This window comes from Ictalurus furcatus, chromosome 12 (genome assembly GCF_023375685.1).
Source record: "Ictalurus furcatus strain D&B chromosome 12, Billie_1.0, whole genome shotgun sequence".
In the NCBI taxonomy this organism is placed as follows: Eukaryota; Metazoa; Chordata; class Actinopteri; order Siluriformes; family Ictaluridae; genus Ictalurus; species Ictalurus furcatus.
This window is the reverse complement of record NC_071266.1, coordinates 13,516,130-13,660,168: the sequence shown is the minus strand read 5'-3', so window position 1 is coordinate 13,660,168 and position 144,039 is coordinate 13,516,130. Positions and strand designations below refer to the sequence as shown.

At 39.6% G+C, this 144,039-nt stretch overlaps 3 protein-coding genes across 6 annotated transcripts in view; 1 reads left to right on the top strand and 2 right to left on the bottom strand.

Moving 5' to 3' along the window:
* Positions 1–5,438: 5,438 nt before the first annotated feature.
* erf (Ets2 repressor factor) lies at positions 5,439–47,716 on the top strand. Of its 2 annotated transcripts, none has more exons than XM_053637579.1 (5): positions 5,439–6,058; positions 34,469–34,688; positions 40,213–40,328; positions 40,435–41,333; positions 42,395–47,716. In XM_053637579.1, the coding sequence occupies exons 1-5, from the start codon at positions 6,037–6,039 to the stop codon at positions 42,959–42,961; spliced, it is 1,824 nt and encodes a 607-aa protein (XP_053493554.1). In that variant the 5' UTR covers positions 5,439–6,036; the 3' UTR covers positions 42,962–47,716. The 2 variants fall into 2 exon arrangements, with proteins under 2 accessions (XP_053493554.1, XP_053493553.1); XM_053637578.1 differs by having other exon boundaries at positions 5,440–6,058; positions 34,454–34,688.
* A 15,543-nt stretch (positions 47,717–63,259) lies between these two features.
* On the bottom strand, positions 63,260–108,891 carry LOC128615899 (POU domain, class 2, transcription factor 2-like). The gene is made up of 12 exons (XM_053638286.1): positions 108,798–108,891; positions 75,047–75,112; positions 74,322–74,356; positions 70,956–71,012; positions 69,743–69,850; positions 68,260–68,371; positions 68,037–68,128; positions 67,542–67,697; positions 67,193–67,334; positions 66,926–67,074; positions 65,281–65,472; positions 63,260–64,096 (listed from the first exon to the last, which is right to left on the bottom strand). Exons 1-12 carry the CDS (start codon positions 108,889–108,891, stop codon positions 63,953–63,955), a joined length of 1,347 nt encoding a protein of 448 aa, XP_053494261.1. The 3' UTR covers positions 63,260–63,952.
* A 27,325-nt stretch (positions 108,892–136,216) lies between these two features.
* The window catches only part of atp1a3a (ATPase Na+/K+ transporting subunit alpha 3a), a 33,833-nt gene continuing 26,010 nt past the window's right edge, over positions 136,217–144,039 (bottom strand). For all 3 annotated transcript variants that reach the window (XM_053637356.1, XM_053637357.1, XM_053637358.1), the window contains 8 exons: positions 142,026–142,194; positions 141,747–141,901; positions 141,495–141,618; positions 140,977–141,122; positions 138,632–138,762; positions 137,896–137,997; positions 137,463–137,554; positions 136,217–137,332 (listed from right to left, as the gene is read on the bottom strand). In XM_053637356.1, coding sequence (XP_053493331.1) covers positions 137,304–137,332; positions 137,463–137,554; positions 137,896–137,997; positions 138,632–138,762; positions 140,977–141,122; positions 141,495–141,618; positions 141,747–141,901; positions 142,026–142,194 — 948 coding nt within the window. In that variant the 3' untranslated portion in view covers positions 136,217–137,303. The remainder of the gene's footprint in view (positions 137,333–137,462; positions 137,555–137,895; positions 137,998–138,631; positions 138,763–140,976; positions 141,123–141,494; positions 141,619–141,746; positions 141,902–142,025; positions 142,195–144,039) is intronic.

Genomic DNA, 144,039 nt, shown 5'->3' with positions numbered 1-144,039 from the left:
CTTCTGGATGGCAGGCTAGCCCGTTGCTCTGCTGTCATTGGGGTGTGTGTATGTGTGTGTGTGGGTGGGTGAGTGAGTGAGTGAGAGTGAGATACACAGTGCACTTTTAACCACTAAGGTTAAAAGGTGATATATAAGTGCAGACCATTTACCATCTATTAATCCATTTGCTTATAATATATTTTGGGAAAAGGTCAAAGGTCAAGGTCATACACACAAGTACTGCAGAGATCTTCAGGTAATATCCCCATACATTTGTACATGGTTTTCATGTAACTTAAAATGTTTCAGTAACTCAAAAAATTTAGGCACTCAAGCCACACACCAGACATGAAAAGATGCCTGGAAATGTAAGAGGAAGTAATCATTACTCCACTCTGTCCAGGATGTCATATAGATCCACACTGTCAGTATAACTAAATCTTATACAACTGCTATTGCTTGGCATCCCTTAGGAGCTTGTCACTATATAATGTCTCCTCTGATTGGCTTTTAAGCATGACAAGTGCTAATAACACAACAAAACAGCAATCTCTTTCAACTTCTGTTGATCTAGCCCTTGCCAAATGTTGAAACGATCCCAAAATATACCACAAAACCATGTCAAAACAATGACTTTTTTCACCCTTTTGAATGTGGAAGCCTAAGTAGTAGCCTTTAAAAACGTACGTGAGAGTGAACAATGGCAGCAAATACAGCTCCCGATTAGTGCAACATCGGCAAATGCATAAATAAATCAAGCAAATATCAGTACTTGAGCTTTCACTCATTTCCCACCGATGTGCTTGTAAGAAACAATAGGCTATGAAGGCTTTGTGCTATTCGCCAGGATGAGGATGAGCATTTTAAGAGATTTCCATGTGTACATTTCAAAGAATCTGACGACTTGAAAACCACTGGCCATAAATGCTTAACACATGGACAAATCAAACATTTGCTGTCTGGTGAAATGTTTTTGACAAACTCAGAAAAGCAAGCAGTGTGTGCAGGACCTGCTCCGTTTGCAGACCCCAACTACTCAGCTGTTCCTCCTCTAGATAATTGAGCTAACTTGCATCCTGCAACTGTGCCAGGAAATCGACTTAAACTAACTACCTATCTAGTTAGGTGTAAAAAAAATAAATAAAATAAAAATGCAGCTAGCTATTTACTGCTGTTCAGATTTGCTGTCACTCACACATTTCAGTACTTAAAAAATGTTCAGACTGGAACACTACTATTCATCACTGGAGAAAGGTCTATTCCCAAGCCTAATATGAAAACTCAATACAGAAGAGAATCTGTATTATTTATGCTAGTAATCTAGTTACCATACACACAGTATGTTCCACTACTGTTCCAAAATGAAGACCCTTTTTTAAAATTTCCTTGAAACTTTTCCTTTTTTCCCTTGATTTTGTGGTCACTAAACCATTTTTGTGTTTCTTATGATGTATGTTTTGGATCATTGTCCTGCTGGAAGATCCAACCACGACCCATTTTAGTTTTCTGGCAGAGGCAGTCAGGTTTTCATTTAATATCTGTTGATATTTGATAGAATCCATGATGCCATGTATCCTAACAAAATGTCCAGGTCCTCAGGCATAAAAACAGCCCCAAAACATTAAAGAGCCACCACCATATTTAACTGTGGGCATGAGGTACTTTTCCATATGGCTACCTCTCTGTGTGCTCCAAAACCACCTCTGGTGTTTATTGCCAAAAAGCTCTATTTTGATTTCATCTGACCATAGAACCCGATCCCATTTGAAGTTCCAGTAGTGTCTGGCAAACTGAAGATGCTTGAGTTTGTTTTTGGACGAGAGTAGAGGCTTTTTTTTTGAAACCCTTCCAAACAACTTGTGGTGATGTAGGTGAGTTCAGATTGTAGTTTTGGAGACTTTCTGACCCCAACACGCAACCAACTTCTGCAATTCTCCAGCTGTGATCCATGGAGAATTTTTGTCCACTCGTACCATCCTCTACACATTGCGTTGAGACAATATAGACACACGTCCTCTTCCAGGTTGATTCAAAACATTTCCTGTTGACTGGAACTTCTTAATTATTGCCCTGATGGTTGAAATTGGCATTTTCAATGCTTGTGCTATTTTCTTATAGTCATTTCCCATTTTGTGAAACTCAACAACCTTTTGCAGCACATCACAGCTATATTCCTTGGTCTTACCCATTGTTATGAATGACTAAGGGAATTCGGCCTATGTGTTACCTCATATTTATACTCCTGTGAAACATGAAGTCATGGTTAAACAATTTCCTTTTCTTAGTCACCCAGTGGGAATATCAATGTGAATATACTTCAAATATATTTTTCTCATATGAATTCATAGGGGTGCCAATAATTGTTGGACACCTATATTTAACAAAAAAATTTTTTATACATGTGTTGTGTTTGCAATTGTTTGATATCCATGAGAGCAGAGCAGTTTTGTAAATGTTTTGAACAAAAGATCAAAAGGTAAACAATAAAGACAAACAATTTGCTCTTATTTACCAAAGGTGCCAATATTAGTGGAGGGCACTGTACATATTATACTGGTTAACACTAAGACGAACAGTTTGTAGTATGTCACAAATATGTATGTACTTTGCTGTCCGCCTTTTTGAATCCCTACATTCGTGATTCCCTACACATCTCTGGGCAAAGCGTACCATGCTGTGTAGTGTTTAAATGGTAAATATGCCAAGTAGTATACGTATTAAGGCACTGAGACTCATAGATTATCTCAAGAAAGGCACAGTTCATGGAAGTCTGTCATTAATCATAAGGAAAACACAAACGAGGAAAAGTTGAATCATATAATAGTCTATTCAAAACATTTTGGTCTTTCAATATCTTTTTTATTCTCATGACAAATCAAAATGTTGTCAGTATGAATTTATGTGGTTAATTCCAAACTACAAGTACTTAATTACATTAATGTACATCACCCAGCTTAAGGTTTATTATGGTAAAAAGAATGTTATGCATTCGCCCTAACAACTCCATAGATATGGTGGATTAATTAAAATTAATGATATGAGATGTAAAACCTAATTAGACTATTTTCATTCGAAAAAAAATGTCAACAATATTGACAAACTTCAAAGACAGATCAACCATCTTGCTGCTAAAGGCCTCTATACGGCCAAAAGTATGTGCAACCCTAACCATCACACACATATGTGGTTCTTCTCCAAACTATTTCCAAAAAATTTGGAAGCACACAATTGTATAGAATGTCTTTGCATGCTATAGCATTACAGTTTCCCTTCACTGGAACTAAGACGCCCAAACCTGTTCCAGCATGACATAAAGTGCACAAAACGAGCTCCATGAAGACATGGTGTGTTAAGGTTGGAAGAAGGTGGAAGAACTTGAGTGTCCTCCACAGAGTCCTGACCTCAACCCCACTGAACACCTTTGGGATGAACTGGAATTGGAGCCTCCTCGACATCCCAACATCAGTGCCTGACCTCAACCTCACTAATGCTCTTGTAGCTGAATGAGCACAAATCCCCACAGCCACGCCCCAAAATCTAGTCAAAAGCCTTCCTAGAAGACTGAGTTTATTATAACAACAAAGGGAGAATAAATGGAATGGGATGTTCAGCATGTAGTTACAGTTGCAATCAAAATTATTCAGCCCCCATTGCAAATCAGGTTTATTGTCAAAATTTACAGACTTTCAGCTGTTTGCAATGAACAAATCAAACAAAAGCAATTGAAATAGTTCAACACAATGAATGCTTCAAGTGGTTTCCCCAAATTCAACTGAAAACGCAACTTATAATGACTTCTCCAGTTTCAAAATTATTCAACCTCTTCATGGCAAGCATCTTTAGTACTTAGTAGAGAATCCTTTTGCTGTTATGACCTGCTGCAAACGAGATGCATATCCACACACCAGCTTCCAGAGGAATCTTAGCCCATCTTCATGAGCAATGGCCTCCAGTTCAGTAATATTCTTTGGTTTGTGTGCTGCAATCACCTTCTTCAAATCCCACCAGAGATTTTCGATGGGGTTCAAGTCAGGTGACTGTGATGGCCCTGTAGAATCTTCCAGGATGACTTCTGCAACCAAGCGTTGGTGGAAGTTGAGGTATGCTTGGGATCATTGTCCTGTTGGAAGATCTAATGATGCCCAAGCTTCAGCTTCCTCACAGATGGCATGACATTTTCTCCTAGGATTTCCTGATACTTCAATGAATCCATCTGGCCTTCCACATGCTGCAGGTTTCCAGTGCCAGAGGACCCAAAGCAGCCCTAGAGCATCACCGAGCCACCACCATGCTTGACTGTGGACACAGTATTCTTTATTCATTCTTCTTCCTCCAGGCATATCGCTTATCCATCGTGCCGAAAAGTTTCATTGCTCCACAGAACAGAATCCCGAAACATCTGTGGCTTATTTATATGATTTTGAGTGGACTTTTCTTGTGCTTTTGGTTCAGAAGTGGTGTACATCTTGGAATTCTGTCATAGAAACCTTCTACGTTTAGTATGTGCCTTATTGTGCTCACTGAAACCTCAGTGTCTGTTGGCACCAAGTCTTGCTGCAGGTCTTTTGCAGTCACTCGAGGATTTTTCACAACCTGCCTTCTCAGAAATCTGCTTGCAGCCGTTGGTAGCTTCCTTTTTCTGCCCCATCCAGGTATTTCCCTTATTTTCTGCCCCTAACCAGCTCAGGTATTTCATATATTTTCTGCCCCTAGCCTGTTCAGGTATTTCATGTGTTCCAGCTCAAGCACAGCTGGTGCAACTAAAGAAACCCTTTAGTAGTTGCATCAGGTGTGCTTGAGACAACACCTGTTTTGCATATTTTGGATTGAATAATTTTGAAACTGTAGAAATCATTATAAGTTGCATTTTCAGTCGAATTTGTGGAAACCAATTGAAGCATTCGTTGTGTTGAACTATTTCACTTGCTTTTGTTTGCTTTGTTTATTGCAAACAGCTGAAAATCTGTACATTTTGACAATAAACCTGATTTGCAATGGGGGTTGAATAATTTTGATTCCAACTGTATAGTACACATGCAGGTAAATTGTCACTTGGGGTGAATGAGTTGAATGTAGGCCATTTTATGTTGTATTTTAAAAAAATTCTTCAGAAACAAATCAAATGAAGCATTTTAAACTTCAGGTAAGAAGGCCTCCCTGAATGACAGGACCAGTGGGTTGGTTAGAGAATCAAAATGGCGGCATAGTTGCAAACGCGTTGCATTGTAGGCCACTGCGTACGTCGCAGTGACGTGTGTGAAAACAACCTATACACTACACTGGTACAGAATTCAGTACATACACGCTGCAACAGCAGCAAAATCTCTCTTCTTTTCACGGGGCAGTGTGCGTGGGACAGCGTCGTGACGTCACCACGCGCTCGGGCGGTGTTTGAGGTTTCCACAGTAACAGCGAGAGAAAAGAGAATGACGCGAGCAGAGCGAACGAGCGAGTGGGCGTGGTCTTTCTCTCTCTCACTCACTGGTAGACGTGGGCGGCCCCGTGTGGTCGGGAGAACGAAACATGACACTCAGAAACGGAGGAGAGCGAGGGGGCGACGGGGGAAAAGAGCGCACGGGGAGTGAGTGGAAAAAAAATAAGAGGGGGGTGCTAAAAAATAAAAAAATAAAAAGAGACAGCGAGAGAGAACATTTAGAGAAAAGCACCAGACACTATAGATATCTTTGTTTCTATTGGTATGTTTTGACCGTCAGAATGATGTGGTGCAGCTCTGCAACGCGACCAAACTAATTAGTAATTTAGCAAGTAGCGTTCAGGCCACTGGCGCCCGGAGACGCACACGGCTACACCGCGGAACTCCTCTCCCATCTTGGCTACTGTTGGAGCACAAGTGCGGCTCTTCTGGAGTAAAACAACGTCCAGTCGAAATCCAGATCGATGAGGGACGGCGGAGGAGTGGAGTAGAGTGGAGCAGAGGATAGAAAGAAGGGACGCTGGTGGCGTGAAAGTAGCTAAAAGGGTAGGGAAAAGTTAGCGAGGAGTTTGTTTGCGGCGAGCAGAGGACTGGTTAGCGGATCCGGGCTCAGGGAGACCATGAAGACCGCGGGGGATTCCGGTGAGTTCACCATCACTCTGTGTTTATATATAAACCCGTGTTAGCTCGCGCGCTAATCTTTTATTTAAAACTCACCGTTTTAACGGTAGAGTTGGGACACTGAATGTGAACGCGCGCGCGCGCGCGCACACACACACACACACACACACACAATCCAGCTAACGTGACGTAACTTAGCTAATGAACCACCAGACAAACCTTACCCTTTAACTTCTTCTTCTAAAGTTTTATCTAAACTTCCCTAAGATCTAATCCTCACTTTCCCTTCATGTCAGAATGAAGAAAACTGTCCTACACAGTACCAGGACAGCGCGCTCCATGCTAACGGCTAACTAGCGCAAGTTTGCTCTCGATGGAACTCATTGTTGTTGTTGTTGTTATTATTGTTTGTTGTAATTGTCTAAACCCTGACATTATAGTTAGTGTAGGAGAAGTTTAGCTTTAATATAACGTTTAATGGCAGGTTAAAGGTGCAGATAGTCATGATTGGGAAGCCTCGCTTTGAAGCGGAAGAAACTTTTTTTTTTTTTTTTTTTTTTTTTTTTTTTAAAGCCGAATAACTCCTTCATTCCTCCTCAGATCACCGGCTCTGATCGGCTAAGCTAAACTGTGTTTGTACTATTATTTATTTCCCCTCGGGGTTTGACGAATATCACACATGTCGAGGATTGAAAGTGTGGGTTTGTAAGCAGGGCAGGGGAATGTTAGCCATCATGGGATCCACCATTTGCTGTTTTTTTTTTTTGCCTCCTTCCAGCCAGTTGAGAGTGTAAAAGTGCTGAGAATTTACACACACACAATCCCCCGGTCTTTGTCTGCCTCCATACACTATACTATAATATACAGGTGTATGTTAAAAATAATAGTAATAAATGTTGAATATTGTGGAAAAGTTTTTCTTCCCATAATTTAATTAAAAAAGTGGAACTTTAATATATTGTAGATTCATTACACATAAAGAGAAACAGTTCAAGCCTTTTTTTTTGTTTTAATCTTGATGATTATGGCTTCCAGCTCATGGAAATCAAAATCCAGTATCTCCAAATATTAGAATAAAGAATTTATAATACAGAAATGTCAGCCTTCTGAAAAGAATGTTAATTTATTCACTCAGTACTTTGTCAGAGCTCCTTTTGCACGAGTTACTGCATCAATGCGGCGTGGCATGGAGGCGATCAGCCTGTGGCACTGCTGAGGTGTTCTGGAAGCCCAGATTGCTTTGATAGCGGCCTTCAGCTCGTCTGTACTGTTGGTTCTGGTGTCTCTCATAGATTCTCTATGGGGTTCAGGTCAAACAGTTGGCTGGCAAATCAAGCACAGTAATATCATGGTCAGTAAACCAGTTACTAGTAGTTGTGGCACTGTGGGCAGGTGCCAAGTCCTGCTGTAAAAGGAAATCAGCATCTCCATAAAGCTTGTCAGAAGATGGAAGCAGGAAGTGCTCTAAAATCTCCTGTTAGACGCTGCATTGACTCTCGACTTGAGAAAACACAGTGGACCAACAGATGATATAGCACCCCAAATCATCACGAACTGTGGAAACTTCACTCTTCCTCCAGACTCTGGAACCTTGATTTCCAAATAAAATGCAAAATTTTATTTCCTGTTCCCCATGATTGTGGTTGTGTACTGAACCAGACTGGGAGGTTAAAGGCTCAGGAAACCTTTGCAGGTGTTTTGAGTTAATTATTTGATTAGATCTCTTCTCAGGTCAACATTTCTGTATCATAAATTCTTTACTCTAATATTTTGAGATACTGGATTTTTGATTTCCATGAGCTGTAAGCCGTAATCAAGATAAAAAAAAAAAGGCTTGAAATATTTCACTTCATGTAAATATATGAAAGTTCCACTTTTTGAAATAAATTACAGAAAAATCAACTTTCTAACAATATTAAATTCTTTACATACACCTGTATTTATTACCTCTGTTTTAAACAGACTTTTCATGCTATCTAATGAAAAATTATTTTTAAAAGCGTATTTTTTTTTTTTTTTTAGAAACATGTTCTTTTGATTTGAGTTTTGAACTCTAACAATATCTGCTTCAAATTAGTTCAGCTTTCTCCATAATGATATTTTCTTCAGTTTTGTTAATAAACAGTGAATTTCACTACATTATCTGTAATAAACACTGTCCTATCCAAAAGTTCAGGCCAATTTCCAGCCAAACAACCCCCCACCCCCCTTCCCAGAGGAAAATGTGATGTCATAGACTCATTTGCATATTTCCCTTATTCATCAAGATCATTAGCAAATCAAATGGTTACATGAAGTAAGATTTTCACTGAAGCCCTATTCAGAGGGGATTAGTTTATCAGTGGGACGTCTAAAACAGTTTTACACGTCTCCTTCCTCAGTGATAACACTCCTACAGGTGGAGCAAGTTTCTAGCAGGTTGTTTTTTCTACGAACCTGGACGTTTGTTTCACACGGTCATATGATCACATCTTGGTCACAACATGGTGTCCGAGCAGTTGGAGAGGGGCAGAGACCGGACCGAGGTTCCAGCATCAACTAGAAAACAGTTTATAATAGGAAAGTATTCATTTGAGTGATCAGTGATTGGTTGTTGGGAACAGTGCTTGGTTGTTGGGAACAGTTGTGAACACTGGTTGTTGGGAACACTGATTTCTTGGTTGTTGGGAGCAGTGGTGAACAGTGATTGGTTCTTGGGAACAGTGGAGAACTGTGATTGGTTGTTGGGAGCACTGGTGAACAGTGATTGGTTGTTGGGGGCAGTGGTGACCAGTGATTGGTAGTTGGGAACAGTGATTGCTTGTTGAACACAGATTGGTTGGTTGGGAGCAGTGGTGATCATTGATTGATTGGTGTTTGGGAATTGACAACTGTCTTTTGATAGCAACCGTCTCATCAGCTAACTGTGGTGAGTGATGTGTTCTTATCTTTTCAAAACACACTTTTTACATGTTTATGAAATACTGTACTTTCTATTAAGAACTCGGACACTGAAAGAAGCAGCGACGGTGATTAGTAATGAAGGAAATGCTTGCTCACTTTTATTACTCCACTAAATTATCTCCAAGTAAAGAGTTTAAAATGATGTGTGAGTGGTGATCAGGTTATTGGGAGAATTAGGATCAGTGATTGGTCATGGGGACTATTGGGGGTCACCGACTGGTTATCGGAAGCATTGGTGATCAGTAATTGGTCATGGGGGATAGTGGTGATCACCGATTGGTCATGGGGAATATTGGGGATCAGTGATTGGTCTTGGGGGATGTTGCAGATCAGTAGGAATTCAGAGTTTTATTTCTTCTTAGAAATTATGAGTTATGACCTTTTAGTTGAATGCACTGTTAGACCTGGCGTGTTTATGCTTTTTGGTTAAAAACTTAGTTTTAGAAGTTTCACTCACCATGTTTAACCCTAGCAGTCCTTGTGTTGTACACAGTGGGGTGGACAGATGATCAGTTTGTTAACTTGTGTGTGAGGATTGAGGAATGAGGAAGTGAGGAGTGAGAAGTGATCCTGCCCAATCCCGTGTTTTTTTTGCATGGAAATGTAATTTATTCGGCTTAAACCTGGTAGCTAACATTGTCATCGAGGTCTGAAGTGATGAAATGTAACATGTTCAGCTAGCGAGCTACTCAAGTGCGGTAATACAGACTAAGGGATTAACGAGGATTGGAGCTCCTGTAGAGGGAGCATGGTGTAGTGCGGTGTAGCCTTTGTCCTGATAAAACTCCTCATGTAGCACAGTTTGTTCATGAACTTGACAAAATGTTACCAAGTTAGCGGAGAAAGTTTCAGCTACGAGCCGTGTGTCTGCGTGGGATATTTTTTTTTGCTTTGTTGTGTTTAACTGTGAGGTGATGTGTCCTCACTGATCAGTTTAATAGCGACACCTCATTCGTGCATGTGTGCAGTCAGCCAATCAGTGTAATGCATGAAATTTGTTTTTTTTTCTTTCCCTCAGCCTTTTCAGGGGAAAAGTTAACAACGGTGTGTTTTTCATCACTCTTAAACAATGTTCTTTATTGTTATTAAAAACCAAATCTTGTTTTTAATAATGCCGGCATCATTTTTGTTTAAAAAAAAATTATGATGGCTTTATGCTTACAGGAGCCCACGTTGACTCACTGTGGGAATGTGATTGTTTCCAGCTTTATCCAGCTGATGAAATATTATTAGATGAATAATGTTTTTGATTGTTGCCTAAATAAGTTTCTTGATTCAGGAAAGACATTTAAACATAGTTAGGTTTCTTAACATTAGATAGAAGATAGAAAGATTTATTGTTATAATTTATGTTTTCAGCAGCTCTGCTTTCTTTCCAGGGCATAGTGGTAGGGTCAGCATCATCATCATCATACCGGTTCATGTTTTAGTTTTAACCCGAATATGAAAACAGATAGTAATATTTTAAAGTCCCCATCAAATCAAAATCAAAGTTTTGTGTCTTTTAGTATGAATATGTTGCCTTAAGGTTGTCTATAAGTTAGTGTGGTCCAGAACAATGACAATTCACATTTAGAAGCTTCAAAATACAATTACTCTCTACCACCGATGCGGAGCAACAGTTTTGATGACATTTCTGCACTTCAGCTTCTCATCAGATTTCCTGTCCAATCAAATGCTCTCTAGAATGTGATGTGTCCTGCCCCCAATATTATCAAAATCTAATTGCTGAAGTTACCTTGGCTGTGAGGAAAGCTAAACCTTATTGGCCATTTAAAAAGGGGGAGGAGCCACTCAATCTGTCCTGCCCTGACTTCCTGTTTCAGTGGAAATTACGTCAATACATCGAATAATGCTGTGTGTTTTAACGCACTTCACAGGGACTTTAATTACTATGTTTAAGTTTTTAAGCACTTAAAATTGTATAACTTCTAGAACATAAAGAATCAGTTAAGTGAATAAGTTTAGCTAACACCAAAGCCTCTAGTGTACTTCATTTTTTACATGTACACTTGCATATACGCACAGTCTCGCACACAGTCTTTCAAAGTATACTCCATTTGACATGTATGCATATATATGTGCGTTCCGACAACTTGCACCACCCCTCCTGGCCTACAAGAGTCAGTACAGAGCAGTAAAGCAGGTCTTCTGGTGTGAAGGACGACAACGAAGAAGAATCCCAACAACACGAATTACAATCTCTCGGCACGATTAGCACCCATATACAAATCCTTATACTCTTTAAGGCTAGGATTATACAAATGCGGGTACTTTCTAACCTGCACTCGTTTCCGTTTAATTCCGTTTTTTCTTCAACTACCTTGAGAATCAATGACCCTGGGTCACTGCTGCCACCTTGTGGAACAACTAAATAGTGTGACCTGCGCGTACAAGTACGCATGGTTAGAAAAATCGGTTATTCTGCTGATGACGAAATTTGCGTCATGCGTTCTGTACGATGTTCCTGGCGTACGCGTAAAAAATTAAGCATACTTTCTGCTTAAGGATCAGACGCCGGTGGTGATGACGGTTCTCGCTTAAATCACTTCATCACCCTGCCTTTTCATGCCGTGGTTCATTTGATGTTCATTTGGTTGTAACGAAGAGAAGAAAAGGGTTTATACAACGCAGCGCTTAACACAAGCTCACACACAGTTTATTGGGGTGTTGACTCCTCCACATTCCACTTTAATGGTTTGTGTCTGCATTGCATTACACACACACACACACACACACACACACACAACACACTTGGGCCTGTCTCGGTCTCTTAAGTTGCCATCTTTGTGGTGACGCCACTTTGACGTGCTGCGTCTTATTTTTGCTGGTGTAATTTATTTTTGAAGGCAGCTCCAGTGTTGGCGCGGTGTGGCTTGGACTCCCCAGCAGGTCTGCACGTGTGGTGTGAAACATTAGAAGAGCGTGCGTTTCAGTGCCGTTTGGTTCAGGCTACTTTAGTTCTTCCCGATCTGACTCACAGAGGCGTTTATGCGAAGGAGAGCTTGCTGTCGCAGCCCGTTACTAGGTTTCTGATTCAGCGCGGTGGAACCGCTCGTGTAGCTCAGTGGAAATAAATCTATTAAACGGTGATATCGTCATGTAAAAGCAGCCACGTCTTTCCTCTCGGTGATTTCCAGACCTCCTCCTCGGCCGAGCGCTTTGAAGGCGATCAGCACTTAAGATAGTGTAGCATTGTACTGTCAGGTGTGTTTTTTATCGAGCCTGATGTTGATGAGAGCAGAGAGTATGAGAGAGAGAGAGATGTGAGGGAGGAGTGGCGTCTCAGAAAAGAAAGAAGAGCTTGGGATCGGTCGCATTTCTCTGCCCATGGAGACAGTGTTCTAATCCCACAGCTGGAGCTAGCACGTGTCGTCAGCATGCCGTCTGTGGTGTGTGTGTGAGCGCGTCTGGAGTAAAATGAAAGTGAAGACGGAGACTCGAGACCTAACCACAACACAGAACTTAAAAATAGAGCCTTGAGCCCATTGCTTTCTCCTGTTCTTACACATTCACTCCCCTCCTCCTCTCCTCTTTTTCCACACATTCCGTCTCTGCTTTGTTTCCAGGCTTTAATCCTTCTGCTTGCTTTTCATTTATTGACACTCTTGACAATAATCCACGTACATTGATTTATTCTTACATGCAGGACTATAAGGCTCAGAAACCCAAAGAGGTAAAATCCAGAAAGGCAGGTCAGACAAGCGCGAGGTGATTACCTGCGGTCCAGATCAGCATCTCTTGGCCCCCACTCAGGGTTCGCCAGCATGTACAAACACACACACACACTCAGCACACACACATACACACTCAGGATGGACAACAGCACTTATTAAGCTTCTATGCGTTTGCCAGTAAATTAATCTACCGCAATGTCCCATACACAACACTATGATAATTAGGGCTGCGTTGATCCTGATATTGGCTTCACTCCAACACTAATCTCATGTACTCGTACTCCTAACAGACACCTCATTACCAACAGCCAGGTAATACCGTGTAACATTAGACTAGCGTATGTTGTTTTGATAATGAACAGACAACATGATGGGGATCTGTGCTCTGCGACAACGTCACAAGGAGGAACTGCAGCGTCTTCCTACAATACAAGTCACCTGATAAACCATCACAACGTGTTCATCCCTTGTTAGGAGCAAAACGCAGATTAGGTGTTGCTATGTGAGTGAAAATAACCGCTCTATCTCATTAGGGCTGTGCCGTATCCTATTGACCGGTACAATTCCTCCCCGTGGTTAGAATTTGTCAGCCCGTGATGTTGGCGATATAGTTGATGACGTGTTTACGTGAGCATCTCGCACCGATGACAAGACCGAGAACAACAATGTGTCAACAAGTAACATAAAGCAAACGCCTTTAATTCAGAAGGGTATTGTCCGAGCGTTTCCCAGTTTCACTCCTTATGATAAAAAAATGTAAACGCTGGACTTGTGAATGTTACTCTTTTCATATCTTCATTTATGTCATTACTGCAAAAAAAATACCATGAAATATAATGATAATTTTGTCAATATAGCGCATCCCTTTCACTCATAGTGGTGTTCCTGACAAACAGCCGCCATCAGACGAGGAGGGATTCCAACTGTAGGTTACTCACAGCTGTATAGAAACGCTTTCCCACAGTGTAATAAAACCCACTGCCACCCCGCACCATCCAAAATTACCAATGTAGCTCAGGCACCTTCATTTAAAATCAGCTCGCATAGTTTTTCACCTAAATATAAAAAGCTATACCGAAATACCTTGTATAAAAAGTATAATAAGTTCCATTCATAACCATAATATGAATAGCTGTTCTCAGTCATGTAGTCAGGATAGTTAGAATTATTTAAGTGAACGCAGTACACAGGGAGACAAGAACGTAACAAACACACATCAAGGAGAAATATCTAGTTTAGTCCGTCCTTCTAGATCTGACTTAAAACTGAAGAGCAGCCAAGAAAGTAGGTTATATGTGGAAGATGTTTATTGCGCACAAACCCGTTTTGACTGTCGGCTGCAGGACTACAGTAAACGTTGCTGTTTTGAGCGTGTCTGGAGAGGAGACACGCTGTTTCTTCATCTAGCCCAGTATAATCTGATCTAGGCAGGGCAATGCCGTTTAAAATTAGATGCTCGGCGCTCAGAATGAGCATACAACAGCAAGAAGTAGACGCTAAGTCTGACCTGAGCTGGGTTCATACTGGCTGACCTCCACCTGCCCTCCAGCGGAGACACTTGGGCCGAGTTCACGCTGGAGCAGTGTTCTCCGCCTTGCTTAAAGCTCTTCAGAAAGATGTTTATTGGTCAAGAGTGTAACACCTGACTAGTTCTTCTTAATTCATCGACATTCCTTTGCATATGAAAGACATAAGACCGACCATATCTCTTTCGTGTCCGAGGAAACGGAACAAAGACTTCAGCATTTCTACGGCAAAACCCAGTGATTGGTTCAGGGTTCTTCAGTTCCCAAAATTTGCTTTATTTAATTGCATACTGAACTGTAATATTGAAAGCAGGACTGTGCCAATCAAGCCTCTGTGGATTTCCATGAAGCTAACATGCAACAGCGACTAACTTGCTTTCAGTTCTTGGTGGAGTGTGAATGAAGGGAGTGTGAACTAGACCCTACTTTTGTATTGTGAGTTACAAGGGCCAGGTTAACGTGGCTGTCCTGTTCATGAGCATGCTGTAGACCTGCACGGGCCTGTTGGTGGAGTCGCTTGGCTGATCTTCATGCTTAGCAGTCTTCACATAGCAGGAAAATTGGCCCAGAAACACACCCCGCCTGACCATCTATGGCTGATTTAATCACAGCCCTAAAAGGAACTCCCCTGTGATGCGTCTGGTTTCTGTCTGGACGGAGTTGGCTGTTGCACTGTGGCGTCCCGGACATCTGGAGCATGGTCGTCGCCGCCGTTTGCCGGGAACAGGATTTTTGGTCTTGCCTGTGTTGACACAAAGATGTGAAAACAACAGCTCCTAGATGTTTAGCTTGCAGAGACACATCTGTTCTTACAGGGATAACGCCTGCTTCATTTTAGACACAAGGCCGTGGATTTGCAACACTCAGTGTCTCACTCAGTAGTGACCTACCAGGATGTGTTGTGTACAGGAATGACTTTAATGCTTCATGGCCTCAGGTGTCTCATACAGGGTTAAAATTTTCCTAAACAGTTTTTTGTCAGTGTTTGATCTTAAGTCCATTAGATCAAGCAACACATGTTTGGTGTTATGACTAGGGCATAGCCTTAGTTTCTGGCAAGCCGCATCAACTCATTCTTGTTCCTGTCAGGCCTGTGTAGTCTACCCCTGTGAAAACATGGAATAGTCCACGTGCCAGTCTTTTTAACTCTGTTATATTCAGTCCTCAAAGCTCAGCAGATGAGCTGACTGTTTTTTCCCCTAATGGCTCCTCTGAACATGGACTCGCGTTATAAGTGCGTTTAGCAGTATATATATTTAAGCAGAATAAAATCATTGCTGCCTGCATCACGACAAGCCAAAAAGGTTTCTGCAACATAATAATGAACGTTTGTAATCAGTAAAAAACAGTGCTCGTTGCTCTCAAAGTAGAAAAGTCAGGTATGATTGGGGTTTGTCTTCACAATGCTGTTACGTCTCGCTTCTAACAAGTTTCCAAAATGACCCTGATCAACAGAAGCAGCGTGATTTATTTAAATGTTAAAACAAGCTTGGGCGATAAGACAGAAATATAATATCATATATGATGCTCGAGGAAATTTCTACAGTACTAGCTAAAAAACTGTCCACAAAACAGTAGGAAAATAAATAAAAACTGTTAAAACTGACTGATACTTTTTCTTTAATGAATACAAAGAAGAAGAAAAATAATCGGCATCCGTTCAGCAGCATTTAATTTGTAATTATTAAAAACATAAAAACATCACCATACCGACGATATCTCAGAAAAGTGTATCACGTAATCGTTTATCACGATATCGAGATTATAACGATGTATCGCCCAGCCTTATGAGTGTTACTCTCTCCTCATTTAACCTCCTGCGATTGCATGGTGCTGAGCAGCTCATTCAGGGTCGCTGGTTTAGTTGGTGAAGCATTGCAGGATATAACGTTGTGAGATTTGGTTATTTGAAATCACTATGTTGGATTTTCAGTGTGCCCAGTATTATAAAGAGGTGTTAACTGGATAGAATATAGGTTGACTGTTATGCTTGTGAGATGGTATGTAATACACCATCGTCCTATTGTAGTCCCCTATAGGGACTGTCCATTACTGATCAAGGATAGTATCGCCTGTGCCTCTGAGGGGCGGGGGAATGAAGTGGGCTTCGCCAGACATACTTAACCCATTTCGTGCACGTTATATTGTTACGGCAGAAAAAATACAGATTTATAAAAAAAATATTGAAAAGTTAACATTGGAGAATTCAAAACACCTACGCACAGCTGCTGCTCGTCGTTTTACAGAGAAACTGGAAAGTGTAAACTCCTCCATCCTAAAGACTTACCTGTGACTGTTAATGTGCCCCAAACAAGAGCCTGGCTGGATGTAGCTTAAGGTCATTTACACACCTGAGTGTTTTTCCATACTCAGAATGTTCTTGTACTAGAGCAGCTCCTCGTTTGCGATGATGTACCACACAGCCAAAAACTGGTGCTGTTCTTCACTTGCGTGGTGGAACCATAGGAAAATCTTTTTAAAAACAGTAAAGGCCCTTTCACACTGGGATGTTTTTCACAGCACGTTAAAAGGTCTGTTTAACACCCCAATGCTGTCAATAGGAGTGTTCACACCCATGTGTAAAATGCGGCAAATGTTTTTTACATCGAGGGGGTCATTTTATTAATTAAAATTAATCATATTTATTTTAAAGCAGCATGTTAAGAACTGGCCGACCAATGAGATTCCCGCTTTTGTGCACATGCACGGAGCCACTGAAGTTATATAAAAACCACGACTTGGTGGCGCTCAAGTACAAAACTGTCTTGCCAAAAAAGAAGACGAAGATAAAGCTGTTCAACATGTAAACCTGAAACCTCTTTACTAGCATCCACCATTTTAGTGAGAGTGCACAAGTGACATACCTGAAATAAAATTCTCACTGCTAATAAATCCTTCTGCATACACACACAAGGTATCCTTTGAAAGCACCAGATTAAAAAATACCCATTAAATACTATATACACCAAAGTGTGTGTGTATACATTTATATATATATATATATATATATATATATATATATATATATATATATATATATATATATATATATACACACACACACACAATATTATAAGGTATTTAACTTTAATATATAACTTAACTGATGAGAACTTGACTCATTATGTTGTGGCTATTTTTTGACGTCACTGAAATGCAAGCATATATTCTAATTGATCCATTTAATTCTTTCAGTGTTTCCAAACTAGATAGCATTGTTTGTTCCTTTGTCTCTTCCCTGCAAATGTAATCCACTGATTGATAGTCCATTGTATTTATTTTGCACCTGGCATGCATATATATATATATATATATATATATATATATATATATATATATATATATATATATATATATATATAAATAAAATATGCGTTCAAGTATTCTTTGACCTCTTACTCAGATAGCATTATTGAGCCGTTGTATTATCATATTGACCACAAAAAAAAGACTATTCATAGTCAACACTTCATCAATTTGCAGGAACATTAACATTTTTGGGCACAACAATAGTTGCCATATACCCACCCCCTCCCAAACAAATTAGATTTAAAAAAATAATAATCTGGGTCTTTTCATAAGTATGTGAATGCTGTTGCTGGGACTTTGATATAATGAAATCATTACTTATTTAAAGTGTATATTGTTTTAAATTATAAGTTTAAGGATTTAGCTTTAAAGGAGTATTTGATGCAGTGACCAAATCAGCAAATACCTTACATTTTGATAGAACATGTTAGATCAAAAATGATATCGGTAGCTGTAGTGAGTGCCGGTGCTTATAGGTAGTATGTATTAATAATTGATGAAAGAAACTGACACTTGGAGGCAATAGATATGATTCAATTTTATTAAAGTTACCAGGGAAATTGTACATAAAGAGAAAAAAATACAAGAAAAAATGTATACATTAAGCTGTTAAAATGGGGAAATGATTGTCTCACACATCAACAGTAGTGTTTTATCAGTTCTCCAGACCATGGTTCACATGGTCATTCTGCCAAGCAACTTCTGCTGGCCAGTTAAAGTAGTCTTTGTACAGTCGTGGATGCTCGCCGCCCCTACAATGTTCAAAACCTTGTAGTGTTCGCTCACGATCACATCATCCTCTGTGGCATGAGCCTGGCGCTCTCCTTCTCAGTGATTAGCGGGTTTCGGAAACGGAAAGCTGTACTGCGCCACCTTGTGTACTTCTGCTTTTCAATAAGTGCCATCTACTGTCAGGGGGTGAATTTGCACGATCATTCAGCCTGTTGCCTGCGTTTTACGCCTGGGTGTGAACACAAAAAAGCATCGAAAAAACGTCCCTGTGTGAAAGGGCTTTAAATGGATGAAATTCCTGCCTACTGTTTTGCAGAACTGTGTGCAATCGTGGCATATTGCATTGCGTAATCAATTCCTGGTTTGGACTCGAATAAGTGTGAAAGAGCCCTGTGGTGTTGATGTTCTGAATAAACATATCACTCTGTCTCAGTCCTCAAGCCATCTCTGGCTAGTAGTGTCCAGTGTTAATAACCAGTGTTAATAAGGTTAGTCTAGGTCAGAGGTTCCCAAACCAAGGGGGTTGCTTGATTTACAAATGGGGGCATGAGAGAAACTCACGATCTCCTCAGTCATTCAATTGTTTAACAAATTAATATTAGAAACATGGAAGATTTATTTCAGCGTTAGAAAGTCACATTCAGACAAGCCATATTTAAATGAATAGTGTAGATTTTACATGCTGGACCCCCACTGGACAAACTAGTGTTGCATCTCCGATCACATTTTCACGTACTCTTCAGGACCGCTATTAAGTACTAACACTAACCGTTTTTTTATTACAGTTTAGTGTCTTAATTTTAAAAGTGCAGTTTTTAATTTGACACGCAGCTCATGACTGCAGTCACGATGATGGCGGGAAATCTTGAGCGAGCGTTCGTCACTGTGTTTGAAATCACTGAACATCCTACTGTTTGACTTGGAAACTTGGCTGATGTTTTATCTCTAGAGAGAGTTGCATTTAAATAGTCCCAACGTACCAAAGATACGCAGGTGAGTGTGTGAATAATGCCGCTCGCATTACTTTGTTCCAAGCACCACGCACCAGGTATAAACCCGATTCCGCTGCTTTGTGTCGGGCCGTAATACACAACCCCAGCATGGTTTTATTCTCCTATAACAAGGCAGCACCGATCCCGTTTCTCTAGGTCATTAAGGTCCCGAAGACTTTAGTTCCAACCGTAATGGTGCTCACCTGACCATCTAATCATTAGAAACCTCAAGAAGTTCCTGATCAACTAAAACAGGTGTGTTAGGATTTGGTTGGAGGTGAAACCTGCAGGAAGCTAGATCTCCAGGAAGACGGTTGGTGACAACTGGTGTAAGGAATGTTCCTTTTGGTTTTTAGTCCCTTGCGTTACACACGTGTATGTTCCCAACATTGTCAAATGCTTACAATGCTCCTAAATGATACATCTGGAATTTGAAAGTAATGTAGAGTGGTCAAAGCTTGGGCTTACAGAAAATTCATAATGCCCACACGGAGTCATTTAGCATAAAAGTTTGGGAACCCGTGCTTTAGACTGTACTCACACACATATATATATACACACACACACACACAGGGTTATGTAGCAGTGTAACTTGGATATTTAGAGGCCTGAAGCTTGGCATCTACACCTGCAGCTGACTTCCTGTCTCTTTGATGTTCTCCTCCTAACCTCCACATATCTTTTCCTGCTTCACTTGTTCTCAGCCTCTCTCTCGCTATCTCGCTCTGCGATTCAAGCGCCAGAAGTGTGTCGTCTTTATCTTCTCTTGTAAAATATTCATCAAGAAAAAAATATTTTTGTTAGAGTTATAGATAAAGCGATAGAGTTGAAACTTCAGAATTGTCAATTGTTAGGCTTATAATTAAGATCATAATTATGACGGTTCTTGAAGGATTCTGTTAGGAACACTGTGTATATATGAAGCTCTTCTCTTGCAGGCTGTGTTAGCGCGGATGTCTGCACAGCTGAAATCCTGAGCAGAAATAACTAGTTTGTGTAAAATGTTAATCGTATCGGCGTGCCAAGTGTGCAGTGTGTCCTCCCAGTGTTAAAACCAAGCATCAATATTAACCATTCATTTGAATGTTTCTGTTCTTCTGCCAATAGACATTTAGAGGTTTTGAGCGATGACTTGTGGTACAGCGTCAGTGCTCATTGGTTACTGTGAATAACGGGGTCTAGTGGAGTACTGTTTCATGCATGTACTTAAATGCTAACACTAACTACAGAACTCTTAAGTCTAGTCTTTTTAATATCGGGTCACTAACTGTCTGTCTTTTTGTCAGATAATCTGTTACAGCATGAGATTATTATTATTATTATTAGTAGTAGTAGTAGTAGTAGTATTACTATGTTATTATGTTAAGGCTCTGGGTTACTGATCAGAAGGTCGGTGGTTTAAGCCCCAGCACTGCCAAGCTGCCACTGTTGGGCCCTTGAGCAAGGCCCTTAACCCTCTCTGCTCCAGGGGCGCTGTATCATGGCTGACCCTGCACTCTGACCCCAACTTCCTGACATGCTGGGGTATGCGAAAAAAAGAATTTCACTGTGCATATTTGTGTGATCAATAAAGACCCAATAGTAATAATAATAAAAATAATAATAAGTGTTTATTCTAACCAAATGAGACACAGAAACTAACACAAGGTGATGGTGTTTTGTACATTTTCAGTTTTCTGTTCTGACCAGACCAATTCAAAGTAAGTATCTGCTGGCTGTTTCACTAACTGAAACTCTCCCACGATGAAAAAATTTTTTCTTGCGGTGTTAGTGCGAGGTGAATCATTTTTGGGTTGTGGAATCGACTCCAAAGCTTTGGGGTTGACTCTTAGTTTTCATTGCCTGGAATCAGTGATTCGACTCTTTCTGGGGTCGATGTGAACAGAAAGCAGGACGGAGACTTGGTGACACACAGCATTTATTAAAAAGCTGCTAAGAAAATGAAATAATGTAGCCTTTATGAACAAGAAGATATAATTCTAACAAGCTACTCGCTTCCCAAAACTGCATAACGGCACATCTTTCAAGACCCACACTGTGTTTTGAATTGAGAAAACACTTGTCTTGTAGACTAATCATTCATTCGAGAACACGTTCAGTCATTTTCAACCCATCGAGCTTTCAATCACAGGCTTTGCGGTAGTATCGCAAGACATTGTTTACTGATGGAGCAGGAGAGATGTCACAGCTTTAAAACCGGATAAGGAAGGACAAATCAAAATAATATACAGCACTTAATATTCAAGAAGGTACATCCAGTTTCCACTGTTTCTCACATTGACCACAAATTTAAAATAGTACTCACATGAAAGCACTAGTAATGTCATGAACCGAACAGTGGAGTGTAATGTAAAGGAGTTCACATACTTTAGAGGAGGTTTTACTGTTTTCTCTTTTGTAACCCGCTCCACCATTTCCACCAAATGTGTGCATTTAATCTAAACGAAGTAGTGTTGGGTCCAAGTCCACCTTTATCGAGTTCGAGTCCGGACGAGTCCAGAAAGGAATTAAATTGAAAGAAGAGTTGAAATTGCAATTGTAAACTCACCACTGAGCTGTTAATATTTTAACCTTCACAAACCAGTGGCACAAATGTAACAAAAATACCTCTATTACATCTTGCCACTTAATATTTATATTTTATGTCCTCAGCACCTCAACGAGTTTCCTATCAAAAAAATGGTTTCAATAAAAAAAGGATATAGAGATATATGTGAAACATTTATTATATTACTGGTGTATGAAAATACAAAAGTTGTTTTGTTATTGTATCACACTATATTGTGTCCTCCAGTTCAAGTTAACATAATTATGATTTGATGCGTCTCACCCACAGTTATATAGGCTGAGAGAGAGAGAGAGTTACATTCAGCAGCATGTCATAACAACAAGCTTCCTGTTTTATTACTGCTTTTAATCAAACTCATTTCTTAAGTATAACTCATTTGTTAAGTGTAACTTTTTTTCACTTTAGGAATTTAAAAAATCCCCATCAGCAGGCAGGGTTTATGATATTTACTACATTAAGTACACTTCATATTTTTACGTGAAATTCGAGACTGGAATCACCAAATGCTAATGTTTAAGGCCGGGCAATATGACTACAATCTTATTCACGATAACGATACGTTTTCTCAGGTCTTTCAGTAGTATTCAAGTAAGAAATTCTATGGAAATGGAATAAAGCGATTAAATGTAAAATAAAATAGACTTCACTGTATGACATATACAGTGATTCTTATTACATTTACTGAAGTTATTCAGTCAAATGAGTGATTTTCTCTGTCTTTTGTTGTTTGAACATTAATGCCACAGACAGCAGCAGGTTTATTAGACTGCTGTCACTTTAAGACCTAATGCACAGATCCAATATACTGTACTGACACACCTCCAATTTTTGGAATGTTCCAGCTTTGAAGTTGGACAGTGCTGTCTGCCGTGTTCTGCATACATGATGCTCCCAGATGCTCATGATTGGCTAGTGTCTTGGTGATTGACAGTGGAGAGCAGGTATGCCCCTCCCACACTCAAACTCCTGGCCATTGATGGCTGTGACGGTCAGGATTTGAACCCATGATCTCCAGGTGATGGGGCACTTTTCTATTGCACCTCTTGGGATCCTGAATCTCACTCGCATTAGTACATTTGTATCATGTAAGGATTGTGTCAGGGTGTTTACGTGAGGTGAGGTGTGTGTGTGTGTGTGTGTATGTATGTGCGTGTTAGGTGGTCTCTTAAGTCTATACCCATTGGTGACTGTAAGTGTCTTTGAAGCAGGAGTCCCAGCAGAGATCATCGACCTTAGGGGCTGTACCTGTTATTGTACTTAAGCCGTGTGTGTGTTTCTCAGCTGTAGTGTGTCGAGGTGCGGTGCATTGCTTCAGAATGTTGACTTGTAAAGACAGTCCTCAAAGCCCTCACAAGAGACCTAAACCTTATTTACAGTGCCTTCCAGAATTATTGGCACCCTTTCATAACAATTGTATATATTAACATTGCACACAATAGTTTATTTGAATTTTACACTCATACATTAGGTGATAGTGTTGTGTGATATAGATTTTTATAAATGAGTATAGTAATTAACTGATGTTAAATATATACGTGTGTAATGTTAGCCAGGTCGAACACACACTGATGTGGAGGAAGGGAGGCGCAGTCATTGTGTTGATTGTTGATCTGTTTTATTAGGGAGGTAAAGATGGCTCTCTTGTGATGACTCGCTGCTGTTCCCTGCTGTTAAATTGAATATATATAGATTATATTGTACAAGCCTTGTACAGTCCCTCCAGGGATATTCGGAGGAGCTTGCAATTTTTCAAAATTACTGCAGATTTTCTGCAGTCTGGGGCCTAGACGTGTCATGTGATGTCATCACATCGCGCATTCAGCCAAAAACCCTCTTTGATTCACGTGCGTCGAACATGAGTACAGCTAAAAGGTCTCATTTACCAACAAACATCACTCTAAAAGAGCATGCAAAATGGTTTCCTGCAAGTGCAAATTCACCCATTTTTGGCCTCAACAATCACACAAAAAAAGAGACTGCTTTTAACAAAAAAAAAATCATTAGAATAGTACAATCATGTGCCACAATTATTGAAAACCAGACGGAGTATTTTTAATGAAAGCAAACAAATTATCCTTATTTATAATCAACTTTCAGTCACCAGAAACTCCATTAGCTTTAGTCATGTCATTTTTCCCTGAGGTATAAATATGAGGTTGCTCACATGTAGGGACTGAAATTTTGATGATGAACACATGAAATTTTCCCACCAGTTAATCGACGTGTGAGAACACCTGTAATACCAGTATCACCGCGAAAGCCAGTGCGGCTTTGCACATTTTACTTTTGTTTTCGAATTTGACAAAGTGGCTTATATTAAACACAGAACTTCTGAAACCAAATCTTCCGCCATCATCTTGTCAGTCAGCTCGCCTCACTCTCGTCACGTGCTAAATGAAATGAGTCCCGCTGATCTGAGCTGCGACTCATTCGGCTCATGCTGAATTGAGCAGAAAATTCTGTTTTTAACTGTAGCATCCATTCTCTAACTGAACTAAATGACTTTTATTACTATAAAAAGGCAAAACCTCCACATGGAATCGGTGTGCAGCCCGAACACCATGTAACGCAGACTATCACAGCAAGCCTACTCACACACAAACCTATACACAGCTCCTTGAAGTGGTTAAAAGTGTTCGAAATGAAAAGCGAGTGGGAATTCTCATTTTACATAAAGTCCTGTGCACAACTTTAAATATTAACACACTTGAACGACAACACAATCTGTTTCTGTCTGTTCTAATAACCACTTTTAAACCGACTGACATCTGAACCAGCTACATCGCAGCTTATAAATGATCGCCTAGCAGCGGCGCTGGTCAGACCCACACCAGCCTGCTGACTTTTTCTTCCACAGAACATTTTGCGGCCACTTCGCAGTGTAATGTCAGACCTCCTCAGATGAAAATGCAGAAATTCATTCCCCCTTTTTTTTGTATAATGCATTTTCAGTAGTAGCGTTTTCACCGTTATCCAAGCACTCCTTCACCGTAGAAGCGTCACATTTCTGCCAGCTGGAAGACAACTTGCTGTTGCCCTAAATCACAAGCCAAGTTCAAACTCAAGACCTGTGGGACAAATACAGTACTGCATGACCTATAATGTAATAAAAATAAAATTGTGCTAGTGTTTAGTTTGATTCAGTGATTAACCCCAAATCCCAAAAATGTATCATCCAATGTAGAGACCTACAGATATGTTTTAAAGGAGAAAAAAAAAATTGATGGAGCACAAAGAGAAGAGAGAAGGAAGACAAGCACATTAATCTTAGCAAGAGGTAATCCCATGAGAGTTCACCTTCAATCTCTTTCTTAACGATATAGATTTCAGATATTTGGAAAACACATATATAAAACATGTGAGCGATTCTTTACCTTTTAAAGAAATAAAGTTCTTACCAGAAGAACAAACCCATTTTTAATTTAGTCCATGTATGTCTGTATTTTACTGAATTAATGTGCTCTAGTAGACATTAGAAGGAAATTGCCACATTTATCCACAACATATGAGGTGTGCACCAATACTACAATGACATTTTCATCCAGCTGTATTTCATGTTTTCAAAAGAGGGTTCAAAAACCTTTTCTTTTTTTAAGAAAAATAACCTTTATATTAGAAATAAGCATTTTGCAGAAAGATTGACAAATGTCTGAGAAATAAATGCACTCACTTTGTCATAACAGCAATGCCTTTTGAATTTATACGGGCAGTATTTAGGACGTCGCTGTGCTTCAGTGCTGTAAAGTTTTCAAGATTAAGTTTATATCATATGATAATTGCAACTAGAAATAACTTTCTGCACAAAGTAAAAAAAAAAAAAATTATGTCCATGCTAATTATAATCAACAACCCGTCTCCCTTCTTTGCTCTGATCAAGCATCATAATGCGCTATGGACGCTTCATATTAAATCGTGTATGCATATAAGTCAAACAACATGGTAAACAAATGTGCACTGGTGATATTACTGTGATCCGTTTCAGGCTTACTGTAAATCGTGATGTTTTAGATATGAATTTATTCTAATATCATTTTAGAAATTTAATTCTAATAACAGCAAAGAACGCATGGGGATTTACAGATCGCTTCAAATTTATCGTTCTTACAATATTTGAGTGTATGAGAGAGCGAGAGAGAGATAAACGGCTGTGTGCATATGTTCACTCAGCCGATCGCTTCCACCCAACATTAAAGGACGCACATCTCACCTCTCGTGTTTTTTCCCCCTCAAGCTTTTTCACGCGTGTGATCAAGAAGAGTCATTTCTGACGTGATTGCAGATCTTCACTTTTCAGGTAGAATCTCCACGTTATTTACACTAATTGTAAGTCTCTTCATATCATTTACATATATATGTGCATTTTTCTTTCGAGAGAACTGGATCAATTACAGTAAAATTTAAACACCATAGGGAACACTGTGGCCATGAAGTGAATGGCCATTATGAAGGGCTCAGTGTAGTCAGTTTTTAACTTTAAAAAATGTTTTAATTTATTATAATACAATTTTATCAATGTTTACAACAGTAATCAATATAATAAAACACCAAATAAAATGATATACAATAACATTTGAGATATATACGTCTCATCTTAAAGTACTATGACAAACTAATGCTGAAAGACGAAAGGTATTCAGAGAGCGGAAGAGGAATGATGACAACTAAGGAAAGGAAAAAGGCAGAGAGACTAAGAAAGAAAGAAACAGAAACAAAACAGGAGGCCAAGAAAGACAGGGAGCTTGCTAGACAAAGGCAGAGGGAAAAGGCGTTTGCTCAAGAAGTCCAGTTTTACTCCAGGATTTTCCAAAGAAATCACCATATAAATCAAGACAGTCTCTAGGCAAGGCAATAAAACGAGCACTCCGAGCTATACCAAGCAGCCCTCACAAAAAAAGTAGTTATAAAAAAAAAAAAACAAGTTGGCATGTCACTATGCGTTCTTCCAGAGGGAAATAAAAATAATAAAGCATGTGATTGCCACAAGTACTGTTGATCATGTTTGGGAATTCTATGAAAGAGATGACATTTGAAGGCAAGCACCAGGGATGAGAGATGTGGTCAATGGTTAGAGAGGGAGGAGTTAAAAAAAAAAAAAAAAAAAGGATGATTCAGAAACTGCATTGGACACGGTCAATTATAGAGGCCTACTGTTGTTTCAAAAGTGAACATCCAGAGCCGATTGGAAAATTTGAAATATTTCTAAATACGTCGAGCTCCGACCGGCTTGTGTGTTCCGGTGTTCATACACTCCAAGAAATGTTTGCCTTTGCCGATACCATGAAAATATGAAGTTAGCCCTTGACTGTGTGCAACATGTTATCCCAAGGCAAGCATTTCAGAACACACAGGATTTTATTGAAGCTGTGGTCTACAGTCTAGACAGTCCCACTGCATGATGAATGCAGAAATGGCAAGCTGTCGGAAATGCGTATGCTTAGTCACATCCCAGAGGAAGGCAAGCAAATGAAGGTGACCTGGTACACATGGGAAGCAACAGGAGGGCTGCCGAATAAGGTCCAGAAGAGTGGCACACTGGGCAGTGTACTTGAAGTTCTCAAGACAGCTGCTACAAAAATTTTGCGTCACTGTTTTGTGAAGACAACAAAATGCATTTTTCCAGGCCAAAAAAAAATGCATGCGAAGACAGACAATGAAATTGTGGTGCTGCAGGTAGATTTTGCTGAAAGCTACACCGTGGCCTACCAAGATCAGATCCAGTCAGCACACTGACATCAGACACACATCAGTGTTTCCATCTGTTTTGTGGTTGGATTGAGATCCAGAGTCATATGCCATCGTGAGTGACAGCTTGGAACGTGACAAGGTCTGTGGCAACGTTCCTCACCACAATTGTGGAACACATTCAAGAGAAGCATCCCAAGATGAGGGAGATTCATATATTCAGCGATGGAGCTGCTTCTCAATTTAAAAACAAGTTCATTTGGTGTTTCATGTCAACCACGTTTAAGGAGCTGTTCCCAGATATAAGGGTGCAGTGGCGCTTCTTTGCCACAAGCCATGGTGAATGTCCTGTGGGAGCAACAGTGAAGCGTGCTGTTAATACAGATCCTCAGCACACAGGCAACCCTTGTAACAGATGCTGCCTCATTTGTAGATTCTGCACAGAAGAGTTGCCCAAACATTGAAATACAACTGATTACATCCACTCAAATCACAGATTTTATAGAGCACCGCACGCTGGATGATGGGTGGACCATTACCACAGTTGTTCCAGGCACTCAGTCCATCCATCATATTGAGCCAGTCTCCTGGGGAAAAATTAATCACAAGATCTACTCTGAGGCAGAACCGTCAGGTGTCTACACAGCACATTTCTGTGCTCAGAAACCACATCCACTGAAAATCCTGAACACCAGTCCTCGCAGTCCCAGTTAACTACAGCAAAGAACATTTACATCTGGAGATTGTGTCTTGATCCAGTTCAAGGCAAACAAATCGTTTAGACAGATTGTCGGACTTGTGAATAAATAAGACCATGAGGCACTTGAAATACGGTTCTTGAGAAGGAACGACAATGCTGGATTTGTGTACATCTTACCTATGGTGGAAGATATTCCAGGTGGTGCAGATTTTCAATCCACAAGTAGACAACAGGGGGAGGTATCACTTTGCGGAGACAGTCTTTGCAGAATAGAAAAAGGAAAATAATATGAAAGGAATCTAGACGCCATCTAATTAATCATATTTGGTCATATTTATTTGGTTCACAACTTCTGATTTATAATAAGAACAACGAACAACACTTGATGTTTTAATTGCTTAGTAATACAGTTCATCATTTCAAAGTTTTTACAATATTTTCAGTTAGAAGTGTATGTATAAAAAAAAAAAAGCTAATTTTATCAACAATTAATTTAAATATTTATTTTTAAATTATTTCTTAGACATGATCATAAACAGTATGAGAATACTGTATGTACTGTATGCTCAGATTGTGTTGCTTCTACTTTGCTCTTACACTGAAAACTATTGTGTTGGATTTACTTAAACTGTACCTCAAAAATGGTGCATGTAGTAATTTTAAGTAAAGTTAACTAGAAAACCTTTGTCATGTATACATAAGTTCAAGGTTTTCTGTAGCTCATTTGCATTAACACACGCTAATTATTTGAGTTGAACCCAGGTATCGAATAATATCGGTCTGTTTACTGCACTGCTCCCGAACATTCAATGTATTAAAATAAACAACACCGACAATTGGCACAAAATAAAGCTTCAATTGAGTACAACTAAAAAATATCACTTCTTTAAAAAAAAAAAAAAAATCAACAGAAGGGTTTCAGACAATTAGTACAAAATGAAGTGTTTTTTTTTTTTTTGACCGATTGCAATACTACTCTGGGGGGGGAGCAAAAAAAAAAAAACTTGATGCATACTTGCAAACTTTTTTTTTTAAACAAAATATTCATAAGTATTTAACAAGCTTATAATTATGGAAACGTTTGTAGAAATTCAAAAATTCTGTTTAAAAAGTACCCACTTGAGCACAAACGCAATAAACACGTGTTAATGGATGTTAAAAAGATTAACTCTACTATTTTACTTCATTTATTTAAAGAAAGTTTTGACCGTCTTCACCACGTTGCGCTTCAGAAAAAGGCTCCAAGTTTTTCGCTGTGCATCAAATTTGCATATCTTTATATACTTATACTATATATACTTTATATATTTTTTATGTTCGGTTTGCTTAACCTTAACCTGACTGTAAAACATAACTACTGAAATGGTTAGGACTAGTGTTTTGACACACAGCATAATATTGTGATTATTTTGACCCTTGATTGTGTGTTGAACTGCGCAAACTGGTTGAAAACAGTGCGATCATTTTGACATGATTTAACTTCATCTGTTAATCCATCCATCCATTCTCCACACTGCTTGGCACTGGTTTGTCCCTACTCAGGTTGCTGTGTGTAGGCTCTCACTGCTGCTGACCAGGAGAACCCCACAGGTCTTGCTGTTTTGGAGGTGCTCCGACCCAGTCCTGTGGTCATCGCTAATTGACCCTTGTCAAAGTCACTCAGTTTTTCATGCCTGCCCATTTCTTCCACATCCAACAAATCGACTATGAGAACCGACTGTTCACGTATCGTCTAATCTATCCCTAACCCAGACCTTAACATGCACCTTTATATAATAATCAACGTTATCATCTCATTTGGACTGAGGCATGTGCTCGGTCACTAGTGAAGCATCTAAGATCTGGTGTTCTTGTAGTTCAAGTTCATTAGTTTTTGGGTTTTTTTTTTTTTCTTTTTTCCCTTGACTTTTTTTTTTTTTTTTTTGCCTTTTTCACATACATGTGTATTTATAGAGCTGAAGTGTCTGGTTGCTAGGAGATGGCATGAGAGCAAATAAGAGGAGAGAGAAAAGGATGAGAGGTGCATTACTTATGGTATCTGAATGACAAACACTCACTCTCACGCCATGAGTCAGTGCTGTTCCCACTCACATGTTCCAGCTCTTGTCCCACACACACACACTCAGCTCATCATGTATGAGCTCCATCTGTGCGGTGTGACCTTTCTCTTGATCACGCCAGGCAAATAAAATGTACTTTAGGTGAGAAATTTGTCCTAACTACGTATTTGACAGGTTTGTTTTCAGCCAGAGTCAAGTAAAGACATTAAAATGCAACATAAATTGGAGATACAGACTTTACCACATTTTCCGATCTTCTCAGGAATCATCTACCCCCCTCAATCAGGTCAGAACAGGCAATTTCCAGTTTTTGGACCCCTTAAGGAGGCAGTGGATGGAAAGACATTTCAGTCGGATGAAAAAGTGCGACAGATGGTGTATCAGTGGAATCCTGACACTCGTTAAGTGCTGGAACACTTGCATTAAACAAAATAAAGATTATATGAAACAGAGATACCTCCACCACCAGGTCTAGTCCTTCTTAATACTAATATATATGGCTGAAATACTGTTACCTCAGACAGAGAGGAAGTGATGGAAGAAAGACTGTTTCAAACATATGACCTTGCTGTGGCCTTGACCTTCTTTTGATCAATTCCCAAATCTCATCACTTCATCTGCTGGTTATAATGATAATTCCGTATAAATCCTACAATCACTCACTCTGAATATATCGTGCTAACGAGAAACCAAGCACCTGGTGATGGAGGAATAAAAAGTATGCGCTTGTGATTTTCAGTAAACAATGCAATTTTTAGAAAAAAAAAATAGGCTTTTGATTTGACTCACTAATAGGGAGTGCATTAAACTTCAAAACACTAAACTGGTAACACAGCAGAAGGACTGGAATCGCAATCGGCTATATATTATATTTTTGCTATTATACATATATACACTGAAAACATTTGGGTTTGAGACCAAAAGATGAACGAGACGATAGATCAGATTTTCAGAATTAATTTCCTGACATTTGAATCTAGATGTGCTAAACAATTAAGAACGTGGCAACTTTGGTGGCAGACCACCCAGTATTTAGGCGAGCAAAAGTACAGGAACAGACGGTCTTAAAGTAAATAACACTTAATATTTGGTTGCATGTCCTTTGCTTGTAGTAACTTCATCAAGCCTGCGACTCACTGACATCACCAAACTGTTAGGTTCTTCTTTTATGTTGCTTTTCGAGGTTTTTACTGCAGCTTCTTTCAGTTGTATGTTTCGGAAGGCTTTTTTTAATGCCAAGGACATACAGCATACAGTACTGAATGCTGAAAATTCTTAAAGGAAATCATTTTTGTGTTGAAGTATTTGTCATAAACCCAACATGGCTATTTTGTCCTGTAGCACGTGTGTGGTTTTGGCAGCATTTTAGCACTAATGGTAACAGATCTGTTTTCTGTTCACTGCCTCACACTGCCATGGGCTTTATAAGCTAAATGCTGCCTGCAGACAGACACTCAATCTGTAGACCGTATTGTCTGGTGGGATGTCCTGTTCCTGCAGGTGTGGGAGCATTTTGTTTTAGATAGGTATGCTGTGAGCTAAGAGAGAGGATCAAGAGCTGTAAGCATATTTCTCCAAATATAAATACAAAGCATTACTACTTAAACTTTTTTAACCAGTGGTGCTCAACACTGGAAGTGCACCCCGTCAGGGGAGAGCTCGGAAGGGGGTGCAAATTGATTTCAAGGGGGGAAAAAAACCCTGACAGGGTATCATTTGGGCGCTCAGTATATTTTATTGCTTTTCAAATAGAATGTGCATAAATGAAAAACTGCTGGGGAGAGGCGGAGCTTAGCTGCCTTTTATCTAGCTGTCAGTGCAGACCAGTGTTGCCAACTTAGCGACTTTTCAGACCCCTTTAGTGACTTTTTTTGCCAAAAAAAAAGCACCTAACGACAATTCTAGCAACGTTTTGGACAAATCTTAGCAACTTTCCAAATATCAGCAGTACTATCCTGCAAGCACGAGGTCTTGCTTTCCTGCTGCACTCACACCTCTCTCTGCATCTGCTCTGTTCAGTGGGGGTCTGAGAGCCGGAGATTTAACAATGTCCTGGATAACGAGACGTTCCTGTCATCCAAATTTACATCATTCTTATGTGAATGTTTTTAGAACGCAAGACAGTTGTAATGCAGCATGTTTTACATGTAATAATCCATGTTATTACAGCCTAGTTCTCTTGTTCAAAGCAGTTATAGTTTTCAGAAACATTTTTGATCATTCATGTTCCATACCTGTCTGTTATATAGTTTTATAAAAGTTATTTTTTTGAAAAACCATAAAAGTTATGAAAAGAAATGGGGGAAAAAAAGGACAAAAAAAATCTATCTATCAAAACTGATTTGATTTCATATAGAATAGATAATCATTATACCCGGTCTCCTCCAATATGGGGAGAGGGTGGGGGGGTGTCCACATGATGGGGGAGGCTTGTGGGGGCTTTAGTTACAAAAGTTTCAGAACCGGTTTTAAACTGTTAAGAATGTGGGTGCCAGTAGAGATTGTCATCAGCTGACGAGACTGATCATGAATAATTATTTCTGAAATCCACTTTTTGCGGAACATCTTTGTAAGCCTGGAATCACACCAGATGCATAACTTAAGCGTCACATCAAGCCTTCAGTCTGCGTTTCCATATGAGCCCCTGGCAGCAGAAAGAGCAACAGCACACTGTTTTAATCTCTTTTAATACCCCCACCCCCCACCCCCCCAAACTCTCCTGTTGAGTAATTACCCACCTGTAGCTCATTACTTCAAAATACTTCACAAGTGTCTGTTGTGTGTCACATAACATGTGTCAGTGTGGGAAAAAAAAATAGACATTTAGTTAGTTAATTTGAAATATAAACTATCAGTGTGCACTATATGGCCAAAAGTACGTGGACTTCTTCCCCAAATGGTTACCATAAAGTCAGAAGCTCACAATTGTATCGTAATGTGTCTGTATGCTGTAGCATTACAATTTCCCTTCACTGGAACTAAGAGACCCCAAACCTGTTCCAGCATGACACAAAGTGCACAAAGCGAGCTCCATGAAGACTTGGTGTGTTAAGGTTGGAAGAAGGTGGAAGAACTCGAGTGTCCTGCACAGAATCCTGACCTCATCCCCACTTTTGGGATGAACTGGAACTGGAGCCTCCTCATCCAACATCAGTACCTGACCTCAACCTCACTAATGCTCTTGTAGCTGAATGAACACAAATCCTCACAGCCACACCCCAAAATCTAGTGGAAAGCCTTCCCAGAAGAAGGAGTGGAGCTTCATAATAACAGCAAAGGGGGAACATCTCCATATTAATGGCTGTGGTTAAGGAATGGAATGTTCATAACTTAGGTGTCCACATACTTTTGGCCATGTAGTGTATGACTTAACTATCAGTTATTAAGTTCATAGTTATGATCAGATTACTGTATTTATTAGAAAAACCACCCAAATATTTTGGGTAAAAATAGTCCAAAACCTTGGACGTGAGGCTCATGTGGAAGAAGTTTGAATACATCTGGTTTGGCCAGGGACGCTGTAAAACCCGAGACTGAAACATTTTAGTGGAATGTAAGTTTCTGGAGTTGAAGTCAGGCCAGTCTTTATCGCCATCACTCACGCAGGGAAGGCGATATATAATATTAACCCTTATACAGAATATTCCACTCGACTGTTCCACTGCAGCTTTTGTGCTGTTGGTATTAACAGCCGGTTGGTTTAGAGACGTCTCCTGTATTCCCCTGCTGCACTGTTGGTGTTCTTGCTGTAGATACACAATGTGTTTGACTGTGAGAATGAAATCTGTTACTTTTCCTTTACTTTCCAGACTACATAAATGCAGATAGTTCCCAGAGTATGACCTTCCACTCAGTAACTATTGAGTCTGTCCTGTTGATATGTGAAGGTGTACACTCTTATGAAATGCTGTGATATGGGCTCAAGTTCTGTTTTGACTGCTACCTCAAGGACGCTGTGATCAGCATATTAAAATAAATAAGATAATTCTGCTGACTGTAAGTTTTAGTCAAAAATATATGAACACTAAAGGAAAACTGAAATAAAACAGGTAGTTGAAGTATTTGCTATTTCTGCAGATGTTTTGGGCATTTTTAGGATTTAGTTATTTTATTATTTACACCAAGTCTCCCATCTTTTAGTATGGAAAGGTGAAACCAGGGTTTGGAGTACTGGTGGTTTTGAGACAAAATGTCAGTTTAATTATTTCCATGTCCATGATGTGCAGGGTTTGCCTTCCCAGAATGGGCGTACAAGCCGGAGTCAAGCCCGGGCTCCAGACAGATCCAGCTGTGGCATTTCATCCTGGAGCTGCTCAGGAAGGAGGAGTACCACGATGTCATTGCCTGGCAGGGCGACTACGGCGAGTTCGTCATCAAGGACCCGGACGAGGTGGCTCGACTGTGGGGTGCCCGTAAGTGCAAACCTCAGATGAACTACGACAAGCTCAGCCGAGCGCTCAGGTGAGGACCGAGTGTCTCTGTTCTGATGTGTTCCGTCTCTCTGTCGGTATTGAAAACCAAGGAGGTTTATTGTTGTTTATCAATTTATTGAAAATCAACAATTATGCATTTTCTTGACATTGTACACTGTATTGTCCTGTATTTCTCCTAGGGTTGTCACGGTACCAGAAATTCAGTAGTCGGTACCAATACCAGTGAAATTCCACGGTACTCGGTACCAATTTTGGTACCAAAGCAAAACACGAAAACATGCTAATTAAACAATACATTATTTTATTAAACAAAGTTAAATATCAATATAAAATGTATTTTTAAAAATGCCATTCTGTATACTTCTAGTATATCTTTATTAAAGCTACTAGGAGTTACCCAGACGAGTATAAATGTTTTTCTGACTGACTGATATTAAGACATAAACAGTGCTAGCCACACATCTGTTATTTTCTAACACATAAACTTCAGATATATCGGTCATCAAAAGACTCTGGTGTGCAAAATTAGTAAACCCAATCATGTCTACCCATTTATTTTACCCCAATAAAAGTTAAAGCATTAAATGGTTCATAAGGACACCTGACCATATTAGCGTTAAACGCGCGTATGATAACATTAAGTAAACAAAAATGAGGACGTGTTCTTGCAAAAATACATTCCAGTTAAACTATGCTACAACATTCATATGCAACCGCTACCATCATTTTAAACTCACCTGCTTGAATACATACTCCGGGTAAGCAGCCGCTCTTCCTGAAAGCACGGTTAATTTAGTGGCACATAAATTTTTAGGGGCGTGGCTTTTATACACTTAGCGGTAAAAGCACAAAAAGCGGAAAACGAGCGTCTGAGAGAAATACATGTAGTTCGCCTACTTATATAGTAGGTAAGTATGCAGTTTCAGACGCAGCCATGGTAACCGGCGAAGCTGCTGTTGCTTTGGCTCCTCTTGTTGCACGGTGCCCCCATGAAAAGATCCCGACTGACCACCTGTCAGCAGCGCGTCAGTACCAGTTTGACCTGGTACTGCCAGTACTTATGAAAATCGGGTACCGTTAACTTTTTTTTCTTTTTAGTACCGACTTGCTACCGAAGTACCGGTACTTTTTACAATCCTAATTTCTCCAAATGTATATGCATTTAAATCAGAATAAGACTCCTATTTAGGATTGAGCTTTTAAATGCTGAACTTGCTGAACCCAGCTTAGACTCCTGGATAAATAAATATTCCACCACAAGATGCAGCCAAATGCACAAATAAAGGAGATTGTTATCTAATTAATATGTAATGTTAGGGTTAACCAATTATACCAGTATTCTAGCTTTACTAAATTCAGTAAGATCATATTCAAATAAGGTTAAATACTTGGTGGGTTCAGAAAGTATTCAGACCTCTTCAGTTTTTGTACATTATTGTTATGGATTTCATTTTAAACAGATTATATTTACGTTTTTTAAAATATATATTAATCTGCACATAATCCATAAATATAAAGAGGTACAAAAATCAAAGACTGAAATATATTTAGATACATATTCAGATCCAGATTGAGTTCAGGTGCTTCCTGTTTACATCATTTATCTTGATGTTTCTAGAACTTGACTGGAGTCTATCTGTGGCAAATTCAAATGATTTGGATATGATTTAGAAAGGCACACACCTGTATATAAGGTCCTATAATTCAGTGCTGTCAGACGAAAGCCCAAGCCATGAAGGCCAAGGAACTCTCCGCAAAATGTAAAATTAGTAGAAAAGGTAGGCGTGTATTTTGTCGCAGTATTTTCGTGGTAAACGAGTTAACCATGTAACAGCACATTAAACCCCGAGGCGAACAGGCTACTACAGCAGAAGACCATATTGGCTTCATCTCCCTTCAGGAACAGGAATCTGAGGCTACAGTGGGTCAGACTCACCCGAAACGGGCAGGTGACAGTGTGTCGGTCAGAAGAACATAGTGTTTATAGTGTGATATTTAATAGGAAGTAGGTGGTGCGCTCTACACTGCACAGAAGTGTTTTTCCTACAGATCTTGTGCTTTTTCCATATGTTTATTAAAACACCTGTAGCTAAAGATTTTGGGTGTTAAGTGAAGACTTGAGACCTACAACAAGTGACTTGTGAGCTGCTCGATATTGATGCGTTTAATCATTCAGTCACTCAGGTGTTACCCTGACGCTGACCTAAATCCCCATCAGTTTCACAGAATGTCACTTTTACACATGATGGAATTATACAAAACAAACTCAACTCATCAAATCTTCATTTTTCTTTCAAGTTTTCTCTCTTTGGTCAATGTCTGATACTTACACATTTCATAAGTCTCTTATACTCATTGTTTTTTAAAAAAAAAAAAAACACAAATGAAAGTGTTTCTCTTTAGAGCAAAATTTGTGCCTTTTCATAGCTCTTTCTTTGTCCTCTGGTTTTGTCGCTTTTCTTCATTTGCCGTTCTCCCTCTGTGCTGCAGTCCTTCGGTCTGTCTGCATGTTAGTCATGTCTTTGCGTTTGTCTCCAAGGCAACAGCAAATGCCCACTCAAACCCATTGAACCTGTCCTTGCCATCCCGTAATAATCCATATCACACCAGCATGCACGAAAAGGACCCCCCTTCCCCCCCACCCCAAAATCTCTAGGGTCAAAATCTCTTAAGTGGTGTTAGAGTATGTGAAGATTCACAGAGTGACCTCTCTCTCTCTCTCTCTCTCTCTCTCTCTCTCTCTCTCTCTCTCACACACACACACTGACTGTCCTACTTTAATGTCTTACACTCTATACATGCTTTCTCCTTAACACATAAAGCCTACACACTTCCTGTGCTAGATACATTATTGTTCTTTTATAAAAAATTAGTTCTTTTCACTGTCTCACCAGCTCTCTGCATAATAGACTCAGGAGACTCTGATCTGCTTGCTTGCAGTCACATTTATCTTCAACTTTTTTCACCTGATTTATTTCTTACTGCTTTTGACATTGGGTTGTGTTTGACAGATTTGATCCTCCCCACAGCATGCTTCAAACTCTGACACATCAACTCCTTAACCCACATGACCATCGTCTTTATTACTCTCTTGTAAATCTTTGTAGATTCCAAAATTGAGATCAAGTCTTGATCAGGTTAACCCTTATACAAACCAAACTATAATGCAGACCATGCATCTTTGGATTAAATGCAGGATCTCTGTAAAGCTAATAGACATCTCTAGTACCTCTGACCATCACACTCACTCATGTGGTGTTGAACATCCCATTCCAGATTTATTCCCTCTTTACTGTTATAAAGTAATAAGTAAGTTATTTTACTTTCTTCTGGGAAGGCTTTCCACTAGATTTTACGGCCTGGCTGTGGGGATTTGTGATCATTCAGCTACAATGTTGTAGCACTGATTTTGGGTGAGGAGGCTCCAGTTTCAGTTCATCCCAAAAGTGTTCAGTGGGGTTGAGGTCAGGACTCTGTGCAGGACACTCGAGTTCTTCCACCTTCTTCCAACCATAACACACCATGTCTTCATGGAGCTCACTTTGTGCACTTTGTTTGGGCCTCTTAGTTCCATTGAAGGGAAATTGTAATGTTACAGTATACAGAGACATTCTATACAATTGTGTGTTTGGGGAAGAAGCACATATGGTGTGTGATGGTCAGGGGTGCACATACTGTTGGACATGTCTTGTAGTTTAGTGTGTAGAACGTGATCTATGAAGTTATTCTTGTGTGTGAATATATTTAGAATTATATCAGTGGAAAACCTTAGCAGTAGTAATAAAAAAAGAAAGCGTAATTGCGGCTAAACTGATTTACACGGAGCTCGCATCCCGCTCACTGTCCGCATCATCGACAGAGTAATTATTGTCTTTGGTGCTTGTAGCAAGCTGCATACGGTTGACGGATAAAACATATGGTAAAAATCTTATAAAGGGGGATTTAAAGATGGATTGTTATGCTGCCTTGCCTGACGATTTGGCTCATGCGGCCTTGTCTTGGGAGGAGCGTGTTTTTAAAGCACGTCTTTGCTGAGAGTGATGAGTGGACCATCAGTCCATTTCATTTACCCAGTGCAGTTTTGGTGGATTTCTGTCAGAAACTCACCCTACTTTTTGATAGTCCAACAAGCATGCATTCATAATGCACACACTAAATTACATTTCATTACATTACATTTCCAAATGCAGCAGTGGAAAAGACAACTATAATGAGGGATTTCCACCCATCTAAGGTTTAATAAAGGTCATTGGGGCAATAGATTGCACATACACAGCTATACAATCACCCAGTTTTGAGGAAATTAGACCACAATAAGCAGTATTGCGAGCTAGCTACTGGGCCTTTTTAAAAGGAAGTTGTTTGCCATATATAGTGATGGGGCATTTCTATGTAAATGTGTGAGGCTGTGCAGGAGCAGAGCAATTTAGATTGTGTTGGATTGATCAGTGTTCGTTGTGCTGTAGCCGTGTGTACACTAATGTGATAAATACCACTGTTCTTGTGTGTCCTGGCGGTTCTGACACAGAAGCAGATTCACATTCATGTTATTTCACATTCTGCTTTTAGCTAGTTGTGCTCTCTGAGACCTGTAGCTCTCCGTGGCCCTATTTTTTAATCCTGCGTTCTCCACCATACTGAGTAGAGTCTCTCATCTGCAGTTATAAACTTCCCAATCACTACTGCGATTTCTTTAGCCCAGATTGAATCAGCTGGGAAATGCTGCCTGTGTGTGTGTGTGTGTTCCTCTACACCAGACCTTAATGATTTTGGGGGAAGCTTCCATTTCCTGCTTGCTGCTGACCATAGCCATTGCTGTTTTTCTCGAGCTAATACAGAAGCTTAGGAGTTTGGAGATGGATAGAGTGTGTGCTGGATTTAAGTTGAAATGTTTTTCACCTCATGTAATATAAACAGTATTTTATAACGAATATCCTACTTTGTTATGCAGTCTGTTGAATGTATTGTTCAGTATGCCGATATATCGAATCGAGAGCCTCGAATTGCGCAACATGATGCAATACACTGTATCGTCACACCCCTAGTGTGCACTCTGTTCTGACTCTTTGTATCTTGCAAAATCTTCGTGTTATTCCAAACTCATATTACGAACATTATTTGACCCCTCTAATATTGTGCATACATTAACAGAGAACATATAAGGTTCACACTGTGACCCTGACCAGGAGAAAGCAGTTACTAAAAATGAATGAATGAACATCTGGTAGTCTTGATCAGATCTTTTCAGCATTGTGGAGTTAAAGGTAAAAATGCTTATTTTAGCATGGAAAAGGACAAAGTCAACCTCCTGTGCACTGTGAAGACCAGAGGAAAGGAAAATGATACGCTTCTTAATAGACAGATCAATATGCTTCAATATGATTTTTTTTTTTTTTATTGTTTCTGTGATTTCTGTACACCACCACAAAGTCTTGCAACAAATGTGTGATGGTGATTGTTATGGATCTATTGGCTGAGCGAGTTAAAATTCAATCTCACTGAATTTTGTCGTCCATCACACAAGCTTAACCATACCAACCTTATTCCCCCAGATACTACTACAATAAAAGGATCCTGCACAAGACTAAAGGGAAAAGGTTCACCTACAAGTTTAATTTCAACAAGCTTGTGCTCGTCAACTACCCGTTCATTGACATGGGGTCTGCAGGTAAAATTGACTGTTAATATGATCTTTGCTATATGTATCTATATATCTGAGTATGTCTGCATTCTTATGTTCATTTTCTTTTCTCTCTTTCCTGTTTTCCTGTCAGGTTCCAGTGTGCCCCAGAGTGCTCCACCCATCCCATCAGGTGTTGGATCCCACTTTCGTTTCCCTCCTTCTACTCCATCTGATGTTCTCTCCCCGAATGGTGAAGAGCTGCGCAGTCCTGGAGTGTTTGCCAGTGTGGCCCGGAGGGCGGCGCGGGGGTCTGTGTCCGACTGCAGCGACGGCACCTCTGTAGCCTCAGAGCTGGAGGAGGTGGGCATCACTGCCAGTGACGAGCGCCCAGCAGAGCGAGCCTTCAGATCTCTGTTCCTGCCACACCATCCGCGGCTAAATCACGACTCTCTGTTTCGCATGTATGGTGTTCCTCCCCCTGGCCCTGTACCCTTCCCTGCCTCACCTCTGCCTGGTGGCGCCCTGCTGCCCCCGCAACTCTCACCTGCCCTCTCCATGACTTCAACACCAACCTCACACCTGCCCTATACACCCTCGCCCTCACTGGCGTCACCCATGCCCGGCTCACGCTTCTCCTTCAGCCCTGAAGACATGAAGCGCTATCTGCAAGCACATGCTCAGAGTGTCTACAACTACCACCTCAGTCCACGTGCCTTCCCACACTACCCCAGTATTGTTGTACCCCAGCCGCAGCGTCCTGATAAGGGCCTGGCAGGGCCGCCAGTGGGCACACACTTCGCTGCTCACCCACTGCACCACCAGCAGCCTGAAGAGCCACACCCCTCACCCTTTAAATTCAAGCTTCAGCCACCACCGCTGGGCCGAAAGCACCGGGATGGCCCGCCCTCCTCAGCAGCAGGACACATTCCTTCTGGTTCTGCCTCCACGGGCTTGTTTGTGGGTGAAAGTGGCTCTGGCATAGGCCAGGGTTCCAATTCTGCACCTTCTGGACTGGCCAACAGTGGCTCCGGAGGGCCACCAAAGATCAAGGTCGGTATTTACTTAATATCTTAGGGTGAAATAAATAGAACGTGTAGTCAACACAATTGGACAATTCATAAAGTCATTCGTTAGCCCACCTGCAGGTGGAAGTCAGATCGCATCCTCGGTTCACGTGCATGAGAATAGCAAACTCCACAACACGACACTGCTTTGCATCACCGAGAATTCTTTTTGTTTGTTTCTTTGGTTGCTGAACAGATGATTTGTCCACCTCTGGTGTATAAACTACGTCTGTGTTTGTAAACAAAAAGAGATGCACGCCAAACCTGGTTGCAAAGAGATCTGGGCAGCCTATAATCCTGACGTTGCTCGTTTTATAATCAGACTCTCAGTCTATCAATAATTTTATTTAGGAGTTGGAGTGACGTTAGCTAAAATGTTTAAATGACAGTGAGTGCTATTCGGCTAAACTGGTTTGGGACAGCATTTGTACGAGAGACGAACTGAAGGCATACAATAAAAGTCTCAATGATCGCGATGTTGTGGGAATGTTCAAGACGTAATGATTCATGTTTACAACGAGCATGTCCAGCTCCTCAGTAAGAACCTGAGTTAAGTATCCAGAGTTAGCTAGTTCGTTTCTTGATTTAGATTTTTCGGCAAGCTACGTAGGTTTGTTAAAGAAGTATGAATTAGGCAGGTTAGCTAACTAGCAAGCTAAGTGAACAAGCTTAGTTAATTCACTGATATAATAGGTGGCTACCTAGCTAACTAGCTAGAGATGAAACGGGGACAGCGAAGGAGGAGCTTCTCATGTCAGTTTTTCCCCCTTATTGCCTGTAACAACAGCCGTCTTCTATTGGCTTGGAAAGGTGTCCAATTCAGTAGTATGCAGTAAAAACAAATGTGTTTATGATCGCTTTCCTGATTCTGAAGATAACAACACTACATTTTAGAAAAAAAATTCTGTTTCTGCAACCAGGAGGTGTGTCTGACGTGGAATATAATAGACTACGTATTATATTCACCACTTTATACATGTCAAACATAATGTAATGTTTATGTATATGTGTATATATTTTCAATACTCCAACCCTCCTCTCCTCCAGGTTGAGCCTGTCTCAGACATAGAATCAGAGGAAGAAGTAGAGGTCACTGATATAAGCGAAGAAGATGACAACTGTGATGTGTTTGCCCCATCACACTGCAACGGAGGATCTGCCCTTCTGCCCGGCCCTGATGGGATCATAGACAATGAGGAGGATGATCTTGAGGAAGATGTATTTAAGACTCCAGCAGCACCCCCTTCTGGTGCTATTAGTGGCATTGCCATTGGGGTTGGCATGACGTTGCCAGGCCTCAAAGCTGAACCCAGAGAGGGAAGTCCCAGCAGCCCCAGTGGCACCCAGTGCATCCCGCTGAAACTGCGCTTCAAGCGCCGCTGGAGTGAAGACCAGCGAATGGAGGCAGAAACCGAGGAGGCTGAAGACAAAAAGAGCCGTGCTGAAAAGGAGGAACCCTCAGCCCGAGAAGCGCAACCTCAAAGGGTACAGCCAAACGACGAGGGAAGAAGCCTTGTGAACTTGGCCGCACCCCTGAGCTCGGGCAAGAGGAGAGTGAGCTCCGAGCTTCAGAAAGCAACAGCGCAATTATCTTTAGAAAACAATGGGTGCTGAGGAGAGAATTGTGCATACTGTCATATGTAAGATGATAGGCACCGATCTGTGCTTAGCTATTGGCTGTGGATACAGACTTACACACATTCAGAACCATTGGCTGAAAAATTAAATCTATATGCAGTAACTCTCAGCGGTTTTCCACACATGAATGCCTGACGCATGCTGACTTCAAGGTGCTGAGACACTACAAATGGCTGATACTGACTGCTCCTCCTCTGCAGGATGATTCAAAAAGTCCCACACCCACGTTTGACCTTCTCACCCCCTTGGTCTGCTCCATTTCTCAACCACGCCTATCAAATTTTCATGAATAAACTGACCATTACGCACTATAATGGACGTTTCTTTTCCTTGGAACTCCTTAGTGACTCTGCTATTTACATTAAAGGGAGGAGCATCGATGCCTTTCCAACACAGTTTAACAAACAACAAAGTGCCTGAAATGGTCAACATAGTCTGCTATATAGAGCAATGAGTAAAGGAGCTGATATTGAGAGATGACCTTTCCCACCTCTGGGCTGTAGTGCTTCTGACTAATTGGACATGTAAAGTCACACCTTGTCATTCAACGATGGCTTTTTATCCTCCCAGACATTAAGTTAAGAACAGTCCTCTGTCAGCATGACGTTCTTAAAGAAGTCTCAGGTCCTCGGAGGGACGTTTTTGCTGTACAAGTTGCTGAAGCCTTTTTGCTCGCAAAACAGTACCTCCTTACAGTCACTGCCTTCACACCTTGATGCTACACACTAACTGCTAAACACTGCCTTATAACGCTCGTGGGGTCCACAAAAGAGTTTCAGAGGCATAGCAGAGCACCTCTCTGTCCCCAGTCCTATTCACTCAGCTTCTGTTAGTTAAAGGGACCACTTGAACTTTCACTGATGTCTCCAGATGTAAATACATCCCTGATGCAGCATAGATTTTAGCGTACCTACCCTCTTTAAAGCTTGGCATTAATTCCTGCGACCAAGTACGATTTGTATATAATGACTGGTTCTCCCCTTTTAATCAATTTTGACCCTGAAAGAGACAGTACTGCACAATGAGCAGTTGCTCTTACAGGTGAGAGTGGTGAATAGAAGATTGTAGCATGTTTTCAAAGTCCTTGATGCCTGTCTAAAGAATTCTTGAAAAATAGCAGGTTCGTGAGCAAAAATCTCAGGCACACGTCAGCAAGTCCTAACCTCGACTCTATGGGTCCATGAAGCCTTTTACAGAAAGAATTTAAAACGTGAGATTGTGCCTTTTTCTATACAAGCAGATTTGCTTTCCTATTCTTTAAAAACAAAACAAAAAAAACCCACCACATTTAAACAGAAAAAGACTCAACCTCAGATTTGGGCGGCTGTGGCTTAGGTGGTAGAGCGGGTTGTCCACTAATGCCGGCCCACATACCGAAGTGTCCTTGGGCAAGACACTGAACCCCAAGTTGCTCCTCATGACAGGCTAGCACCTTGCGTGGCAGCTCTGCTGTCATTAGTGTGTGTGGGTGTGTGGGTGTGTGGGTGTGTGGGTGTGTGTGTGGGTGTGAATGGGTGAATAAGACACAGTGTATGTGCTTTGTAGAACCGCAGAGGTAAAAAAAAAAAAAAAAGCGCTATATAAGTGCAGACCATTTACTTCTGTATTGTCTTGGACTTGTATTTTTTTTAGGAGAAAGAACATCAAAATAAAGCCCATATATTGCATACATTCATTATATATATTTGATACAGATAATCTATATTCAAAACTTTGAATAGTTTTGATAATTCTATTTTTAAAGATAAGAATATTTAAAATATGCGCAAGACCTCAAATGTGTAATTACAGGGATCCTACATTGCTTTTCTGAGAATGATTAGGGTTTACAAAGTGTTATTAAAGACAAGACAGGAAGTGATTGTACCTTAAGCATTGATATTTTTATGATAAATTTCCCACACATGCACGATCATACACAGAAGCAGAATGCAAGGTGAAGGCAGGGATATTTCACTCAAGTTGAACTGAATTGTCGCTCCTCGGCGCATACATGAGCTAGTGCTTTCGTTAGAACCGCGTTTAATGGCATTGAAGGTTCTGTAGAGTAGATGAGATCATGCAGGAGCAATCCCTGACCTCAGGAAATAAAGCAGGTCCGGGTCAAATCCGAAAAAAGTTCAATATTACACCCTTAAGTCAGTGGAACATAACAACTGAGGCAGATTAAAACATTTTAAATGTGTAATTTTTTTTTGTTTTGTTTTTTTTTCTTTCCATTGCTGAGTACATACTGTAAGCAAATCTATGGCAGTGCAAAACTTTGCCACAGCTTTCCCCCTTTTGCTTTATCCCTTGATTTCTCTCTCTCTCTCTTTTAAAAGCTTTAGATGGAGTTCATCAGCGCTGCATTACACCAGCTCTGCCTGACAGCTGCCTTACTTATTCATACTTGTAAAAGAATTTCAGATATTTTTCATATCTTCAGTATAGACATTGCTGTTTTTATTCTACCTATTCATGTCGTCATTTATTATTTTTAAACAGTGATATTTTGTACCCTTTCTTGAAAGATTTCAGTTTCAGCAAAGTGTATTCCAAATTCGTAATGGCAAACACAGTCCTTGCTTTGTAGCTTGCCTTGTACGCTGGTTTTAATCATTAAAAAGCCAGAAAAAGGGGAGGGGTAACATTATGCTATCACATTATTTTTATCTAAATATATTCTTCTTTTTTTTTTTTTTTTTTAATCTTTTGTGTACATATATATATATAATTTTTTTTTCATTTTGGTGGACTGTAGAACAATGAAGAAGTTTCTTTATTGTGTATAAGGTGTCTCTTTCTTTTCTGTACATGTATTAATCTCTTCCTCACCCGCACATATGCTTATACTCTCAGCAGTTATGTGTAACACTCTAAAGAAGATATGTAACTTGACATCATGAGGAAATGTATTTTAGTTTCTCCTTTTTAAAACTATAATCAGGGTTCATTAAAAACAGGTAAACGTGAATCAAATTGCCTTAGGTGTCTTTTTGTATTATTATTTCTTTTATTCAAATGTTGGCTAAAGATAAATCATAGCTGCTTGGTGTGTATAGACATGCAAGTCTACTACATGAACATCTAACGCTGCAGTTTTTGTCTATTAGTCCCTGAGATGTTCTGTACCTTTCATAACGATCATTTTCAGGTGATAGTCTCTACTGTTGCTGTGCAAACAAAAAGATCTGAAGATTTCAATCAAGAGAAAACAATCAGGAGATCACAAGTTCAAATTTGGAGCAAAGTTGCTCTCTGGGTGTCCTGGGTCCATGAAAGGTAAATTCCTCAGGACTACAGATGCTTTGCTTAACTTAAGGCCAAAACTAATTCAGTCTCGAGTAGGCACTGCAGGTCACGGCCAAAACCAATGCTAGAACCAACCATAGAAGACGGTAAATCCTTGTTTATTTATTCACAGTTAGTCGTTTGTTTGGGTGAAAAGATTTTGTTTGGTTTTTTTTTTACATTACAATTTTTTTTATTGATATTAAATCATCTGAAATATTTAATACTGAAAAGGAGAGAAATCCCATAAAAGAGAGGCTTTAACATTTTAAAAGATTTTGTGATTTTTAAAATCACAATACTCATGATATCTCAGAAGAGTAAAAAGTCCAGGTGACTTTATTTCTAATCTTCAGCTGTCCAGTGTGGGTGAGTCTCCTCTTCTGACAGGACTGAACCCCCATGTGGTCTTCTGCTGTTGTAGCTCATCCACCACAACGGTCGACTTCTTGTGCTCTCTGAGATGCGTTTCTGCTCACCACGGTTGTAAAGAGTGATTATATGAGTTACTATATCCTTCCTGTCAGCTCAGACCAGGCTTGTCATTCTCCTCTGATCTCTCATCAATAATGATGTTCCAAACTGCAGACCCTCTGCCCACACGAGGTTTTGTTTTTTGCACCATTCTGTGTAAACTCTCTTAAAGTCGCACTTTGTCTTCATTCTGATGTTTGATGTGAACATTAGCTGAAGTTCTTGACCTGTAGCTGCATGATTTTATGCATTGTGCTGCTGCCACATGATTGGCTGATTAGATAACTGCATGAATGAGAAGGTGTACCATCCACTTTCCTATTAAAGTGCATGGTGAGTGTATTATAGGAAATTCCTGTATTTCCTGTCGTGGTTTCCAGGTGACACTTTTATTATAGAAATGTCCATTTTATTTGACATTTGATCAACAAAATTAAATTCCATGTTCATTTCATTGTTTTCTCCTACTGAACACCTTTATATTATTATTATTATTATTATTAGCAAAGGTTTTCACTCAGTGGATATGCTTTAGTTCAGCTAAAATCGATGATGGTCCAATAATATAAAAACGACTTCTTATAAAGTTATAAACATGCGCATTAAGCAGCTAACATAACTAACTGGTTACCTTTGAATACTTAACGCAAGGCTTCCCAAGCTAGGGGTCCGGACCCCACGTGTGGTTCCTGAATTACAAAAGGTTGTGAGAGAGACTCAATCTCCAGATTTATTTTACAAGTTAATAGTATTTATTGTGTGTTGCTGAGATTCAGATACTTCTCCCCTCCATGGAACCTTGAAGGATCTGACCGAGAGATAGGATTCTACACAGCACAGAGTCGTTACAGTGAAACCTAGACTGGAGAGAGTTGACAGGAGGATCTGATGATTCACAGTGCCATGGTGGCAGAGAGGTCAAGTAGACGACCGATGATCTTCAGGTTGATCTCGCTAGTCATAAGACTTCAGTGATGGTCACTGTTGTTACTGCTAAAGGTGGTACAAGTTATTAGGTTTAAAGAAACAATAACTTTTTCACATGGGTGATATAGGGGTTGTGTAACCTTTTTCTTTCAATAAATGAAATGATAATTTTTGAAGACTGTTTATGTTCTTGTCTTTTTGCAGGAATATCTGAAACCATTATTGTGACAAATATGCAAAAATAGAGAACATTTGGTGGGGAAAAAAAAAAACCTCACAGAACTGTATGCTTAGTGCAGTTAGATTCATCTTGACCTGCACCGGAGCAGGGTAGCCATGGTGATCTACAGCCAAAGCGAGCCATGTTTGTACAGAAAAGCTAGAGTTTAACCCTAAGAGAGCTTGGGTCTAAAAGCTGGTTGGTTGAATGTTCTAATTTGAAGCTTATTAGCAATTATAAATGATGTTTTAGGAAACCCTGCTTTGAGAATTAATTTTAATCATGGTTGAAACTATAGTCAGCAAAAAAGAAAAAAAATCATAGCGAACCCTATTTGTCATCATAACGATATATATAGGTGCATCTCAAAAAATTAAAATATCATGGAAAAGTTGATTTTTTTTCCATAATTTAATTCAAAAACTGGAACTTTCATATATATTAGATTTATTACACATAAAGTGAAATATTTCAAGCCTTTTTTTGTTTCAATCCTGATGATTATGGCTTATAGCTCATACAAACCAAAAATCCAGTATCTGAAAATATTTGAATAAAGAATTTATAATACAGAAATGTCGACCTGAGAAGAGTCGAAGCAAAGGTTTCCTGAGCCTTTAATCTCTCAGTCTGGTTCAGTACATAACCACAATCACGGGGAAGATGAAAGTCAGTGTTGCATTACATTTGGAAATAAAGGTCCCAGAGTCTGGAGGAAGAGTGGAGAGGCACAGAATCCAAGTGATCGAAAACTTGCAAATGCCTTGGTGGAAGAGTGGAATAACATCTCAAAGCAAGAACTGACAAATCTGGTGCACTCCATGAGGATGAGATGCACTGTACTACTTAAAGCAGCTGGAAGCCATCAGATACTGACTGTTACTTTTAATATTGACCCCCCCTTTGTTCAGGGACTCATTATTCCATTTCTGTTCATTAAATGTCTGTGAAACTCTTTCAGTTTATGTCTCAGTTGTTGAATGTTTTTATGTTAATACAAATATTTACATATGTTCAGAAATTTACTGGAAATGAAAGCAGTTGAATGTGACAGGACATTTCTTTTTTTGCTGTGTGTGTGTGTGTGTGTGTGTGTGTGTGTGTGTATATATATATATATGTATATGTGTATGTATGTATGTATGTATGTATGTACATGTATAACTGTATATATATTCTCCGTTGACTGCTCTCATCAACAAGGTGTTTCTGTCCACAGACCTGCCACTCACTGGATGTTGTTTCTTTATTGCACCATTCTGAGTAAACTCTGGAGACTGTTGTGTGTGAAAATCTCGGGAGATTGGCAGTTATACAAATACTCAAACCAGCCCATCTGCTCGGCTCAGTAAGAGTTTGTTTGCATCACATTTTTGTATGAAGACAAGACTGTATGGAGATGCTGATGCGTTTTGCTTATTTTCTCTTTAAAGGAGCTGATTAAAGCATGAGTGCTCCTCCAAACTCAGCTTGAGTGAGTATGTTAATAAACGTGAAGAGAGTTTTGGCTATGTGAGCAGTTCCATTCATTATACATGAAATTTAGGACTGTTCTTAAGCAAGTGCTCTGAGTAGGTGAGGTAAACAGCATGGTCAGTTTCCCTATACAGATGTTCTAGGTCAGGGGTGTCCAATCTTATCCAAAAAAGGCTGGTGTGGGTGCAGGTTTTCATTCCTAACAAGCAGGAGCCACACATGATAGTACATTTAAACACAAGATCGACTGATTAAAATGGATAGAATCAGGTGTGGCTCCTGCTTGGTTGGAATGAAAACCTACACCTATACCGGCCCTTTGTGGATAAGATTGGACACCCCTGCTCTGGGTACTGACCAGTTGCTTTCCTTGCATGGAGCTTAGGAGTAAACCACAGAGAAAAGTGGTTTTGATGGAACAATCTAGACTTCAGGGGGGCCCGATGATGGTGTGAAACAATTTAATCAGGACCAGAGAGGTAAGAAGCCTGAAGAACATATATGTTCTGAAGAAGTAATATCAAATGCCTTTGTACTATGATAAGAAACAGAAATGTTCTTGTTAGGCTTGGCAATAGAAAAACTGAAAATAGCTACATGGTGCTTCATTTCCAACTACAAAATCCAACCACAGAGACAGATGTCAGACAAAAAAAAAAGTATGTATTTGCAAATATGATTAGGGAAATTGCATTGTGCTATTAGATTAAACAGTTGACTATAGACATAAATTCACAAACTGTAGTTTGAATTGACATGATAAATCCCCTATTACATGGATCTGAAGTGAGCAGTTCACTAAAAGCAGTTAGGCAGTGGTGGCTCACCAGTTCTGGGTTTCGGATCAGAAGGTCAGGGGTTCAAGCCCCAGAACCGACAAGCTGCCACTGTTGGACCCTTGAGCAAGGCCCTTAACCCTATCTTCTGCAGGGGCACTGTATCATGGCTGACCCTGTGTTCTGACCCCAACTTCCTAACAAGCTGGGATATGTTAAAAAAAAAAAAATTTCACAGTGCTGTAATGTACACGTGAAAAATAAATCCTTCTTCTAAATTCATATGAAAAATTATAGGGTGATAGATCACATCCCATCTCAAATGTGTGTAAATGTAAACAAATTTGAATGTGTTTTCCTTTGTCATATGAAGCTTGGATAGTTTGGTGTACAACTGACTGCTGTGGTATAGGATTTTCCAATGTGGCAGGTATTCTAATATAATGCTAATAGTGCAATAATGCTAATGCTAATCTTATAGTGCTTCTTAATCCTGGTCAAAGACAAAGGACACATGCATGTTTTATATACCTGTAAAGACTGTACTAATAATAATTCTGAAGCCATGAATCAAGTGTTTTTAAAGTAACTAAGCTTTTCAATGCACTCTATTTTAGTCCACTTTTCCTACTGAAAGAGAAACACAAAATATGCATTAGTAAGACCAACAAAATTATTTACAGTTCCTTACAGTGTAGACTTTGGTTCCGACTCATTTTCAGCTCAAGCCAGGTATTCAAACCTCAAAACATATTTGTTGTACAATCTTCTACTGTAATTATACTATAAATTTTTTTTACTAATAATGAATGAGGAAGCTCTTTTGGGGAGATCTACTTTGTTCTTTTGTAGCCTTTAATACAGTACAGTCCATAAGTTTACTACCAAGAATCATATTTATTTCATATATTTTACTCAGGTGATACTTACTACTAGAGAACATATACTTGAAAAGTGTAGCAAATATTCTTTTAAGGCGTTTGAGAAATCCTCATGAAAAAAATCTATGAAACCTTTGTATAGATTAGCGTTTCTTATATTTTCTGCCAATGTAAAAGGCTCATTGTGGGAAAATGGCCCTTAAAAAACGATAAATGCTGTGTGTATGTTCATGGTGCTAATAAATCAGACTGGGACATGTCTTAGTCTAAAGTCGCACTTTAATCCTAACACATATTAGTTGGCTATACCCTTCCCCCCCTCCCCATCCTCACCTTATACAACAGACACACAGACAGCGATGAGTAAGGGACAGTTCAATAGTTCTGAACAAAATCCAAAATGAGTTTACAAACTCCATGGAGTGATTCTGAGCTAAGGGTACGAGAACACATAGACAAGGAGCAGGGAAAAGTATCCTAGAATATACAGGAATAGAGTCAAAGAGACCATCATAAGAGTCCATATCTACCAACATCAGCATATTTCATGAGAACATTGTTCTGAGTATGAGAATAATGAACATTTATTCATGGTTCATAAAAACATATAAAGAGAAAATGTAAGGGTGGAACTCTTTGGTTTTCAGTTGAGTTTTTTTTTTTTTTAAATATAAGTATATTTGCTGCCCTCATCAAAATACCTTTGGCTTAAAGCTGTATTCATAAAACACAAAGGAAAAGGAAAGACTAAAATGGTATGTACTTATGCTAAAGGAACAATATTTAAAGGAAGGTTTTTGTGTTGTATATTGTTTTTTAATTGTTTTTTTGTTGTTTTTTTTACGTGTAATACTAGTAATATAGATATTCCTGTTTACACTATTAATTTCCAAATATCCAAAATATATTAGAAGTTATGCATGTAATATAAAATGTTTTACACTAATTATGTATTTTGGTGGCTATTCGCTGTGTTTTCTGAAATCATAAACTAGTATAGGACACATTCAAATATAATTCCAGTCACTATAAACAAAACGTGAATGGCAACATGAAAAGCAAAGTCATTTGAGATGCAGTCGCTGTTCTTTAAAGGTAGGTGTGCCAAATTATTGACTAATGTATATACTAAAAACCGTATATGTTTACATGTGTCTATGACGTCATATATCACAGGTGTTTAACTTTGGTATCACTTTAGGTTTTCCACAGAGGACCCATCACAAGTCCACACGCACGCACACACACACATACAAAGTGGACATTCTGTAAAATGTCAAAGGAACTGTAACTATTTTCTCAGCTTTAACACCTAAAGGCCCTGTGTGTATGATCATAATGTGAATGAAAAGGCAGTGTGCAAGTTTGGCACATGGACAGAATTACTTTTTGTATTTTTGTGAGCAACTGTGCAGGCAGTAACCTGCTAAAGGGTGGTGCAATTATAGAAAAGGGTTGTGTTGAATGAATACATTACTCCATAATTGGGTTAAAAGCAATCAAAACAACTCCCCTTAGTTCCCTTAAAAGTGAGTGAGCACCTGGGAATCAATCCAGTAATGATGTAAGATTTCGTGTATAGAATTGATTTTATTGCTATGAAGGCAATACGTTGGCCAGGTTCTGTATTTAAATAGTTTTGTTAGACATCCTATAGATTTTAGTCATTACATGATGTTATGTCCATGTGGTTGTGAACACTTACACAAATGAAAATAATCAAACTCTCTCTCCTGGGCAACATCCAAGCTCAAAAATGGACTTTTTGGTATTTTTAACATGAGGTATATGGAGGTATATGTCCAAAAATGGGGAAAATGAATGAATTGGGTGAATACATGCATTTTTGTTCAGCCAGTTTTCTCCATTAGACCCTTTGGTTTGGTTGGTTTAAAGCACTGGGGAAATCAGGCCACAGAAGAAACGTTGTGCCCATTAAAAGGACAGTTGATTTCAGCAGCTAGTTCTGTTTTAAAAGATTGGAGATTGAAAAGATATTGCAATAATCAGTATAATCAGTAGACAGTTCCATTTCACCCACCAGGAGCAATGTTTAAACACCTGTATACCTTCTAGCACATGCCGAGAGCTTACCACATGTTGACAGTAGGACATAGTATTTTACTATTTTTAAAAAATCTGACACTTTTATTCCCCTTGTGACTTTTCTGAATATGTTGGAGCCATCTCCATAGCAGCTTGTGACTGCAGTTGGAGCTACAGGTAACCAGCTTCCAAAACCACGGTTAGACTTCTACCAACGTAATTTTTCTTAGCTACTTTTGTGAATTTGCGCAGGACTCACTTCTCAGTCTATTGGCAACGACTTCAGTCTATTCCCTCAGTGCAGAGCTTCTTTTCTCACATCACCTGCTATCTGATGAACCACAGGCCTGTGATATCTGCCCCTAGTGATGTTGAGTGCGTTTCCCTCTTCATACCTTGCTCACACTGCTGAGATCGCAAAGTTCGTGGAAAGCTTGCTAAGTTGCAGAGTTAGTACTGCTACTGTATATGGGCAGGGGTGGTTCTCTCTCCCATTTTTGTCCTGTATCAGTGCTGAATTTTATATTTTTGTTTTTGCTCAGTGATTCATTCAGTTTCAACAGCTGGCTTTCCCTCAGATTAGCGCTCCTTGTGGTGAACCACCAAATCACTGGTTCCCACTATATGCATAGTCTCAGCTCCAAGTGAATAACGCTATAATGCAGGATTCACACTTGAGCAGTCATTACCTGAGCTTTTTAGAAGCCGAGGACGGGCATCAGTTTTGTATCCAATGCCTTGGCATTGATCAGAGAAGCAACTGTCACAATGGCTGTTTCATGCAAAGCACAGCGATGTTGCACGGCAACATGGCATGATCGCTTGGCAGAGTTAGACCCAAACTTTTAGTTAGATTCATGAACAGTGATGGATGATAAGCTGAATCCTGACACCTCCAGGAGCCACTTGTGGCACTCATTCTCATAGTGAAGAAAAAGAAGAAAAGCTCCCTACTACTGAAACAGTCTGCATAATCAATCAGCATGAAGCTAGATTAATTGAAATTGCTAGCCACTAGTTGTCCCAACAATAATGATAGACACTAATTTGTTTGCAAGCAAATTCCTGCAGGCTGATATGTGTTCTTAGTGTAATAAGTTGTCTAAATAAAAATAAAAAGCGACCCTAGCTTATCATCAGCTTCTGTGAGCTCATGTATGCAGAAGAGGGCACTTTTCTCTGAGTGTATTATGCTGCCCTTTGACACAGCATGAGCAGCAGTTCAAAAAGATGCGGTTGGCTAGCTTCATGTCTCTTGGAGGAAGCACACGTTAACCTTCATCCTACATGGTCAGTAGTTGTTGTATGCTAGGGCAGAGCTGGCTGGTGTCTTACTGTATGATTTTCCACCGCTGCCAACATTACACAGAATTCAGCAATCAGGCCACAGAGTCCTCCTCAGCCAGAGTACCTGCGTCTATGGGTATGGCCTCTCAGAGGAAACCACAGCCCAATAAATATGACCACACCCTAAAAATGCAAGCACATTTACTAACCCTTAGTGCATGGGACTTGTATGGAAAACTTCAAGTGGAAGTAAATGGTGTGTACTTCATCATATGGACATATACTGTCTGGTGCCTAAAGTACTAACCTTTCTCCAGAAACTACTAAACAAGAAATAACCTCCATGTACATCTACATCATTATAAATGGTGTCTCACTAGGCACTCATAAACTTGTCACAACCATTCTGAAGGGAGAGAGATGTCTTTGTACATGCCAGTCTACATGAAGCATCTCCTCCTTAAGGGTTGCTCTCAGAGGTGTGCTTCTCCAGGAGGCACCATTGCCACCTGGGCATCAACCATGCACCTTTCTCAGATTCTATAAGATCACCATTGCCTCTCCCAGTAGAGTGAGTCCAGCAGTTATATCCGAGCACCCTTCTGGTAAATGGTCTGCAAGTATATAGCGCCTTTTAACCTTAACGGTTCTATAAAGCTTTACACTGTTACACACATTCACACACACACATACACACTCACTGTAGCAGAGCTTGCCATCAGGAGCAACTTGGGGTTCAATGTTTTGCCCAAGGACACTTCAGCATGTGGAGGAATGTGGGTGATTAATGGACAAGCTGCTCTACCACCTGAGCCACAGCCACCCCGGTCAGTCCTAGGGTGCTTGGTTTCCTCGTGATATCTTGGTGTAGGTTATACAGATGGTTAACCAATGCCATACCAGCAAGATCTTGATGAGAAGGGTCATACAGAGACAGATAGACATTGAGGGTGGTATTTAATAGCAAAATACTACATCATACCATCACCATGTGACTTTGTGGTAAGGTCTTGGCATGTATTTAAACACTGCCCCGGCACTTATCTGGTATTTATAGAACCACAATTACATCCATAACTAGCATTTTGTTCCTAAATGTCACCCCATATCTATCCAGTTTGCTTTATAATGATTAAAAAGACTAAAGTGATAACTTAAAACATCATAAATACATAAATAAACAAATAAATAAAGAAAACATTGCCATACAAATCATCAAGAAAAACACTGTAAATTGCAAAATGACCATTCCAAAAGTAAACACAAAGCTTCGCATGAAAAGAAAAATCCAAAGACAAACAGTTTAAAGCTTTTGGTCTGAAGGTTTCATCATCATCATCATCACTTCATAAGGATTTTTTTTTAAATCGCAGCCTTTTTACATTAGCAATAAGTTAGCTTTTTTCCTACAAAATCTATTGAAACACTAACAGGTACATTCCCTCTAGAAGTGTATGTCAGCTGGGTTTACAGTCGAATTAAGCCCATCCCACCCACTCACCCCCACAGCTTCCCACCTCAGCTAGATTCATCACTGGTTTCTCTGTGTCCTTGTTCTTGTATGTCTTTTCTGAGATGATGTACAGTAGCTACTCACTGCTCTCTGGTGATACAATGGACAGAAGGTGTGTAGGCTAACTGGTTCAGTTCAGTTTGGTTTATATGCTGTATAATAGTTTTCTTACACACACACACACACACACACACACACACTCATTCTTACAAACAAGCACTCTTTAATACACACCTTCAATCTCTCCTAGCACCAGTGCAGGTAGTTATCTGTCTCCCTTCATCCATTGTTCATTGGTTTGGCTGTTATTTGGCTCGTTTATGTATCAAAAAAGATTTTGCTTTTGGTTTTTCAGTTTTGGCTTTTTTTTTTTTTTGTCACAACATTCTCGATCAAGGTACAACTTGGAAGCTACATTTTCACAGTAATATTTTTAACTCCCCACAGTAACAACATATCAAAATAGGAAATACATTATCCTAATCATCCCAAAAATAGAGAGAATGAGACTAGGTCATAGAGCATCAACATATAAAGCAAGAAAAAGGCAATAAAACAAAATATATATGTATTTTAAGTTCAGTTCAGTGAGGTCAATAAATATTCCTCAGGTATGCGAGTGAACAAAACAAGGTCACACATCATGGAAAGGAGATAGGAGGAGAGGAGCATGGAGCTTGCATGTCATTCACCATTGAACTGCCAATCACAGCAATCATAGTCTCTGATCAACTTTTGCCCCAACACTTCCTCTTCAGCCACCTCATATTTGCTCATTGCATTGTATTTTGTGTGTGTGTGTGTGTGTGTGTGTGTGTGTGTTTGTTTGTGGTTCCTTGATTTCATTTAGTTCACTCATTCGTTACTTTTGCTCACTTTTTTTGGTTTGCTCCTTGTGTTGAAAAAAAAAAAACAAAGGAAAGAAAATCAATAGTAGTAATGCTTTGTATTCCATTCTGAAGGCTTTCCCTTTCAGAGGGAACTGCTTGTAGAACTTCTCCCACACATCCATCTTTACACGTGGCCACTCTGGCCTGTTGATTTTTCTCCCTCCATTTTTATTACCTTTCTTGATTGGACCCTTTTGATATTTCACTTTCCAGCACACAGGCGAGGGTCATGAGAGGATTCGGGGGGAAGCATCACATTTTTAGATGTTAGATGTTGGTAGTGTGTTTTTCTTTTGACATATCTGAGGTCTTGTCTGAACTCTTGCTTGTTGATGCCACAAGGACAGACAAATGCTTTGGTATTAAGAGAATGAGTCTGAGTTAAGATTTGGTATCATGAATAAGAAAAGAAAAGGAATTAAGATGCTAAAGGGTTTGAGCTTATAGAAGTACTAATACAAACACTCAGCTTATCATGCCATTGATACAGATGATGATAATAGTAAAATAATTATTAAAAAAAAAAAAAAGTGGCTAGGCAAAATTATGTGGAATAATGGCAGTCTCAAACAGAGTTACCCTAGCAAGCTTATGGTAGAGGTAGATTGAGAAAGATGTAAACACACAAAAGACATATAAGGTCAAAATGAATGCAAAAAAAATTAAATAATCTAATCTGAAAGACAGGGAATCTGATGAAGGATATAAAATAAGGAAGAAAAAACAGAAAACCTGAAAAATGAGGATTATATGTGGAGCTGATGATCTGATCCTGGACAAGTCAGGTTTAAAAGTCTTTTATGTAAAGCTTTTCTCTCCGATTTTTTTTTTTGGTTTCAGTTTTTGGTGTTTTGGTTTTGGCAATTTTGGCATGTTTGTCATTTTTGTTTTTTTCAGTCTTTTTTTCTCAAGCTACTTTTTTGGTTTCAACTCATTCCTTCCATCCACTGACAGCAGTCAAATATATTTCCTTTGTTCTGTTTATCCACCACCTTATTTTTTCACAACAAGCATTTTTTGGCTCTTGTCCTTACCTTCTGCTTCAGTTGTTGATATAAGTGTCTTTTTTTGTTTATAAAGGTGTCCATTATTGTTTATGGCCAAAAAAGAAACACTGCAACTCCTCCTCTTAGAATGAACAGACCAATAAATTTCTTTGTTCATCCACCCCCATCTTCATGTTTTCTCACACTCATACTTCCCTTGCTCAGGATATTTTTGGTAATGTGAGAGAGGGATTGGAGGAGAGAAATGGTGGGAGTGAGAGATGGCTTCGCTTGAAAAGGCAAGGATTTTTTGTGTTTGTCTCAGCTGCATCTGACTCCTCCCCTTCAGCATGCCATAGGCCGTTGCAGGTGTCACTCAGCCATTGCCCCTCCTAGAGGTGGGGGAGAGGCTTCACTGAAGGAGCAGTAGGAAGCAGGGCTTGAGCATAGAGAGGCAGAGCAGGAGTCTGGGCTCATGCGGCTGGCACTGGAGGGTGAACATGCATGTGCTGTGCTGACCAATCCTGTACTGGTGCCTGTGGCCATGGGCAACAATGTGGGGCGGTTAAGAAAGAAGGAGGAGCATAGTCCCATCCCTGGAGCTGTGGCCCCACCCAGGAACATTTGACCGCTGCTCTCTAGGGTTGAAAAGGGCATCTGGCCTCCCCTGACCGCCAGAGCTGTGAAAAGAAAAACATAATTATACACAGCCCAACTACAATCAACAAACAACAAATATGGCACCAACAACAATCTAATTGGATTTTCACACACAACAGTCTCTAGAGTTTGACTCAACAACCAGACCATACTCACTGAGATCACAATTCACATTATATTCTGTGTAAATAATAATGCCATGGTGTTTGTAGTACCCATTCAAACTCTAAGCAGTGTATAATGAAATAGAAGCTGTGCATTAGTACAGAACAAAAAGTAACAAGGCTAATTATGCTAATTCACTTATGTGTGAGGTTGACAGGTCTAAGCAAAATGTCCACCACATCTCAAAAACTGCACAAAATGTACTATATGTGGTATTTTATGATGAATAGACAAATTTTGTATGCAGTCTGTTGAATGTATTATTCAATACACAGATGAACCGAATCAAGAGCCTCGTATCCTAAAATACAATACACCCATAGTGTGTATAATTAGAATATTGTGGAAAAGTTCTTTTTTTTCCCCCATAAAAATTTTCATATATTCTAGATTCATTACACCTAATCTGAACTATTTCAAGCCTTTTTTGTTTTAATCTTGATGATTATGGCTTACAGCTCATGCAAATCAAAAATCAAAAACCAGACTGTGAGATTAAAGGCTCAGGAAACCTTTGCAGGTGTTAATTAGCTGATTAGAGCTCTTCTAAGGTCAACATTTCTTTAGTATAAATTCTATATTCTAATATTTTGAGGTACTGGATTTTTGGTTTTCATGAGCTGTAAGCCGTAATCATCAAGATTAAAACAAAAAAGGCTTGAAATATTTCACTTTATGTGTACTGAATCAAGAATATAAAACCATAATTCCCAAAAAGTTGGGATGCTGTGTAAAATGTAAATAAAAACAGAATGCAATTATTTGCACGTTCACAATAGAACATAGAAAACATATCAAATGTTTAAACTGAGGAAATGTACCACTGTAAGTAAAAAAAAAAAAAAGGTAATTTTGAATTTGATGGCCGCAATATGTCTCAAAAAAGTTGGGATGGGGCAACAAAAGGCTAGAAAAGTAAGTTTTATTAAAAAGAAACAGCTGGAGGTTAATTGGTAACAGGTCAGTAACATGATTGGGTATAAAAAGAGCATCTTAGAGAGGCAGAGTCTTTCAGAAGTAAAGATCGGCAGAGGTTCACCAATCTGTGAAAAACTGCATCTACAATTTGTGGAACAATTTCAGACTGTGTTCCTCAACATAAAATTGCAAAGACTATGAATATCTCATCATCAACAGTACATAATATCATCAAAAGATTCAGAGAATCTGGAGAAATCTCTGAGCGCAAGGGACAAGGGTGAAAATCAATATTGCAATATTGCCTGTGATCTTCGGGCCCGCAGGCGGCACTGCATTAAAAACAGGCATGATTCTGTAATGGAAATCACTGCATGGCCTCAGAAACACCTCCAGAACTCATTGTCTGTGAACACAGTTCGCTGTGCCATCCACAAATGCTGGGTAAAGCTCCATCATGCAAAGAAGAAGCCATATGTGAACATGATCCAGAAACGCCAACATCTTCTCTGAGCCAAAGCTCATTTAAAATGGACTGAGGCAAACTGGAAAACTGTTCTGTAGTCAGATGAATCAAAATTTTAAATTATTTTTGGGAACCATGGACGCAGCATCCTCTAAACTAAAGAGGACTAAAGAGGAGAGGGACCATCCAGCTTTTTAATCAGTGCTCCATTCAAAAGCCTGCATCTCAGATGGTATGGGGTGCATTAGTGCCTATGGAAGGGCAGCTTGCACATCTGATAAGGCGTCATTAATGCTGAAATGTATATGCAGGTTTTAGAGCAACATATGCTTCCATCCAGATTCCATCCCATCTTTACTTCTAAGAGACTCTGCCTCTCTAAGATACTCTTTTTATACCCAATTATGTTACTGACCTGTTGCCAATTAACCTGATTAGTTGCAAAATGTTCCTCCAGCTGTTTCCTTTTAGTAACACTTACTTTTCCAGCCTTTCATTGCCCCGTCCCAACTTTTTTTTAGATGTGTTGCGGCCATCAAATTCAAAATTACCTTCTATTTCCTTAAAATGGTACATTTCCTCAGTTTAAACATTTGAAATGTTTTCTATGTTCTATTGTGAATAACATATGGGTTCATGAGATTTCCAAATCATTGCGTTCTGTTTTTATTTACATTTTACACAGCGTCCCAACTTTTTTGGAATTGGGGTTGCATGGAAGTTCCACTTTTTGAATTAAATTATGAGGGAAAATGAACTTTTCCACAATATTCTATTTTTTTTTATTATTATTTAAAGCTTCTCTCATTGATTCTGGAAAGTAACATTTGAATCTATAAATTCTATAAAGCTGACAGTGATAATGATGGGTCCTTAACACATAACCCTCATCTGCTCAGTTGTACCGTCTCAATTTTCAGTCACTTTTGATTAAAGCAGTCCCCAAATGAGCAAATGTAAATGTAGAACACTTTTTCAACAGCTTAACTAAAGTTTTGTTCCACTGTTTAGAATCAGTTACGTTAAAGTCATAATCCCGAGTCAGATCATTCAGTTACACTAAATTGATCAAATTGAGTCAGTTATTTACTTACTTATTTACTAGTTCATTAAATTAACAAACACATATAACCTTCACCTGCACTTCTCGCCCTCATTTTTAGGATTGGCAAGAGAAGTCTACAAAGCCTTTCCCCTAAAAACTATACAAGACAGACAGATGGAGAGTTAGCCCTCCTATTATGTTGGAATTTTTTTTTTTTACATCCATTATGTTATGGGTCAAAATGAATTCCACAGTTAAAATATACACAAAAACAGCAAAGAATAGCTTAAAACAGTAAAACCTTTATTATGGCTCATCTGAGACGAGCCATAAGAAGAAATATTTGCTTATAGGTTCATGACCCTAAATGAGGAAAGTCAAAGAGAAAAAGAGAGATTAACCAGCATTTCAGATATCTCAAATGTGGTAATGGGTCACATTGACCCATAACATAATAGAAGGGTTAAAGAGGAGACAGTGGTTATGTGATCACAAGGAAATGGAAGTGACTATAAAAAGGAGAATTAGCAATAAATGAATGAGAGACACAAACACACAAAATGTGAACATGCCAGTGATATAGACTTTACATTAAAAGCTTCTCCTGCACCTTGTAATAAACCAAGATAGTGTTTAAATCCACAGCATTCTTTGAATAGAAGCAATAACCCTTGTATGATTAATTCATTATCTGTAAAAACAATACCTTGTAATCACTGTTTTCAGTAATATATTGCCGATATCCAAATCAATGAGATGCTCTCTCACTCCATCTTTTCCTCTTTCATGACCACACAGTTGACTTTTTCTATATTTATTCTTTCACATTTCTTCCAGTCTTACTCCTTGTTTTTGTCTCTTTATATCGAAACATATAGTTTCCTTTTTTGTTTCCCTTTTTTTCGCTCCTCTTCCTCCCTTGTACACAAACCTTGCATTGTCGCCAGTGGATGGCTGCTGATGAGAGCCTGGTTCATGCTTGTGCTTACACCCATCATTGAGTTCCTGCAGTGTGTATGGTCCCATTTATACATGTAAACACACACACACATACACATTCATACATGTGAGGAGAAGCAAGGACTTTTAAAAGGATCATAAAACCCCACAATATAGTGAGTGAGTGAGTAAAAATGGTTGTGTATGAATGTATATTAGTCTTTGATGAGAAGAAGAAATGTCAGGGGCAAAACATTTACACTAGCATAAACATTACATTATACTTTTTCCCTTATCAGTTTCATATTTGAACCTATCTTTGTTTATGCTCATGAATACCATTTTGTTCATATTTGTATGTACAAAGTCAAAATACATTACGTGTGTACACTGCCTGGCAAAAAAGTGGCAAATTATTGGCCTGCATCAAGCTAAGAAAACAACTAAAGAGATAATGGAATTGGGTTAAGAACCGTCCAATGCATTATTCAAACCAGGATAAGGATGGTGGTGAACTGTCAACTTTGCAGAAGAAATGTGATTGGAAAAAATCTTGAATGATCTTTAAAACGCTTGGTGAAGTCACATCATAAAATACCGACAGTAGAACTCATGACTATGTTTAATAGTGAAAGTAAGAGCATTTCCACACCCACAATGAGACGAGAACTTACAGGATTGGGACTAAACAGCTGTGTGGCCACTTGTTAATGAGTCTAATTAGAAAAAATTACTTCAATTTGCTCAGGAACATATATGTTGGACTGTGGAGCAAAGGAAAAATGAGTCCAGATTTACCTTATTCCAAAACACCGGGCACGTCAGGGTAAGAAGGTAATCGCATGAATGTATAGTGCCTACTGTAAAAGTCTCTGGAGGAAGTGTTATGATCTAGGGTTTCTTCAGTTGGTGAGGTCGAGGCTCAGCAACATTATGCAGCAATAAAATGAAGTCAGCTGAGTACCTGAATTTACTGAATGACCAGGTTACCCCATCAGTGGAAACAATGCCATGACAAATGCACGCTGTAATCAAAGCTAAAGGCAGTGCAACTTTTTTTGGCCACCTGGCAGTGGAAATTTGAAGTGGATATTTACATGTACATTTAAGCGATTTGGCAGACACTGCGACTTACGTTTATCTCATTTACACAACTGAGTATTTGAGGGTTAAGGGCCTTGATCAATGGCCCAGCAGTGGCAATTTGGGATTTGAACTCAAGACCTTTCAATCAGTAGTCCAACAGCTACCTCTGACTCGATAATGTAGAAGTCATAAAATTAAAAATCTATAACAAAGTTTGTACTAAAAAAAAATAGGGTGCCTAAGACTTTTGCACAGTACTGTATATACTTGAAATATATTAAATAACAAAAAGTCAGAATACTTATTTTTCCTCAGTGTATATTTATAATGAGAATCTAATCTTGCTTCTTGGAGGAAAAACCTGCTTCTAGAGTTGGGGTACTTGATTCCGGACTTGGACTTGAGTCCAATTATGAACGAACTCAAACTTATCACGCACTCGTGTAAATTGTGTAATAGTGTTGAGTTTACAATTGCAATTTCAAATCTTCTTTCAATTTATTTTCTTTCTGGACTCAGTCAGACTAGACTTGGACTCGGATATTAAGGACTTGGACTTGAGTCCAGCTTGGCCCCTTGGACCCAACACTACCTGCTTCTGTCTGGCTCGTGTCACAGGTGTTTTTTAAACTTCTTAAACCTCATCATCTCAATGGGGTTCAAATAAACCTGTATAAATAAGACTATGAAACCACTAAGAAAGCAAGGAGCAAGTGTATATCCATAGTGCTTAGGCCAACTGTAGGTCACTTTGGATAAAAACCAAAATGATGAACGGAAATGGAAATAATCTGAAGACATGAGTGTTATGTACTTACCCAGTCGGGCTGGGGCTAGCTGTGCTGAGAGTAGGGGAAGTCACTGATGGTGGGGCAGAGCTCATTGATGCATGGCCAATAGGGTTAGGAGGGCAGGCCACAGAGGGGGTGGGACTAACAGCTACGGAGAGAAAATTAGAGAGAATAAATCTGACAGAATAAGATTTGTGTCAGATAACAGCAATTTTGAAAATGTCAAAGTTGGGCTTTTACCTGTCACATTGAGATTTGATGTGGTTGCCTGAACTAGTCCCTGACTGGACATCTGGAGAGAAGGGGCAAAAGAGAGAAAAAAACATAGAGAGGAGAACATGCCACATATATAATAATATAATAAATATAATAAAAATTTTCGTCTCAGGATCAATACAGTATATCTATCTATCTATCTATCTAACTATTTCAGCCCATAGACTGACCCCATGCAACATGTTGTGTGATTAGCTTCACTTAGCAAGCTAATTAGGTGACTAGGTGATTCTGTAGGTGTTTATGATCTTGCAGAATGAGCATCATTACACCACAGCATCAGCAACGCACGGGCAAAGTTTTTACTCTCATATGTAATATTGAGCAATCATGATTCACGAATACTTAGGCCACATTACAGACTGCCATACAGAACAGTAATGCACTACACCATAGGTGTCATCTCTGTTTTGGATGCTACCTAGTGTGCATTATGCTTGGGACACAGCTGCCCTTGCAGGTGTTAGATTAATCAGTGCGGTGGAGAACCATTGGTGTGTGTTAGCTGAGCAGCTGTAAACTTGATGTATTTGGCAAGACAAATGTACACATGCAGAATGTTCACTAATGTTCATGAATGTTATGGTTTCTGTCGTGTCTGTGCATCATTAGGAATATTATAATTTTATTTATACTGATAATTATGGAGCTTGACGCTAATAAAAGTACCTGAATATGAATTTAACATATTTTAATTATCTGCACATTACATTAAAAAATTATTATTTTAAATGTGGTGTATTTAATCAATTTACATTTTTGAAAATGTAGAACTTGATAGGCATAACAATTTGTCTTTAAAACATATGATTCAAAATTATGGTTTACTATTTTGAGATAAAAAAAAACATCAGGAATTTCATAGGAATTTAGCTATTTCAGTTGAACATAAATACTTTAGATTCATTCTTTACGATTCACTCGTTATCTCATTATGGTTTAATCCGTATTGATTCCACTTTACTCTACATTTCTTGAGTTCATTCATGGGCATGGACATGCCAGATGACTGTGATTGGCTAAATGCTGAGTTTGAACATCATTGGAATCGTCTACTTTTCCCAGGAATTCCCGGATGATTCACCTTCAGGCTAATTCGCATAAAATCTGTATTTTCAATATTTAAATTTTGTTTAAATCACACTTCAAGTGTAACAACACTGCCTTCTTCACAATCAACACATCGCTACTGGGTCCTACCATGTGTGAACTGTAGCAGGGGGGTTTGTGTGTTGCAGGGGGGGGCTGGCTGGGCAGGGGAGGGGTGGTGCTTGAGGGGTTGATGCGTTTCTCTTTCTGCCGGCGGTTGCAGAACCAGACACGGATCACCTCCTTTTCCATGTTGAGCTGCTCGGCCATCAGAAGGATCTCCTCTGAGGTAGGCTTCTGGTTCTGTTGTGTGACAGGAAAAAGGTATAGGTTCGTTTCTATTATCTTGTAGTACTTAAATAATAATGTCATTCATTTTAAAGGCATTTCTCTTAGAGAGCACCTTAAAGGTGCAAACTGTTCATCATGCATGCACTTCCTTCTTTAAGTTAGTAATACATGCTTCCATTAATACCAGCCTGCCTCACAAAATGTACAATGGAGGTTTATATTTTGGTTTCACCCAGACCCTGAAATGTAACTACGCCCAACTGTAATTGCCCTCTACCAGATTCTGAGCAGTATTCAGAATCATCAATTTAAATTCAGGCGATAAGCTAAAAATATTATAGAATTTACCCATGTGCAGTTCACAACTCCAGGGTTTTTTTCTTGCGTAGTTCTCTCAAGGCAGTTTTTCAAATAGACCTTTTCAATCGAGCAGTTGCCTTTAAGCCCCCCAAAAAATCAGGCATAGAAAATGTGGCCAAGGGCATTTTTGTTCTATGTATTTTTTGCAATCTAATGTAGCATAAAAGCAAGAGACAATTAAAAAAAATACATTATTTTTAAAAATATGTCATTTTAGGATGACATACAAAGATTTACATAAACATGTAACAGTGGCCACATACGTTGAATACACTGAGTCTAATTGTCATGAACAGTACTTGTGATTATCACATTAATTTCTTTTCACTTTTCAGCATGGGATTCATCCACATTAATTAGCCACGAGGCTCCAAATGTCTTTATTTTTGTGTGCATAGTTTAATGTGGCCCTGTGATACTAAATAGAGGTAAAGTACAATCTCAAGTTAGTTCTCCAATTAGGGGCGGCTGTGGCTCAGGTGGTAGAGCAGGTTGTCCATTAATCGTAGGGTGGGCAGTTCGATTCTTGGCCCATATGACTCCACATGCCGAAGTGTCCTTGGGCAAGACACTGAACCCCAAGTTGCTCCTGGTGGCAAGTTAGTGCCTTGCATGGCAGCTCTGCTACCACTGGTGTGTGTGTGTATGAATGGGTGAATGAGACACAGTGTAAAGCGCTTTGGATAAAAGCGCTATATAAGTGCACCATTTACCTATTAATAAATTGTTTTATTAAATAATAGGGTCATATTTATGTATTTAAAATTGGCCCGAAATGGCCCCAAAATACAATATTTTGTATTTTATTGTATTCATGGGTTCATTGTTCCCGCACCCTCAGTATCTTTATCTTCTTCAAGTTTTCTGCTTGTACACAGCAAAAACAGCCCAAAACTTGCTCTGTCTTATAGAGATGGATAGAAGCGCAACAAGGATGTTTTCACAGCTTTTGATTCTGAAGAATATTGTGAGTAACTGAGACCTACCTCTCCTCAGTGGAAAAAAATTATATATTTATTTATGCACAATTTTGGTATTAACTCCTCAGTGCATGCATGTAACTGAATTCTGCATATGGTCCTAAGTGTATTAATGTTTGTCTCACTGTGATGAAGTTACGCTCCAGAGCAACGCGGACGTTTGTCTCAATGCTGGTGCGTTTCTTCCTGCGTCGTCCAGGCAACCCCTCAAAGCCTAGCATCGGAGAGGACAGCGAGCCGGGACTGGGCAGCATGCTGTCTATTGCCATGGTTTCTACACGCACACAGACACACACACACAACATCTGAATTAAGTTTCTCGTAAGCATTCTCTATACTCACAGTAAATTACACATATGCTTAAGCACTCAAACGCAGACATAAACTCACACCTGCATCACTCAGCCATTTCTCCAGCAGGGGTTTGAGCTTGCACATATTCTTGAAGCTGAGGTTGAGCGCCTCAAAGCGTGAGATGGTGGTCTGACTGAAGTCATTACCATACAGCTTCCCCATGGCCATTCCCACATCACCCTACACACACACACACGCACAATATAACATAATATAATATATAACATATATAATATAACACACTCACATAAAAAAAAAATCAACATTTGACATACAGCATTTGACTTACATTATGCATACATTTACAGTTAATTAATTACAATTATTGTCTTATTTAATCTTAGGTCAACTAAAAGCCTGCACACACACACACACACACACACACACCTGGGTGAAGCCAAGTTTAATCCTCCTTTGTTTGAAGGTGCGAGCAAACTGCTCCAGCTCCTCCAGGTCACTCGGCTCCTCACCGTGTGAGGTTACTGTGGCAGCCAAGCTCATGGGTGCAGCTGCTGATGGTGTCATGCTGCTGTCCCTTCCCTTCTCCCTTTGTACCAAGCATGGCCTGGCATCATGATGGCGCTACAGCATACACAGTACACAGTCTCATACAATCATACAGTTAGATCCTGTTTCCACCCAACTTTCTTCTCTTAAACCAATATTAAACCTTGCCCACTAAAAAAGGTTAACCAGGTCTAAATGGTGTTTCCCACAGAATCACCTCACCCCCCCCCCCCCAAGACACTGCATATTTAAACCGATATTAAAATTTGCCCATTAAAATAGGTCAACCAGGTCTAAGCAGTACTACATGGTATTTCTCATAGAACCCCCAACCCCCAACCCTGACCCCCCCCCAAGCCTGGGGATGTCGTGTACCTGAGTTTGCATGCTCAGTCTGGGTGGAGTGGTCAGGAGAGATCCAGGGCTTTGCTGAGGTAGTGAAATCAAATTTTGTGTTGAAAGCAGACCTGTGTGAAGGAATGAAGGACAGACAGGAGCAGAGAAACATTAAATGAATAATAAGTATATGCTAGAATGAAAATCTTTTTTCCAGTTAATGAAATGAAATTGCTGAATGTTGTGCATGTGTGTGACGCACCCTGTGGGCTCTGCTGGGCTTGTGCCTGGGGCAAGAGGAACTGGGCATGAGACTGCAGAGGGTGACTTGGCATCAGCACCAACTGCTGCAGCTGCAACAGCTGCTGAATGTCCTAAAGGGAAGTTAATTATTAATATACATTTTGACTTCAATTTCAGTAAACATTCTCTCTGCCATGGCACCATCAGCAAAGGAGGGTGAAACCATCTCCAGTGTGTATACCAGCATGGTTCTTGTTTGACACTGATGGCTACACAACCACAACTACAAGTAGATGTTAAGTAGATGTTATAGGCTCAAATTCTGCAATGAAGGTGAAAATCATTTTAATAATGTTTATATAACAGAAGTTACATTATTTTGATTAGAGGTTAAAAAAAGTGAAGCACATATAGCTCCATGTTCTAGCTGGTAATAATCAACACACATGTTTAATTGAGATCCAGTCCACCTGTACCTGGGCAGTGAGCTGGATGGGCTGTGAGAGGGCAAGTGGTGGTGGAGCATGAACAGGACTCTGCTCCGTTTTGGCTTGTGGCTGGACTTGTGCTAAAGCCTGATTAGCCTGTTGCTGCTGAGCCTGTTGCTGACTGGCTGCAGCAGCTGCATGAGCTGCATTGGTCTGCTGCACTGCTGCGGCCAGGAGCTGTGCTTGAGCCTGCTGGAGCAATAACTGCTGCTGTGCAGGTAGCAGAGCCGCCAGCTGGAAATAGGTGCAAAGAATGGAGACAGTAGAAGAAACAATGGCATCAGAAAGTTGCAGGAGAGAGACTTAGTTGAAACAGCATAAGTTAGGTTATCCTGAATGCTAAAGTAGCACCAGGTCATGGGACGGTAGGATTAAACACTGGAACCATAAAGGGGGCAAAATATAAGGAAAAAACTAAGAGATGTATATTGGTGTAGTGCAAAGATGACCGATCTTATCTGGAAAGGGTCAGTCTGGTTGCAGGCTTTCATTCCAACCAAGCAGAAACCACACCTATTGAAAGCCAAAATCTACTGATTAAACAGGTGGAATCAGGTTTGGCTCCTGTTTGATTGGAATGAAAACCTGCACCCACACCGGCCCTTTGCGGATAGGATCAGACACCCCTGGTATAGAGCAATGCACTGTGTATAAAAAGGCTCTGATTTTATACAGCTATCTTTGTAGTTAAAGCTGATATTCAGCATTTAATTTCAAATCCAATGTGCTATACGTACAGAGCCTCCAGTTATTTTTTTATAGGCTAGACTGTATTTGTCATTTACAACGGTGAGTATTAATTTGCATATTAATGCAAAGCAATGTATGGTTTAGAACTAATGTAGGATATATCAATTAATGAATGAATGTAATGACTCACCAGTTTCTTTTTAAATTGTGATTATAGCTGATGTGCATGATGTGTTCTCAGCACATATGATTTTATGGCTGACTTGCTTATATAGCTACAGTATTTGTCTTTTGTGTCAGTAAAGTGTGGGAATATGTGCATACCCCTGCTAGCTGACTGCCAGCCAACATGAGCTGCGTATGTGGTAGAGGAGGCTGAGCTGGAGGAGGTGGAGCATGGGAACTGAGCTCGGGGACTTCTCCTGCTTTAACCTGTAAAACACACACACAGTTTATCTTACTATCCATGTGAGGACCTTCCACTGACATAATTATTAATGCAGATAATTAACGCTACACCTTTGCTGAATTTGACCTACCATGGAAGTGGGAACTATGTCCTTTTCAACCTCTGTGCTTTCAAGCCACACAATGGGGGGTGGGGACATGGATGCCACCATGTTCATCTTTTGTTACTAGCCTGCTATACTGTAGAGTCAATGTTATAGGTTGAACAAGTGAATGTGTCTGTATGCTGATTGCCCTAAAGCTCATATGTGTATATACAGTATAACTCATTTAAAGGCAAGAAGTGCCGCTGCGTTTATTGCTGATACTGTGAACGGCTGTCACGAATCATGCCTCTGTGATTCCTCCTGCTCACCACCAGAGGGCACCATCACCTGAGTATTAACTTTTTCCCCTGGACTCCATTTCCCATAACCCCATTCCCAGAACAGATTACTGCTACATCTATTTCCTATCTGTCAGACTATTTAAGACTCACTCTAACACTCACCCATTGCGAAGTCTTGCTTTGCCCTGGCTGACATTATTGAGCGGTTCACTGTTATTGTGCCTTGCCTGTGTTTGACTTTGGACTGTTTACCCTGTTTTTGAACCTGTGGTACATGCCTGTTATTTCTGCTACGTTTATCTGGATAGTTCCTGGTATTGCTTGCTTCCTGCCCTGACCTTTTGCCTGTTTTGTGACTATGTCTCTGATTTTTGCCTTGGATATTGGTTTTTCCCATTGATCTACTTCTGCCTGTCTTGACTTCTGCTTTTGTATTTAATAAAGGTGCACATGGATCCCAACTCCATTGATTCGTCATTACAGCGGCCATGTTGAGTTGATGTCACTTGCTGAACTCAGGGTTGAAGAGACCGTCCCGAGTAAAATGTAAAGCTCCAGTTAAATGCAGCACTAAACATAACCTTAACTTCAGTAACCAAAAGGAAACATTTTGGCTCATTTAGGGGTTTTTTCCCCATTTTTTATTCATATTCCCATCCTTGACACACACACAGACACACACACACACACACACACACACACACATACACACACACATACACACACACACTTTACATTCACCTTGGTGTGGCTTGGGGCAGGAGAGAAGCAGAATGGGCTTGTTTTCATTGGCTGGGTCTGAGTGGAAAGTGGGGGGGAAGAGTTAATCACACAGCAGATTTTAAATTTAATATGTTGGCAAAAGAGAAAGATGAGCCTCATTTCAGATAGATAAGTGGTCACCATGTTAATGACTATAGATTTTGTACAACAACTTATTTTACAATTATGATTAAAATATTCTAAGAACAACAACAAAAAATGCAACAAAAAACTTGGTTGGTTAAAGTATTTTATACCACAGCATGCTTTAATTCTCAAATCTGACTGATCAGTAGGTGTGTATTATTTCTGTGTAACATTGCGGCTAACATCGGACTGTAGTTCCGGCTGTAATATGAACGAGGGGTTTATATTAATGTGCTCATTATAATACATTATTGTTTCTATATTAACATTCACAAGGACTTTTATGGCAGAAGTGTCTCACAGGCTAATCTAAGACTAATAATAAAAAAGTGTGTTCATGTTCAACAAAAAAAAACAAATAATTGTTGAAGTGGTGAAGTTTTTTGTTAGGACACGTTCATTTAACATTTGTAGAAGAAGTCTCCAGTTTCAGAGCAAAATTTCCTTCAGACGAGGTAGGTAGAGAGAGAGAGAGCGAGAGAGAGAGAGAGAGAGATGGTGAGGGTACAACTATTTATCACAGCTATAATGTAAGTGAGAACAGGAACTAACTTGTACTTGAACTAACTTAAATCTAATGTGGTGGTAACTACAAGTCCACCGATTTATCGGTTTTGATGGAACTAGCAGTAATCTGCAAACATCCACAGCCATTTTTCCCTGTTGCATCCATCATGGGATCAGCTGGGAAGCATCCACTGTCATTATACTGTATGAGAGCGGCCTCTAGAGGCAAAATAAAAACTATCACTGACAAATTTTGTTGTGTGATTTTAAGTGTTTTTTTTTTTAATTCATTTTGGACATTTCATTTATTTGTTATTTGGAGCGTTGCTTTTTGGTTCAGTTTGGATGAATATCTTTTATTTACTTTATTCATTAATAGTTAATATATATAAAAATGTATATATTTATTTCATTAAATAAAAGTACAGTACATTTTCATGGTGCAGTCAGTACTGTTTATTTTTGTAATAAAGTTCAGCAATATTTTACTTTGAGTGTTATGTTTTCATTCAATATAAATTTTTTAAACTATTGATTAATCGCTTATGGGCAGGTACTGCGCAACTTAGTTATTGGTATCGGTAAAATCCACTATCACTCAACCTCTAATGGTAACAGTAGCTCCACTTCGTGTCATGCAGAATCTCACCACCCCAGTGTGCATTATTTTCACATAACCCCATTGGTTTGGAGAGGTTATTCCTTAATTTACATTAATTAAATGTTATTGGTTAATTTACCTTAACCTTCCATTCTCTCATATTGTCCATGCACATTCAATTATATCTCTAAATATCACGTACTAAATCAAATAAATATTAATTTTACATTAATAGCAGCACAATTCTATCTACAGTCATGTGAAAAAATAAGTACACCCTATGGAAATGGTTGCCTTATTTATTTATTTATTTTTACATATTTGGACAAGCAAACATTCGATCATCTTGGAAACAGTGCCTATTAATGAAGTTGATATACTTGAACAAAACCACAAGGAAATTTAGCTTTTTCAATCATTTATTCAACAGAAAGATCAAGAGATGTGATATTCTTCTGTAGGGAAAAAGTAAGTACACCCTTGGCCTCAGAAGCTATTACTGCCCCCTTTAGCAGAAATAACTTATTCTAGGCATTTTGCAAAATTGTCCACCGGCTTGCTGGAATTTTTTCACTCTTCCATACAATATTATTTCAGTTGCAAGATGTTTGAGGGTTTTCTTGCATGTACTGCCCGTTTCAAATCCCCCCACAACATGGGATTCAAATCCGGGCTTTGACTAGGTCATTCCATAACCCTCCATTTCTTCTTTTTGAGCCATTCCTTGGTGGATTTGCTAGTGTGCTTAGGATCATTGTCATGTCAAAAGGTCCACTTTCAGTTCAACTCCAACGTTCAGACAGATGACCTCACATTATCTTCAAGCACTCTCTGATATGATGCAGAATTCATAGTTGAATCAATGAATACAAGCTGTCCAGTCCCTGAGGCAGTGAAACAACCACAAACCATAACATTTCCATCACCGTGATTCACAGTTGGTATGAGGTGCTTCTCCTGAAAAGCTGTCTTTGGTCAGCGCCAAACATGTCTGCTGTTACTGTGGCCAAACAACTCTATCTTTGATTCGTCTGTCCAGAGCACATTATTCCAAAAGTTCTGGTCTTTGCCAATATGCTCATTGGCAAACTGTAGTCTTGCAAAGGCTTTTTCCCAGCACGCTTCCCATGTAGGTCAAATTTGTGCAAGCTCTTTATGATTGTAGACGCATGCACTTTGACACCCACAGTTGCAAGACTTTGTAACAGACCCTGTGATGAAATTTTGGGGTTCTTGGAGACTTCTTTTTGCATCAGACTGTCTGCTCTTGCGCTGAATTTTCTGGGACGGACAGTCCTGGACAAATTCGCAGTAATCTGCACAATTTGTAGATAATTTTCCGTACAGTGGTATGATGTATTTCAAATAATTTGGAGGTCTTTTTAAATCCCTTGCCAGACTCATAGGGATCCACAAGCTTTATTCTGAAGGCCTTACAGCACTCTTTAGATCTTGGCATGATGACACCACACACCTCAATAACAAAGGGAAAACCAGACACTAGCTATGAGAGGGGTATAAATAAGACAGGTTCCACCTGCACTCCCTGAGCAGGTTTTAATCACTGGCACCTGATCTTGAACACCTGATTCTAATTTTATGGATTTGAAGGTGTGATAAATGTTGGAGTGTACTTACTTTTTCCATGTGACTGATCTGTTTTTTTGTTAAATTCCTTACAATTTAAATTGTGTAAATTACTACAAAATGTAAATGTTATGTATCATTTGATAAAGTGTATCACTTTTATTAATAGGCACTGTTTCAAAGAGGATAAAATGTTTGCTTGTCCAAACATGTCAAAACGGCAACAATTTCCATGAGGTGTACTTATTTTTTCACATGACTGTGTTACAGTACAGTGGGTGAATTTTGTTTAATTCTATCAATTATTTTTCACTAATAACTATACACGCATGTTTTGTTAATTATTTCTTTTCAATACATATAAAATCACAATAAATGGTTTATTAATGGTTTATTATTATTATTATTATTATTGTTAATAATAATAGTAATACTACTACTACTGCTACTACTACTACTACTAATAATAATAATAATAATAATAATAATAATAAAAGACATACCTGATCATTAGACTTGGGACTGTTCTTCTTCGAATCTGTAGCATACACACACACACACACACACACACACGCACATGCACACACACACACACACTCAGCTTAGTGCCTCGGGCTTCAGTCCTCACATCAACAAAGAGTAACCAGTTACCCAGAGGCATCACATTAGTGGGATACCACAGCAAATTTAACCTGGGCTGACTGTGTGTGTGTGTGTGTGTGTGTGTGTGTGTGTGTGTGTGTGTGTGTGTGTGTGTCGGCCTATAAAGCAGAGGCTTGGGCAAGTGACAAATGTGAAAGATATTTCAAATCTAGATCATGTTAGTAACATACACTTACTCGCTGAAAAAACACACACACACACACACACACACACACACCTATTTAAAAAACCATAATATTTTACAGGTGTGTATTAATTTTTGAAATTCTTGAATGTTCAGGCCTTAAACCTGTGTGTCTTAATGAGGTCCTCAATAAGTGACATTATTTGGGTAACTGCAGGTACTGAAGGATGGAGGAACTGCTGTGTGTTGCTAACGGAGAGTTAACTCTTATACATACATATATACATATATATATTAGAAGGGACATTTTTGGAGAGTTGAGTAGTTGGAACAGAAGTGATGACATCTCGGCTGTATACACTGAAGCTTCAACACACACTTTCCCAAAGACTCACTTTCTCTCAAATACACACCGACATGAACATGAGCAGGCATTTTTACCTGTGCTGTCTGCAGGAAAGTCAGCTTCAGTCTTCTCATCATCAACTGCTTTATTCATCCTGATATCTACTTTAAACACAGAAAGAAAATCTGATGAGGTGAAGTCTCTGACACCTTGTCATAGTGCTGCAGGAGAAAAATGAAAGAGATCAGACATGCGTATACATTGAAGTAAAACAGAGGACAAATACTTCACCTTTTATACTCATCTATTAAACATCTTTGTGTTTGGGATGCACATCCACAGAGTATTATTTAAGAAAAGAATATCTATCTATATATATCACCCAAGAACACATCAGTTGATGCTGAATTATACAAACACAAATTGTACTGTTTGGAGAAGTTGACTAAAAACAAGCAGATAAATACAAACTCATTCTGCATTAACAAATATGAAGCATATACTCCAGTAATTACATAAAAAGCTGAAAAATCATTACACTAAAAAAAGCATATAAGAAATTTCTGTTTTAGTCACGTGTCCAAATCTCATCTCTCAGTCTCACGAGAGTTACAAACTGCTGTTCATGCTCGTGTGGAAAGCACCAAGCTACAGCGCTGCAATCCTGCACTTACAACTAATCTAAATTAGCTTCTTAAAGCTAATTAAAGCTCGTTCCTGTCATGATCTTCATGAATTATTATATTAGTACACAGATTTGTACACAGACTGTCCTGATTTCTTGAATTCTTTTCATCTGTGTACTAATATAATAATTCAAGAAATCAGGACAGTCACGTATGTTTGAAAAAGAATCCCTGGGTTAAAAAGAATTCTTTTTCAAACATACGTTCCTGTCATGATCTTCATGAATTATTATATTAGTACACAGATGAAAAGAATTCAAGAAATCAGGACAGTCACGTATGTTTGAAAAAGAATTCTTTTTAACCCAGGGATACATTACACGTTAAACGTACACGTTAAACATAAATGCATTCCTATAACTTATGACATGTTCAAAAGAAACAATAAATCTTTTGCGGGTTCAGTGTGAAACGTAGAGACCACTGGCATGCATGAACCATTAATAGATTATTTTTTACAGAGATTCTGTGGTAAGTACATTTCTAATTTTACACTCTTCCTCTATCATTTTTAATCCCTAAAAACTTAAAAAATATATATATAATATTTTACTTATTTCACAGCCTACATCTAATCATTCAAATACATTTGAAAGACATGTTGCATTAATTAAAACATTTAAACTACAATATACAGTACATAGCCTTCAGGCCAAAATGTCTCCTCTACTCTACTTCTCTTTTTTAATTAACAGCAAAACAATGTCCTTGGTTTTGTCCAACATTTTTAATTTGGTATTTATATATAATATGTCATTTACTGGCTCTTGGAAATGACTATAATGTACTGTAGGGGAGATTCTAACAGTTATTATTTTACTATAATAAAATAATGTAGAATAAAATAAATATTTGACCTACTGTAGATCTTCATCTCCACTCAGACATACACAATATCCCTTTTTCTTTGTCCATGGAAATTTGAAAGCGCTTGGTCGCAGGTTGTTTCGATACATAGCTCCTTCTGATTGGAATAATCTTCCTCTGTTTTTGAGATCTACTACCTCTTTCTGTTGTTTTAGGACTTATTTATTTTCTCATCTCAAAACGAGCTGTTTATGTTTTTAATCTATGCGATGCTTCAGTTAGCTTGACGCTGATGTACTCGAGGTATTTGCTGCGACTTTGTAAATAAGTTCCTTATTTTGTGCGATACCTGAGGTCGGTGTGTGTCGGTGGGAGAGGGTGAGCAAACGGTTTATAATTGTGTATTTGTGTATATGTCTCGTATGTTATGTTATGCTGTTTTGCTTGGTTTGTATGTCCTCTATAAGTTCGTACTTTGTGTTCTTGAAAATGAGAGGTTAAATCTTACATCTCAAGGAGCTACCCTTTCAATAAATTTCAATTCTACTTTACCTAGATCAACCAAAATATGAAGCAAACATCTATGTTTGGTTAGCGCCAGCAGAGGCGCAGGACTGCAGCACCCATCAGCCGCATGATCACAAACACCTGAACCACGTTTATGCACAATGAGCACCAGTATTCGTCATGTAATACAGCACTCTTTGTCTAGCATATGTTGTCGTATCCAAGCCGTGTTCACGTACAGAATATTTCATGCTTGTCTAGTTTATGTTCGTATTCATGTTAGTCTTTGTTCACGTTTCTTTCACTTTAAATAAAATACTCTCTCTGCACTCGCATCCATCTCCAACCAATCTGTAGCAATCCAGGGCTGACCCGAGTAATGTGAATACGCAAGTGTTCATTTGTTTTGTTTTGTATTAAATAATTAAATAGGTTTCTCCACCTATGTAGTGCAGTATATGATCACACTGAGGATTGAACTAAAGCATATAACGTCTAGGAAAACTCTCATGTAACAGGTATAATGGTATAATGCTGTGAGAGAAGCCAACTGAACTTTTTCATTTTTTACTTCCATTATTGTTGCACAGCTACTGAAATGTGTACACCTCTTAGAGTGTTTTAAAAATTCACCAAAAGTAAATGAACGGTATACGTACACTCTTAATACAACAATGGAAATGTTTTGAACTTCAGTAACTATTACTGCTGTCCTGAAATGGCCTGGCATCCTGCTGAGGGTGTATAATTATCACCTCATGCCCAGTGTTCCTTGGATAGGGTTAGGGTTAGGATTAGGGTTAGGATAGGCTCCCAGGATAAAGCAGTTAGTGAAAGTGAGCAAGAGAGTAAACTTGATTATATTACTGTTTTTTGGAGAGCCCCGCAGAGAAATTCTGCCCTTTGGGCTACGTGGAGCAGCGGCTCAACATATGAAAGCATATTTCTTATGTTTGAACAGAACTATGGTAGCGCAGTAAGGCAGTGTGTAGGTCAGGCAACTGGGGCAAACCAGTAACCAAAAACACAAATCTCCTATTAGCTCATATTAATGAACTGGTCTTTGTCCCATGTGCAGGGTTTTGGCCACATATTGTGTCTGTACTGATAGTATATATACTGCACATTAAAAATACGCACCACAGTCCCAATGCCCCAATACACCTAGTCTTTTTAAGCTTCCTTTAAAAAAAAAAAACCTGTCCATATCTATATTTATATTCATTTAGTTATGTGTTCAAGATGAATAACAAGGCTATACGTCCTGTGTCTTGTGGCTTTCATACTCACGTCTATCATATATGTGTATACTCCTAGGCACTATCTCTGAGCTTTTGCTTTACAATTGTCTATAGAGATGTCGATAAATTTGTAAGTTCGAATACAAGTTCAAGTAAGAACAAAGGTAGATTAATAAAAAGATATTCATCTAAATGTGTGAGGATTTGTTCCTGAGTACTAGTTTTATATTTTAAATTCACAAATTAAACACAAAATGAGCTCCATACTGTACACGTCCTCCTTTAAACATGTATAAACAAACACACCTCATGCAAACATTGTTTTTACACACACACGCACACACACGCATGCACACACGCATGCATGCACAAGCATGCATGCACACACACACACCGACACACACACACGGACGCACGCACACGCACGCACGCACACAAACGCACGCACACACGCACGCATGCACACGCACACACACACACACACACACACACACACAAAGTATGTGGCGGCTCACATTCCTCCAGAGAGTCAGTCCTGACATTTCATTATTACTGCTCTTACTTCAGCTCGTTTTGATGTTCTCTCATTAGCAGAGTCCGTTACAAACAGCAAAGTTAATTAACCCCTAAACCATGCCTCAGGAGAGATCATTAGAGAGAGAGAGAGAGAGAGAGAGACAGACAGACAGACAGACAGACAGGAAAGCTGGAAAGCTGGAAAGCAGACATTTTGCCATAGCCACCATTTTATAAATAAACCTCAGCTCTCTGTCTGCCGGGTCAAACTAGCAAAATTTAACAGCAGGTTGAGAGGAACAATTTTCCAGGATCTTCAATCAGTGTCATAAGGACCAAGACCTCTGATCACCTAATTAATTTTAATTACATGTAAATGTTCCTAATTTCTTTATTAATATTCACACTGCTCCTTGGTTTTATGAATCCAGTTCTGGACAGGGCACTGGTCTAAACCCTGGCATAATACACAAAAGATTCTAAAGCTGCGTCATATCAACAGATGAGAAAGAGTGGTGAGCAGGCAACACACACACACACACACACACACACACACACACACACACACACACACTCCTGAGAGAGAGAGTGAGATAGAGAGAGAGAGAGAGATATTCTGCTGATCACTTAGCAGACCATTGTCACTCTTCTTTCTTTCCACATCTTATTCCTTCTCCTTCCACCCCTTACAGCTGTCACAAAGCAAACTGCAGGTGCATGACATGGCCACATGGGGGCAGCCACATCATACAAGACTGATATGAAGTCAATCAGTTCTCATGATCAAAGTCAAAAGTGAACCGCTAGCTGTGATTTTTAGTTCTACTAACTGCTTTTACTGCAGTACACATATTAATATCCACACATCCACCACTACTACATTTACTAGTACAGGCAGGAGGAACACAACCAGCAAAGTGAAACTACACACACACACACACACACAAACACACACACACACACACACACACACACACACACACACACACACACACCTCCAGGACGCAGAGGTGGAGGCAGGCAGGTCAGGGTGTTATATCTTGTTGGCTGTTGACCTGATTTAAAGACAATGGAGCATAACAATGAATGAGTACAGGTTTAAAATTACACCCCTGAGTCACTTTCTCTCCCGCTCCATCTCTCCCTCTCCATCCCTTCCTCTCCATCTCTCCATCTCCATTTCTCCCTCTCCTTCTCTCCCTCTCCATCGCTCCCTCTCCTTCTCTCCCTCTCCATCTCTCCATCTCCATTTCTCCCTCTCCTTCTCTCCCTCTCCATCTCTCCCTCTCCATCTCTCCATCTCCATTTCTCCCTCTCCTTCTCTCCCTCTCCATCTCTCCCTCTCCTTCTCTCCATCTCCATTTCTCCCTCTCCTTCTCTCCCTCTCCATCTCTCCCTCTCCATCTCTCCATCTCCATTTCTCCCTCTCCTTCTCTCCCTCTCCATCTCTCCCTCTCCTTCTCTCCATCTCCATCGCTCCCGCTGCTTCTCTCCCTCTCCTTCTTTCCCTCTCCATCTCTCCCTCTCCATCGCTCCCTCTCCTTCTCTCCATCTCCATTTCTCCCTCTCCTTCTCTCCCCCTCCTTCTCTCCCCCTCCATCTCTCCCTCTCCATCGCTCCCTCTCCTTCTCTCCCTCTCCTTCTCTCCCTCTCCATTTCTCCCTCTCCATTTCTTCCTCTTCTTCTCTCCCTCTCCATCTCTTCCTCCCCATTTCTCCCTCCCTCTTATCCAGTGTTCAGGTTGGCCATTGGCTATTCCATGATCAAGTCATCAACATTTTCTGATTCTGTTCACAGACCGCAGGACATTTTATAAATAATGTGTTTTGGTTTTTGTGGACAAGGATCTTCTGATGGATCGGATACTTTCCAGGCTTTTACTAGATACTTGTGATGTCATAATTCTTTTTTCTTTTTTTCATGCAAACTACTTTGAACTTCGACCTACAGAAAACAAAAACTACTTCCCTGATTCTTCCGTTCCACTCTTTTTCTGTCTTTTTGGCGTTTTTTATGTCTCTCTTGTGTGTTTATTTTGTGTCCCTCTACTTGTGTCTTTTTCTGTCCCTCACTCTCTCTCTCAACCATCCAAATTCTTCCTCTGTCTTTCTTTCTATTTCTCTCTGGTCAATAGTGGTCATGACATCACCAGACAGTCTCTGCTCTCCAATAGGGCAATTGCAATCCACGTTGCTAGGCAACAGCAGTGAAAGATAAGTGTGTGTGTGTGTGTGTGTGTGTGTGTGTGTGTGTGTGTGAGTGGGTGTTTGCATGTGTGTGTTGGGGAGGAAGTTGGGTATATATGTTACTGTCCAATCAGTAAAATGAATGAGTGAATGAATGATGCACAGTTATGATGTTGGGGAATTGTTCTGGCACGGTTTGGGGACACTTGTCCCCTTAAGGGAAAATCACTGGAGATCAATACAAAGTTATTCTGACTGGAGGTGTGTGTGAGACACACCTCATAGTTTTTTTTTGCAGCCCCATTCCTGCTAAAGTACCCAGTTTCACCCACTCCCGGAATACTCTGGCATTCCTAATGGACTCGGTTCGTTCTGTGTCCCCCAAAATTTTAAACAAAATAGTAAGTGGAATAACCAGAATAAAGCATATCCTGAATATGAACAAATGAATGTGGTAAACGCATTCCCACACTGCCCGCTCCCACATCTTCTTCACTGCATCCCGCAGGATCCTCGTCCTCTAATTCCGACTTTCTCCACCATTATGCTATGATGAAACACACCTACTCTGGGATCTCTTCCAGGATGACAAGCCAACATCCACAGGGCACGAGGGTCACTGAAAGGTGTTTTGATATGACAGCTTTAACAGTTTTTTATGATCGTTGCGGCCAAAAATGTTTGATTTTACTGCGGCTTTTTTAAAAAAAATTTGTGATGCAACTTACAGAGTTTTTGTGCTTGAATTGGTGAAATTGCAATTGCACAAAATAGTTTTGCACAAAAAAAAAGGTTCTTTCGCAGTGATGTTTGTTGGTAAATGAGACCTTTTAGCTATACTCATGTTCCATGCACTTGAATCAAAGAAGGTTTTGGCTGAATGAGCACTGCGATGACGTCATATGACACGTCTTGGCCCAAATCTGAAGAACATCTGCAGTAATTTTGAAAAATTGCAAGCTCCTCCAAATATTGCGGAGTTTCCTTGATTTTGTGTTAATTTCTGCGATCGCAATATCCTTGAGGGTCTGACTTTGGACTACAACTGTCCCAAACAGTTCTGCACTCAAGTCTCCATCAGTGAACAGTGGAGAAGTTCAACAAAGCAGACTTCATGTAAAAACTGTAATGAATCTCCCTGGTTACACAACTGCACTCTTTGACCATGTAGTATTAGAACATTTATAGAAGGGATTTATTTATTTATAATCACACTATCCGGTTTACCCAGATGGGTTCCCTTTTGAACCTGTTTCCTCTCCAGGCTTCTTCCTCATATCATCTCAGGGCCTTTTTCCTCACCACCGTCGCCTCTGGTTTGCTCATTAGGGATAAATTTATACATTAAAAATTTATATCCTGAATTTATATATTTTTGTAAAGCTGCTTTGAGACAATGTCCATTGTTAAAAGTGTTACACAAATAAAACTGAATTGAATTTGAATGGCACAATGCGAATGAAAACTATGTAAATCATCAGCTATAATTTGTTGCTTAATATGTGGAAGGCAGGGATTTGAATTGTTTGAATTTGAAGATCAGTCTATCTAATTCATTCCTCTATCGTCTCACTCGTGTTTGTTATGAAACTGTCTTTAAATTATAGCAGGCTGTGTGTATTTCAAAAATGTTTTGAAAAGAAATATAAATATAAAATATGTGTGTCTGTGCATGTTTGTACATGTATGTCTCCAGCGGTGTGTGTGTGTGTGTGTGTGTGTGTGTGTACACGAGAACAAGAGCGAGAGTGTATGCGTCTCGGGAGTGTATATTATATCCGATACAGTAGCTCTTTCTCGCACCACATATTTCTGGGCCGATCGATAATTCTGACTCCCTACAAGACAATAATCGCTCTACCCCTCCCCCTCTAGGCATTGGCTACCATTATTACAACTCTCTCTCGGGAACGCATGAAACAGCGAGAGGAGCCAACGCTCTCTACCTCAAATCATCTATTCATCCACCTATCCCTCCATCCGTCCTGTACACGGCCCCAACATGAGTTAAAGAAGAAAGTAGAAAAGGAAAGCACAGACAGAGGAGGGGGAAAGGGAAAATGGGAGTACGGCTAATTGACAGATGGAGAGAGTAGAGAGAAAGAAGAGACAGAACAAGAGGGAAGAGTGACAATTTTACAATAAAGGTGACTGTGATTGGATCATAAATAAAAGGAGGGAACAACAAAGACTTACACAGCTGCCTCTTAATAACAAGGCCTGTTGGGGGAAAACACACACACACACACACACACACACACACATTATCCATATGATATATGTATGTGGTATGTGTTATGGGAACTTTATAGGTATACTGATTGGACTGGACTTCACTTGGCTTTCAGTTAAAGTGAACACTGATTGGAGTGACACTTTCCTGTCTTTTATTCTCTCCTTTAATATTGTCCTTCCTCACACCCTTTTCTGCCTTCTCTCCATCACTGGCACATACACCTCTCCCTCTGTCTCTCTTTCTGTCGCTCTCTCAAACTAAGACCTCTTTCCACCCTTCCCCCGTCCTCTAAGGCCATCATGCCACTGCCCTGTCCTGCTCCTCATCCTCGACTCTCTTACACTTCTTCTTTTCAATTCTCTTCCTGTTGGTCTTCTTCTAACATTTCCTTCTTTCCAACTGTACTGTTCTCCACTAAAAAAAGGCACTGTGAATTATTAAATCGATTTATTTAAACACCATTAATAATACACCTACATGCAAGACATTTGAGTGTAGGCCAGAGAGAGGAGAGAATGGAAAACAATAGGAAAAGAAGGAAAAGAAAATTGAAACAGTGGTGAATGTAAGATTGTGAGGTTAGAATGGTTGGAAGGAGTGGGGAATCGGGGGTTAGGAAATTGGTCTGGCTAGCGGAACAGCTTTTCGCCCCTTTCTTGCACCTACCACCCCTCTATCCCTCCATCCCTCCCTCTTCCCCATTCTGTTTTGTATTCTGTGGAGATGACAGGGAGAAAGCTTTATTGCTCCGAGTTGGTATCGATCGGGGCCCCTCACACGGGGAGCTCAGACCAGCGCATGTTGGCAGCCCTTTTGCAGCGCCAGCTGCTACACCCTCCCTTTTCCTTTTTATTTTCCTTTTCCTCTCTCTCTTTCTTTCTCTCTCTCTCTCTCTCTCTCTCTCTCTCTCTCTCTCTCTCTCTCTCTTCTGTCTGCTCTGGGATTCACATCTGCAGCTTTCTGTTTAGAGAGGTTAAGAAGCAACAAGCACCACTGCACTTTATTTACCTAACTGCTTTTTGTCTTGCTGGCAAGGCCTTACTATACAAACATGAATGAAAACATACACACACACACACACACACACACACACATACACACACACACACACACACACACACACACACACATCATCATCATCATCCCTTCATCCCAACACCCAAAACAAATTTAAAACAAACAAAGAAGCAGCAAAGCATAAATGTTCCTGTTGACAAAATGGAAAAAGAAATTCACGGGTTTTATTATTATTATTATTATTATTATTATTATTATTATTATTATTTAGATAAGTCACTTCTGTTGGCCACTTTTATAATGCATGCTAATGTTGGAATGGTACAAAGCAAAAGGTTGAGTTGGATTCAGAGATAAGAGGGGGGTGTACAGGTTGACCATTTCCCCGAGGGCTGCAGGGGTGAATGAGGGAGGAAGAAGGGGAGAAGGGAGAATGGGAGGGAGGGAGGGAGGGATGGATGGATGTATGTATGGATGGATGAAGTACTGCCCTCCACTCATACCCTTGGGCAAGGCTTTTCACCCGTGGTTCCCTGGGGTGTGCTATACTACTTTTTCTCCTCCTCTTGTGCTCATTCTCAGTGCCCTTGTACTGTTTCTGTAAAGACGTCTCCACTTTGACTTTTCTGTATAACAAAACTCCATTTGGACTCGGCTGCAGCGCTTCCACTTCAGAAAGAAAAAAAAAAAAAACTGTGCTCATTTTTCTCTTTTTTTACTTCCTCTGGCCACCTCAGAGCCACTTATGTTCACTCACCAAATCAAAGATATAAACCCCCTCCCACCTCCATCCTTCTATCCATCCATCCATAGCTCATTCTCTATTGCTACATTGTCAGCTATAGGGTCTTCAAGCACAGTAATATCACAAAGGACATAAAAATCAGGAGAGGTTGTGTGTAGGATGTACACGGTTAGCTGTGCACGTGATGCTGTGCCGTTTCGAAAACTGCGACTTCTCTTTGGACAAAGAGGAGCTCATTTGGTTAATTTCTTTAATACGTAGATTAAAGCTTTGTTTTGTAACCATTCTTTACATTAATTTATCAAAATTATTAAATCAATTTATCAAAATGATTTTAGGTGAATAATAATAATAATAATAATCCTTAAAAAGAAATAAAATACATTTACAGCTCATTTTGAATTTACTGATATTATTGTGCCATTTTATTATAATAATCTGTCACATACATTCATTTCATAGATAAAATAAATTATTGTTAATATATTTTTAGTCTAAGAAAATACATCTGTTTAAACTATTCTGTATATATATATATATATATATATATATATATATATATATATATATATATATATATAATTGACCATTATATTTAAACAGTGCCCTATATTTATAGTGTGGAACTAACAATTACAACATCAGATTTAAAGATAAGGAACATTGTCTTTCTAGTAGTAGACCAGTGATAAAATATGACAATCATATTAGCACTGGAATTAGGATCACTATTATAATATATGTAGATTTTCTAATGGGGCGAATGTACAACAGTGTAAGGTAATGTTATGCTCTTAGTTATTCTGATCACTGTGAAAAATGGAATATATCTGAGCACACATGCTATGTGGCTAACATACGTACACATGACTACACCGATAATATATTTGTTGATTACAAGACAGAAAATATATTTAGAAAAATAAATCTTAATAAGGATCTAAAAATAATATGTAAAAAAAAAAAAAACTGTTTAAAACAAAAATGTCAAATTTGTGTGTGTGTGTGTGTGTGTGTGTGTGTGTGTGTGCTGCAACCATATAATTGTCATCTGTTGATTGCAAGGCTGTGGTCATGCTGCATGCAGGGTGGAAGATGGTGTCCAGGATAGTGAGGTGTTTGCTGAGTGGCACCACAGAGAGAGTGAGAGAGAAAGAGGTAGAAAGTGAGAGAGAAGGACTGAGAGAGGCTTTGGAGAGCTCCAGTCCCCCAGTCGACCGCCATTTCACACTGGTGACCAGCACAAATTGGATCAGGCGGCGTTCTCATTGCACCAGCAAAAAAAAAGATACATAAAATGGCCGGATCTCCAGCACTGCAACACTGAGTGCCGAGCGGCAGGAGGAGACAGATACAAACCACAAACACACTACATCAAGTAGAAAATGCTAAATGTTCCAAATGTTCTCTATGCTTCATTTCAAATGATGTTTATGTCAAACCACGAAGAGTCTGTGATGCCTTCATACGCAACATTCTAAAATAACATATATAACCTTAAGGAGACTTCTCATTACATAATTACGCAGCTTCAAATATCAGCAGATACTGTACATGTATTCACAAAAACATTTCTATTCAAAGTGTTTTTAATATTACCTGTATAAATAAGCCAAAACAATTACAGAACAAATCCAGGATTCCAAGTACAGTTAAGCAGATAACTCACTTTATTCATTAATACTTTTGTTTATACTGGAAAATATTTTTAAGCGATCACCTAAACAGCATTTGTGAGCTCAGTATGAGACTCGGATCAGATCCGATCAGACACTTTCACACCTTTTGTTTTCATTATTGATTCATTTTTATGCAGTAGCCCTGTCCACTGAGGTTCTGTAATAAGGTCTCTCATCTGTGATTAATGATAAAGAACGTAATTAAATAATGAAACACTTATCGCTGCTTTTTCTCTGAACATTTAGCCATGAATTTAAGCCCATCTTTGCTATTATGTATGAACATTATCTCTTGTGAGTTTAGGAGAACTGAGGTTTATGAAAACTGTTATGTTCAGTGAATCTGCAGCACCAGGGCCTGCCTTTTAGCACATTTATGCACATTATATGGTCCCTGTATTTTGGCCCTTGCACTGTTGTACACAATATGGTCAAAAGTATCTGCACCCCTGAACATCACTCCCATGTGTGGTTCTTCCCCAAACCACAACTGTATGCAGCCACAATTGTAGCATAACAATTTCCCTTCACTGGAACTAGGAGGCCCAAATTTGTTCCAGCATGTGTGCACAAAGCGCGCTCTATGAAGACATGGTGTGTTAAGTTTGGAAGAAGTTGGAAGAACCTGAGTGTATTGCACTGACATTAACTTCACTTATGCTCTTGTAGCTGAATGAACACAAATCCCCACAGCCACACCCCCAAAATCTAGTGGAAAGACTTCCCAGAAGAAAGAGTGGAGCTTACAGTATTATAACTGCAAAGGGGGAATAAATGTTCAACAAGCACATATGGGTGTGATGGTCAGGAGTGCACATACTTTTGGCCATATAGTGTGCATTGGTGTTATGTAGAAGTATGCCATGTAAGATATTTGTCTGGAGAGTAATATTATACCAAAAGAAGTCAAATTAATGTAAAAAAAAAAAAAGAAAAAAAGTCTAAAAGCTAGGCGAAGTCTCATAAGGCTCAGGTAAAACCAGCTTAAAACAGCATAAGCTATAACAACATCATTTGAACTGCACTGGGTCAGTGTGAGTTTGCACAAGAGCGTTGGCATATTTGTTTATGCGTGAGTGTGTGTGCATTGTTGGTGCCACGTGCACACTGTGTTTACATTGGAGAGAAGGGCATGTGGGGCCGATATCTCACGGCAATCAATATAGGGGGCAGAGAAGTCGGTGAGGACGGGGTGTGTGTGTGTGTGTGTGTGTGTGTGTGTGTGTGTGTGTGTGTGTGTGTGGGTGGGTGTGTGTGTGTGGGAGGGGATCGGTAAAGAAAGCAGGTTATCTCCTGTCATTAATGGCAGGAATCCCAGGCGAGTAGGGTTCATGTGTGTGTGTGTGTGTGTGTGTGTGAGTGTGTGGGGAAGACCTGGATTCATTCAGAAAAACACAGGCTGTTTGGCATTGGGAGAAGGCAGACAATTATCTGTATTGATTAACGCCAGCCAGCCAGTGCACGGAAGACAGAAAACTATGACTAGATCAATAGAGAGAGAGAGGGGAATGAGGTGGAGAGGGGAAAGAGTGGAGAAGAACTGCTGGAAATAGGGCAGGACATGGAAAAAAGCAACAGTTGTGCTAAGGCATGGAGACAGTGGGAAGAATGAAATAAGGAAAAGTTGTGGATCATTAAGAAAAGTGTACAGTCCTATCAAGATATACTTACTGCTCTGATTATTCATATTCATGCAAACAAATGATGTATATGTAGTTTATGTAACTTTATTTCAGCCATATGTATTCATAATCCTGAAATACAGTTATATATTATTCTATAAGGATGGGTTTTGGTTGGTTGAGAGCGATAACACCCCTCACCAAATAACATTATACTCAGCTTTCACTACCTCCGTCCTAGAGTGAAGTGTCAAGAGTTGTTTGTGTGTCTATGTGGACATCATATAAAAAACCCGAAGGAAGTCGTGTAATTAAAAACCATACTAGTTGAAACACACACACACACACACACACACACGGACACACGGACACACACACACAAACTTTCAGTCTTTACACATCTGTTACCTTAGCGACCGTTTCCAAGGCATTCATATCCCCCTGAGCAGACACTTCTGATGTCAACCACACATAAGGATACACACCTATATCCCACGCATAAGGATACACACCTTTATTACACACATAAGTATACACACCTATATCCCATGCATAGGGATACACACCTTTATTACACATATAAGGATACACACCTATTTCACATGCATAAGGATACACACCTATATCACCTATATTACGTACATAAGGATACACTCCTGTATCACGTACATAAGGATACACACCTTTATTACTCATATAAGGATACACACCTATATCCCACACATAAGGATACACACCTATATCACGTACATAAGGATACACACCTATATCATGTACAAAAGGATACACCCCTATATCACCTATATCACATGCATAGGGATACACACCTATATCACACACATAGGGATACACACCTATATCACATACATAAGGATACACACGTATATCACCTATATCACGTACATAAGGATACACACCTATATAATCTATATCACATACATAAGGATACACACCTATATCACACGCATAAGGATACACACCTATATCACACGCATAAGGATACACACCTTTATTACACACATAAGTATATACACCTATATCCCATGCATAGGGATACACACCTTTATTACACATATAAGGATACACAACTATTTCACATGCATAAGGATACACACCTATATCACCTATATTACGTACATAAGGATACACTCCTGTATCACGTACATAAGGATACAAACCTTTATTACTCATATAAGGATACACACCTATATCCCACACATAAGGATACACACCTATATCACGTACATAAGGATACACACATATATCACCTATATCATGTACATAAGGATACACACCTATATCACCTATATCATGTATATAAGGATACACACCTATATCATCTATATCACATACATAAGGATACACCCCTATATCACCTATATCACATACAAAAGGATACACCCCTATATCACCTATATCACATACATAGGGATACACACCTATATCACGTACATAAGGATACACACCTATATCACACGCATAAAGATACACACCTATATCACACGCATAAGGATACACACCTATATCACATGCATAAGGATACACACCTATATAATCTATATCACATACATAAGGGTACACACCTATATCACACGCATAAGGATACACACCTATATCACACGCATAAGGATACACACCTATATCACACGCATAAGGATACACACCTATATAATCTATATCACATACATAAGGGTACACACCTATATCACACGCATAAGGATACACACCTATATCACACGCATAAGGATACACACCTATATAATCTATATCACATACATAAGGATACACACCTATATCACACGCATAAGGATACACACCTATATCACGTACATAAGGATACACACCTATATCACACACATAAGGATACACACCTATATCACACGCATAAGGATACACACCTATATCACGTACATAAGGATACACACCTATATCACACACATAAGGATACACACCTATATCACACGCATAAGGATACACACCTATATCACAGGCAAAAGGATACACACCTATATCACCTATATCACAGGCAAAAGGATACACACCTATATCACCTATATCACATACATAAGGGTACACACCTATATCACGTACATAAGGATACACACCTATATCACATGCATAAGGATACACACCTATATCACACGCATAAGGATACACACCTATATCACGTACATAAGGATACACACCTATATCACACGCAAAAGGATACACACCTATATCACCTATATCACATACAAAAGGATACACACCTATATCACATGCATAAGGATACACACCTATATCACACGCAAAAGGATACACACCGATATCACCTATATCACATACAAAAGGATACACACCTATATCACATGCATAAGGATACACACCTATATCACACGCATAAGGATACACACCTGTATCACCTATATCACACGCATAAGGATACACACCTGTATCACCTATATCACACGCATAAGGATACACACCTATATCACCTATATCACACGCATAAGGATACACACCTATATCACCTATATCACACGCATAAGGATACACACCTTTATCACACGCATAAGGATACACACCTATATCACCTATATCACACGCATAAGGATACACACCTATATCACGTACATAAGGATACACATCTATATCACACACATAAGAATACACATCTATATCACACGCATAAGGATACACACCTATATCACATGCATAAGGATACACACCTATATCACACGCATAAGGTTACACACCTATATCACACGCATAAGGTTACACACCTATATCACACGCATAAGGTTACACGCCTATATCACACGCATAAGGATACACGCCTATATCACACATTGGGCCTCATTTATGAAATTGGATGTGAATGGATTTATTCATAAATCATTTGTTGGCCTATTTACACAAGAAAAAAATCCTGTATAAAATCCTGTAATTTCATAAAAACAATTGATTGGCTTCAACTCATATAATTTGTGATGAGTTACTGCACTTTATATACGGATTACACTGTCAATTTCAGATAGCTTGTGTGTTTCATTTAAACACAAATTTAATGCATCTTTTGTGAAATCCAGTTATTTCATATTAATACACACCTATATCACCTATATCACACGCATAAGGATACACACCTTTATCACACGCATAAGGATACACACCTATATCACCTATATCACACGCATAAGGATACACACCTATATCACGTACATAAGGATACACATCTATATCACACACATAAGAATACACATCTATATCACACGCATAAGGATACACACCTATATCACATGCATAAGGATACACACCTATATCACACGCATAAGGTTACACACCTATATCACACGCATAAGGTTACACACCTATATCACACGCATAAGGTTACAGACCTATATCACACGCATAAGGTTACACACCTATATCACACGCATAAGGATACACGCCTATATCACACATTGGGCCTCATTTATGAAATTGGATGTGAATGGATTTATTCATAAATCATTTGTTGGCCTATTTACACAAGAAAAAAATCCTGTATAAAATCCTGTAATTTCATAAAAACAATTGATTGGCTTCAACTCATATCATTTGTGATGAGTTACTGCACTTTATATACGGATTACACTGTCAAGTTCAGATAGCTTGTGTGTTTCATTTAAACACAAATTTAATGCATCTTTTGTGAAATCCAGTTATTTCATATTAATAGCATTAACTAAAGAAATATTAAAAAGCAAGCCAAAATAAATCCATACATTAAGACAAATAAGACTTAACAGTTAAGAATGCAGCTTTAGGACTCCCTGTAATGGCTGTAATGCGGTGTGTAAGTTGGTTCCGTCTGTTGCAGATTCTTTTTTTAATGCTGTGCAACAGTTTATTAGGGCCAGCACTACGTGGTCAATAAATGCCTGATCTGGAATATCTCAAGCTGCACTGTGCAGTATTCTCCCTAGTGGACCATCATCTGTCTTACTATGACACTTCCTGCATTTCCCAATATGGCATCCATGGGGGCACACTCGCACATTCCGCCAACAGTCGCCGAAAAACTTTGCTTTTAGTAAAAGAAGCAGTCTCTCTCTGTGATTGTTGCCCACGATTACCTGGATACACGATCATCTCTGTTTTCGTGTCAACCCATTTTCTTTGCACCTCACCTTTGTAACTCACATCTATTGAATATTTTCTGCAATTTGTCTCCAGATTTTGGCCCTTCAAGTGCTGTTACACTGATAAATATCCAGCTGTAAATCAGCTTTGCCGTGCACACGCCTGCTAATTTACAGGATATTCTTCAACATACGCGCACAAGTACAAAGACAATCAACATTCTTTGAACTTGTGGAACTCTGGTGGGAATTTTTTGTTTAGTTTGGCTTACATTAACAAACATTAAAAACATTAACCCACAACTGTACTAAACGATCAATGATTGATTGAGGCCCATTACAGTGTTCCACTACTGCCCCTCAAATCGGTGTCCTTTCATCTTAGTAAAGGTCAAAGGCCATAGATAAACTATGCTCAAGGTTACAGTATTCTACAACAGACTGCTTTGTGGCAGCCTGTAGCTTTCACTGATTGCACAGTTTTACATTTCTCTTACCAACTCTTACTAAACACATCTCCCTGAGGAGTATGGCGTCAGGAGTGGATTCCCTAAGTTGTAAGACCTGAGAGAAATGGAGCTTAAATGACTCTCACTGGCTCTCAAACACCAGCTGGTTTTATTGATGCACTGGCCTACTGCCAAAAGGTCTCTCTCTCTCTCTCTCTCTCTCTCTCTCTCTCTCTCTCTCTCTCTCTCTCTCTCACACACACACACACACACACACACACACACACACACACACACACACACAACCTATGTTCTATGACACTGCATTCGTCTGAAACATACCCAAGTCAGTGAACACATATTTGCATTCCAAGAGATTCAGATACTGAAGGCTGTATTTAAAGTTTAGTTATCGGTCCCTCCAGAATTTAGTGATTTTGCGTTCACAGAAATGAACACAAAATCAAGCAGACTCTGTGATTTTATTCTGTGATTTTCCTCAGATTTGGTCCAAGACGAGTCATTTGACGTCATTACAACGTGCATTCAGCTAAAGCCCTCTTTGATTCACGTGTGTCAAACATGAGTACAGCTCGAAGGTCTCATTTACCAACAAACATCACTGTTTGCACTCTTTCGTGCAATTGCGATTTCGCCAATTCAAGTAGTTTTCTGCACAAAAAAATCGCAAATGTTTAAAAACGCTGCAGCAAAATCAAGCGTTTTGGATCATTGAAAATGAAGCTTTTCCTCCATGGCGCATACCCAGTGTGTGTGTTTTGCGTGTGTTATGAATGAGCTAGAACTCAGTTTCTCATGGCTGTTGACCAGGTTATTGCCTTATGCTCTGTATTTTCTTATTTGATTACGTGTTTGCAATTTAATTTCACTTTATTTTATTAAATTATAAAGCACCAGAATATGATTGGTGTTGTACTGATCCTGAACCCACCGCTCCGGTGATACAAACTGCACTAAGAACAGAAACTATTCATAAAACTAAAGGTAGTCTTGCAGCAGTTCCACCTCATCGTCAGTCCATATGAATCTTTGTGTTCGTTCTTTTTCATTTTAGAACCATTACCAGCATACAAGCAGTTACTGAAATTAATAAATAAATGAACTTTAACCCATGCTGGTGTTTCTCCTTCTCTACCACTCAATACACAGATCTAAAGGTGTTTCACTGTACAGTTTATTATATACTATCACCACCTCACTGGCTGGACTGTGTGAGCGTTTTTAAAACGTTTTTAAAAAGGACCTTCAGTTCACATGATTCAGTTATGCTGCATCCATTATGTTAATAAATGATAATAAAATGTCATGTTAGTAAAAAATAAAGGTAAAAGTTAAACCGGAGATGTGCAGTGTGGTTGACCTATGTGTGGGTGAGTCCTGTATATCACTAGAATCACTATAAAATAAAATATTCATGATCTATTTTTGGTGAATAAACATTGTCTAAACAACACATGAGTACATTTCAGTCAGTAGCGCTACTGCAGAAGTGTGTGCACTCCAGCTCAATTTGCCACAAAGCAGAGGTGAAAGTCTCGTTGGGTTAATCATATGCAATTGTAAAACACGTTTATAATAAAATGATAGCAAAACAGAAACCGGTGCAAGAAAACAGATAAATGAATACTCCACACCTGTACATGGGCCACCCCTGCTGAAATTTGGTATATATGGGCTTTACGTTCAATCAGGCCCGGATTGGCCATTGAGAGATTCTGGAGTAATCCCAGTAATAATTTTTTATTTTTTTTGACTGCAATGCGGTTAAGTGGCTAGCAAATTCTGCACTTCCAAGAAATTTTGTGGTTGGTTAATAAATCATGAACCGGTTACTCTTGCTACACTATTGTTCATCATTTTTCCCGTCTCCACCTGCCTTCTGTAAATAAAAGCAATGCGAAACAGAAAGCAATGTAGATGCACTGAAGAATGGACAAGAAGCTGCCAGGTGGAATAGAGAATGGAAAATTCACAAAAAAGAAAAGCCAAATGCAAAATGCAGAAAAATAACAGACATCAAAAATGTCTGTTATTTTTCTGCATTTTGCATTTGGCTTTGCCATTTGGCTTTGCATTTTTTATGAGTGCTATGTCGCTAGCATTAACTAATTAGGCTGAATTAATCACAATGTCATTATCTAGTAACTAAAACCACAACTGGCTGCATCAACGGCATTATTAGTCTATACAGATAAAGATAATTGTGTTATGGTTCATTCTGAAAGTCTGTATATATTTTTCCAGATTCACTATAAAAATGAGGCCCTTGTATAATCAGTAAGCTCTACCACTTATCTAAGAAATTTACGCCATATCTAAGAAAGTAGTAGCCAACAATTCAATTCAATTCAATTCAATTTTATTTGTATAGCGCTTTTTACAACGGTCATTGTCTCAAAGCAGCTTTACAGAAATATATAAACACAGGAGACAGATTTTAAATGTGTGACTTTATCCCAATTGAGCAAGCCAGTGGCGATGATGGTGAGGTAAAACTCCCTAAGATGATTTGAGGAAGAAACCTTGAAAGGAAGCAGACTCAGAAAGGAAGCCGTCCTCATCTGGGTAACACCGGATAGTGCGAAAGTAAAAGAAAGTTCATTATGGTTTTAACATGAATTTTTTGTTGAACTGGTCCACTATTCACTAAAGGAGACCTGAGTGTAAAACCGCATGTGGTAATTGCAGTCTCAAGGCCATACAGTGAGGGAAAAAAGTATTTGATCCCCTGCTGATTTTGTACGTTTGCCCACTGACAAAGACAGTCAGAGACAGAATAACAACAAGAAAATCCAGAAAAACGCATGTCAAAAATGTTATAAATTGATTTGCATTTTAATGAGGGAGATAAGTATTTGACCCCCTCTCAATCAGAAAGATTTCTGGCTCCCAGGTGTCTTTTATACAGGTAACGAGCTGAGATTAGGAGCACACTCTTAAAGGGAGTGCTCCTAATCTCAGCTCGTTACCTGTATAAAAGACACCTGTGCACAGAAGCAATCAATCAATCAGATTCCAAACTCTCCACCATGGCCAAGACCAAAGAGCTCTCCAAGGATGTCAGGGACAAGATTGTAGACCTACACAAGTCTGGAATGGGCTACAAGACCATTGCCAAGCAGCTTGGTGAGAAGGTGACAACAGTTGGTGCGATTATTCGCAAATGTAAGAAACACAAAAGAACTGTCAATCTCCCTCGGCCTGGGGCTCCATGCAAGATCTCACCTCGTGGAGTTGCAATGATCATGAGAACAGTGAGGAATCAGCCCAGAACTACACGGAAGGATCTTGTCAATGATCTCAAGGCGGCTGGGACCATAGTCACCAAGAAAACAATTGGTAACACACTACGCCGTGAAGGACTGAAATCCTGCAGCGCCCGCAAGGTCCCCCTGCTCAAGAAAGCACATATACATGCCCGTCTGAAGTTTGCCAATGAACATCTGAATGATTCAGAGGACAACTGGGTGAAAGTGTTGTGGTCAGATGAGACCAAAATGGAGCTCTTTGGCATCAACTCAACTCGCCGTGTTTGGGGGAGGAGGAATGCTGCCTATGACCCCAAGAACACCATCCCCACCGTCAAACATGGAGGTGGAAACATTATGCTTTGGGGGTGTTTTTCTGCTAAGGGGACAGGACAACTTCACCGCATCAAAGGGACGATGGACGGGGCCATGTACCGTCAAATCTTGCGTGAGAACCTCCTTCCCTCAGCCAGGGTATTGAAAATGGGTCGTGGATGGGTATTCCAGCATGACAATGACCCAAAACACACGGCCAAGGCAACAAAGGAGTGGCTCAAGAAGAAGCACATTAAGGTCCTGGAGTGGCCTAGCCAGTCTCCAGACCTTAATCCCATAGAAAATCTGTGGAGGGAGCTGAAGGTTCGAGTTGCCAAACGTCAGCCTCGAAACCTTAATGACTTGGAGAAGATCTGCAAAGAGGAGTGGGACAAAATCCCTCCTGAGATGTGTGCAAACCTGGTGGCCAACTACAAGAAACGTCTGACCTCTGTGATTGCCAACAAGGGTTTTGCCACCAAGTACTAAGTCATGTTTTGCAGAGGGGTCAAATACATATTTCCCTCATTAAAATGCAAATCAATTTATGACATTTTTGACATGCGTTTTTCTGGATTTTTTTTTTGCTGTTATTCTGTCTCTCACTGTTCAAATAAATCTACCATTAAAATTATAGAATGATCATTTCTTTGTCAGTGGGCAAATGTACAAAATCAGCAGGGGATCAAATACTTTTTTCCCTCACTGTAAATTGGCCAACATTGATAGTTAGCTTTGTTTGGGGTTGCCTGGGTGAGTGTGAGGATTCAGTGTCCCATGTGCAACAATCAAAGTAACTAACTAAAAACATGGTGGATTCAGAGCTGATCCTGCAACAGATGCCAGTCCATCACATGGCACCACGCATACACTAAGCGTTGCATGACTTCTAATTTTTTTTTGTCCAGTAAATTCAAAAACGTAGTTGACCAGTCATGTTTTCCATAGTTAAAGCAAATATTGTTTCAAGACATGGCTTTTATTAGATTGCACTATTAGTGCAGCACAGAAATGGGTTAAACAGCCACACACAGGCTTCAAATTACATTTCCAACTTCAGTGCTGTTTTATGCTACACTTTTTTCCCACTATGTTCAGCAGCTTCCAAAGCAAGTCTGGATCAGCCTCTTTGAGTTGTAATGCACCAGCGATCCTACTCTAAACCAGCCGAATGGGATTGGGATAGTGACGTGCAACACGTGGCTCCAAAGGCGCTGGAATTCGTTTTATTTTAAATTTATTTAGCGTTAAAGGATGACAGAAATAACGGTGGGAGGAATTTCTTTTGGGAGTGGGATTAAAAAACAGTCACACGCACACAGCTCTGCACTTCATGCAAAGTGTTATCGGTCTATTAAAGTGAAAGAAAAGACTTTTCCCAGCATAGTCTGGTGCATTTGACAGTCAAATTGATTGACTCTAGAATTGATTTCGGCTAGTGTGAAATATTATTAGACAAGCAAACTACATTTAGCTGCTTTCTTTTAAGTCTGCTTTACAATACTGCGTCACACGCCTCTTCTCAGCATGGGTATTGTCACATTAGCCCATGACAGTACCCCACCTGTCAGCAGAGGTTGTCATTACCAGAGCACTAGATTGAGTTATTACTTACAGCTCACTTCCTGGCTTCTTAACCATTCACTCTGCCCGCTGTCTTCCTTGACTGCTCTACCGTGTTTTAACTTATGCCTGCCTTTCTGGATGTTTGATTGTTTTTACCAGCTTTTGTCTGTTTGCATTTTTAATAAACAATCTGCTTGTTTCTCCTGAGTCTGATTCACGACACATGTGCAGAAAGTTCATAACCTTCATAACTGATTCAAAACTATAAAGAAATGCAAATTTAGGGGCCTCATTTATCAAGCGTGAATACACATGTTTCTCAGGAACATGTCTCTAACGATAGAAAAATGTAATAGTGATCATAAGGAGTTTTCATCGTACGTATTGTCAAAAGTGATCTGTATAATTAACGGACTAATTACTGATTTCTGTGTTCACCACAAAGTGCAGACAGGTGACACGGATGAAATCGAAAGTAAAATCGTATATAAAATGTACATCTAAACATTGTGTGTGATGGTGCCTGGCTTGAAGAGCTTAAACGCACTGCTTTGCACAGGGAGAAATGTGTTCTTAAGAAGCTGGAACCTCGTTGATGAGTGGATCATTAGTCCATTTCAGTTATCCAGTGCAGTTTTAATTGATATCTATTGTAGGGTTTTTATCCACACACATTTCACTAAGAAACTGGAGATAGGTCTGGCATTTCCCAATCAACAATGAGCCAAATAATAATAATAATAATGAAGTTCCTCTTCTTAGACCTTTTGACCACAATAATTTGTACCACAAGCACGTTACTGGGCTTTTTATAGGGAAGTTGTTTACCATATATGGTAATTTGGCAGTTTCTTTATGCAAATGAGCATGGCCAAGCATGGACATGTGTAGGATTGATCATTTATTAATGTCCACTACATACAGCTGAGAATCTTCTTGTGTTTTCTGCTGGTTTTTATGCGCAACTTTATAACTAGTTCTATTCATGCTTTAATAAATGAGACTTCATGGGCCATGCTCATTTGCATAAAGAAACGCCCCCGAAATCTATTGCCATATATGGAAAACAGCTTCCCTTTAAAAACCCCTGTAGCCTGTAGTCATTTTTAGAAAGATCTAAAAAGATTCACTTCACCAACAATGATGTAGGGTCTGAATTCATCCACAAACGAACATAATTACATTGAGAATAAGTATATTATTTATAAGTTATAACTGTCCAGCTCTTTGATTTAAGACAAATCAGAAACGTGAAAAGTTTCCTAATAAGCACTTAACGTTGCACTTAAAGTGTTAGATGATGTTAGATGAATTTGACGGACCAACTCATGGATATCAGATTCAGATTCATAATAATGGACAACCGTAACATTTTGGCTGCACAGCTAGAGATGGAAACAGCTTACTGAGTGGATGATGAAATTCACAAACATCAATACGGTCCACATATCTACACCTCAACCTTTGCATTTCAATGCTGCCTCCTTAAATTATTTATGCTTTGCCCACATCAAAAAAAGAGCCCCAGCCAAGCCCTTCACACCTATTCCCATAGTAACCAACTGCCTGAGCCCTATAGGTGCACAAAGACACCTGTCTCTATAGAATGCATATGTAGTACGCACACACACACACACACACAAACATATCTGACTGCTAGGTTTTTGATGCATTTGTATTTACACATACTGTACAATGGTATTGTGTGCTCGATGGAGTGTGACTGTATGGCTGTATGTGCTGAGAATGTGTGTGTGTGTGTGTGTGGGTGTGTGTGTTGTTTCTACACAGAACATATGTGTTTCAAATAGTGTGTATGATCCAGACTGAATATACTGTATATTGCCCTCAATATTGTTCCATATTGAAAGTTTGGCATAAAGTAGGTTCACTGACAGTTTGAAGAAGTATGGACATGTCAGTGTGTGTAAACATTTTTTCTTTTAAATAAGCAAATAAAATCAATAAATAAATAAACATATAAAAGCGCCAAATGATTTCCTTTTGGTTAACTGAGATTAGGTTGAAGTTTAGGTGGAGCAGAGAATTAATTATCTGCATTAATAACTGTCAGTGGATGATCCACACAAGGATAGTAATACATGTGTGTGTGTGTGTGTGTGTGTGTGTGTGCGTGTGTGCGTGCACGCACTGAATTGCCGTGACCGAATACACGTGGCTCTTTCATATGGTTCGTGTTTTCGCAGCGTCCCCTCCTCGTCCACTCGGACAATAGCCCCATGCCCCAACCATTGCTCTTTACCCTTAATGAACAGCAGTCCTCTTGCCCCCCCCGCATATTTTACCTCCGCTATCCCCCACTTCTCTATCACCCCAACCCGGAACCGCAACCGCTGTTGTCCACTGTTCACCTCATCCATAGTAGACAGTATTGATTTTCAGCAAGCAAAATAAAAAAGGCCATGAATTTTAATGTTTTCCCCCAAAACACCTCCCTCTCCACACAAGTTCTCTTCCTGACCCAGCCCTCTGTTCGCACTACCCCTATCTCCTCCCATGTTCTTTCTTTCCTGGGGGTAGGATAAAGGAAAGGGGGATGGGGAAGATGAGGAGGCAGGGGTTTGGAGTGGTGACGAATCGTTTCTCATTTCCACCCACACCCTTTTCTGTTAATTAGGCTTCTCGCTGCCTGACAGAGAGAATCACAAGAAGATCTAGTGCTAGTCTGTTTGTTAACCCATCTCTTTCTCACTTTACATTTTTTCCCTCGCCATTTCCCACCTTTTATCAGCCATTTATTTATTCAAGTGCACCTGTCAAGTAGGTAAGGATGAGTGTACATGCTTCTTTATTTATGTCAGAATGTGAATGGCCATGGCAGTGGAAATTATGTAAGCAACACAGATGGCTCGCGCCACCTTCGAGCACTGCATTACCTTGATAAGTGTTTTCATAATTCTAGACATGAAAAATGAAAGAGCCAATGAATCACGGCTCTCCTCAACAAAAACACTGCGGACGGGCACTGCTACGGTACGTTTAATCCAACTTTAATATTTAAGAAACTGCTGTTGAACATTTGCATTAGGTCAGTAAATTTGGTCGGATTTAAGGTGAACACTACAGTTTAGTGGCAGGTAAAGGAATATGAGGTTTGAGGTCCCAAAAGCACATTTATGTGTTATTATCTGTGTGGTGCTTTTCAAGGCCATCTGATATAAAAGCAGAGACAGAGGCACGGAGAGAGGGAGAAATGGACAAAATTGTGCGAACAAAAAAAAAGAGAAGGCTTTTAGGACAGAAAGAACAGTGTGTGTGTGTGTGTGTGTGTGTGTGTGTGTGTGTGTAAATGTTTTTATGTATTAGTAGGGACCGGATGTCCTCACAACGATAGCAAGATCTGAGTTATTTTCTATTTTTCTTTTTTTTTTAAAAAAAAAAAATTAAAAATCCTGCAGTTGTATTTAAAAAGCAAGAGATGCTCCTGAGCGGTGCAGCAGAAAATGTTCGCCCCGTCGTTATACTTTCTCTCCCCTGTCAGCCATAGTGACACTAGCCAATAGTGCGCGTCTGTGAGCTCATGTATGTGTAAGAGGGCAGAAAGTGCCTTCTTATGTTTAGGTTTAAAATCATTGCATTATCTAGCTGCATTAATAATTATGTCAATGCAAGCATGTGTGTGTGTGTGAGTGTGTGTATTCCTCAAAAAACTGACATGAAAATGAAAACTGACATCTACAGACATACAGTAAGGTGTGTGTTTGTGTGTGTGTGTGTGTGTGTGTGTGTTTTTAAAGACCAACAATCACACAACTGCGATTTATGACAGATTTCCTAGGTTTGGAATTACGTTGTTCCTTGTTGTACATTTGATTCAATCACTAAACGGTTCACTTCTATAAGTTTAACCCAAGCTCTAAACTAACACCCAATGCACATATACACGTGTTCTGACTCATCACCTTCATCCTATGCTGAAACCTTTCTATCCAGATTAAAGCCCCTATTTTATGCTTCCTTGTGTGACTCCGTTTCTATTTATTTGATATTTTCTCAGGACTCATTCTCCACCATGTCTAACTCCAACCTCAAGGTCACGCCAATAATCATTCAATTATGTGGTCTAAAGAACAGGCAGATGCTTCCTCTATTCGTGGCAACAAAAAAGCTACAACCTCAATCATCTGTCAACTCCCTGAAAGACTTTTGTTTACTTTCCATGCTGAAAATCCTTGACACGGTGGACAGGTAAAGACACAGATGAACTGCTGGATGCCACTAAACATTTATGAACAGGTTTAACGTGCATTACACTGTTTTATTCAAAAGCCATAACAGAGATTAAATATTTAAGGGTCGGGTTGACATTTTTCCAGTAAGGAAATGAATGTGCGACATGCTACGCATGAGGTTTTCATACTTTTCAGACTACTTCCTCCAAAACTTTTAAAATTGCTAGACATTAAAAACACATATATTAAGGTTTTTTGGTTCCCTCATAGGACAAAAAAGGCATGTGTTAGGGTAAAGATGGTTTAGAGGTGTATTAAATCTGGCCTTGGATTAGATTCTTTTTTGATCAATTTATAAACATTAATATCTGAGAAACAGATTCCAGAACAAACTCATTTTAAACGCTGAATATGTGCAAACATTTATCAGGAACTGTTCTATTTACTATGAAGGTTTTTCTTCTCTGCTTTGCCGTTGCTGTAGCAGCTTGGCTCGGGACTTGAACTTGAGACGGAGGAGGGCAGGTGAAAAGAGGAGAAGGGGGTGAAGGGCACGTGCATATGAATAGAGGGATCACTCGAAAGGGGAGGGGCAGAGGAGAGGCAAAGGTTAAGGGTCAATCTGTCCACCCCCACCAGCCAAGCACGCAGACAAAAGGAGGCAAGAAACACGTGGCTGAACGGATAACTGCTAAACACACTCCGAATGAAAAGTGCCTCTTTAACACCCACCCCCCGCCCCACACACACACACACACACACACACACACACTATAAACTCAAACCTCATCCTTCTAAAGTTTCCTTTGCCAAAAAGTTCATGAAATTTAGTTTTAGTTTAGTTATTAGTTTTTTGTGTGACTGTTGTGGGTCTTGGCACAAATCTGTGGAAAATCTTCAATAATTTTGAAAAATTGCAAGGTCCTCTGTATATTGCGGAATTTGCTTGATTTTGCGTTCATTTCTGTGATCTTGGAGGAACTGCATGTTGAGATGCTTTTGAATATATACTTGGCCTTAACATGGATATACAATGTTTAGTCCACAAGTGTTAATACCTCTATTGTTTCATTTGCGTTGATCCTTGTGCGCCTGTTCAACTGTGTGTGTGTGTGTGTGTGTGTGTGTGTGTGTGTGTGTATGTGTGTGTGTCAGAGAAACGTATTCTGTAACTTGACAGTTGCTCTTGACATTTACAAACCAAACCAAAAATTATATCAGTTCAGAATGATTAATCAAAGCCCACGTGTAAACCCCATATTTTAATAGAAAATTAAGCACCAGGCAAAGAAAGAAAGAAGAAGAAGAAGAAGAGCACTGGACGGGGGATAGGATGTCAGCTGACCTAGTTATGCTCCACACACTTTCCCACAGAGAATTAGGAAGATCTACACTATGTTATACACACACTCACTCAGACTTGCTCCCACGCATTTCTTTACTTAACTTTTTTTAATTTATTTAAAAATCCACAAAAATTTACCAATTATATTCAGACTGCTGCCACCCATCTTTATATCCTCACATTATTATTATTTTTTTAAATACGTTTTTAATACTAGCAATATTTTTCCCCTTTTCTAAATCTATGCAAATCCTATTTTAGGTCATGGACAGTCATAAAAAGAATTTTACTACACCTTGTACTAATAAATAAATACATGAATGTATTTCTGCGTGCATGCGTGCGTGCGTGTGTGTGTGTGTGTGTGTGTGTGTGTGTGTGTGGTTGAGGATGGGGTTACTTTGATGAGATTGAAGTGCAAAAGGCACTCAGATTTATTAAAAGCTGGTCTCTCCATCTTACACACTTTCTCTTACAATCTCTCTCTCTCTCTCTTTCTCTCTCTCTCGACATTGTTGCCATGCTCCCATTTTCGGTGTTCATACATTGTGGGGTTGATATTAAATTTCCCCCCTCGGATGCTGACTGTAACCCCATGACTCTGAATGATGGCCATGAGAAGAGCAGTGTGTCCCCGAGGTCCTCCTGTCCAGACACGCACACACACACACACACACAAACACACACACACACACATATATATATATATATATATATATATACATATATATATATATATATATATATACATACATATATATATACATACATACATATATATATATATATATATACACACACACACACATGCTCATTACCATAACTTATTGGCTAAAAGAAACTGGCTGCATTAATCCCAACCAAAGCTGTAATGTTTCAGCAAAGTGTCAGATTTTCCCCTGATTTTTGGATGATTAAATATTATTTTTTGTGTTTTTTTGTATTTTTTGTGTTTTTTCTGATGCTTGATTATGTTTTCGCTTTTTAAAATTTACGATGAAATTTGCGGAGTTCAGCCAATTCAACTACTCGTATTGGTGAAATTGCAATTGCATGAAATTGTTGTGCTAGTGCAGTGATGTTTGTTGGTAAACGAGACCTTTTAGCTGTACTCATGATCGACGCACGTGAATCGAAGAGGGCGTTGGCTGAATGCGCGATGTGATGACGTCACATCACATCTCTAATCTCCAAATCATTGTAATTAAAAAAAAATTTGCAAGCTCCTCCGAATATTGCGGTGTTTCCTTGATTTCGTGTTCATTTCCACGATCGTAAAATCCTGGAGGGACTGACTTTCAGACTTGTCTGTTTCTCTTTTCCTTTCCTTATCCTCTCCCTCCATATTTTATCTCACGTCTGAGGCCTGTAAGAACCACAAGCACGCTTCCCCCTCTGCTGCTGAATGAGCTGTGTTTTTACTGCTGCAAATAAACAAATATAGCAAAGTCTGAAGGTTGGCATTCTTTCTTTCTTGAGGCATTTTTCTCTAGGAAAAATTGGTAAAAGTTTCATAAAGAGAAAGAGCGATTGCATACATGGTGTGAACTGACACTCATTCACCGAGCGTCTGTGTCCTGGTTTTATCAGTACAGTGTCAAATCTAATTCTTCAGCTCAAATAATAGACAGATAGAGCCTGACCCTGAATAGGAAACTAATCACTTACAAACCTTGTAGCTCTTCACACAAAGAGAGAAAAAATTTAATGAAATTGAGTGGATCTAAAGAAGGTTATGGTTAAAGATGAACAGATGTATGAAGCGGTATGAACCAGGTAACAGAGGGGAGAAAAAAACACAAGCATAGGTTGTGATGGTGGATATGAGATTGAGAGAACAGTGTAAGATAGAAAAGTGCAGCGGTCATTTGACCAGCAATCATTAATGAAGACAGACTGTGACATCAGGTTCATATGTCTCAAAATGGACCAGAGAGAGAGAGAGAGAGAGAGAGAGAGCGAGAGAGAGAGAGCGAAAGATTTGCAGCAGAATGTATGAAAGATGAGGATCCATTCCTGATGTCCAGCCAGACGAAATATGTGTTAAAGACAAACAAAATTGGACAACACACTGTGCCCTCGGTTATTATTACGCATATGTCCTCCCCGTCACACACACACACACACATGCTGCTCACCCTGTCAGATATAAGAGTATCAGGGACCAAATGAGGTCCATTTCGTTGCTGATGGTCATGGTGCCAGTGAGGTCAGGCTTCTGTGGGAGTGAACGTGTTTACCTGCATGTTTTTTATTGCCATATGCTTAATGGCCTATGAATGTCTCCATGGATACACAGGAGTGAGAGAGGGAAGGAGGGATAGAGATGGGTCAGATCAGTAGAGCCAGGTGCTCAACGGGGGGTCTTACGTGTGTGAATGTGGACGCATGGGAGAGAAGCATGGTGGATAACAGCAAGGTGCATGGTTAAAGTGCAGAAAGTAAAGAAAGAAAGAAAGAAAGAAGGATTGTGATTGTGCAATATAATTAAGATGGACGTAAAATTGATATGGAAGTGCAGGTGTGTGTATGCGACTGAGGCAGAGAGGCAGAGAGGCAGAGAGGCAGAGTGTAGGTGCTGGGACGTGGATGGAAGAAGTAGTTTAATGCAATAAAGCATGTTGTATTGACATCTCTGTTGTGTCTATTGATTCCCCATTATGTCTCTAACAAACCCTGGTGGACATTTTGTCATTCACAATCACGTTAGCACTGTGACTTGCCAACACTCCTGCACAAATCCGATCTATACACACACTCTCTCTCTCTCTCTCTCTCTCTCTCTCTCTCTCTAAAACAGCTAAGCATGTACAAGCCTGCATGTGTTCTTTAATCAATACCAGTTGGAGGTTAAATACACCTAATGCAGCATCCGGCTGAAAATTTGCATCAATATGAACTCAGCGCACAAACACCAAACACACACACAAACACACACACAAATACACACCTCCTAACACACACCTCCTTTTTACTAACCACAAAGCGTGCTATTCACCTTTCTACCCACTTGCATTGTTAAAGCCAGAGAAGGTGATGCTGTGTGTGTGGGGGGGGGGGGTGGCTCGGAGCAGGAGGTCAAAACCTGGTGGATACGTATTAAGCTTTGAGCAAAGGGTCAGAACCAAAGTTCATCACAGCACACCTAGTCTGTATCAGATGCTTCCGTTACGGCTCCGTATACGACTACTGAGCCCGTTTTAAGATTGGTCTTAGATCGTACGTACATACCGGTTTAAAGTGAATTAGAATCACTACTCTTGGGTTGCTAGTACGATGATGATGATGCACAGAGTAATGTGAGATGTCATCCAGAGGACCTCGAATTATCGCTGAAATAAATTCCTTGTCTAGGCATCGCTCTCTTCGCAACAAAATCCAGTTAATACAAATAAGACCCACAACAAAGTTTAATAAACAAGACTATGACATCTAAACAACTTTAGTGAGCTAAGACAAACAAATAAAACGTATCTCATTTGCGAACTTTTAGCTCTCAGTTTGGCAGTTTTCTGCGCTTCACTTAACTCTGAACCAAATGTGAATGTATCAGAACCAGCTGCACGTTCATCCAGTATCTCTTTCAAAACCAAAAGTTGTCTAACATCCATACTGAGTCTCACAATAAATTTTAGGTGCCAAAAATATTCATTCATGGTCTGATTTTACAACAATTATATAGAATATATTCTTACAGGCTGCTTAAGTTTAAACTGAAATAACAAACGTTTGATTACATTTACTATATTTGACAAATGTGCTGATGAGCAGAGATGTGTAAATGAATAATATAGTGAAATAATGTCACGCTCTCAGACATCAAATACAGCGGCAGAGGCGACAGGTGATGAACTTCATCATGTTTGCTGATGATGAAATTATTTGAAAACTCATCTTGCGGCAAACCCAGGAGGTATGAGACGAGAAGTCGGCAATTACACACACACACACACACACACACTGCTTTCCTAAATATACACATCAGCATCCACGCCTCAGTTTCAGCAGTTTTTAAAATTCTTTTAATTATTTATGCAATTTATCTGATGATCTGAATGCAAAGGCAGGTTGGTTGAATTTCAGCCAACCGCTCGAAACCTCCAGACTGACACCAACACACTGATCCAAGCACGCTTGAGAGACCTCTCTACACCAACGTGAACAAATTTAGGCCAATCCTATTTTAACACACAGGGAAATCTCATCACCGTGTGGCCAGTTCTCCATCTGGTTTCGAAGATGTCTGAATCCTGACCAAATGAGTCTGTTAATATCAGTAAGTGCATTTCTTCTGGAGTGACATTCAGATTTGCCCCCTTCTCACCCCGGCAGTGGGTGTGGCCACTGAGTGACTTAAGCATCCTTCTTAGTGTGAACTTAAGTCGTGCTTTTCAGCGGTGTTATTAATGAAACTCAAAATGGTGTCTGAGAAATTGCACTTCCTTGGAGACTAACCTCCAGTCAATCGCCTACACAGCTGTAATAAAGTAAACTGCTGGTGTGCTAAAGTTTAACATGAGGATGATGCAAACACACAGGCCAGCAGGAAAGAAAGAAAGAAAGAAAGAAAAATGATAGACACGTCATTCTCTGTGGTTCCTCAGGAGCCCCTCAAGTGACCTTTACAAAACAAATAAGATCCATGCTAAAAGAAAAAACTCGTGAAAATGTAAAATGATCGTGTGTGCACGAGATAATTTTCCGTTTTCACGATATTTTGTTTTCTGAAAGAAAAGAACACAGTGTAAAGTTGTCGCGTGCTTACTCGTTTTGTTGTTTTTTTGGTGCTTTTTTAAGAAAATAAAATCCCGTGAAAACGGAAAATTACTGCACGCGCATCAGATCATTTGCGTTTTCACTAGGATTGTTTGCTTTTGGATTTTTATTTGTTTGTTTGGTTGTTTGTTTGGTTGGTTGGTTGGTTTTGTTTTGTTTTATTCTCGCTAAGGTCCCTTCAGGGGCTCCGTAGGATTTTCCTCTCAGCGACGTCGTTAAATTCTCACCCTCCGTGTCTCGTGCGCTCTCGCGGTGCCCTTATTGATCTCGGCGGGATCGATAAATTAGCAAGAATATTCCCGACCGGGCGAGCGCGCGCAGCCGAGAGTCACAGCGGCGGGAAAATGAGCGAGGAGACACCGAACAGAGAGAACGAATGCATGATGGACGCGAGCCCAGTGTCCGATCTCACCTGGGAAATAAAAAGTCGGACGCAGAGATGAAATGAACACAGAGATGACTGCGGGTCGCTAATAATCAAAATAAGCGTCAGGTTTTCCGGTGAATTGTCCAAGCCGTGTGCGGTTTCCCCTCATTACTAGCGTGCATGTGTACAAGAGTGTGAAGTGCAGAGTGGAAAGGCTTTACCGTGTGTGGAGCGCAGAGGCAGCGGGGCTTTGAGCCGCCAGAGGTCGGGAGCAGCTCTCTGCAGCACTAACGGCACCGGCAGGGGAACGAACATGATCCGCCGCTGCGCGTGGCTTTACAGCGTCCTGCCTTCAGTCCTTCCTTTTCTTTCTCCTCTTCTTCTTTGGTTGCTCTTATCGGCGGTACTTTTTTGGTACATCGACGAGTTTTGTGCGCGTGCGCCGGGTTTATTACGCCTTTTCTTTTTCTTTTTTTTTTACTTTTTGGTATTGTGCCTTTGTGTCGTCGTTACATCGGTGCGCTCGCGCTGGTGCTTTGGTTTGGTGTGTGGGCTGAGTTTAAGACAAACACACAGCTTGTTATTCACGCTACGGAAGGTGATAAGTGTAGCTGTATGTATAGCAGGCACAGTAACAGCGATTCGCATCTCCGATTAAAGAGTAAAGCTGACTTTGACATTGGGTCTAGTCGTGTGCAAGCTGCACCTGGCACTGCCCTCAGTACAGGTGTGGAACGGAAGAACGGATCGGTGCCGCGGTCTTGTCCAAGTCGACATCAACGTCTCGTTAGTAGCGTGCAAACTGTTACAGAGCGGCACAAATAACAGCTGTTTAAAGCAATGCTTTGGTTGGTCTGTTTTGGTTTTCTGCTGCACACACGCACGCGCACATCCACATTCTTACACAAAATATAAAAATGGATAGTTATTCTGCTTTAAACCGGTGTAGAAGTAAAGCCGCATCGCATCCCTCACTCCTGCATCAGCACGGAGCACAAATTACAACGCACGCGATCGATAAACAAATAAAAACTGGACACTCTCTCTCTCTCTCTCTCTCTCTCTCTCTCTACAGCGAACAGCACACTGAAGGAGAAGGAACACGGTACCCGATCCACGCGGAAGTCGTTCTTTCACTCTATCCCGTCATCCGTCTGTGTGTGTGTGTGCGTGCGTGTGCCTGCGTGCGTGTGTGTGTGTGCGTGCGTGCGTGCGTGTGTGTGTGTGTGCCGTGATTTTGGGAAGGCCGCCAGCTCGCGCTGTACCTCCAAGCAGCCTGGAAAGCGCTCTGACCGCTGCCTATAACCATCCATTCTCTCTCTCTCTCTCTCTCTCTCTCTCTCTCTTTCTCTCTCTCATTCTCTCTCTCTCATTCTCTCTCTCTCTCTCTCTTTCTCTCTCTCATTCTCTCTCTCTCTCTCTCTCTCTCTCTCCTCCCCTTTCCTCTGTTACTAATGCTATATAAAGGCCAGCTCTCGTCTGTATTGATCTCTTGATAACGCTACATTATGATGACGCTGATGATTGCGGCGATCCTCTAATCGATAGCTGATTATGCGCACATTTTCCACACACACAATTGATTGATTGATTGTGTGTGTGTGTGTGTGTGTGTGTGTGTGTGTGTGTGTGTAATTGGCGACTTCTAGTTTGCGCCACAAAAGTTTGATTCAGTCCATAGGTGAGGATGTGAAAGAGCAGTGTGTGTGTGTCGTCTCTCTCTCTCTCTCTCTCTCTCTCTCTCTCTCCTTTTCCCCCTCCTTCCTTCCATCCATCCAAGCTCCATCCACCGGCAGTTCACAAATCTACAATCTGCACCGCACACTTACACTCCAGATTATTGCCGGCATGGATTTTTAAAATAGAAAAATCTATACGCTAAACATCACAATCAATACTCTCCATCCTCCCAACTCTCTCTCTCTCTCTCTCTCTCTTTCTCTCTCTATCGTCCTGCGGTTGTTTTTAATGAGATATCGATCAATTATGAGCCCCTTATAAAAGCGGTAGTATTGTTAATGACGAGATGTAAACGCTTTATTCCGGACAAACGCCAACAATGGTTAAAATATTATGGCACCGGTAATAAACGTGATTGTTGTGATAAAATGCTTTCGACTCATTTTCTATCGTGCACAGCAAAGATACTGTGTTTTGCCCGCAAACCCCTCCTAAATCTGGCCCCTACCCCCACCCCCTCCTCCCTCTGTTGGACAGATGACATCCTCGTGTCCAGCGCACAGCAGGAAAAGAGAAAAGGAGGAAATATGGAGAAGCGACTAGTTGTCCATCCCGAACCCCCCTTGGCGGCAGGGGCAGCCCCCCCTCCATCCAAACTCCTTCCAGACAAAAGCAATTATTTCTTGTATAGTGTGTTTTGCGCGTCTATCGCGTAGAGAGGGAAGGAAGGTGGGTTGAAGATAGAGTTGGGCCAAATACCTCTCCTTCCAACACACACATACACACACACACCACGCCTGACATTTCATACCATACCAGGCCCAATGGCCAACTCGTTGCTCATCGCTGAGCACAGTAATATCTGCAAAAGCCAGAATAATTTACAGCAGCTATGAGCTCGGACATGTTCGGGTGGCCTTTCAGGAAACACGAACAGCTGGTTTTTCCTCTCAAATCTCGAAGAACAAACAAAAAATACAGTAACAACAACGACAATCACAATAAAATAATGAAAACAACATCAACAATCACAGTAATAATAATAATAATAATAATAACAATATAACAACCACCTTAACAACAACGACAACAAAACTACTACTAATAATAATAATGATAATAATAATCAGCCGATTTGTTGCTGAGTAACATTGTGATTGGTGTGTCTCTCTCTCTCTGTGTGTGTGTGTGTGTGTGTGTGTGTGTGTGTGTGTGTTTTAGAAATAGTGTGTGAGGGAGACTTCATTGTTAAATAGCACTGTCATGTTGACAAACGAGTTGGTTGAATTAAATTCTTTCTCATCAATAACAAGGTGCCCCAATCAATACTAGCTTACAATTATATCACTGCCCACGCTCACACTAACAAGTAGCTAACACTACACTACACACATACTACACACACACCACACACACACACATACACACACACAGTCTCTCGCTGTGGCCTAATGATCAGTGCTGGCACATTGTCAATAAGCAGCTCAACCTCTGCCAATAGCTCTAATACATATCCATTATGTTGGCCGTGGGCTTGACATCACCATACGACACCATACGTTTCCACAAGCTGCAGTCATTTTTGTGCGTTGATGGTGTCGTTTCTTCATCACCTGCAGCTCATCGATACAATTACTGTCACCAGTATAACTTTCGGATGCTGGAAAGTGGACTGTGCAGAAGAGTGTGGCACTCATGGCCAGACTCCTGCAGGAACAAGGAGAACCAGCTTTACATCACCACTGACTCTGTTTCGCTCCGATTTGAAATACAACATCAAACTATTCTATATATTTGATTTCCTGTAGGTTTACATTGTTGGCATGTTATTCTATTCTAAACATGCACTCAATTTTAATGCTCATTATGACAGCTTTACTGCTTGTTTGCTTTAACATAACATGAAATTCTCTCCTACAATGTGTACTGTATAATCATACGGGAGTGAGCGGCTGTGCAGCGTGGCGGTGTGTAACACCATCAAATAATCCAGGTGAGAGTGAAGTCTCTGCAGCGTGCGAGCCTCCATTAACAGGGGAACAGTACAGAGCTAAAATAGTGGTCCTGTCTGGGAGCTTGGCAACAGAGAGAAAAGGTTAGTGTGTGTGTGTGTGCGTGTGTGTGAGTGCGTGTGTGTGAGTGCGTGTGTGTGTTTGCTGTGTTTTCACGTACTGCAATAAACATGTGTGTATGGGAGAAAGGTAGGGAACAACTGAATAGGCTGTAGCATGCTGTGTGCGAGCGCGCGCGCGCGCGCGCGTGTGTGTGTGTGTGTGTGTGAACTAACACAGAAAAAAAATACTGGAGGGAAATCCACTCAACAATTTTTTTTAGTAAATTTTCTGAAGTATAATTGAAACAAGGTTTATACAGCACCAAGGATTACTCTTATAAAAAATGTAAGTACATTTACCTAGCAGTTTTCTTTTTTTAATAAGCAAATTTGACTCAAATTTGAGTTAAATTAACTAGATAAATGTTAACACTAATAAATACACATCACCTAAACATTATCATTAGTTTACTTACTCGTCATTACGCCAATAACGATTCCAACCAGTTACAAACCAGCGAGTAAATGCAGTTACATCAGCCTTCAGTAAGATCAAATCGGCAAAAATGACTACTTAATTAACTGAGTGACACTCTCTCTCACACACGCACACACACACACACACACGACTAGGTAACACAGAGAGGATGATCTAAGACAACTTTACCAAAACACCTGATCTTTCAAAACAACTGTCCTAATTCCATTTCATAATCCAATTCCATAATATAACATCCCTTAAAACCAAGAAAGGAAATAATGAAAACAGCCCACTCATAAAGCTCAGAATTAAATAAGTCTGTTTCTGCATATGCAAATAAAATTCACAAACCATGCCCCTACTTGCAGTAGTTCAAGTTTCTTATCTACTGTTTCACCAGTAAACTGCTGCTACTGTACATACACCGTGAGATGAAACAATGTTCCTGCAGGACCATGGTGCTACATAAACAACACAGGACTGAATAAGACCTACACAGGCATACACAGGACTACATAAAGTGCATGTGTGCAAACATGTGCAACAGTGAAAGATGTTAGGCTACAACAGTTACTAAACAGGACAATAGGCACAGTAAAGGACAATGCGTAAACATAGCATACTAATTAGCAGAAGAAATGCAGGTGGTCAAATACAGCATTTTTTTTTAAGGTTTTTTAGCAGCAGTTTAAGAAAGAAAAATGCAATATACAATTGGTTCAAGTAAACATTACCTATTTTTTTCTAGGTTTTTGTGTGTGTGTGTTTTAGCTGCATATTTACATGGATTCATTTAGTACAGAACTTAAAGCACTGATGTAATTCTAATAATTAGCTTTTTTTGTGTAAAAATCCCATGTTTTGATCATAATTACCGATCCACTGAATCAGTGTGTTGTTGAACTTCTGTAAGTCACTCGGGATAAGGACGTCTGTTAAATTCTATAAAAATAAGAGAGTATGTCCATAGTGTATGTGGTGTGTTTTAGTGTAATATTTAGCTTCGTTTGGCCAGCATTCACATCTATAAGGCTGTGTCCACATGACCACACATCCAGTAATCTTTTATAACCTTGTTGGAGTATCTGCTGCCTTCATCAATGAAATCTACTAAACACATCCTTTGTATTCAGTTTCTACTTGTTGATCAATACAAACAGGTTTAATCTAATACCCTTAACTGATTCTCTCTCTCTCTCTCTCTCTCTCTCTCTCTCTCTCTCTCTGTCTATGTGTATGTGTGCACTGAGACCATGTGTGGGTAGATTTAGAACCGAGATCAATAAGAAATGTAGAAATCAATGCACTTAGCACCAGGAAATCAATGGGCTCTAATCGGGATGCCAATGGCACAAGTCAAAACAATTAAGAGAGAAGAAAAATGTTTAACAGCGTCATCTCTATTGCTTACACGGTGAGAAAGAGAGGGAGCATGAGAAAGAGAGAAGAAAAAGACCAGGAAGAGAAGGCGAGATGCAGCAAAGGTACGATTACAGATGGGAATCAGAGAGCAAGAAAAAGCAGGAGGAGGAGAGTAGGAAAGCTGGCAGGATTGGGAGGAGAGAAGACAATGAACAGGAAGCTAATGAAAGTGAAGTGAAAGAGGATGTCTTTGTGTATGAGCAGGAAAAAGGTTTAGTTAAAAAAAGAGGAAGATAAAAAAAATCAATGGAAAACCCAGACACAAATAATTCACTATTTTTCATCATAAACAGCCAACAAAAGTCCATCAACAGCTTCTTAGCAGTAACTAAAAAATATATATAACGTTAACAGTGTGTGTGTGTGTGTGTCACATCAGATGGACAAATACAGAGGCAAATACAGAGGTAAATATAAGAAACTGGCTGTTAATAAAGCCAGAGCCAGCTATCCATACCCAATGACAAAATAACATCTGACCAGCCTGGATGAGGAACATCTGACCAAGCAGGTGAGTGGAATGAATACTGTGTCCTTCTTCTCCAACAGCATGGGCAATTGGAAGCAGGTCAGAGTCAGGTATGTGGGGTCGATACCAGGGTCAATCAATACCTGAACCGTGTACCAACCTCTTTCTCCCCAAGGTAAGCAGAGAAAATCGATAGCAGACGGTCTATAACTCCTGACTAGCCTGTGGATTAGTGAAGTACCAACTAATCAGTGACTTACTGAATTTGACACCATGATCATTAACCTATTGATATGACACTTGGCACTCGTCACACTCACCCACCCACATGCTTGCTCTGACTCACACACACTCACACGTCCTGTACTGAATATGAATGAGTAATACAGTGTAGGCAGTAGAGGACACGCAATCCAGAGCCTCTGTAGTTATTAATAGAGCTAATGGACTTTTCTCATTCTTACTGTTATAATACAGATGCATCACAAATAGATATTTAGTCATTTAGGAAATATCTGATGAGACAAAAACTAAACACAGATAAAAAAAATATATCAAAAGTGTGAAAATGAATAAATTCACAACAGATAACAGGCTAACAGAAAGAAAGAGTGAACGAATGCAAGGAGGGGAGAAAGAAAATGGTGAGGGTGGGATCCACGTGGCATGAGAGGACAAGTACAGGGAGTGTGAAAGAGTGATAAGAGAAGGAGAGAGAGAGAAAGGGAAGGGGTGAGAGCAGGAAAGTAGGGGTTATAGAGGATATATCATTATGTCTACAAAAGCAGAAAGGGAGGGGGGGTCTCAGATATTTAGGATTAGGAAACATGTTATAGTGAGGAGGGATTAAGATGGGGAAAAGAAAGGAAGGAGAGGAAAATAAAAAGAGAGATATGTTTGGAGGAGGGAAGAGAAAGTGCACACAAGAATGTATTTAGGACAATGGCCAAGTCCATCATGTTTTCTTATATTATCCTTATTTATTTGGAGGTAATAATTAACCCAGGTAAACAATTTCTCAGATTTAATACAGTGAATTATATTTTTGTATATCTGCTGATGTTCACATTTGTGTCACAAGGAAATGTTTCATGCCTTTTGCGCTATATTTCACCTTTTTAAATATATGCCAACAGCTGGCTGTAGTTTTATATCACCAATGAGAAATGAATGCAAGAAACTTAAAGAAGGCCAGTAACTAAGACCAGAATCAAGGAAATTAACCTAATTTATGCAGAAGGTTTTCACTGGAAATGTAACTCTTACTAAAATCTTACAGCATTTCAAATTGTATTTAGAAAAAAATAACCATGTACACCTCAATATAAGTGACTGTACTTACAGAGGCATCCATATACATCTGAATGGACTCAAATAAATACAGTGAACAATCAGGTCACACTTGTGTGTGCAAGGAGATCAAGTCACCGACACCTGGTTACAGGTGTAGGACATTTCTTGTAGTCTTGTAGTACACTTCTTGTATTATGTCAATTTGCTACAAACATTCAATACATTGTATACAATACGTGTTTTTATAGCATTAATAATTTTATGTTAAGATCATCTAAACTTAAACTGTGTGTGTGTGTGTGTGTGTGTGTGTGTGTGGACAGTTGGAGTCAGGATTTATTGGTTCTGGGGGCTTGGTTAGAGTCAACAGTCAAGGTCAGATATTAATTCATAGACAAAAGAAAGCAAGGAAATAGGTAAATTAAGTGAAAGAAGTCACAGTATATGAGAGAGAGAGAGAGAGAGAGAGAGAGAGAGAGAGAGAGAGTATAAGGATAACACCAGTAAAGCAATAGTCCATCGGGACAGAAGAATGACCAGATATAGCTTTGCTCTGTTTCTTATGTTCACCATCTCCTCCCCCCATAGTGTGACCACAGGGTCAGCCGCAGATAAATGAGGTCATTCGTCTGGGATAGAGCTGACCTTTAACCCCCTTACCTTGATCTCTAGCCTGCTTTCTAAGGACCTGGCTGGCCAAGTAGTGCAGCCTGCATTCATTCTGTTCATCTGGAGGTGTGTGTGTGTGTGTGTGTGTGTCAGTCTGTCTGTGTGCCTCTGAGCACTATGCTTACCCATAAACCCCCTCTCTCTGCTGCACCACTTACTGTATATAAACCAATATACCTTTACTGGGGAATCTACAAATATGAATATGAAAAAACATTAATGACAACTATTCTCTTCATAAACTCCTGAATACAGAAAGTATAAGTGTAAGCATGGCAGTGTAGAGACTGGCAGTGTGGCATCACCTGTATCACCTCAGCAGAAATGTAATATTTATGAATGTCTGACATTTTCTTATGGCTGTGGTCATAGAGCATAATAATCGTGCGCGCGCGTACACACACACACACACACACACACACACACACACACACACAATTGTAGATATTAATCTCAAATTAATATGAGAACTGACGTTCTCCAGTGATCAAATTTTGATGATTAGGTGATCGACAGTAAAAATAAAACCAAAACGTTTCTGAAAATGTTTCTTAAAATAAAAAAGACATTTATTTTTTATTAAATGCCAAAGGAGATCAATCTAACGAGATAAATCTGTCCTGGAAATTTCCTTCCACACAGTAACATGTAACGGTAATTTAAAAGAATATTATTTCATCATGGTGTGAACATTTTTTGAGCAGTTTTATATAAAGTGAGGGAGCGTTGGTCGAATGTTGAGGCTTTGTTTTTCTCCAGAAACGGTGTGCCGGTGTATTTCCCATTCACGAACTATTGACACCAACACATGCGCGTGAAATCACATTTTAATAATACAAATATACACTCTGTAATTATGCAATGTTTAATAAAAATACAGATCTAACCGAAGTGACGCATACAGTTTGATGTGAAACAGATGACATTTCTGAGCCGCTAATGTTCTGATATTTACATTAACACTCTAATACTTATGTCTAAGACATGTGCAGCATATCACAGAAATAAATCCGATTAGTGAAATTACAGGAAAACAATTCAAATGTAGATATTTTCCGTGTACATACGGAAATAGGTTTTTTAACTTATTAAATTTGCTACCTTTTCATCAACTCTAAAATTGCATTTATCTTTTTAATTTCTACATTGTCGCTTATTATTATTATTATTATTATTATTATTATTATTATTATTCATACTGAACGTAATGGGATTATTAGAACGCTGTTATGCATATGCAAATTGCAAATAATTTGAATTAAAATCTCGTTGCACGTGCTAAGATATGACTAGGATTTATTAGGCTACTGTTTACTTTATTACTACTGATATTAATTAATGCTGAAGTTTTGCATAATTCTTTTTTTAATGGATATTTCACTGAAAAAGGAACATAAAACAAAAACACAATGCCCGAAGGAACAGTAATGCGTTCATTGTTTATTCGTTTATTTACATAATGTGGATACACATTGCTTTTATTGCATTAATATTTTGCTCAGCATCTCATGCAAACGTTTGCATATTTTACCCCCATTCCTAGCTATCACTCCAGCTTAAATATCTAGATTGTTAATATTACAGCTGTGAATAAAGAGCGATTTGATAAAGTGCGTAAGTATTTTTTTTTAAACCTCATTCATCGAACTATTTATTATTATCAACACGCAGAAGATATCCTCTCAATTTATGCCCATGAGAAAGTGTAAAGTGCATAGACGAGCCCAGGTGCAGGACGGGAATTCGTAAGACACATCTTCAAAAAAAATTTAAAAAATAAATTCTGACTCGAAAAACCTTGCAGTCATTTTGACTGTAAATGCATTAGCTATTCTCATGATTGACCAATCTTCTCCTCACTGCGCTTTACGGTTTATTTATTTTTTACTTTTTAACAAAACACAAAGCGCACATTTTATTTAAATACTAAGGGACAAACGAAAGCACAACGTCTTAAATTCGCACCAACCAAAAATAATAGTCCAAATGCCCAAATTAAAAGAAGAAGAACAAGAAGAAGAAAATAGAAGTAGAAATATGTAGAGCACATGTTGCCTGCTAAGAATTATTTGAAACCTCAGAGCTTTATGTAGCATTTCAATAATAGACATAGTCTCCTAAAATGGCCTAAATTGTACTAGATTACAAATAAAATATTATTATGCCATTATTAAACAGTTAGGCTTTTTTTAAGTTTTAAAATTCCAAAATGGAGCATTAAGATGCGTAGGTAAATTGCGATAGGAGTTATAAATGCTGAGCTTATTAATAAGGCCTATATGGAGTGCAGAGCTGTAAAAGCGGGGTAAATTGGGCCAATTTGGTTTTCATGTCGCTGCTTAAATAACCTTTTCATTTTATTTAGAAAATAAAGAATGATGCGATGCGACAAAAATGCCCGTGTAGCTTCACACAGGTAACGCGCCTGCCATGTGACACACACACACACACACACACACACACACACACACCTCTTAATTGATTTCTCCTAATTAACTCCCTGTCTCCATCGATTTCCGCTCTGCAGCTCTGTCCTCTTGCACGCACAGGACCTTATTATTCTCCAGTTAACTGATACGCCGTCAAATAAACACTCAGTACATTCAGTAACACATAAAGATGGACAACACTAAATAATCTCATCAGCTGTGACCGACACCGCGTCCCAGAGACACTGTCATCTACATTTATACTTCACGGTTAGGGAGAGGAACAAAAAAAAATATATAAACATTTGAAATGTGCTCCTATACACCTATTTATTATTATTTTTTATTTATGTGTTTCAGACAAAGTAGTTTATAGCTGATTTAACCAGACGAACAGGCTGCGAGTGACATGTACAACTAAATACCATTTGTCTGTGATTATGACTGAGAAAGAGAGAAGAAAATAGAAGGACATCAGGGGAAAAGAATTTAACGGTCCTTTAAATAAAAGGAGCAGTACGTATTACTCTATCCATTATATAATAACACAGTAATTAGAGAGAGAGAGAGAGAGAGAGAGAGAGAGAGAGAATGATAAAGACAGAGACACTGATAAGGTAAGGGTGTATGTTGAGGCCCCTTGACTCCAGAATTGAATCTCTCATGAATAAAACACTGCCTTATCTTCTATATAGCTCTTTCAGAGAAGTGTGTGTGTGTGTGTGTGTGTGTGTGTGTGTGTGTGTGTAAAAGTTAGCTTAAAATATAATAATATTGATCCAGCAGGCCAGGATAACACCAAAATTCTAATCCATGTTCTGAAAGAGATGATGGGAACCCAAAAGGAGACTCACATCTTTAACCCATGAACGACTTTCAGACACTTTTCTCATTGCTCTGTCTCTCTCTCTCTCTCTCTCTCTCTCTCTCTCTCTCCTCTTGTGTTCAGCATCTTTGCTGTTTCCATGGTGATGGCTAGCTGCTAAGGTGAAACAGTGGGGGGGGGGGGGGCATGAAGGGTGAGTGTGTACTGAGGGTGAAGACAGTAGAGGGGAGATTGTAGGTTACTGCCACTGACACATTAGAAATTATGTAAAAAGGAAAGAAGATCATAGCTAATGTCATTTACCCAATGTGAGACTGTCCACTAATGGGCCCTTGAGCAAGACCTCTAATCCCTGATTACTCAGCTCTGTGCTCAGCTCTCTCTGCCAAAAAGTATATCACAATTTATTACAAATGGCCAACAAACATTATTCACTATCAAATTTTTTTCTCTTTAAATTTTTCAAAATAGAGCTAGGAGATTTGAAAACGTAATATACACTCACCAGCCACTTTAATAGGAACATCTGTACCCATACTCGTTTATGCAGGTATCCAATCAGCCAATCATGTGGCAGCAGCACAATGCATAAAATCATGCAGATACAGGTCAAGAGCTTCAGTTAATGTTCACATCAAACATCAGAATGAAGAAAAACTGTGATCTCTAAAGTGCGATTTTAACCATGGCATGGTTGTTGGTGCTAAATGGGCTAGTTTGAGTATTTTAGAAACCCATGATCTCCTATGATTTTCACACACAACAGTCTTTAGGATTTACACAGGATGGTGGGAAAAACAAGAAACATCCAGTGAGCAACAGAAACTCCTTGTTGATAAGAGAGGTCAGAGGAAAAATGGCCAGATTTGGTTAGAGCAGGCAGGAAAGATATAGCAACTCATATGGGTCTTGTGCACACCTCACTGCATTTCATCTCACGTATACTTATCACTGCAATCAGCCGCTATACAAGAGTCACTATTATCACCAACACTGTGCTATAGAGTTTAAGGTGTCCTGTAGTGCTTAACGTTTGGTCTTTACTGTATAGTCAGTTTACAATCTTGTCTATTTTACATTTATTGTATTTACTGACTTTTTCTCTGTCTGTCATTGTGTTACTCTTCCTCTTGTTGGTATGTAATATGTCACTTTCTTTAGTACATACAAACATGTTTTTTAACATTTCATTTTTTTTGTTGGAAAAGGACTGTTTGGAAATATAAAATGTTTTCATACTAACTAAATAATACAGAAGTCATAAAATAAACATCTATTAAAAATGTGCACTAAAATGATGTGTCTAAGACTGGCACAGTACTGAATATTCAATTCACTTCAGTTTTATTTACATAGTGTTTTTAACAATGGACATTGTCACAAAGCAGCTGTACAGAAATATGTTATCTTTATAATATAACAATTTGTAGTTTTTAGTTATTTTGTAATTATTGATTTTCTATTGGTCAATACTTTCACTTACAAATGAATGGCACATCCTGAACACAATATACTACATACAACAAGAAAAAAAAAACACCAGACAAACAAATCAAAAGAGATAGAAACAACACACAAATATTTTGCATGCTTTCTTACCTATTAGCTTCCAGGCGAGTCTGAAAATGAAATTCTGTATTATTTGGGCAGATTCTGGATTTGTCGTATGATATTTGTCGTATGATGTAATGTGTTTGGTGCCTCTCTGACCCACAACATTGACTTTGGTCTGTTTCTTTCTGTGTTTATTATAATTTTGATTATATTACAGTTTTGACTTACTTTAATATACTATTACAGTTTTGACTTACTTTAATATACTGTTTAACTAGTTGCAATCAATTTTACATACAAACGATTATCAATGGGGTTTTGAACTACACTATGAAGACCATTAGAGGTATATGTTTTCTGCAAGAGTTGAAGACCATGAAAATAGTTAACTAAGCAAAATCAGAATTATGTGTAGTGAAAAACTACTTGAATTTACTGAATTTAAGCTACTGAATTGAATAAAGTGAGGCATCTATGGTAAACACTGCCAATGACAAAAAGTGAAGTACTGAAGTACCAAAGGTGCAATTTCTTATTTGCTTCTCAATTGCTTATGTATATTTCTCAAAACGTTAATATTTGTCTCAAAACAGCATCTCACAACCACAAAAATAATACAAGTGGTTTCAGCACTATTTTAGTTTTCATTGTTTTTGTACAAAATTCATACACTAAAGCACTAAGAGCAACTGCAATTTCAGAGCTGAACTGTGACATGCTGGTCAAAACAGAGCGCTTATTTTAGTTGCCTACAAATATTTATTTATTTCTCTCTCTCTCTCTCTCTCTCTCTCTCTCTCTCACACACACACACACACACACATACACACACACACACTGCAAAATTGTGAAAAAAATTATTTACAATGAGTATTAATTTTGTAGAAAAGAAAAGGTCAGTGCAATGTGAGCCAGTGAGTTTCTGAAAACTCAACATTTAGAATAACATTATAAGCATATAAAAATACTAAAGTGCTAACAGATCAAGCTCACTGTGGTAATGGAGCCAGACACAGGTGTCAGTAAGGGAGATTAATGTGGAGTGGTGGAATTTCAAAGAGGAAGAGAGTGCACAAAGGACAAGAAAAAGAAAAGGGGAAGGCATCTGAATAATTTACCTGAGAACCAAAAACTGTAGTGAATTTTCCTGGTTACACAAGTGCACTATTTGACCATGTAATATTAGCACATTTATAGAAGGGATTTATTTATTTATAATCGCACTATCCGGTGTCACCCAGATGAGGATTGGTTCCCTTTTGAGTCTGGTTCCTCTCAGTGTTTCTTCCTCATATCATCTCAGGGACTTTTTCTTCACCACCATCGCCTCTGGCTTGCTCATTAGGGACAAACTCATACATTTAAAATTTAAATCCTGAATTTATATATTTTTGTAAAGCTGCTTTAGGACAATGTCCATTGTTAAAAGTGCTATACAAATAAAACTGAATTGAATTGAATTGAACCACTACTGTACTGTAGACCAAATCATAAACCAAGACCTTAATGTGGCTGTAGCAGGTGTGTGAGTACTAAACATTACAGCACATACATATTTCACATTACTGTATCCCTCTAAACTGGTCACAGCAGGATATAACATTTATACTGTAGAATCTTTGGGGTCTGATCAATTCAAACTCTGTGTGTGTGTGTGTGTGTGTGTGTGTGCGTGCGTGTGTGTGTGTGTGGTTTTTTAAAATGTTTTATGTTCTTTTAGATAAACGGTATAGTGTTATGTGAAATGCTTTAACTGTTTTAGTGTTTCAGGAAATGTAACTACATGATTTGGGGGAAAAAAAGGTCATATTTGAAGTAAAAGGTCTTCATGTTTAAAGAATTTTTTTTCTTTCATCCCAGCCAACAGAGACCATTACTACAAGGCTGTTAGTAATCACTAGACTTCCAGAAAATAAGGTTCGTTTCACAATGTTATTAGAATTTGGCTCACACTATGTTCCCAGGAGGAAAAAAAATATTATGGAAATGTTTAATTTCTAAAACTAACGATGTTGTTGGAACGTTTCTAAACATCAGAAATCTTAAAAGATTGAATATTCTTGCATTTAAAAGTTCTGTTGGCTATATACAGTATGTCCTATAAATATCCTAAGCTAAAGCTATCATCTCTTATACCAGTGCTATGTAAACTTGATGCTTGAGCTGAACTCTCCTTCAGCTCCATAAATGTTTTAGTTTTCATTTACACATTACACATATTGCACATCGACACCAATGGCTTTTTAGACTAATCTCATTTTGAAGACATCACCCCCCCTCCCCGGTTTGAAAAACTGACAATACAGTCTTTTAATAATATGATAAAATTAGATTTATTTATTTTATTGATTACATCCATTTTACCTTTATTCCACCAGAGAAGTCCTTTGACACCATCTACTGGCCACAGAGCTGACCTACAAATCTAAACATTTCATACTGTGTAACAGCGTTTACTCTTACATAAACACCTATTGTACTGGTCCTTATTTATTTATGGAAGTATATACACAAACTCCTCAGCCATCACCACAGTAGGGTTTTGTCTTTCCTGTAAGTTATCAGCTAAACATTGGAGAAACCAGGTGGAGACTGGCTGATCATTCTGTCGAGCACCTTCATGCCATCAGAAGGAAGGGTTTCTCTTTTCCAGTGCCAAGACACTTCAATTGTGATGGACGTAGCATTCATGGCATCTCTGTTTGCATTGCTAGTTGTTATGGGACTGAACTGAGGAAAAGTTTGTGTCAACAAGCATTGTGAATATCCACTGGTTTCACTACATCCGCAGAAGCACTCTTCTTACACGGCTGATTACACACCTTGAACTTTTGACACCCCTACCATTAAATCTATCTATCTATCTAGCTAGCTAGCTATACTGCTTATATATAATTATATTCATCCAAACACTGAGGCATTCTGGAAAATCTGGATAATGGATAATGAAAAGACATTATACATTCTTATGTATATTTTTATGCATATACAAGTATTTTTATGCAATTTAAAAAAAATGTAAAGGAGTTTTCTATTAAAATATGGGGTTTACATGTGGCTCTTTGATCATTCATTCTGAACTGATATATTTTTTGGTTTGGTTTGTAAATGTCAAGAGCAACTGTCAAGTTACAGAATACGTTTCTCTGACACACACACACACACACACACACACACACACACACACACACACACACACACACACCTCATAACCACAATTACTCACCCAAAGATTACTGGCCACCCAGATGACCCCTCCCCCATCATGTGACCTTGGCGACCTAGGCGCCATGGCAACCCTGTGACCCATCCACCAGTTGCCTGGGAGACGACCTTGGAGCACATCTGACCATAGACCCCCCTTTTCCCCCTCTGCCGAGAGAAGGCAAGCGATCGATATTCTATCACACAGAACAGTGGAGCGAGAGGGAGAGAGAGAAATGGGGTGCAGAGAGATTACAGGCGGGGGAGGACAGCTGACAAAGGGAGTGGTGTGTGTGTGTGTGTGTGTGTGTGTGTGTGTGTGTGTGTGTGTGTGTTGTGTTATGTTGTGTTGAGGATGTCTATATGAGTGTGTGTGTATGTGTGTGTGTGCTTCATAATGAGGGAGTACATTTCTGCTATGGAGAGGTGGTTTAAAGGCATGTTGGTAATTTTGTTTAAAAGGTAAGTGTATGTGCATGTGTGTGTGTGTGTGTGGGTGTGGGGGGGGTGTATGTGTGTCTGTGTGTCTGTGTGTGTGTGTGTGTGTGTGTGTGTCCATGTGTGAAGCTAATTGCTGCTCTGTTCATCAAAAAAGAAATGCTGACTGAGTATAACTGGAAAATTCCTCAAAGCATTTTCACTGTTGGCTGTTTCCTCCTAGTATTCACAGCAACCTTACAGCCATACTTCCATGTATAAAAATGTAAATATATAAATAACATAAAAAATTTAGCAAATAGTTCCACAAGTGTCCAGCTCTTGTCAAGTTACATGGAACAGTAAAGATTTCATAGATGAATATACTTATCAAGGTTTGTGAGGATCGCTCAGAAAACATAATAAGCATGGAATGTTGCTGAAAGACATTTGGCTGAAGGCAGCCATGTTTTTGAAATAACCCAATAGAAAGAGAAGCAAAACACCAAGTTTCAACTCAATCAAAGTTTCTGTTTGTGAGAAACAGCTATTTGAACTTAACTCCACCCCTCCCTGTCCACATCCATACTCCACATTTTGCACACCTCCTAATAAAACTGACCTGAAGGTGCTTTTATGTTTCATGTGGATATATTCATCCAGTCCTCAGTTACACCTGTTTTAGTCTATCAAGCTCCGCCCACTTGGGTTGATTGGCACGTGAAGGCCATGTTGTTTGCAAATCTCAACATGTTTTTAATAATTCTTGAATAATTTGACATCAATTTTGTTAATATAGTCTAGAAAATCTCAGGAGTAGTTTGCAAAAATATATTTAATATATTATACAAATTTTCATAAATTTGAGTGGGTGTGTATAAATGGTCCAAAAGGTACATTTTTATGTGTTCAGGGATTACAGGAAAAATAAAATTCACCATTAACCTTATTTTTCCAGAGATGTAATTGTTTTTTGTGTGGAAAAAACACAAACAGAGCCCCCAGTGGTCAGTTTGAGTGAATTGCATGGCTTGGTAATCCTGTATATGCCTCTGAAGTTTGTGAGAAACCATGCATGCAATCTTAAGTTAGAGCTGTATGATTAAATTAGTCTCCACCTCCTTAGAATTGATTGAGGTATGGTGGCCATATTGTTTACAAATGTCAATATGTTTTTGATAATTATTGTAAAACCTTGTGATATTACGCCACCATCAGGCTTATGTGGGTCCTGGTCTTTGCTCTCCATACTGTTTTAGCAGAGAATCAGACTAATAAAATATACTTATGAAGTTTTATGATGATAGCTCAAAAAAGTATTTTCCCTATCCTGATTTCTTCTGTTGTTGTGTATATCTCATACTTAATTGTTTCAGAAATTAAAACAAAATCTAAGATAAAACAAAGGCAACCTGAGTAAACACAGCATACAGTTTTTAAATGATAATGATGTTTATTGAAGCAAAACAGTTATCCAAAACCAACTGGACCTGTGTGAAAATTTATTTGCCCCGGTAGTTACTAATTCCCCAAATCTATGAAACTGCATTCATAATGGGGTTCAGCTGGACTAGACACAACCAGGCCTGATTACTGCAAACCCTGTTCAATCAAATCAACACTTATATAGAACTTTTCAACAGCATGAAGTTGGTTAAAAGGTTTTACCCAGTAACACATTATGCCAAAGTTGAAAGAAATTCCAGAAATGACGAGGAAGAAGGTGATTGAAATACATCAATCTGGGAAGAGTTACAAAGCTATTTCAAAGTCTCCGGGACTCCAAATAACCACAGTAAGGGCCATTATCTCCAAATGGAAAAACTCGGCACAGTAGTGAATCTTCCCAGAAGTGGCTGACCTTCCATAATTCCCCCAAGAGCACAGCAACAACTCATCCAGGAAGTCACAAAAGAGCCAAGGACAACATCAAAGGACCTACGGGCCTCTCTTACACCAATAAAGGCCACTGTTCATGACTCCACTATTAGAAAGAGACTGGGCAAAAATGGCATCCATGGAAGAGTGGCAAGGTGAAAACCACTGCTAACCCAGAACAACATTAAGGCCCATCTGAATTTTGCCAAAACACACCTTGATGATTCTCAAACCTTTTGGAGAATGTTCTGTAGACTGATGAGTCAAAAGTGTCTGGAAGACAGGGGTCCTGTTACATCTGGCATAAATCAGTGTGATGGTGTGAGATGCTTTGCTGTTTCAGGGCCTAGGAAACTTGCAGTAATTGAGGGAAACATGAATTCTGCTCTCTACCAGAAAATCTTAAAGGAGAATGTCTGGTCTTCAGTCCATAAGTTGAAACGCAAGTGAATTATGCAGCAAGACAATGATCCAAAACATACAATAGGAGTAAGTCCTAGTCCTAGAAGTAAGTGAAAGACTGATCTCCAGTTATCAGAAGTGTTTGGTTGCAGTTATTGCTGCTAAAGGTGGCAAAACCAGATTTTAAGTTTAAGGGGGCAGTTAGGGGGCAATTTCTCACATTGCTGATAGGTGTTGGATAACTTTTTGTTGCTTAAATATAAGTAAAAACTGTATTGTGTGTTTACTCAGGTTGCTTTTGTTTTATGTTGTATTTCGTTTGAAGATCTAAAACTATTTAGTATACACAAAAACAGAAGAAATACAGGTGCCAGGTCCTGCTGGAAAACGAAATCAGCATCTCCATAAAGCTTGTCAGCAAATGGAAGCATGAAGTGCTCTAAAATCTCCTGGTAGACACTGCATTGACTCTCGACTTGAGAAAACACAGTGGACCAACACCAGCAGATGACATGGCACCCAAATCATCACTAACTGTGGAAACTTCACACTGGACTTCAAGCAGCTTAGATTCACTTTGCCTCCAGGCTCTGGGACCTTGAGTTCCAAATGAAATGCAAAATTTACTTTCATCTGAAAAGAATACTTTGGACCACTGAGCAACAGTCCAGTTCTTTTTCTCCTTAGCCCAGGTAAGACACTTCTGATGACATTTTTCAGGTCGAATTTCTGTATCATAAATTCTTTATTCTAATATTTTGAAGTACTGGATTTTTGATTTCCATGATAAGTAAGCCGTAATAAAAGGCTAGAAATAAGGCTTGAAATATTTAACTTTATGTGTAATGAATCTAGAATATATGAAAGTTCCACTTTTTAAATTAAATTATGGAGAAAAAAAATGAACTTTTCCACGATATTCTAATTTTTTTTAGATGCACTTGTATGTCCCTCCCTGAAACTACTATCCAAGTTTCATGAAAATAGTTTAATGCCCTCTAAAACCTGATTGGCCATTGGTGGCCATGCTTCTTCAGTTATTAGGGATAATGAAAAATCCACTTACAGATGAGCAAACAGATGCACCCTAGCAAATTTCAGCTTGAAGCCATTTTTGAGAAACAGCTATTTGGACTTAAACTCTGCCACAGACATGTGACCCGCCCCTGGAGTAAACCAGCCCTGCCTCCTTAGCATTGATTGACATGGTGGCTATATGTATATATATATTTTTTTTTTATAAATGTCAACATTTTTTTTTATCATTATTAAGATATAAAACTAGGTTTTGCAAATTATGATCCTAAAGGCAATTTTCTATAATTTCAGCTAAATCTGCTTGTTTTTGTGTGCAAAATATGAATAGTGCTACCCAGTGACCAATTTGAGTGTGATTACATTAGTTACCAATGGGTCACAACCTGAACCTATTCAAGTTTCATGATGACAGCTCAATATCAACCCTGTCAAACACCTGCTGAAATCTGATTGCCCACCCCCAGTGCATGACCACGCCCCAAACTTTGTATGACCTCAGAATCCCCTGACTTTAACCCCATAGAAAACCTCTGGTGGGATTTGAAGAAGGCGGTTGCAGGACACAAACCAAAGAATATTACTGAACTGGAGGCCATTGCTCATGAGGAATGGGATAAGATTCCTCAGGAACACTGCCAGAAGCTAGTGTCTGGCTATGCATCTCATTTGCAGCAGGTCGACGTACAACAGGATAAGAGCAAAAGGGTGCTCCACTAAGTACTATAGATGCTTGCCATGAAGGGGTTTAATAATTTTGAAAATGGAGAAGTCATTATAAGTTGCATTTTCAGTTGAATTTGAGGAAACCACTTGAAGCATTCATTGTGTTGAACTATTTCAAATGCTTTTGTTTGGTTTGTTCATTGCAAACAGCTGAAATTCTGACATACAAACATTTTTCTGTAAGATTAAATTTTCTGCTAGAAAACTAATGTTTGGTAATCTAAAATGTTTTTTTGTACTGACTTGATATATTAGAAGTCATAAAATAAAAAACCTATAACAAAGTTAGTACTAAAAATTAGGGTGTGTGTATATATATATATATATATACACATACATACATGTACAGTGAGGGAAAAAAGCATTTGATCCCCTGCTGATTTTGTACATTTGCCCACTGACAAAGAAATGATCATTCTTTAATTTTAATGGTAGATTTATTTGAACAGTGAGAGACAGAATAACAACAAAAAAAATCCAGAAAAACGCATGTCAAAAATGTTATAAATTGATTTGCATTTTAATGAGGGAAATATTTCTTTGACCCCTCTGCAAAACATGACTTAGTACTTGGTGGCAAAACCCTTGTTGGCAATCACAGAGGTCAGACGTTTCTTGTAGTTGGCCACCAGGTTTGCACACATCTCAGGAGGGGTTTTGTCCCACTCCTCTTTGCAGATCTTCTCCAAGTCATTAAGGTTTCGAGGCTGACGTTTGGCAACTCGAACCTTCAGCTCCCTCCACAGATTTTCTATGGGATTAAGGTCTGGAGACTGGCTAGGCCACTCCAGGACCTTAATGTGCTTCTTCTTGAGCCACTCCTTTGTTGCCTTGGCCGTGTGTTTTGGGTCATTGTCATGCTGGAATACCCATCCACGACCCATTTTCAATGCCCTGGCTGAGGGAAGGAGGTTCTCACCCAAGATTTGACGGTACATGGCCCCGTCCATTGTCCCTTTGATGCGGTGAAGTTGTCCTGTCCCCTTAGCAGAAAAAAAACCCCAAAGCATAATGTTTCCACCTCCATGTTTGACGGTGGGGATGGTGTTCTTGGGGTCATAGGCAGCATTCCTCCTCCTCCAAACACGGCGAGTTGAGTTGATGCCAGTTTCACCCAGTTGTCCTCTGAATCATTCAGATGTTCATTGGCAAACTTCAGACGGGCATGTATATGTGCTTTCTTGAGCAGGGGGACCTTTCGGGCACTGCAGGATTTCAGTCCTTCACGGCATAGTGTGTTACCAATTGTTTTCTTGGTGACTATGGTCCCAGCTGCCTTGAGATCATTGACAAGATCCTTCCGTGTAGTTCTGGGCTGATTCTTCACTGTTCTCATGATCATTGCAACTCCACGAGGTGAGATCTTGCATGGAGCCCCAGGCCGAGTGAGACTGACAGTTCTTTTGTGTTTCTTCCATCTGCGAATAATCGCACCACCTGTTGTCACCTTCTGACCAAGCTGCTTGGCAATGGTCTTGTAGTCCATTCCAGACTTGTGTAGGTCTACAATCTTGTCCCTGACATCCTTGGAGAGCTCTTTGGTCTTGGCCATGGAGGAGAGTTTGGAATCTGATTGATTGATTGCTTCTGTGCACAGGTGTCTTTTATACAGGTAACAAGCTGAGATTAGGAGCACTCCCTTTAAGAGTGTGCTCCTAATCTCAGCTCGTTACCTGTATAAAAGACACCTGGGAGCCAGAAATCTTTCTGATTGAGAGGGGGTCAAATACTTATTTCCCTCATTAAAATGCAAATCAATTTATAACATTTTTGACATGCGTTTTTCTGGATTTTCTTGTTGTTATTCTGTCTCTCACTGTTCAAATAAATCTACCATTAAAATTATAGACTGATCATTTCTTTGTCAGTGGGCAAACGTACAATATCAGCAGGGGATCAAATACTTTTTTCCCTCACTGTATATCGTGAGGAACTGACCATAGAGACAGTGTTAGGGTGTGCAGGAAGGGAAGTTTATTAAAATACACACGCAAACAATCCAAATCGGCAGGCAGAGAGACATAGTCGAGGTGCAGGCAGATAAATCCAATAAACCAAACAGACAGTCCAAAAAGGCAAACAAAAAAATAGATAATCCAAAGAAACAGGCAATAGTCATAAAAAGAAGCAAACAAATGAAGGCAAGGGAAAACCGGTCAGTAATGTAGGGTAAACTGACAATACTTTGCAGTGGTGTAATGGAAATGGCATGTTTAAATATGATGGCAAACAGGAAATGAGTAGAGAAGCAAAAGTCCACGATCAGTATTCGGGTGAGGGCTCCCTCTGGTGGGTGGATGAATGAGGGGCAGCCTCATTCATTACAGATCCCTTGTGGACAACCAGACCCCCTGTCCAGGCTGATAGTTGGGGTGGGGATGTCTCCGCCAGTCAGCTTGGATGCGTTGGGCTGGAACTACATGCTGCAACTGGATGTGTGCACTGTTCCACACCCTCTCGCTCCTCCTGATTCAATGATCCACCACTGGCACCATAGATGGTTCTCCTCACCAAGGGAACATCGGGGGTTGGTAGCCCAGCATGCATTAGAAGGGGGTACTACCTGTAGAGGTACGAGTGAGGAATGAGATATGAGTTCTGTGCATACTCAGCCCATGGCAGGAAATCACTCCGTTTATCCTGCTCACGGCTGCAGTAGGTCTGAAAGTATCTGCCAGTCTCCTGGTAAAGACATTCCACCTGTCCATTGGCTTGGGGATGATAGCCCGAGGTGAGACTCATGTTGAGATGCAACTGCCTACAGAAAGCCTTCCAGACCCAGAATGTGAACTGTGACCTTTGATCTGTGACAATGTCTTCTGGCAATCCATAGACCCTGAACACTTGGTGAAACAAAGCTTTAACAGTTTCCATGACAGTGGGTAAACCCATGAGAGGAGCAAGTCTGTAAGATTTTGAGAAGCGGTCCATGATTACCAGAATCAGGGTGAATCCATTGGAGTTTGGAAGATTGGTGACGAAATCTATGGACAGGTGGGACCATGGTCTTTGGGGTATTGGCAGAGGCTGGAGTAAACCTGCTGGCACTTCCTTAGGCGTTTTGGACTGAGGACAGATTTGACAAGGCTTCACATAGTAACATTGGAAATCAGAGTTGGCCACCAGAACACGGTACGTGCCAGCGTGATTGTCCTCTGGATACCAGAGTATCCTGTGCTCAATGAAGTGTGGACCCACTGAATGGTTCTCTGATGTACGGTCTTAGGAACATAGTGCTTAGTAGGGGTGCAGTTAGGTGGTGATGGTTCATCCTGTTGTGCTTTCTGTATTTCCTCAGTTATATCCCAGCTGATGGGTGCAATGATGACTGATTGTGGAAGTATGCATTCAGGGTGAGGTTGTTCATGGGGAGGGTCATGCCTGTGTGAAAGTGCATCTGCTTTGCTATTTTTGCTATCAGGATGGTAAGTGATAGTGAAATTCAATCAGGTGAAATACAATGACCATCAAGCTTGGCATGGATTCAGTCTTTCAGCTGCTTTGATGTATTCAAGGTCCGTGATGACTTTGAACAGATGAACTACCCCCTCTAACCAGTGACACCATTCTTCTAATGATGCCTGCATTGATTAATAGTTCCTTGTTCCCTACGTCATAGTTACATTCTGCCAAGTTCAGTTTTCTTGAAAAGAATGCACAGGGGTAGAGTTCGCCTGGGGTGCCATTATGTTGAGAAAGAACCGCTCCTATTCCACAATCTGAGGCATCAACCTCAACGATGAAGGGGATATTGCGATCTGAGTGTTTGAGTATGGGAGCAGTTGTGAAGCTGGATTTGAGGGAGAGGAAGGCTTTGTTGGCTGCATCATTTCATGGTAACTTGGGGGGGTTGCCGTTCAGCAGTGATGGGAGTGGAGCTGTAGTTGTGTATAAAGTGACAATAGAAGTTAACGAACCCCAGGAATCGTTGCAGTTCTTTCACAGTGCTTGGTCTTGGCCATTCTGTGACTGCAGTGACCTTTGCAATGTCCAGCTCTACACCCTGGTAACTGATATTGTAACCAAGGAAAGTGGTGTGGGTGGTATGAAACGCACATTTCTCTTATAGTTGGTGTTTCTGGAGACGTGACAGGACTGTCTTGACATGCTTGACGTTCCTCTTCGCTCCGTGAGTAGATGAGGATGTTATCAATTTAAGCCACTACACAGTTGATTAAAGACTGAAACACTGCTTGGCCATTAATTAGACCATAAAGCATCACCAGATATTCATAGTGTCCGCTAGTGGTGATATATGCAGTCTTCCAATCATCCCCTTCTTTGATCCTGACAAGATTGTATGCACTTCATAGATCAAGCCTAGTATAGATTCGTGCCTCACAGAGCTGTTCTAGGGCTGAAGGGACGAGTGGCAGTGGGTAGCTATATTTGACTGTGACTGCGTTCAACCCTTTGGGATTCAGTGCCTGGGAATAGCCCTCCATATTTTTTCTCCACAATGAAAAAGCCAGCTGCTGCAGGAGAGGTGGATGAATGAAACCGGCAAGACCTTCTTCACTGTAAGTTTCCATGCCTAGAGTTTTGGGTTGGGACAATTTGTAGGCTTAATTTTTCAGTGGGACTGTGTTGGGTAACAGTTCACTGGCACAGCCCCAAGGGCAATGAAGTGGAAGGTGGGTGGCTTTGGCCTTACTAAACACTTCAACAAACTCAGCATAATCAGCAGGGATCTTGGTTTCACCTTAAACATTAGGGCTTTCTATTCTGGTGGTTAAACATGGCATGGCAACAGTGACATGTAGACAGTGCTCTTGACAAAAACTTGACCATTGCGTGAGCTCACCCTGGTTCCAGGAGATCGATGGATCATGTACAGCAAGCCAGGGATAACCCAAGATGATGTTTGGGAGAGTTAATGATGTATAGAGAGACATTTTCACCATGAAACAGTCCAATCTTGAGTGTTACAGGAACAGTCTGTTGAGTTACACCAGAACCAATGGGAATGTTGTTGACAGTGGTGATGATGAAGGAAGGGATACATTGTATAAGGGAGGGATACATTGTGGGTATATTGAGTACCAGATCTTGATTAATGAGATTTACAGCAGCTCCAGAATCCACTAATGCTGTAACACATTTAACATTCTTGTTACTGGAAACTTCCACGGGCAATGAAAAACTGTGATTGGAGGGTACAAAAATAATTGTACTTACTTTCAATCTTGACTCTGGTGGACTAGATTTCTTGTATGGGCAGAAAGCATGGAGATGACCGGGTTCTCCACAGTAATAGCAGAGCCGTTCTTTGTGTTGGCATTGGCGTTCTTCATTGGAAACACGTGCTAGTGCAACTTGCTTGGGTTCAGGTCAGTCAGGGCATGCTTGGGCTTGTATTGAGACTGTAGACTGTGGGACGGGGCAAGCTCTGGATCATGGAGCATTATGAAGCAGATTATCCATCTTGATTGCCATAATAATGAATTCAGAAAGAGTGGATTCCTCACACGTGCATGAGAGTTCAGCTTTGAGTTCGTGGCTCAGCCTCTCATGAAAAACGGTCTTTAGAGCCACATCGTTCCACCTGCTTTGAGCCGCTGACGTCCTGAACTGTATTGTATGATCCGCTGCTGACCAATGGCCCTGGTGTAAATGAAGTGGCTGGATCGAAGTATCTTGACCACACGGTGGATATTTAAATACTTCATGAATCTGTTGAGTGATGTAATCAAACAAGGCTTGGATTTTAGGATCTTTATCCCAGACAGCAGAGGCCCAGTCGAGAGCTTTTCCCGTAAGTAATGACATCATGAAAGCACATTTTTGGAGTCTTGACTAAATGATTCAGGTTGATTGGAGAAATGGATTGTACACTGGCGTAGAAACCCCTGGCATTTCTCAGCAGAACCATCAAACTTGTCAGGACGTGCAAAGTCCCCCACCACGATGAAGGCAGCGTCCGGATGTTTGTTTAGATAGACTCTGAGCACATCAGACAGAGCCATGCTTGTGTCCGTCTGAGGAGGGATATACACAGCAGTGGCAATGACCGATGTAAACTCACGGGCAGGTAGAATGGACGGCACATCATTTTCAGATGTTCCAGGTGAGGCAAGCAGGAACGCGACAGTGGTAATGTGACTTGGGTCATACCATTTGTGGTTGACCATGAAACAAACCCCTCCACCTCTGGATTTACCAGCCTCCGCTGTTCTGTCCATCCGGAGAATGGAGAAGTTATCGGACAGTGCTACAGCTGGGTCCGGTACCGAGGGATTTAGCCATGTTTCAGACAGAGTATTTTACAGTCCCCGATGTCCCACTGGAATCCTATCCTGGCTCTGAGATTGTGCATCTTGTTCTCAAGAGACTGAACATTAACGAGTAGAATACTGGGCAGGGGAGGACTGTATGCTTTGCTTCTCAGCCTGTTGCAAACCACAGAGCATTTTCCTGTGTGTTTCTTTTTCCGTGGCCTCCGGACAGCTCTCGCGTAGCCATTGTTCCCCTCTGTGCCGCATAGTATCTCAGATAACCACGTTGGGTCGGTGGATAAAATGCTGTGGTTATCGATGTTCAAAAGTGGTCTGTTGTCATAAATGATCAGTGCAGATGATGTGTGCGCAAAAGGAGAGATTAGAAATAGGTAAAAAAAAAAAAAAAAAAAAAAGTAAATAAAAGCACAGTCTAAGCAGAGTGACCAGAATGACATCCGGACACAGTGGCGTCATATATACACACACATTTTTTTTTCTACAGGGTAGTCTACCTTTTAAAGAACAAAACATGCCAGGTGAACATCAGATTTTTTCAATATTTTTTATTTTAAGTAAATGTTCTAGCAAATTTCCCAACTTTCTGCTGTAACATCATGTTTTACTGTTGTTCTTTTCAGTTGTAGAGGAAACCATTATCTGCAGCCGCAGAAAGCACACACCTTAACATAAAGAACACCATGATATTGAATTCTACAATAATCATACCGTAATCATATTATCATCATGTTGTCCCAGTCCTAATTTATATATGTTAACAATAAAAAGATTAATGCACTGTATGAATTACACAGACCACTGAAGGCTTATATCTATAACTTGGCAATTCAATAAGGTCACACACAAAAACAAAATCGACACCAAACTGAAAAAAGAGAGGTTCTTCTTTTTTATTTCATTTTCTTGCTGCTCTTTTGCAGGTAAGGTACATAGCCTTATTTAATTTTTTCATCTATTTTCCCCACTTATTTAAAGAATGAAACTGGATTCCTAAAACACACAAAGACGGTATTTTCTTCATTTCTTGAAAGGAGAGAGGGAGAGGTGGGTTTCTGAAGGGGTTATTCACAAACAGACATCCAAACAGAGAGGGAGGGATGTTAGGTCAGTGCAGGGCAAGGGGGTAGTTGTTTGGATGGTATGGAGAGGATAGCAATGTGCTTGTTGTGTAAGAAGGAGGAAAAAAAAACAGACAGCACTCAGAGCCACTCTGAACATAAAAGTAACAAAAACAACAACACAGTGTCAGAAAGAAAAGGCAGAGAGAGAGAGAGAGAGAGAGAGAGAGAGAGAGAGAGTGAGAGAGAAAGGGAGAGAGCGACAGCAGTCTGGGGGAGAGTTATGGGGGTATTGAAAAAGAGAAATAGACCAGAGATGACGGTGCTGTTCATTTCTTAGACTACTGAAATGCAGTAACTGTCATTTAATTACACTTATATTTGAGCAGAGGGAAACAAGAAGGATGCAGGGAGGGAGGAGAGTAGTTAAAAGAGAGAGTGAAGGACATATAAATAAGTGGCAGTGTATGCACAGGACATTTGCGTCCTAAGTTGGTCACGACTTAAATTACAACAAGAATTATTAGTGTCACTAGTATTCAGTACAACATTGACAGTGTTGAACGATAGCAGTAAACAGCATGGAGAAGAGACTGGCAGAAAATCAGCTGTAATGTTTTGGTCACAGTAGAAAAAAAAAGTGAACAGAGAGACAGGAGAGCAACCTCATTCCCTCTATCACTGTTGGTTCTAACATCTTATTGGCATCTTTGTAATTCTTTTTTTTATTTCTTGAAAGAAGGCAATACGATAAGGTTTTATTATGGTCTGGTTTTGCTTATTCTCTTTTAGTTGTTAGTTAGAGAGAGCGAGAGAGAGAGAGGGAGCGAGGGAGAGAAGGGAAGCTGTGCAGGCAAATAGGAACAGAATGAAACGTATAGGACGAAGTGATGATTTAATAGTAGGTCTCTCTCTCAATCCAACCTGCAGAACACAGACAGAGAGAAAGAGTGAGGTTTACTTAATTTGTAATATCAGTGCACATCATAGTGTGTGTGTGTATGTATGTGTATGTGTGTGTGTTTGAGTGTGAGAGAGTGTGCATGTTCCAAACCTCCTGGGTTTCTGCGCAAGATGAGTTTTCGAATTTCATCATAAACAAAGATGAGGAAGCTGTACGGAAATGCACAGAACCACCAACTGGGCCTGAGGAAAAATATATATATATATATATATATATATATATATATATATATATATATATATATATATATATATATAGAGAGAGAGAGAGAGAGAGAGAGAGAGAGAGAGAGAGAGAGAGAGAGAGAGAGATTATGATAATGAATCGGCATAATAATCTAAAATAAGCTAAAACAACTGTCAACAGGTCTGACTCCATTTCGCAATACCCATCTTTTCCACTAGAGGGAAATATTTATTCACAGCTTTCAATACAGGCTTAGTCAATGAAATCAGTGAAAGGTCTTTATTAAATGTGTGTGTGTGTGTGTGTGTGTGTGTGTGTGTGTGTGTGTGTCACTAACTTCAGTGGGTACATTCTCAGGGCCACGTCCATGCCTGGGCAATAAGAAAGGAATGCAGCTAAAGCTGTCTCCTCAAAAAGGCCAAAGATCAGAATCTTATTCCTGCAGAGTGAGAGGGAAAAACATGAAATATGCTGAAAAATGAAAATACTTGTTTCAGTCAATGTACATGAGCAGAAATGACTCAACTGAGGTCACTAAGTAGGAGAATAACGGTATGTGTTAGCGTTAGACTGAGATCATGATAACCAGCCTTAAAGGGGGAAAAAAAGCTATACTGCTGGTTTCCATCTTGACCAGTATAAATGCATAATGGGGGTAACATGGCAACCAGCAAGACCAGCTTTACTGAACAGTAGACAGCCAGCTTTACTGTACATTATCCCACTGATTAATCAGCTAAACTAGTACCAGACCATCACTAACCAAACTTAAACCAGCATGCTTTAGCAATGTTGATGGTCTAAACTATTTCTTCAGCAGAGACGTCATACACATTCCAATATAATAATAATAATAATAATTTTGGTTTTTAGAATTCTATTGCATCAGAAAAATGAACTTAACTCATAACAAGAAAAGTTAAGTCCATAGATGCCAAACACAAATGGCAAATTTGGCAAGTCTGAAATGTGCAAGCAAAAGGTTCTGAATCAAAATTAGATGAAACGGGGAGATAGAGTGAAGGAAAGATAAAGACAGTGAAATGGAGGGAAGGAGGAGAAGAGGCACTGACTTCATGCCCTGCTGGAACACAGAGTTGCGACGGGTCTTGCAGATTATGACATCGGCCCACTGCACTACCACAATGCTCACGAAGAAAGCTGTATGACAGGTGAACTCCACGATTTTCCTCTGCTCATAGGTCTGAGAGAGAGAGAGAGAGAGAGAGAGAGAGAGAGACGGCATCAGTCAGCCAGCACATAAGCAAAGTAGTTCTGTAACTTGATTAGACCATAAGTCACTCAGGATAAAGGAAATTTATTGTTATTAATTACCAAAACCAATAAACCACCACCTGCCAAGGGGAGATGTTAATCTAATAGCTCAGTTTCTGAAAGACACGCACAAGAGCTGCTAACTTCTTAAACTACTTTTTTTTTAAAGAGCTAATGGCTAATTATTTTCTATCAGTGAATAATTATACGAAAATACGGGATGAATCGCCTCCCTTAGTGACTCAATAAGCAGCATTATGTTGTTCAGTACAGGATGATCCTGCATTATAAGAGAGGGGTTGCAACGTTAGCAAGCACAGCCATCCTGTATATAAACTAGCCTAAGGTCACATTATTCACTTTTGTTAAGAACTATTGGATATATTTTAACTATGAAAGAGGACGACTTGACATCACCTCCAATAAAATTCATTTGAGTCTCCTATCAAGCAGTTTTGTTTATTTGGGTCTCCTATCAAGCATTTTTGTTTATTTGGGTCACCCATCAAGCATTTTTGTTTATTTGGGTCTCCTATCAAGCAATGCTACTGTTCAGCCATAACATTAAAACCACCTGCCTATTATTGTGTAAGTCCCCCTTGTGCCTCAAAAACAACTCCGACCCATCAAGACATGGACTCCACAGAGCCTCTGAAGGTGTGCTGTGGTATCTGGCACCTCCATGGATCGGTCTCGCTTGTCCAGCACATCCCACAGATGCTCGATCGGATTGAGATCTGGGGAATTTGGAGGCCAAGTCAACACCTTGAATCAGGGGTGGGCAATCTTATCCGGAAAGGGCCGGTGTGGGTGCAGGGTTTCATTCCAACCAAGCAGAAGCCACACCTGAATCTACTGAAAGCCAAGAACAACTGATTAAACAGGTGGAATCAGGTGTGCCTCCTGCTTGGTTGGAATGAAAACCTACACCCACACTGGCCCTTTCCGGATAAGATTGCCCACCCCTGCCTTGAATTCTTTGTCATGTTCTCAAACCATTCCTGAACAATGTTTGCAGTGTGGCAGGGCGCATTATCCTGCTGAAAGAGGACACTGCCATTAGTGAACACCATTGCCATGAACGGATGTATTTGGTCTGCATCAATGTTTCGGTAGGTGGTATGTGTCAAAGTAACATCCACATGAATGTCAGGACCCAAGGTTTCCCAGCAGAACGTTCCAGGTAAGAGACGCACACACACACCGCCATCCAAATGATGTAAAAGAAACCGTGATTCATCAGACCAGGCCAGAATTTGGCCCTTGTCAAAGTCGCTCAGATCCAGATCACTTTGAGATCTGACTATTTACTTGCTGCCTTATATATCCCACACCTTGACAGGTGCGACTAATCAACGATAATCAATGTTATTCACGTCACCTTTTGGTGATTTTAATGTTATGGCTGATTGGTGTATATAAAAACTGGAATGTGACATCATCGTAATGTTAATGTTAATCCTTGCAAATGCTAATCCTTTGCTAATCCTAATGGGCCACCATACATCTGGGGGGGTGGAGCTTTGCGTTTTGGGAACATGGGTGGGAATAGGGAGAGTAAAAGACTCAAGGAGTAAAAAAAAAATATTCAAATGGTGACCACACCTACTTACCTACTGTTAGTGACGGTATCCTGACAAATTTTGACTAAGCATGACTAATGCACCTTTAAAAATGGTTGAATAAAATGCTAACAAATGTATGCACTTAGTGTTAATAAGGGATTTAAATGACCCACAACCACTTGATTGAATTAGTAAAGACCTCTATGGGTTATGTGTGCTTTACAGTTTTATATTTTTGCACATTTTATTGCGTTACAATGTAATTTAAAATTAAGTGCCTTTTTCTGCCATTAATCTACACACAATAATCTATAATAACAAATTAAAAAACATCCGACCCATGGCTGACACTCCAAAAAGTGACAAGGTCTGATTACTTTTTGAACCCACGGTATGTTACTTGTGATACGTATAATTGCATAACACAGCATTAGTTTGTCATAACTAATGAAATAAAAACAGATGCTAATAGACTCAGACTGTCAGACCTTATTATATGCAATATTTTTCCTATGAATGAAAAAACTAGGCTACTTGTCTTACATTCAACACTCTTCAGTGTTATAATGATAACTAACCCATTGTTGGCCGTAGCTGTCCTCCAGGTCATTGTTGGACCGATCATCCCAGTTAAGCCGAATGCCCACCAGCACGGAGGGCAAGAAACCATTCTCAGCCATGATCACAAAGTAGGCAAAGAAACCTCCTAGAGCCTGAATCATCCCTACACAGTCCAGATGAGAGAGAATGCTGGATCAGTACAAATGTCAATGCTAGTGATCTCTTCCATCAGTTATAAAGTATTCCAAGAGAATAGAGTGCAGGACCTTCTTTTCACCCAATCAGAGTGCAGCTAATTGTGGCATGGACGTATAAGATATTTCATTAAGATATATAAAAAAAATAATAAAATTTTGGCAAGTCTATATTTTTAAAAGCAATTGATTGTGTAATCATCACCCTCGACATCACCCTGTAACTTTTCAATGGCACAGGCACGATTAGACCACTAGTCAATTAAAATGATTAAGCTTAGGCGTTGGCTTTAAAATTGGCTCAGGGTGTGTACTGTAGTGTAGTGTAGTTGTGTGCGAACCTATCTGTCCATAGGCAATGCTGATGAGACGCTCATTAACCAGCTTGTCTCTCAGAGGGTTACGGGGCTGGCGCTTCATGATGTCGCTCTCTGCTGCTTCATAGGCTAAGGAGATGGCAGGCACCTGGAAGAGCAGACAGACTGATAATGGTGTGTGTGTGCACATGCAAGTTTGCTCAAATGCTGCAGGTACTGTATTTTCAATATTCTGTATTTGCATGGGTGTCATCACTGTAGATGTGTGTGTCTTACCATGTCAGTACCCAGGTCAATGCACAGAATGGTGATGGTCCCAAGAGGAAGAGGAATGTTAACCAAAATGAAGAACAGAAAGGGAGTGATTTCAGGAATGTTGCTTGTCAAGGTGTAAGCGATTGATTTCTTTAGGTTATCAAAGATCAGACGCCCTGCACACATAAAACACATAAAAACACAAACACATTCATTAGAACACTTTCAGGATCACAGTAAATATATATTAAAACAGTAACAACCCCTCTCTCCCTCTTCTTTCTCCCTTCTCTCACTCACCCTCTTCCACACCAGTGACAATGGAGGCAAAGTTGTCATCTAGCAGGATCATGTCAGCTGCCTGTTTGGAAACATCTGAGCCTGAGATGCCCATGGCCACACCAATGTCTGCCTTCTTCAAAGCTGGAGAGTCATTTACACCATCGCCAGTCACAGCCACAATGGCACCCTGAGATATACAGAGACATGTTAATACATCCAGAAATAAAACTGGCATAAGGAAAAAAAGTTAATTAAAGCACTCTTAAATGTGGGAATGTTAATTAGACAAAACAGGACTGAAAGTAGTTCAGAAAGTTGTCCTGTAAGTTTGTTCATACTTATATAGTCATGTGTAAAAACAAGTACATCCTATGTAAATAGTTTTTTTTTTTTTTCTTTCATATTTGGACAAGCAAACATTTTATCCTCCTTGAAACCATGCCTATTAATAAAAGTAATACACGCTATCAAATGACATAAATTTTACCTTTTGTAGTAATTTTAACCATTTAAATTAATAAAAAAAAACAGATCAGTCACATGGAAAAAGTAAGTACACCCCTACATTTATCACACCTTCAAATCCATAAAATTAGAATCAGGTGTTGAAGATGGGGTGCCAGTGATTAGAGCCTGCTTAGGGAGTGCAGGTGGAGCCTGTCTTATTTATACCCCTCTCATATCTAGTGTCTGGCGTTCCTTTTGTTATTGAGGTGTGTGGTGTCATCATGCCAAGATCTAAAGAGTGCTGTAAGGCCTTCAGAAAAAAGCTTGTGGATCCCTATGAGTCTGGCAAGGGATTTAAAAAGACCTCCAAATTATTTGCAATTCATTATCCCACTGTACGGAAAATCATTTAAAATTGTGCAGATTTCAGACGACTGCCAGTTTGTCCAGGGCTGGCCAACACAGCAAATTCAGCCCAAGAGAGGACAGTCTGATGCAAAAAGAAGTCTCCAAGAACCCCAAAATTTGATCACAAGATCTGCTAGTAAGTATAGCAACTGTTGGTGTCAAAGTGCATGCGTCTACAATCATAAAGAGAGGGAGGCGTGCCATGGACCATGCCAGGAAAAAGCCTTTGCAAGACTACAGTTTGCCAATGAGCATATAGACAAAGACCAGACCTTTTGAAATAATGTCTGGACAGACGAATCAAAGATAGAGTTCTTTGGCCACAGTAACAGCAGACATGTTTGGCACAGACCAAAGTCAACTTTTCAGGAGAAGCACCTCATACCAACTGTGAATCACGGTGATGGAAATGTTATGGTTTGGGGTTGCTTCAATGCCTCAGGGACTGGACAGTTAGTATTCATTGATTCAACTATGAATTCTGCATCATATCAGAGAGTGCTTGAAGATAATGTGAGGTCATCTGTCTGAACGTTGGAGTTGAACTGAAAGTGGACCTTTCAACAGGATAATGATCCTAAGCACACTAGCAAATCCACCAAGGAATGGCTCAAAAAGAAGAAATGGAGGGTTATGGAATGACCTAGTCAAAGCCCGGATTTGAATCCCATTGAAATGTTGTGGGAGGATTTGAAACAGGCAGTACATGCAAGAAAACCCTCAAACATCTTACAACTGCTGCAACTGAAAGAATACTGCATGGAAGAGTGATGAAAAATTCCAGCAAGCCTTCTGGATAATTATGCAAAATGCCTACAAGTTATTTCTGCTAAAGGGGGAATATTAGCTAGGCAATACCAGGGTGTACTTACTTTTTTCCCCTCAGAAGAATATCACATCTATTGATATTTCTGTTGAATAAATGATTGAAAAATCTAATTTTCTTTGTGGTTTTGTTAAAGCCAACAATTTCCATGGGGTACTTATTTTTTCACACGACTGTAACTAAAAGGAAGTATGAAAATAGCAGAGTATGCTGTAAAAACAGATTAATGATTAGGGTTAAGACTAACCTATATTAGGGTTATATGTGTAGTTCTCATAATTGACCGACTAAAGTTTTTGATTTTTTCTGTTTTTGTGTATATCCCATACTAATTTTTTTCAGAAAATAAAA

Coding starts and splice junctions, on each gene's coding strand:
- erf (XM_053637578.1), top strand. CDS start 6,037: ATGAAGACCGCGGGGGATTCCG. Junction 34,689..40,212: donor AAGCTCAGCCGAGCGCTCAG/GTGAGGACCGAG, acceptor TTATTCCCCCAG/ATACTACTACAATAAAAGGA. Junction 40,329..40,434: donor CATTGACATGGGGTCTGCAG/GTAAAATTGACT, acceptor TTTTCCTGTCAG/GTTCCAGTGTGCCCCAGAGT.
- LOC128615899 (XM_053638286.1), bottom strand. CDS start 108,891: ATGTTCGTTCCCCTGCCGGTGCCGTTAGTGCTGCAGAGAGCTGCTCCC. Junction 68,372..69,742: donor CTGGCAGTCAGCTAGCAGGG/GTATGCACATAT, acceptor ACTTCCCTTTAG/GACATTCAGCAGCTGTTGCA. Junction 67,698..68,036: donor GACTGAGCATGCAAACTCAG/GTACACGACATC, acceptor GTACAAAGGGAG/AAGGGAAGGGACAGCAGCAT.